The sequence below is a fragment of the Apodemus sylvaticus genome, chromosome 2, assembly GCF_947179515.1.
Source record: "Apodemus sylvaticus chromosome 2, mApoSyl1.1, whole genome shotgun sequence".
NCBI classification, from domain to species: Eukaryota; Metazoa; Chordata; class Mammalia; order Rodentia; family Muridae; genus Apodemus; species Apodemus sylvaticus.
In genome coordinates, this window is record NC_067473.1 from 122,769,763 (window position 1) to 122,913,189 (window position 143,427).

The 143,427-nt window shown below is 46.0% G+C and overlaps 3 protein-coding genes across 4 annotated transcripts in view; all 3 read left to right on the forward strand.

Annotated features, from left to right (window-relative positions):
• Nucleotides 1–10,182: 10,182 nt before the first annotated feature.
• Ccdc174 (coiled-coil domain containing 174) lies at nucleotides 10,183–32,651 on the forward strand. Of its 2 annotated transcripts, none has more exons than XM_052174340.1 (11): nucleotides 10,183–10,328; nucleotides 12,729–12,833; nucleotides 13,728–13,828; nucleotides 17,531–17,589; nucleotides 20,393–20,570; nucleotides 23,072–23,167; nucleotides 24,460–24,602; nucleotides 26,156–26,250; nucleotides 28,227–28,356; nucleotides 30,886–31,035; nucleotides 32,022–32,651. In XM_052174340.1, the coding sequence occupies exons 1-11, from the start codon at nucleotides 10,287–10,289 to the stop codon at nucleotides 32,315–32,317; spliced, it is 1,395 nt and encodes a 464-aa protein (XP_052030300.1). In that variant the 5' UTR covers nucleotides 10,183–10,286; the 3' UTR covers nucleotides 32,318–32,651. The 2 variants fall into 2 exon arrangements, with proteins under 2 accessions (XP_052030300.1, XP_052030301.1); XM_052174341.1 differs by having other exon boundaries at nucleotides 30,889–31,035.
• Nucleotides 32,652–48,471: 15,820 nt separating this feature from the next.
• Nucleotides 48,472–91,074, forward strand: C2H3orf20 (chromosome 2 C3orf20 homolog). Its single transcript, XM_052172617.1, is given in 18 exon segments — nucleotides 48,472–49,136; nucleotides 50,220–50,360; nucleotides 51,054–51,170; nucleotides 51,717–51,725; nucleotides 52,075–52,207; nucleotides 52,906–53,175; nucleotides 59,128–59,277; nucleotides 60,537–60,657; nucleotides 65,676–65,807; nucleotides 69,775–69,898; nucleotides 71,142–71,388; nucleotides 80,468–80,771; nucleotides 82,381–82,488; nucleotides 83,556–83,698; nucleotides 89,200–89,234; nucleotides 89,237–89,294; nucleotides 89,826–89,960; nucleotides 90,444–91,074. Coding segments are annotated over 18 exon segments (2,805 nt in total). The 5' UTR covers nucleotides 48,472–48,655; the 3' UTR covers nucleotides 90,541–91,074.
• Nucleotides 91,075–118,008: 26,934 nt separating this feature from the next.
• Nucleotides 118,009–143,427, forward strand: part of Fgd5 (FYVE, RhoGEF and PH domain containing 5) — a 97,057-nt gene continuing 71,638 nt past the window's right edge. The window contains exons 1-2 of the mRNA XM_052174342.1: nucleotides 118,009–118,200; nucleotides 125,853–128,511. Coding sequence (XP_052030302.1) covers nucleotides 118,188–118,200; nucleotides 125,853–128,511 — 2,672 coding nt within the window. The 5' untranslated portion in view covers nucleotides 118,009–118,187. The remainder of the gene's footprint in view (nucleotides 118,201–125,852; nucleotides 128,512–143,427) is intronic.

Below are 143,427 nucleotides of genomic sequence, written 5' to 3' on the forward strand. Positions count from 1 at the left end.
GAGGCAGGGGGATATCTCTGTGGTCTAAAACCAAGCAATCAATCAACCAACCAACAAAAACAAAGTGGTTCCTGAGGAACCATGCTTGAGCTGAGGTTGACCTCTTGACCTCTTGCATACACATGAAGAAATAAGCATCTCTTTATTGAAGCATCTTACTTAAGTGTGGCATGCTGGGGCTCCACCCTGATTGCAATGGCACTTACAGTCTTTTCCTGGATTTTAACTTTACACCTCCGGCTGACACATCACAAATCCCAGGGCAGTTGCACCCAAACAGGCTCTGTGGAAATGCATCCAGAGGCTGCAGCTTGCTGCTAGCTCTGATGTGGGGGACCTTCTGCTAAAGTAAGTGTGGAAGAGGTGGGCTCCCTCTCTTAATCTGTTTTCCATTGTTACATCAACAGGAGAAGTTTACTCCAATCATGGTTCTGGGGACTGAGAAGCCCAAGAGCATGGTGCCAGAATGGAGTGAGGGCCTTGTGCTGAAGGCCAGCATAGATGAAGCTCTGGAGGAAAGGTATCGACCTGATTCCCAGGACAGGCTCTGCCATTCAGGAGGTGAGCATTAGGCAGATGTAGTCACCCATACATGGGTTCTTTTGAGGGTGCCATTCCTGGTGGTCTCCCTCTCATAGTACCATGGGACTAATAAACTCACAGTTAAAAGTGCTGTGACCCTGGCTGCCTTCCTCCCCAAGTCACGGTCCCCAGGCATGGATGTCCTCCCTGCACATCTCTCTCATGAGGAGTCCAGGAGGAAAACTGTTGTCCTTATGATCCTTGTGACAACCACAGTCCCCATCCCTACCCCCACTCCAGTCCTGCCTCCTAGCTTGCTGTCTAGATCTGTATCCATCTAGACCAGCCAGGAAATTAAGTAGGCATCAGGACCTAGGTAATAAATAACTCAGCCCTGAGGCTCCTGTCTGCAAAAAAGAATGTGATCTGGGATCTCTATTCAAGTCAGTCTCATGTCAAGCACTGGGGCCACGGGGAATTCAGACTACTTCTGTCTCTGGATATGAGAGGATGGGTGCGAAGATGCAGAAGAAGGAAAAGAGGGGAGAGATCTGTCCAGGAGCTCAAGCCTTTGGAGACATCAACAGAGCATGGGTTAATGTCTCCCCTACAGCCTTGAGTGAGGTTCCATACTTCCTTGAGCCTCAGCTCCCTAATCTGTAAAGTAGGGACAGTGAAATGCCTGTAAGGTGGCCCTTGTCAAATTAAATAAGTCATTCTGGGCATGGTGGGGGCACCCCTCTAATCCCAGCACTCAGGAGGCAAGAGGCAGAGGCAGAGGCAGAGGCATGCAGAGTTCTGCAAGTTCAAGGCTAGCCTGGTCTACACAAAGAGTTCCAGGGCCACATAAAGTGATCCTGGTTTAGAAAGAAAGAAAGAAAGAAAGAAAGAAAGAAAGAAAGAAAGAAAGAAAGAAAGAAAGAAAGAAAGAAAGAAAGAAAGAAAGAAAGAAAGAAAGGAAGGAAGGAAGGAAGGAAGGAAGGAAGGAAGGAAGGAAGGAAGGAAGGAAGGAAGGAAGGAAGGAAGGAAAGAAGGAAGGAAGGAAGAGAGAGAAAGAAAGAAAAACAGACAGACAGACAGACAAAAAAGAAATTAAGTAAATCAAATTCATCAGTGTTCAGATTTATCAGTCTTTCTTTACTGATTTGGACTTTTTGCTTATATTTTTTCTACTTCCTTGAGTATGCCATTTATTATATTTTTGAGATAGACTCTTACTGTATGGTTCTGATTGGGCTGGAACTTGTTTTGTGACCCAGGTTGGCCTTAAATTCACAGAGATTCACCTACCTTTGCCTCCTAAGAGCTGGAATTAAAGGTATTCACCACCATTTCTGGACCAGAATATTGTTTATTTAAGGTCTTCTTTTCTGCCCGCTGTTTTCGTATAGACATTTTTAATTGCAAATTTCCTCTTGTTCATTGCTGAGCTTTTCACATTAGCTAAGAGATGGAAGGAGCCTAGGTTTCCCTCGGCCGACATATAAACAGAGAATTTCAAATCAGGAGTAGTAGCACATGCCTGCAATCGGATAACTTGGGAGGTCAGGAAGATGACAACCTCAAAGCCATGTGTGGTCTCTCTCAAGAGCCTATCTAAAACAGCAGCCAAACAATGTGGTGCAGATGCACACTGTAGCCTTTAAAGGAATGCTGCCTGTGGACCATGGCTGAGCAGAGACGGCATCACACTAAGTGAAACAAGCCAGGCGCAGAAACAGGAGGCCACATGGGTTCATTCTTAGGTGAAACCTAAAGCTGAACTCAGAATCGAAGCACAGGAAGATTGATGGTTCCCTACAGATGGGGTGGTAGGATGGCATGGAGAGGTATTTATCAAAGATCACAAAGTTTAAGCTGAGCAAGACGGACATAGTCCAGCACTATATTGCACAGTGGTAACCGAATAAAACTAATGCAGCAGGCTCTACAATTTTGCAGAGACTTTAAACATTTCAGCCACAAAAGAGCAATAAACAAGGTGACAGATTTGTTAATGAGCCTGATAAAATCATCACACATTGTACAAATACATCAAAACATCACACATCCTATAAATATGTGATTATTTGTCAATTTATAATTTAAAAATTTGGGTTGGGAAGATGGCTTAAACATTAAAAACATTTACGGCTCTTGCAGTGGGTCCTGATCTGATTCCCAGCACCCACATAGTGGCTCACCACCCCCCTGTAACTCCAGTTCCAGGGGATCTGATACTGTCTGTGGCTTCTAGGGGTTCCTAAATATACACAGTGTATATCCTAACAAGCAGGCAAACACATACACATAAAATCAATCAGTTACCTGGAGCACCACTTGACAGAGGGCTGCTATAAGTAAGTTTCTTCTGAAGAAAGACCAAGTGGGAAGCAGCTTTCAACAGAGCAAACTGGCAGAGGCCACCAAGGCGCCCACTCATAAATAACAGCAGGCACTTTATCAGGGTGAATACTCTAAGCTATCCTCCCTTCGACTCATCCTATTACGGCGCTGAGAAAGTCAAGAAATCTAAATTGAAGGATCTACTACTAACCAACCAACCAAACAAACAAACAAACAAAAAAACCACAAGGGCTGAAGAAATGACTTGACATTTAAGAGTGTTCTTGCCGAGGGCTCAGCTTCAATTTCTAGCACTTATATGGTAACTTTCAACAGTTTATAATCTCAGCTATCTGTAACCTTAATTCCAAGGACTCCGATTCCCTCTTCTGGCCTCCCTGAGCACTGCAGGCATATGCTATGTGTGTGTGTGTGTGTGTGTGTGTGTGTGTGTGACACACACACACTCACACACGCACACACAAGGTTTGTTGAAAATTGCCAAGGTCACCAGAAACAATCTATGCTGTGATTTGGAGATTGAAGCCTTGGAGGTGGTGAAACCTTGAAGAGGAGGGATGCTCTTCCTCTGCTTTGAGACCTGTTCACACCATAATGAACTGTACCACCATAGGCTGTTCACACCATAATGAACTGTACCACCATAGGCTGAAAGCTATGGAACCAAGAACCATGCATCAGTGCCTCTGAATCTGTGAGGCAAGTCCATGTTCCCCCCTCATAAGTGAATTAGCTCAAGTATTTTGTCACGGCCACAGAGAGCAGACTAATACAGTCTGAGAAACTCTGACAGGAGGAAACTGACAATGAAATATAGTGTGGCAGCCTGGGTGAACAACACTGGGGAGGAAGAGCTGACATCTTGACAGCATGTATGAAGGCTGGGTCCTACATGTGACAAAAGTCCCGCAATGAAATGTCAACAGAAGGAAGTGGCCGAAGACTGTGTAGGAGCTCCCATGCTATCTTCAAATGCTTCTATAAATCTGAAACCTTAGAATAGAAAAGTATATTTTAAAATACACTTAAAGCACTGAGCCCACTGCCTGGTGTGTGGAAGGTGCCACCATGGGTCCACACTAGAGGACCCACAGGTGTTTTGCTTGGCCTTGGAGGCATATGCCTATCCTTAAAGTACAAATGGCTTGGATCTGTTTCTGATCATCAGTGAAAGTGTGAACTAGGAAACTAACCCCATTTCTAGGAAACAGACTTTGCCAACCCAGCAGCACAGGGATCTTGTTAATCCCGAAGTCAGACTACCACGTCTCTCCTCTGCCTAGCACTCTCCATGGCTCCTGCCTTACACAGGACAGACACCAAAGTGCCTCAAGATGCTCTGTGAAGCACCAGGAAGGAAAGTGCAAGGACTCTTTCCTGACTCCTGCTGGGTACATTGCCCTCTCTGTTGTAGTGGCCATCTGACACCTGCCTGTCTGTCTGTCCCTCATCTGCCTGGATGCTCCCACCCCAAGCCCCACACTCTAGCACATTATCAAAGTCAGCACTATGACTGTCCCCAGTGTCCAGTGTTCTCCTTATCGCCATTTCAGATCCTACCTTTGGCCAGATGTGGTTCTCACCAGGGTGTGTTTTCTTGCTAATGCTTGAATCAGGAATCTCCCAGGGGCCCTACAGGCTTATTTCCAAGGGTGGTGTTCTGGGGAAGTGGCAGAGCTTAGTGGGAGGTCCCTAAGTGATGAGGGTGTGCCCTTGAAGGGAACAGTGGGACCCTTGATCTCTAATACACCTTTACAACCTCTTCACCTTCCCACTCCTCTCTCCCCCCTCCCCTTCCCTCCCTCCCTGGCCATGAGGTTGAAACACTTAGCTGCTAGCTACCATCTACTCCCATAATGCTATACTTCCTTGCCATGGGCCCGTAATAATGGGGCTAGCCAAGCATGGACTCAAGTCTCTGAACCCATGAGCCAGAATAACCCTTTCTTTGTAAGTTGGTTGTCTTTGCTATTCATTACAGTGACAACAAGCTCGTGGACACACCCTGATGCTGGGGAGGGGCGCAGCATGCACTGACCAGTCCGGAAGGCTCCCCTCCTGAGCGTCACAGGCACCTTCTCTGTCCATCTCTGCCCTCAGCCAGCCTCTGTGCTGCTCAGTGCTGCATTTCTTAATGATGACTTCTCAGTCATAGGTCTCAGGTCCCCTCCTCTCACCACGGCTGTGAGCTTTAAGTGATTCTTTCCAAAATAGGTCCTGGGGCCTGTTCTGGCCCTTCTCCCAGAACAAAGAAAAATGATGTATGTAAATCCAAAAATGAAATCAGAATGTGACCTTCTTTGGAAATAGTGTCACTGTAGATGTCATTAGTTAAAGTGAGTTAAAGTGAATCACCTGGATTCCAGAAGACCCTTTATCTCACACAGCCAATGTATTTACATGAAGACAATTGTGCAAAGATAGATAGGCAGAGAGGTGTGTTGATGGGATTAGTGAGATGGCAGTAAGGCCAGGAGAGCTGAGGATTGCCAACCATCAGCAGGAACTTGGAGTAAGCTAATGACAGGTCCTTCTGCAGAAATAATTTGGGGACAAGAGGTTGATTTCTTTTCCCTTTCCCCAGTAGAGGTCAACGCCAAGCTGTGTGACTTTGTATACATACTTGCCTTCTCTGGGTTTCTTTTTGCTTCTATATGAGAATAGTGATAGCACCCACCTCCTGAGGTTGTTGTAGAAATTAAGGGCCACAATGACACTGACAGTCTTGCCTGATCCTCGTGGAGGTCACCTGCAGTGTCATCCAGGGCCCCACTCGCCTTATCTTTTTGCCTTCTGTCTCATCCTGTGCCCTTGTTGAAAACCCAATTTTTCTTCAGTCTAACCTAATCTTTTTGCACACATTGGGCTCAGCTTATTCATCCACTGCTGAGTAATTTCTTATTGAGTCAGTGGTGTCAGAGATGGGACAAAGGTGAGGGCTCTGTGTGCTGGACAAGTGAGGGGAGACACAATTTTCCTTCAGGGAAACAGAATATGTATAAAAAATGGTTTTCAGATGCTAAAAGGCTTCCTGGGTTCAATTAAGCCTGCAGATTTTACAGACAATTAGAATCTCACAGTAGCAGCCTTGGCAGCCCTGATTGCAATGGGCGAGGCTGGCCTGCAGTGTGTCCTTAGCTGCCTCCTTGCTGGAAACCCCTGCAGGCTGTTGAAAATGAGCCTGGCTGTAGCCAAGCTCATGGGGAAGAGGACAGATGATTGGTGTAGAAGGTCTTCTCTCTCCCTCCCTCAATTTAAAACCAATAGAAGATTTCATAGACAGTACATAATCCACAGGAATAAAAAGGAAGAAGCGAATCCACCCGCCACCTGATGCACACCCCCGGGGCCCAGCAGGCGAGAGACACACTGTCAAGTATGCAGCGTCACCATACAGACTATTGCCACCTACAGCTCTGAATCTGTGAGGGATGTGCACACAGCTGTTTCCACATGCTGGCTGGTTGTAGCTTGCATATAAAATGTCCCACACACTCCCCTGTGATTGAACACTCGGTCCCTCGCTGATAGCGTGTTTCAGAAAGTTGTGACAACTTTAGGACGTGTAGCCTCACTGGAGGAAGTGGATCACTGTGAGGAGGGCTTTGTGGCATTTTATTTTAATCTGGGATCTGCTTCCCCTCCACTTTTAACTTTCTGTTCCACCAACATGTTGTTACTGGATTTAGGATCACACCATGTGCCCCGACAAGTCAGGTTCAACCACCCAGCCTTGAAAAGCCAATTAAAAGGGCAAAATTAATAGTGAGAAGAAGAAAAAGGAGATTTGTTCAGGGTGGCCACACTGGATAGAGATCCAGTGACTCAAGTGCATATTTGGGTTATTGAGGTTAAGGATTACATAAAGGGCCACGGTTATGCATTGCTAAATAATCCGGGTCAAGGCAAGGTCCTCTCATCTCTGTCTTGGTTCCACACTCTTGCAGGGCAGCCTGCAAATCTTTTCCCAGGAGAACAGTTTCTGGCTTAGCAATCCCAAGCTTTAGGCTTTTTGTTATTTACTTTTAAAATATTTTTATGTCCATGGGTGCTTTTCCTGCATTTATATCCACATACTACATGCAAGACTGGTGCCTGCAGAGGTCAGAAGGGCATTTCAGATTCCCTGGAACTGGAGTTGCAGATAGTTGGGAGCTGCTATTTGGGTTCTGGGAGTCAAACCCAGGTCCTCTGGAAGTACATGCAGTGCTCCTAACTACCAGCTATCCTCCAGCCCCATCCAATCTCTTCTCCCAGCTTGAGCTTCATTGGGGAAATTACAATTTCTGAGGATCCATTGCTTCAATCATCTGACAGCCAAAGTGAGGGGCACAGTACCCTAAAATAGCTCCATCCCTTCCAGATGGTTAATATTCAAGGAAGTGAAGGGGCCTTCCAGTTTGGAAGGAGCTTGGAGTTGTGGGATGGGGCAACTTCCCATCATACATTCTACATAATTATACATTATACCTTATCCACCCTCTGTGATAGACTGTATTGTATCCCTTCAAACTCTGAGCCAAGATAAGCCTTCTTCCCTTAAATTGCTCTTATCAGATATTTGGTCATAACATCAATAATCAATTAATATAGGGCCATTTTCATCTCTTGTGTGTTTAGACAGCCAGGCCCTGTGAGAGAGACTCTGATTCATGTTGTAGAAATTTATTTAATCCTGACTTGGGGCTTCTACTCCCACCCCACCTTAGATCATTTAGTTTCTGGATAAAAAAAAACCTTTATACTTACAATAAGCCTTAAACAGCACAAGAGCTGGGCAGATACGCCCCTCTATGCTATGCTCTACTTCACTATCCATAACCCTGAGTTAGTACTTACTATGTTTCATCTGGGCTGCTCTTAACTACAATTGGCCAGCCCTGGGGACCACACTCTCTTGACTGCTAACCCATGGCAGCTTCTGTTCCTCTCCCTCCACCTTCTTCCCCTTATCTTCTCCAACCCCAAGCCTGCAAAACCTAAAACCCCACTGATGTCTCTTGTGCCCAACTACTGGCTGTTGGCATCTTTATTTACCAATAAGAAATAACTTGGGTGGGGGGAGGATGGAAAGATGGGTCAGCAGTTAAGGGCACTGACTGCTCTTCAAAGGTCCTGAGTTCAAATCTCAGCAACTACTTGGTGGCTCACAACTATCCATAATGAGATCTGATACCCTCTTCTGGGGTGTCTGAAGGCAGCTATAGTGTAGTCACATATAATAATAAATAAATCTTAAAAAAAAAAAAAGAAAGAAAGAACTTGGGACAGGGTCACTTAGCTTCTATGTGTTGACTCTCTCATCTCTGGGGCAACCAGTCTGGAGGGCCCAGTGTTATCATAAGAATACAAGTAGCATCAGGTCAACCCACTACAATTCAAGATGTGGTTTTGAAGACAACACCCTAGAAAAGGGCACTGGGTTGCAGCTGCACTGTTGGGACTGGATAGAGGAAAGCAATTCCAGACAGACCCAGCTGCTGGGAAGGCATCAAAGGAAAAAGAGATCTTTTTGAAACAGGATGTATGAGAACTTGTGGGTCTGCCAGGAGAGTATTCTGGCCAACATCACATTCTGTGTAACAGCTGGGGGTACAAAGGAGACTCAATGGTTTATTTCTATTCCTCCCCAGTGCCAGGGATGGAGCCCAGGTCCGTGCACATGCTAAGTATGTGCTACAATACTGAGTTATATCCTAACTTTTTCTAGTAATGCCTTTGTCTTGGGAGGTTTCTCATTAGTGGGGTACCACTCTGAGAGAACTTCTATGGTGTAAGCTAACATTGCCAACCTGGAGATAACCACAGATTTCTCATAGGCATTCTACAGACAAAGTAAGACTGTAATAATGCCATACAGTCTTCTAGGGAAGGATATCTTAAAATTATTCCACTCGCAACTTCTTTTTACCCAGTATTATTTTCATGACCTGAGGTATATAGATATATAAAATATATAAAGGATAATTTAAAAATTATTTTAAAACAATTCTTTGGTATATGTATATTTTCACCATTTATTAAAGATGAAAAATAATTTGCATCCTAATTACATGAATGTGCTTGTTTTCAACACAAGGAATTAAATGTTGGCTAAATACTTGATACTGCAGGTCACAGAGCATCTTCAGTGTTTTTCAGAGTTGATTGTTTTGACTTTATCATCATCAATGCTGAGAACACTGCTTTGCAAAGACACAGAAAATGCATGTTTAGGGCCATTTCAGAAATTGTTGGAAATTTTGTCCTAATCCCAAAATCCCTAATCAAAATTCTTTTAATAAGTTAGCAATTCAAACAGTAATTTCAAAAACAGTATTTTGGGGGACTGGTTGTGGTGGCACATAGCTTTAATCCCAGCATAAGGGAGGAAGAGGTAGGCAGGTATCTGTGAGTTCAAGGCCAGCATGGTCTACAGAGCAAGTTCCAGGCAGCCAGGAGCACACAGTGAAACCCCACCAAATAAATGTATGAATGGTTGCTGCTTTTGTTTCTGTTTTTGTTTTTGTTTTTGTTTTTCGAGACTGGGTTTCTCTGTATAGCCCTGGCTGTCCTGGAACTCACTTTGTAGACCAGGCTGGCCTCGAACTCAGAAATCCGCCTGCCTCTGCCTCCCAAGTGCTGAGATTACAGGCCTGCGCCACCATGCCTGGTGTATGAATGGTTAAAATTTGAATATTCTGTTGGGCATGGTGGCTCACACACATAATCCAAGCATTTAGGGGGGCAGAGGCAGGTAGATTGTTGCAAATTTGAGGCCAGCCAAGTCAATATAGTGAGTTTGAGGCCAGGTGGCTATAATAGTAAGAACTCCATGTTAAAAAAAAAAAAAAAAAAAAAAAAAAAGGAAAGAAAGAAAGAAACAAAAAAGAAACAAAAAATCAACAAAGCAAAACACCAAAAACACCAAAGAAAATCAACATAAAACGAGTGTTTCTCATAGTCCGTTCTCAAACAATACCCCACCCCACCCCCAGTTTTATTAAATTCATTTGGTTTTCATGTTGGAGACACTTGAGTTTACTTAACACTCTTTAAGATGGTGCTATTTTTTTTCCATCATCTAAAACTCTCCATTCAATATGGTGTGTATTGCAAAGAAAGCTATCTTCCTTCCGTCTCAAGGGGGCGACAATACTAGTCACTTTCACCTCACTTTCTGCTCTTCAAGATGGCCAATTACGATCAATTTCAACCCCAGGGCACACCTCTGACCTTCTCAAAATGGCGACGTAGCGACTAGGGACCGTATACTGCCGCTTTCAAGATGGCGCCGAGGTCGTAAATCTATGTCGCAAAATTACGCAAACTCAGCGACGCTAGCAAAGACACTTCCTGTTCGGCTGCGGGATGGACTCATAGGGTCTGACTGAAGCCACAGGGAGGCTGGGTCTTGGGACCGGAGCCTTGGCGGGACGATGGATCGAAAGAAAAAGCCTTTGGACGTTACAGCCTCCTCGGTGAGTTCGGGTCTGGCTTAGCTACGGGCTCCGCGTTTCCTCCGCTTTCTCAGTCGAGAACGGTGACCTAACTGTTGCCCCACGCAGGTCAGGGGCCTGCACTCTCCCATCTGACAGGGACCCTGACTGGCCCTCTCCCCGCGGGGACCCTCGACAGCTTCCTTACTCACAGGATCCTGAACTCGGCTCCGCCGGGAACCTGGACTAGGCTTGCCCCGCACGCAGGTCCCGGAAGCCATCCTCCCAGGGAGCTCAGGGCGCATCCTGCGGGTCTGCCGCCACAGGCGGCTCTCTGTCTGCAGGGACTTGGGGGGCGAGCCCTTCCTGGGTTCTCCTCCAGCCCAAGGTCCTTCTCGTGCATTGAGATATAATTTGTCTTCCCAGGTCTCCCAGAGTACCTAGGGTCTGTCTAGCAGGACCCAGACAAGTTAGTGCTTTGTGGGACCCGGGCCCGTGAGGTCTGACAGGATGTAAGGAGTTTTACTAACTTAAAAACCACTCTCAGCAGAAAACTTGTAAATGCTGTACACATTTTGTGTGCCTGCTTCACAAGTGCTTTCCTCAGAAGTGCTTTTGAATGTAGGTAGGTGGTATTGTCACTCTTAATGGATAATGAAATTGACACCCAAAGGTGAATCCCGTTTTCCTCAGTGTACATACAGGTTTGTTGTGTGAGAACTCAGTTTGATTGACTGTAAAACGGCGCCTTTTCTATTTGTTCCCCGAACAAATCGCCTAACCTTTGACTTAATCTGGAATTTCCTATGGGAATGCAAGAGGAAAACATCTAATGTTTTATCAAATATTTTCTTGGAATTTGTTCTTTTTAATATAAAAAATGGTCTTAGTAATTATGTTTGCTTGGATTCAGTACTTACAAACTGAATTAATCTGGATGTAGTTGCACGTGCTCTTAACTTAAGCATGTAAGTGGCAGAGACTAGTGGATAGAGCCACTGTAAGTCAGAGGCCAGCCTGAGTTACATAGTTCCAAGATAGCCAGGGCTACACAATAAGACCCTGTCTTGAAAAATCAAACTGAACCAAAGTTAACTTGTCCAGAGGTTAATGTTTTTAATAATTACAATACAAACAAAGTCTCAGAATTGGTCATTTTGTGATTCAGAAATAGTTGTAGAATAGAAAAACATATAGCTAGGTAATTGATAACATTTACAAAGTTTAAAAAAAAAAGGTAAGTTTTTCTTCTGTCTTTTCTTTTAAGAATTTTGAATATTAGGTCCTGGAACGAAACGCCTTTACAATCCCTGCCAATGGTGCCTTTGAGTGGATTTCTTTCAAATAGAAATCACTGAATTCAATCATTTTGGGGAAAAAACAAAGGTCTTTGGGGCTGGAGAGATAGGTTAAGAGCACTGGCTGCTCTTTATTTCTAGCACCCACATGGTGGCTCTAAACTGTCTATAACTTCAGTTCCAAGGTCTCTCTCTCTCTCTCTCTCTCTCTCTCTCTCTCTCTCACACACACACACACACACACACACACACACACACATACACACAAGCAAAACAACAGATGCACACTGAAAACCAAAAAGAAAGCCAGGCAGTGGTGGCGCAGGCCTGTAATCCCAGCACTCTGGGGGGCAGAGGCAGGCAGATTTCTGAGTTCGAGGCCAGCCTGGTCTACAGAGTGAGCTCCAGGACAGCCAGGGCTATACAGAGAAACCCTGTCTCAAAAAAAAAAAAACAAAAACAAAACAAAAAAAAAAAAAAAAACCAAAAACCAAACCAAAACAAAAAGAAATCATTGAAAAAAATCTTTTGAAAGATTTTAAATTTTATGTATAACTGTTTTCCCTTTGTATATGCAACTCATGTGCGCCTGGTGCCCTGGAACTGGAGTTAATATATGGATGGTCATATGCTGACATCATGTAGGTGCTGGGAACTTAACCTGAGTCTTCTGCAAGTGCACTTTAACAATTGATCATCTCTTCAGTCTTAGAGTTCAGTCATGTTTCTTTTTCCTGTCAGCGATAGTGTCTGACTTACAAATGCCATTACACAGAATCACTTGTCACTGTCAGGACTAACAGCTGAGATCGAGATGCAAGTGTTTGCCTCACTGCCCCATTTACGTATTTATTTTACATATGTGAGTACACTGTCACTGTCTTTAGACACACAAGAAAATAGCATTGGATCCCATTATAGATGGTTATGAACCATCGTGTGATTGCTGGGAATTAAACTCAGGACCTTAGGAAGAAGAGTGAGTGCTCTTAATCACTGAGCCATCTCTCCAGCCCAAACATTGTGTTTCTTGTCCATGTTCAGTAAGCTCAAATCTTCCTTAGAGAATTATTGTTGTTTAGCAATCCAGTCACTTGCCAGAACTGAGTTAAATATTGTTGTTTACTTTCTTATTTTATTCTAGTTGGTAGATCTTAAGGCCGAGCTCTTCCGAAAACAAGAAGAATTCAAACAAGAAAAACTTCTAAAAGATTCTGGAGTTTTTGGAAAACCAAAGACAACTAATAAGGTAAAAATATCTCCACTGATTCCAAACACGGGAGAATTGTATTATATTTTAAGTTTTGAAAATGTTAGTGGTTATCTGTAAATAAGTAAATGTTAATGAAAAAAATCCCTGACTGGTAATTGAACATTTGCATAAATTTTGTTAAATATTAAAATTAGTAAGATTATTTAATACTCTTTTAAAAATATTTTTTTGACTAATGTATCTTGTGTGTATTCATGCTTGTGTGAATACATATGTCATACGTGCCTGTGTATGCCACCTATGTGTGAATGCCTTCAGAGACCAGAAAAGGGTGTTAGATCCCCTGGAGACAGAGTTCTATGTGATAGTAGGACAAGCAGTGTAGGGCTAGGAACTGAGCTAAGGTCCTCTGAAAGAACAGGAAGCTGCCAAAAAGACTGCTGAGCTGTCTTTCCAGTCCCAGTATTTGTCTTTAACATGCTTGTAGTAAGTGGATTGTTTATAGTCTCATGGAAGATTAGCATGCATTCTGTATTCAAACATAGATAAACAAGTGTAAAATTTAGAAATAGACTTAAAGTCTGAAAGAATTGTAAGCGTTTTCAATTTTTTTTATAGGTAGTAATCTATATTACGTTGCATTCTGCCTATGTTCGTTGAAATATTGAGTGGTGTAGTAAATCAGTCAGGGATAAAAGTCAATTGAGAAAGCAGCTCAGTGATGTTCAAAAGGGAATTCTATGTGATTTAGGACTTGTTTTCAGCTCCAGCTTTGTCATATGCAGGCAGTCTGATACAGGGTGTAAATAGTTGTCAGAATTAGTTCTCTGATGATTCATGAGATCTAAGGATTTCTGTGATTTTGATGCATGAGTTCAGTTTATTTTGTGACCATGTGGTTTTATTTTGTTCTTTTGAATCGTTCTCCAGAAGCCTAGTATCTGGAGCAAACAAAATGCAGGTGTTTCCGGTCGAGCAGAGAAGGATGCTGAACAGAAGCTTGAGGAGCAGAAGACTTTAGACAAAGCAAGGTAGTTACTCCTGAACAGAAAATTACCAAACAAAGAAATGGACATTCAGATGTTTCTTATCCTGACTGCATCCTTTTAGCTCACTACTCCACAGTGTAAATAAAATGTCCTTTGATATCTGAAGGGTATTTGGTTGATTCTGGGACCCTCCTCTGCCTCATATATCAAAACTCAAGGATGCTCAAAATTGATAAAATAGTGTGGTTCATGAAAGTATTCATCATAAAGTCTTTTCTAGATTCCTTGCTATGCCTAAAAGGATGCAAATGCTACATAAATAATTGTTATTCTGTATTTTTTAGGAAATGCCAAGAAAGAAAGTCTATATAGACAGATACACAGTATACATTAGTAACAATGTAACATTGTTTTGGGATATTGTTTCTATCCAGTAAGTTCAATCTGGAAATAGGAACTGTAGATAACAAGGATCAACTGTCTTCTAAAAATACTGTAATACTGTAATTTACACCTATCTGCTGTCTTACAAAAAGAAAAAAATCTGTTTTACAAAAAGAAAAAATTCAGTTTAGAAGATGAAATATGGTCCTGTTTTGAGTTTTTATCACACACTAAATCTATCAACTTTTTTTTTAAGTTGGAAAATAACTTTATTTGTTCTGGGAGTTGGCCAGCATCTTCTCAGAACTTCTGGAACTGCTTCTTGGTGCTGGCAGCCTTGGTGAACTTGAGCATAGTAAAGCATACTGTCTTACTCAGGGCCTACGCCCTCCCACAGTGACAGTGCCTATACATCACTGAAAAGGGGACAGGTGTACAGATACATTCCTGTGGTGCTTCTCAATAGATTGTACTTTTCGATGTGGTGGCTGTAGTTCTAACAGATGACCGTGGTCCTCTGTATCTTCATCCTGGTCCCCATACCAGACAGGATCCAATGTTGGATGGCAGTGTTACCAATGAAGCATTTCTTGTCTATTAAGGTGCCCTCAGTGGCTTCCCGAGCATCTCGTAGCCTAGACCACTGTTCTTATAGTACTGAGGGAGCCTCTCCTCACCAGTTTCTGTCAGTACAAGAAACTGTTTTAAAAGATTATGGGCTGCTTCTGGTAAGCATGCTCAGTCTGTATGACTGCCAAGTTTCTGGCTGCTGAGAAAATGAAAAAGCTATATCAACAATTTTTGTTGTTGGTTGGTTGCTTGGTTTTTCAAGACAAGTTTTCTCTGTGTAGCCCTGGCTGTTCTAGAGTTTGCTTTGTAGACCAGGCTGGCCTTGAACTCAGAGATCTACCTGCCTCTGCCCCTCTGCCCCTCTGCCCCTCTGCCCCTCTGCCCCTCTGCCCCTCTGCCCCTGCCTCTGCCTCTCTGCCTCTGCCCCTCTGCCTCTGCCTCTGCCTTTCATTAAGGCATGAACTACTATCACCTGACCTATATTAACAATTCTGGGAATGGAATACCATGGTCTTGTCCACTGAGTCACAGTGGACATACCATGGCTTCAACTTATTAGCACGTTTTTTAAGAAGTGTCCATGTGGTGTGTTCTAGGATAGGTGATAAGACATTAGTATTTAGAGACCCCAAACTTTCCCTCCCAAACCAAGAATACAATTAAAAGAAGGGTAAAAGAAACATTCTAATACCTGTCTTCTAAATTCCCTAATTAGCATATTGTCATATTTGCTTTTCTGTTTTTCCTGACACCTGTAGAGGAAGACTTTTAAGTGTCATGATAATTTACCTGTGAATATTTCAGTATATATCTATCTGAATAAGAACATTACCCTACACAATATTTACTACTACTGTGTGGCTCTTATTTCAGATTTTGCCAGTTGTCCCAGCAATTATAAATAGGTTTTGTAAACATTCAGGATTCACAAAGTGAGTTCCAGGACAGCTAGGGCTCTTATACAGAGAAATCATATCCTAAAAATTTAGGGGGAAAAATCAGGATTCAAATATTGTATTCCATTTATGCTTGTAATTCTCAGATCTCTCCAGTTCTTTTGCCTTTTGTTGTCAGTTACTCTGCCGACATTTTAAAGTGTCCAGGACATTTTTTTTTTTTTGCTATGTCCTGTGTCTAAATAGAGTTACATTAAAATTTTTATTTAAGAATACAGCATAGTTTCTGTGTCTTACCCAGTAAATCTTATCCAGAGGCTTATAATTGTCAGTTTGAGTCATTGATAATGATGAGTTTGATCACATGGTTAGAGTTCTCCACTGTGAAGATGCCCTTTCTCCTGTGTGGTTAATAGTAACCTGGGGTGGGTCACTAGGTGACTAAGTATCCTGGTCACTAAAACATTTGCATGTGTGGTTTTGTATTGTTGGGAAGTCTTGCTACTGCTGAGTTATTAGTGGGTTTCCTCTGTTTATTAGCTAACATTCGTTTGTAAAGTGGCAGTAGTTTCCTGTACTTGGAGAATTCCAAGTTGTAACATCTGCCTTGATAGCCATCTGCTTTTGTGCTTGATAAGAACTCGGCAGCTTCATTGGATTGGGGAAATGGCTCATGTGGTGAAGTACTTGCTGCACAAGCATGAGGACCTGAGTTAGAGCCCAAAATCCTCATAGAAAAGTCAGCCATGGTGGTTTAGATTGTTATTGCACTGCTGGGAAGCAGATAGGCAGATGCCTGGGACTTACTGACCAGTCAGCTTAGTGTCTTTGGGGAGCTCCAGGTCTCTAAGAGACACTGTCTCAAAAACAGGGTGGCTTACTCCTAAGGTAGGACACCTGAGATCAATATGTGCAGACTCATACATGGACTCCCAAAGGAGCGAACACATATACAAGGTGGGGAAGGGGGAAGGGAAGGAGGGAGGAGGTAGAGTAGGGGGAAGATCTAGATGTTCATAAAGATGAGAAAATCATATTACTTTATGTTATTCAGTTAATTTTTGTGACTACTCATAGAAGCAATAAAAAGAATGTGTTCTGTCAGGCTATTGAAACTGAAATAGAAAGTTTAAATAACTTGCGGTAATCATGTGACCCAGGGACTTTGAGTCTCTTTGTGTCATTAAGAGTTAGATTTGCCATTGTGATTAATGAGCTCTTGATACAGATGGCCTTTTTGGGGCTTCTCTTTTTAGGCAATTATGGTGGCCTTTTTCATCTGTCACCACATGATAAATGCCACCAAAATTATGTGAGCAGAGAGGCTGGTATATTGAAACACTGGGGTTGTAGCTTGTTTTATATTAGTTTGTGGCTTAAGTGTTGTTTGTGCTTTTTGGAATAGATGTTGTTAATGCTTATTAAGAACTACAACTTGGTATAAAGAAGTGTAATAAGCCACGAGTGACCAGGACCCTAGTCTAAAAACACTATGGCAAAGGGGTTACCTTCAATCTTGTAATCCTTTTCAAAAATTTTTAATAGAAAAATGTTATGTTTAGATACATCTTTCTTTTGGCATGTAACTTAAATTGAATTTAGCAGCTAAATTGTTGGAGCCTTAACTCATTGCATCCATTTATTTACTGTCAGATGCTTACAGAGCAGTTATTCTGTCCCAAGAATGGCTTCGGGTTCTTAGGCACATGCCTGCTTTCACTGTGAAATAGATGCGGTGGGTCTGAAGGTCTCTTCAGGACAGGGCAGTCAGCACGTGCTGTGCCCATCCTTGCATGGCAGGCCTCAGGGGAGGTGGCTGCTGTCAAACTGATAGTTTGGGGGCAGAAAGGACAGTTGTAAGACCATTTTTAATACTTGTCTGTTTTTCTCCTAGGGAAAAATTGGAAGAAAAGGCCAGATTATATGAAAAGATGACTAAAGGAGATTTTCTAGGTAAACAAAACAGTTTATATTTCTTTATTGTCTCCAATTTATACAGCTCTTTAGTATTACTTGTTTGAATGATTCTAAGAAGGAGAAATTTTAAAAATCAAGTCAAAACAAGAAAACCTGCAGTAATAATTTGGTGACGTCTTGGGTACCGGCAGCTTGTCAGGAGCCCTGGGTGCAGGGCAGTATAGGGAGGCAGGTCTGCAGCCATCACAGCAGATCTCATCTTGTGGTAGAGGAGAGCATAGCACAAGGAGACAGGTTAACTAGAGCAGCCTCGCATGCAGCAGCAGCCGTGCATGTGGGAAAGGGAAGGTTTGCAGAACTCTGGTCCCATCTAGGCCCTTGGAGTTATGCGCCCATTTTTCTTTCCTTTTGTCTATTTTCAGTTTTATATCTATGATGTGCTTTTTTTTTTTTAAACTTCGTGTTTTGCAGTGCTTTCCTCTATTGCATTTATCTTTTTGTTGTATGTCGGATGTGTATAGCTGTATGTATGTTATTGTGTGTGTGAGTACAGGCATGTTAATGCTACAGCATGGAAGTGGAGTTTGTGTTGGGCCTCAACCTCTGCCTTGTGTGAGACAGAATGTGGAGGGTCTGTTCACCTCCTATCTTGCTGCCATAGGAGGACTGGGATTACAGATGTGCTGCAAACCAGGCTTTTTGTAGGTTACAGGGATTTGAACTCAGGTCTTCATGATTGGGGAGCAAGTACTTTACCTCTCACTCATCTCTTACATTTTTAATTTTAGTTCTCTTCCTACATTTATTCAGTTAGGAAATCTTTCTTTTCTTTTTCTTTTTGATAATTCCTTGCTCTTTTTTTCTCTCTCCAAAGTAGTCTAGTCTGTTCCTCTTCTTTTTCTTTTAGTTTATTTAACTTTGCTTTCTCTATTTCTCCTCTTTCCTTGTCTTTTTCCTTTATTATGCTAACATTTTCCCATACCCTAAGTAATTTCGACTTCACAGCATATTCTATTAGTAGTTGTATGATGTGCTTGTAATTGGTTTAAACATTTGCAATACAATTCCCTTTTGCCATAGCCCTCTGAAATGGAAGTCAGTATTCATAGTTGGACAACAGTATAAGAGACTTTCTGGGCCAGTGCACACACCATTGGCAGGAGGCAGGGAAAGCAAGTATGCATCCAGGAAATTTCTAGAAGGAAATTCTTTGACCTAGTAAGCTGGCGAAAAGGATCCTGTAGGGGAGAGGTAAAAGCTGATATTAACAGGGGAAGGGTGAGCTCAGCAGTTCTACACTGTCATGCAAACAAGATACCAGTGGTTGTGTGAGGGCCATCATTTCCCCCTTCTAAGATAGCATGGCTTTTCTGCACTTCAGGGAGTCCAGCATGGAAAAGTCAGTCATTACCAAAGTTGGGAACTGTGGTGAAAGTGCTGACCTCCAGAAGAGGAGCAAGGAGTTCATCTCCAGGATGTCTCACTGCTGTGTGTATCTGTACCTCAGCTCTCAAAGAACACACCTCTTCCTTTTTGTGGCTTTGAAAACTTTTTTGTTTTATTCTTTTTTTTTTCTCTTTTGATTCAAACTTTTATTGTTACTACTGAAACCCAGAGACTGGAGAGATGGCTTAAAAGTTAAGAGCACTTGCTGTGCTGACAGAGGACTGGAGTTTGGTTCCCAACACCACTCTTGGCAGCTCACAACTGCCTGTAACTCCAGCTGTAGGAGAACTGATGTCCTCTTTCGCCTTCAGAGGGCAGCTGCACTCCCATGCACGCATCCCCCCCCCCCCCCCCCGCCCCCCTACATGGAATTAAAAATAACATGGAAAGACAGTAACTCAATCCTCAATCAAAAGCAGTATGTCTGAGGAGAGTGGGTTTTGTTAGATCCAGCAGGCCCATCTCCTGATACTTATTACTATCCTTGTATATCTAAGCTGGTGAAGTCTTAGAGCCTCAGTTGTCTCCACTGTTAGACTGTAAAGGGGGTGACATCACCACTTGGTGATAGGGAACCTAGTGTTTGTCCTAGCTGCCTCTGTCCTTAGGAAAAAAAAAACCAAACATGTTGAATCCATCTCTGAAGAGCCTGACTTCAGGTCTTGCTTGAAGACACTGTTCACTTGTGAAAAGAAGTCAGGATATGCATGTGTTGTGTGTGTGTGCGTGTGCGTGTGTGCGTGTGTGTGTGTGTGTGTGTGTGTGTGTGTGTGTGTGTGTGTGTGTGTGCAGACAGATAGACAGGATCTCACCGTGTAGCCCTGGAAGGCCTGGAGTTCACTCTGTACTTCAGGCTGACCTCAAACAGACTTATCTGCAACTGCCTCCTAAGTGCTGTGATTAAAGGTGTGCATACCATGCCTCAGCTTAAGAGCACATTGTTTACCCAGTTAGAACTTTTCAAGCACTTCTTTCCATCAATGTAAGAGCTAAATGATGCAACTCGTATGTTTAGAAAGGCCTCTTATACCACAGCAAGAAAGGTCTACTGTCTTGATTGGGAGAAATGCTGTTCTGTGTCTCTTGTATGTGGTCAGCTGTGAGATGCTCAAAACTGAATGGGTATGTTGTCTTACATGAACTTATTGCTTACACAGTGTGTTATGACACAGCTGGAACCTCAAGGCTTTTGGGAGTATAATGGTTGGTGTTATAGATGGCTTATTTAGAGCTTCCTGTCAGGTGCTTGGTGGCTGTGTCTATAAATTGTCCCAGGTGCAGGCATTGACTGGCGAACAGTCAGACAATGGGGCCCTTCTCAGTTTCTTCTCAGTTCCAGCCATGGTTTTCTTTTTTAATTTCGAGAATCTGTAAATTGATTTTTGTGCCCTAGATGAGGAAGTGGAGGACATGTACCTTGTGGATTTCACACAGAAGATCATAGACAAGCGAAAGGAAATGGAGGTGCTTGGTGCCACTAGAGATTCCCGAATTGAAGAAGAGAGAGATGATGATGATGAAGAGTTTTCTGAAAAAGACATACCTCCTCCGCAAGACCCCAGTGAGGAATGGTGGGTAATAGGGATCAGATCAGAGTGATCCTCTCAGACTCACATTGACTTTTTGAGAAATGTTTTGTTTGATCGTTATCATAGCAAATTTTTCTTATTCTGCCTGGGTTTTTTATCTTCCAAGAACCATCCCTTTAAATAGGGATGAGCTAGTGTATTGATTATAAAGAAATTGGTGGGCCAGTAGAGAGGTAACATCAGTGACTGCAGATAAGAACTGAACATCTATCTGTTGTGCCTAGTGTGGTGCCAGGCCCAAGGATCATTGGGCAGTCCATCAGTGTCCCACTCCCTTACTACCATGCTACTGCTTGTGTCCTGGTTCAGATGCCAGGTCCTGGGAAGTGGTACCCTTTGAGTAAGCTGTATTCTAGTTACATTGTTTTCTGATAATGCCAAAAATCCACTGCATTTCTCTTAAATTCCCTCCTGGAAGGAAGTGTGTTCCATTCTGGGAGATACTTTGTAGAACTTCATTTTTGACATTTTCCTAATTTTACCTGTATGTACATAAAAGATGGAGGAAGACAGCCTTAAGCAGACCAGAGTGAAAATCCCATTACAGCATCTCACATGCCACCTAGACACTTAATTAGCAGAGCTTGCCATTGCTGAGACATCACGGATTTCCTCACCACATACTGGAGCTGGCCCTCTCTCAAATTCTTGTTCTGGGATTTTTTAGAAGCTATTCAGGACTGTTGATGATGTTTCTTAACCTTTTAATTAGCCCCTTTAGACAGGCATTTATACATAAAGAGAAATCCCTGCCACTGAGGATGTCAGAGAACCTTCAGCTACATGTTGCTGAAGATGTCCACTGGAGTCCATGCTTTCTACTTGTAAATAGCCTACATCTAATGTTACTATTGTGGGTAGGCATGTGGCTCTATGCTATGTGGAATCACAGAGAACACAGCTTCTCTGTGCCTTTCTAGTCTTAAGTACTTGCTTCCTCATCTGAACTAAGTTTTGGGGGTGGGGTCATCTTATCTTTTATTTATAGTTGACCCTTTCTGGGTCTTATTACCAGCAAAACATTTGAGGCAAACTTTTGCCTGTTTTTGTAATCTGCCTAAATTGTGTTTTCTGGCATGCACCCTTCCTCCTCCTCTTGCCCAGCCGCTCTAGGTTCCTGCTGGCTGGGACTGCTCAGTAAGCAGTTCTGATGAGCTAGAGCCATTGCTGACTCCTGTATTCCTTTTGCTGGCATTGTGTGCTTTGGAGGCTTGCTCTGGAGAATAGCTATGATTGCTTTTCAAGGCAGAAATCCCAGATCCTTTGAATGGTCTAATGTCTTTTAATTCTTTTCTTATTAATGCCTTTATGATTACAAGTAGTTTGTCAGTGATTTGAGGAATTTGGAGGGCAATTGAAGGTGTCACATGCCACCATATGGTGCGGTAAGATACACTCCAAGCAGTTCTCACACTTTTTTGTTTTTGAATTAAACTTCAGAATTGTGACTACTTGTAAATCCTTTTGGTAATTAGACCCAGGTGGTGGAAAATCTTTCTGCAAAAATACTGTAAATAATTACACAAACCATCTGGCTAGATGGTTTTCTCTCCCATTCAGTTAAAAAAAGAAGGAAAGAAAGCAAGAAAAAAGAAAATGAAGACATTGTTTTTTTTAGTTGTAAGTTTGATTTCCTGTGACAATCAGCTATAAGACTGAAGGAGTGATTCCCAGGCATTTGGTTTTTAAAGCATAGGCTAACAAGGAAATCAGCGTCACTTGAGAGGAAAGACTTGACAGGCAGCAGCCCAGCCAGCTGAGTCGGACCTTGACTGCTTTGCTTTCTTGCAGCACAGCCTGTTAAGGACCTATATTATTACATCCTTACCTGTGTGCCCTAAACTCTGCTCCAGACTCTGAGAGAGTTTTTGCTTGTGGTAACAAATATGAAAAGTATGTTATACCATAGTGCAAAGGAAATGGTTTCTGTGAAAACTTGCCCATACTTTGCTGTTAGGAAGTCTCCGTGTTTTGTTTAACCTTACTGTGTATCTTGGGGGAAAGATAAAGAAAGGTGTATATTGTTTGTCTTCCTCCTACTCAAAGTGGATCAAAAAGATACCATGACTTATATTTAAAAACCTCTTAAGCTTGCTGGAGAGAATGTGTCAGAAGCAGAACAGTAATGGAGAGTAAGATCTGAGTGCACTGGGGAGGGAGAATGAAAATCTGGAGTACATAGTCTAGTGGCAAAAGTGCACGTGCAAATTAAGAGAGTTCTTGCATGTCACCATTTCTGTCTTGGTAATTTGTCTTTGAAATCAGAAACATGATCAATTCCTTCATACAGTTTCTAAAACTGAGATTTAGAAGAGGGCACAAGAAGCTTATTGAGTGTCAGCTGCTCAGTAAGTTGTATTCTTCTGCTGTAGTGGGCCCTTAGCTTCAAGGTTCTGGTAACAGGGTCTGCAATGACGGTGCCACCTCCCTGACATGGGGATCTGCCCATGGTACAAACTGTCTTTCCAATGTCTAACTTTCAGGGTGGATTACGTGGACTCTTTGGGACGATCCCGGCGCTGCATGAGAAAGGATTTACCAGGTCTATTGGAGATGGATAAAAATCTTCAGGGGAGACTGTAAGTTTAATATGTGGCCTTTGTTAGGAACACAGCTATGGGTATTATCTTCTGGGAGAGGCTGCTGAATGACTATTTGTTGCTATAGTAAGATCATTAATAGTAAGATTATACACTGAAGCCTGTAGTGGTTAACATATCCAGACACTTAATAACCTCCTATGCTTAGGGAACAGCCTGAATGTCGTTATACTTTACTTATTGATTTTCTTTTTCTGAAACTCATTTTTTTTTTCAGGGACTATGGAGAATTAGTCACCTTATTCCCTAGGCTGGGCTTGAACTAGGTTTAAGTGATTCTTCTGACTCAGCTTTTCAGGCAGGCACTCTATTCTGGTCATGGCATTGCAACTGTTGAAAGGGATAAGTTGACTGTTGACTTGGAAGGATGTCTGATCTAGGCTGCAAATACAGAATGAGCCTAAACCTAGCTAACAAATCAGCCTTTGTGGACAGAAGGTTTGAGAAGGTTCAATTGCTTTTATTCATATTCATATGTCTTTGTATATTGAAGCAAAGGCCTCATGACATTTCTATTGTGACCAAAGAAATAAATGTTTGAAAGTATCTTAGTGATTAAAATTCCCAGTAGTCAGCCTTATATGACAGTGTTAGAGAAGTTCCAGCTGTGTGAGCCCTTCAAGGCTGAGGCAACCTGTGGGTAGGCCTGGAGTAAGCACATAGGGGCCACAGCACAAACCATGGCCATCTGCCGGGACAGTGGAGGCACTGTAGTAATGTGTCCATGTCTTCAGACAAGAGGCCATTCAGAGAAGCTTGAGTGGTTCATCCTTCCTGGCTAGGCTACCTCCCATATGTCAGCCAGGACAAGGGTAGAAAGGAAAGTCACTTTTCTTGAACACTGAGGCAAGATCCCATCATGCTCAAGTGTAAGTCTGGAAATTGATTTAAAAATGATACAATAAGGTCAGCAAGATGGCTCATCAGGTTAAAGTACTTGCTGCTTAGCTTAATGACCTGAGTTCAAACCTGGGAACCCACATGGTAGAAGGGAAAATAGGTTCCTAGGAGTTGAAAGCAGTCTTCTGACTTCTACATGCATGCTGTGGCATATGTGCATGTGTGCATACATGGCATACATGCTTATGTACATACATACATACACACACACACACACTATATAAATGAATATTAAAAAAATATTAAAACAGTTGTATTGACTTCCTAGACAGAAACCTCTATAGAAGCTGTTGTCTTTCCAAATGGTGCTACTTAAGTGTTGCTGTCTCATGGTGCTCACCTGAACATAGGCTTTTCCGTCCCTCTACCAGTTTTGTTAGTCCTGCTAATGAAAAAACGCTGTTATCTGAAGACATGAGGAAAGAACTTCAGCGCCAGCAATGGGAGGAAGAAGAAAGGGAGGCCTTGAAAAGGCCAATGGGGCCCATCCATTATGAAGACATTCGGGAAAATGGTACTGTTGGGGTTGTTTGTTTGTCTGCAGCTTTTAAAATCATTTTTTAAAATGCTAGACAGTGGCAGGCAGAAAGCCACATGCTGACAGAGCAGCCAGCACTCTGTGATCATACTGTACTTTGGTGGGTGAAAGCATCATCTGTCCACAGCCTAAGAAACTTGGGGACCTCTTCATTTTTTATTTTATTATATTTTTTTATTCGATATATTCTTTATTTACATTTCAAATGATTTCCCCTTTCCTGGATCCCCCCTCTCCAAAAGTCCCATAAGCCCTCTTCCCCCACCCCCCTATTCCCTAATCCACCCCCTCCCACTTCCCTGTCCTGGTATTACCCCATACTGTTGCACTGAGCCTTTCCAGGACCAAGGGCCTCTCCTTCCTTCTTCTTGGGCATCATTTGATATGTGAATTGTTTCTTGGGTATTCCGAGCTTGTGGGTTAATACCCACTTATCAGTGAGTGCACACCATGTATGTTCTTTTGTGATTGGGTCACCTCACTCAGGATGGCATTCTCCAGTTCCACCCACTTGCTTTGAATTTCATGAATTCATTGTTTTTAATAGCTGAGAGCCTTGAGCACCTGGGCACAGGGAAAATTTTCCTGAACAGAATACCAAAAGCTTATGCTCTAAGATCAAGAATTGACAAATGGGACCTCACAAAATTACTAAGTTTCTGTAAGGCAAAGGACATTGTCAAAAGGACAAAATGGCAATCAACAAATTGGGAAAAGATCTTTATCAACCCTACATCCCACAGAGGGCTTATATCCAAGATATACAAAGAACTCAAGAAGGTAGACTCCAGAGAGCCAAATAACCCTATTAAAAAATGGGGTACAGAGCTAAACAAAGAATTTTCACCTGAGGAATATCGAATGGCTGAGAAGCACCTAAAGAAATGTTCAACATCCTTAGTCATCAGGGAAATGCAAATCAAAACAACCCTGAGATTTCACCTCACACCAGTCAGAATGACTAAGATCAAAAACTCAGGAGAAAACAGGTGTTGGCGAGGATGTGGAGAAAAGGGAACACTACTCGTGGGGTTGCAGAGCTGGTACAACCATTCTGGAAATCAGTCTGGGGGTTCCTTAAAAAACTGGGCATGATACTATTGGAGGACCCTGCTATACCACTCCTGGGCATATACCCAGAGGATACCCCAGCATGTAATAAGGATATATGCTCCACTATGTTCATAGCAGCCCTATTTATAATTGCCAGAAGCTGAAAAGAACCCAAATGTCCCTCAATGGAGGAATGGATATAGAAAATGTGGTATATTTACACTATGGGGACCTCTTCCTAACAGAAGGTTTATTAGCCCAAGCATTTGTTCCCAGAGAGGAGAGGAGACAGCCAGGCCAAGGAGCCTATTTATATGTCTGTCACTTACTAAATAATTAGACAGTTTAACTTTTGTGGTTTTTGTTTAAATGTGTGCAAATATCACTGTGTCTCTTTTGGTTTGTTTGGGAACGTATTGTATGTGTGATTTGCTAATTATAGAAATCTAATCTTTTGATACTTGTGGTTGTTTCAGAGGCCCGGCAACTTGGTGTTGGGTATTTCGCCTTTGCCCGAGACAAAGAGTTGAGAAACAAGCAAATGAAAACTTTAGAGATGCTTCGTGAACAGGTACAAGTTAAAGTTTGAGTTGTTGCTATGGATTTGAATAATTTTTTTTATTCAATATATTCTTTATTTACATTTCAAATGATTTCCCCTTTTCTGGCTCCCCACTCCCCGAAAGTCCCATAAGCCCTCTTTCCTCCCCCTGTTCCCCCATCTACTCCTTCCCACTTCCCTGTTGTGGTATTCCCCTATACTGCTGCACTGAGTCTTTCCAGAACCAGGGGCCACTCCTCCATTCTTCTTGGACGAATAATTTTTTTAATTGATAGGCCATGCTTTTTAAAATGTAGTAAGTCCAGAGATACATAGCCAAGCCTTGGGTGGAGAGAGCGCCCAAATTGAAGATTTCCATCGAATACCTCCCTTTGGAGCTTGGGGATCTCCATAGAAGAGGGGTCAAGGATACAAGGAGCACACAGCCCCCAGATCAACCTAATCAGGGCTCATCGGGCTCATCGAGGTTCACAGAGACTGAGTGGAGTCACGGAGCCTTCTTGGGTCTGTGCTAGGTCCTCTGCATATATACATACATACATACATACATACATACATACATACATACATACAAACAATGGTTGTTAGCTTGGTGGGAGTGGGGGTATCTCTTATTCTTTGGCCTGCTTTTGGGACCCTTTTCCTCCCACTGGGTTGCCTTCACCCAGCTCTAATAAGGGGGTTTGTGCCTAGTCTTACTGTAACTTATTATGCCATGTTTGGTTCATATCCCTTGGAGGCCTGCTCTGTTCTGAAGGGGAATGGAGGAGGAGTTAATCGATAGGAGAGAGAAGGTGGGGGACAGGGATGGAAGAAGCAGAAGGTGGAGAAACTGCAGTTGGGATGTATTGTCTAAGAGAAGAATAAAAAATGTAGTAAAGTAAAATGAAAATTGATATTCAGAATGTCATTGTTAATTTCATAAAGATAATTATCAAATTATTATGGATTTTCAAACTCTAAAATTATAAATGTTTTGGCAGTAGTCTGTGCATTGCTACATTTTGTTTTTATTGGTAGCATATGTATGTATAATGTGTATGTGTGGGCATGTGTGTCGTGCATGGCATGTGTGGTGGTCAGAGGACAACTTTATGGAGTTGATCTCTCTTTCCATTTCTATGTTGATTCCAGGATTGACTGAACACAGGTTGCTAGGCTTACATCATTGCAGCAAGCATCTTTACCCACTGAGCCATTACTAGACCTGCTGTTTTATTATTACCATTAGTACTATTTTTTTGTATAAGTTCTGCCTGCATCTCTGTATGTGTACTATATGCATGTGTAGTTCCTGCAGAGACCAGAGAGAACATTGGATTCCTTGGAACTGGAATTATGGATGGTTTTAAGCCACTATGTAGATTTTAGAAAACTGAATCTGGGTTTTCTGCAAGAGCAGCAAGTATTCTTAATCAATCTCTCTAGCCTCCAACCTTGTTGTTTTAAATCTAGTTTCAAACATGGTGATTTTGATGACCTAGGTTAGGAAATAGGTTGTTTCAAGGGTGGTTTAAGGGTTGTTTAAGGAAATGTTACACATTCTATGTGTAGAAGAGAACTGGGTAGCTTTCTTCTGTGTGGCGGCTTCTACAGTGCTCTGTGAGTTCTCATTTAGCTTCCTAAAGCATCAGAGAGCCGTGATCCTCTGCTTTGTAGGGCACCATTTTCAGGGTCTTTGGGACAGCTGCTTAGAGGTGATATGAAAATGAATTAGCACTTTTTCCCCCTATTTTTGTTTTTTGTTTTTGTTTTTGTTTTTTGAGACAGGATTTCTTTGTATTTCCTTGGCTGTCCTGGAACTCACTCTGTAAACCAGGCTGGCTCCAAACTCACAGAGATCCACCTGACTCTGCCTCCCCAATTCTGGGATTAAAGGCATGAATTAGCACTTTTTTTAAAATAGAGAATTATTTCATCTTTTTAAACAAATATTATGAATTTGACTTCAGGTAAATAATTTTCTAACTTTTTGTTCTATCTAGACAACAGATCAGAGAATAAAACGAGAAAACATAAAGGAAAAGCGAAAAGCTATGTTAGAAGCAAGACTTGCGAAGCTTCGACAAAAAAAGATGAAAAAATCAAAGGAGGATGGGACTGAAGAAGAAAGAGGTATAGCACGGCTTGGGTTTCTCCTTCAGAGGGAGGCAGGCTACGTCTGTGGTGCCTCACTCTTAGATAGAGCTGCAATCAGCGACTTAGCTTTACCTCTGAACAGCATGTGCCCTGGAAGTCCTACCAGGAGCAGTTTCGATTACTCTTAGATATTTCTATTTATTTCTTATTGTATGTGGTGTGTGAGTGAGTGTAGGTATGCATATGCCATTGCACAGGTGTGGAGGTTAGAGGAAGTTTTCAGTGGTGTGCTTTCTGCTTTCTCTGTGATCTCCCGGGCTCAGATTCAGGCATCAGGCTTGTTCAGCAGGCACTGTTACCCACTGAGCGATCTCACGCACGGTTCAGGAGCAGTCTTTATAGCTGGAGTGTTTCAGAATGACATTCTCATGTTTTTAGACAATAGACCAGGATATTAACAAATAATACATTGAGTTGCTTTTTATACGCTGACTTAAAAGAAAAGTTTAGCTGTGTACATATATGAGACATAAAATTTTTAGATTTAAATTTTAGAATATATACACAAAAAAACATAGAAACTACATTTTTGGGGGTGCCATGTGATGTTTTGGTAACTGCATATATTAGGTGATCTAAATCAAGGTCTGCCTCACATTTATCATTTTTATGGCAAAAATATTTAAAACCCTTTTTTCCTAGTCTTTTCAACTCAGCTCTTAAAATGTTTAAAATTCTATCTAAATATATATATCGGTGTTTTGCCTGCATGTGTGTCTTTGTTCTATGTCGGTGTCCTGTGTCTGCAGAGGGTAGAAGAAGACATAAGCTCCCAAAGAACTCAAGTCACAGAAGCTTGTTAACCACCATGAGGGTGCTGGGAATCCATCCTTGGGTCCTCTGGAAGAGCAACCAGTGCTCTTAATTGCTGAGACATCTCTCTAGTTCCAACTTCAGCTTTTTTGCTTATAGTTCTTTTTTTGTTGTAATGTACTCTTCTTTGTAAAATGTACTTACCAAGTTGGGTATTAGGTAAAGCAGCTGGAGACAGAAATTCAAACCGAAGAACTGGTCTAGAAACGAGATGGAACACACCTTCCCTGGGAGACAGTTGTGAATGCTGTGATCAAACAGGCTTACTGTGCATTATGGAGTAGAAGCCAAACTGCTAACTTTGGCCCTTCCCTAAATGGCTCCAATAGACAAGCCTGCCTGTCTGTTTTAACATTGAAAAGTGCAAGAGTATCTAGGTCATCTGGTCCCCGGTTTCCTCTCATCTTGCTGTTTCTGCTGCTCTAGTGTCGCTTTCCTCTGTTGCTCCAAGTTTGCTCCCTAGCACCTGTTCCTGATCCAGCCCAGGACCAGGTCAGGGAAGCAGGGGAGAGGAAGAGAATCCAGCTTTCCTTTTCAGGATGTGAGTGGGAAGTTGTAGCCCAGTGTTTGCATAGCACTGGCCATAGCTCAGGCTCACAGGCTCTATGTGTGAAGCTGGGAAGTGGCTTCTCCAGGGACGTGAGATTGGACTTGAGGACATTCTACCAGCAACAAGAGAATCAGTTTAGGACTGGCTAGAATCTTCTCTTCGTTTTCTAGCCTCTGAGCAAGGCCTCGTGTGACACTGACAAGACACCAGAAAAGCTTAGGAATTGAAAAGTCTGTGTTCAGTTTCAGATAAAGGCTGTCTCATGTTGAGTTCTGCATGGTGTCTGGTTTTTTTTTGTTTTTTTTTTTTTTTCTGCCTCTTGAACATCTGTCCTAGAAGATGTGAATTGAAAGTTTCCCACATTTTTTTGAAAATCAATTTTTAAAAAGACTTATTTATTTTATGTATATGAGTACAATTATAGCTGTTTTCAGACACACCAGAAGAGAGTGTCAGATCCCACTACAGATGGTTGTAAGCCACCATGTGGTTGCTGGGAATTGAATTCGGGACCTCTGGAAGAGTAGTCAGTGCTCTTAACCACTGAACCATCTCTCCAGCCCTTTGAAAATCAATTTTCATTAAGATTTTAAAAATAGGGCCAAAATGAGACAGGTGGTTTCACCTGTTCAGCATTCCGGCTGTTCTCCTTGATATTTTAGTTGGATAATTTGAGGATTTAGGGTCCTCAGTTGGTCCTTAGGAGCACACGGATTGACATCTATTCAACTTCAACTTGAGTATTGAATCTTCTCTTGATATTTTATACATGTTTACCATTGATCAGCTGAATTTTTCTTGTTGATAAAATAACAATAAGATTGTTAGAATTGTTTAAGAACTTAGGCAGTCTGCTTGCTGAATGATTGTCAAGATAGCTCAAGAATGCAAACCTGATTTTCTGAATGTGATCCCCGGAACCCACGTAAAGGGCGCTCAGCTGTACCAGGGTGTCCTCTGATCTCTACATGTGCTCTGTCATTCCTACCCACTCACAGACAAACAAATATCACCAAACCACTTACTGCTGTCTAAGTGAGGCATGCTTTTTGCTCCTGTTAGCACCAGTGATTAGTTCTACTTCAAAATTAAGATGTTAAGTTTTTAACCCATGGTAATAAGCTCTTGTTTCCTTACAAAAGCAGATGGAGTTGTTACTGAGCCCTCAGAACCAAAGCCTGTACCTGCCCCGCCTCCTGTGGCCCAGAACAGCAAGGTGGAGGTCATCATCCAGGAGAGGAAGGACACCAAGCCTGGGGTGCCACACATCCGGGAGTGGGACCGGGGGAAAGGTAGGCGGGACTTTCATGTGCCAGCTTCTAGAAAGGCCCTTGTGAAGGGTGCCTTTTGTTGTAAGTAAAAGTGCGATTCTGGTGAGATTTTATTCTCAATTTTCTATGGAGCAGAGATGGAATCTAGGGCCTTACACACGCTAGGCAAGAGCTCTGTGGCTGGGCTCCACCTTCAGCCCCACAGTGACTTAGTGCACCTGAGGCCTAAGTCTCCAGGTCTCTGAACTTGTTTCTTCTCCATGCTGGACAGTAGTTATCTCCTGGACAGGAGAATGGCAAAACATGATCACAAAAGACCAGCAGCTACAAAGGTATCTTGTCCATAGAATAGTTTTCTAAAAAGCACATGGAAGTTTAGATCCATACTTCTAGGTGTGTTTTTTCAGCTTAGAATGCTACTCTTCAGGAACTGCTTTCAAGGTCTGAGGGAGGCTGGTGTCTGAGGAATTCTGTCTTTAGCAATCCTCTGTGTTCGGTTCAAAGTTTATCTGAGCTTCCCCTGTACTTGTGCATCCCTCTCTACGTTTACCAAGGCGCCCACCACAGTCTTTGCTACAGCTGACTGTGCTTTATGCCTCTTTCAAAGACACTTCAGTGGAACGTTAGCTCCTGCTGTTGGAGTTGAGAAATGTAAAGAGCTACTGTTGATATTGGATGAGCCCCTTCTGTGTCTCCAGAGCACAACAAATGAGGGACTGCTTTGCTGTGAAACACCTACTCAATGCTAGCAAATACTTGACTGCTTCATTTTTCTGTAGTTGTAGTGCCCTTCGGCAGCGGTCGTCCAGAGCCTGTCAGCCTCTCCGCCGAGCCCCATCTAATCTTTCCTGTCATAAGGCTACTCCATTTCTTAGCTGGGTTTCTTGTTGCTATCCTTGTTCTTGGAAAATCTGTGGTGGCTTTTAAAATGCATATAAGAACTGAAAAATATTCAAAAATTTGATTGGTTCATAACTGTTTTTAATAATACTTTCTTTTTTTCATAGACTTTTCCTTTGGATTCTGGTCGAAGAAGCAGTCAGAACTCCGGGCTGAGCGAGATCCTGAGTTTGCTCCACCTTCAAATTACTTTGTGGGTCAAAAGAGAACTGGTCCTTTGAGTAGCCAGCCATGGAGCAGACCAGGATCAGCACCAAGTGACTTGGGACATTGCTCTGGCCAGAGCCAGGAACCCAGCTCTTCACACACATCCACTCCTGCCTCGGAAAGCTCACCACAAGCACCCACAGTCACTTTCCAAACACTAGATGATATGATATCTTATTATAAACAAGTCACATGACCTCGTAAAGCATGCTGGTTACATTTGTGTCATAGAAGTCTGAATTTCCCACGGATGCTCAGGCTTGAGGGCAGCTAGTTGGCAGGGAGGAGTGAGAGCTCATTGACTATTCGGTTGTTCCTTTTTTTTTTTTTTTTTTTTTTTGGTTTTTTTTGGATTTGGTTTTTTCGAGACAGGGTTTCTCTGTATAGTCCTGGCTGTCCTGGAACTCACTCGGTTGTTCCTTTTTTTTATCGCTTGGTATAAGAGGAATATCTCCTCTCCTCCATGCTGACCCAGTTGTAACTTGGGTGTCCGGGTGTGTGAACTATAAATACTAATCTGAGAAATCTGATACTGAGGAACTTGTTTCGTTTTTAGATTATTTCATGTATGTGAACATTTTGCCTTCTTGTATATATGTGTACCATGTGTGTGCTGGTGCCCAAGGAGGTCAGAAGAAGGTGTTGGATACTATGGGACTAGAATTATGTACAACTGTAAGCTGCTATGTGGGTGCTAGGAACTGAACTTTGGTCCTCTACAAGAGTAACCAGTGCTCTTAACCACTGATTCATCTCTCTACACCCCTCTGAGGCGCTTGTAACCCTTCTTTACAAACACACCCTTCATGACTTCGCTTTTAGGGCTCCATTTTTATTATTTTTATTTTTTTAAGATTTACTTAGGAGCACACTGTTGCTGTCTTCAGACACACCAGAAGAGGGCACCAGGTCCCATTACAGATGGTTGTGAGCCACCATGTGGTTGCTGGGAATTGAACTCAGGACTTCTGGAAAAGCAATCAGTGCTCTTAACAGCACTGAGCCATCTCTCCAGCCCTAGGGTGCCATTCTTTTCCTTTCAGAAGTGCTAGCATGCAGGTGTCTACTCCACAGATTCAACTTCCCAAACAGGTGATGGAACAAATCAGGAGGAGTTTTTACCTGCCCAACAGGCAAATGAGGTCCTATTATAGAGGGCAAAGTGGAAAAGGAAGCTGGTGGAACACTCACTAAGCAGTTCCATCTGAAGCTATGTCAGGGAAGAGCTCCTACAGTCAGAGGTAGAAGTTGATAGTTGATCTGTACCCTGTTACTCAGTTACCTGTATCTCTGTCTTCTGCAGCTATCTGGAGTTGGGCTGAATTATTTGGGCATTCCCAAGGCTGCTGAGCTGTTTAGAAACCGGTACTCCTTAGTTTTACCAGTTAGTGCTTTGACTTGTTCTCCTGCCTCTGTGGCTCCTGGTTGATCCCCATACTTAAGTCTTCTTGACTCTCAGAGTGGGTCCCCATAGTGCTGAGCAGGTAGGTCCTTGCTATATCCTTATTGAACAGGGATGTTTGGTGCACAGGGATCTAAAGGACGTCACTAAGTAGGGATGTTCAAGGCATTCAGGCATGCAACTGCAAACAGGCAGTCAGGAGTTGACCACCAAGCCTTTGGGAACAGTGTAGCAAAGGAAGACCCACCTCTTTGGGGTTTCCTTGATGGCTTTGTCTCTGTTCACATTATGAGTGGAAATGCCTCATTCTTCCTGTGATGATCTAGTGGAATATGGAGCAGGTCCACACCTGGCTGATGGGCATGCGGTACTTGTATTGGAACAAGACTTATGTCTAATTTCCAAACTTATGCTTTTTCTAATATCTTCTGCCAGTCTTTTTGCCCCAGTATTAACAAAGTTTAGACAAAGCCCAAAATTACCTCTGAGCTCTACAACAAAAGCAGAAGCTAGACATAATGCAGTCCTTTTAGTCTCATCAGACAAATACATCTTTTATTATACATCAAAACTCAACTAATCTAGCTACTCTTACTTTTTTTCCAGAAATGACAAATGTATCCTAAAATTCATATGGAAATGCTAGTGACCCAGAATAGCCAGAAAAAAGTTGGAGGACCAAAGATAAGGGCTGAAACTATAAACTCAGCCAACAGAAAGGAAACAGAAGGAGAAAGAAATAGAATTACCAGACATGTCATAACCATAAGCAAAAGCAGAAAAGAGTCAGACATGGTGCACACCTTGGGAGCAGAGGCTGGTGGATCTCGGTTCAAGGCCAGTCTGGACTACATAGCAAGCTGCAAGCAGAATAAAAGGAAAACAGTTTGATTACTGGAAAGAAAGTGCATTTGCAAGGCAGAGTATTAAGGTGGTGGAATAAGAGAAGGCAGGAGCGACAGCCAGGCAGCAGTGGGCCTTGAATGGAGCCAGTAGACATGGGAGGACCTGGCCACCATAGCCCTTTGGTGAGCAGAAGCCATGAGGCACAGTTACTCAACTAGTACCTGTCATTTTTCTCTGGGGTTTTGAAGACTAAGTTTCTTTATAGTCTCCTCTTTACTACATCAGTTAAAAGTTCTGTATAAGATACAGATCCAGCTGTATCTTTATGTTTCGGTCCCTCTGATAAGCTTACAATCTGCTTCAGAAACTTGATTTTCATGGACCAGTTTCATGCCAGGGTGTCCAGCAGATGGCAGCAGAGTCCTCAGTTCAGATCCATGCACTAACACCATATTGGCTTCATAGGGATGCAATCATTTTGTTTCTTTCCTATTTGGGGAGACAGTTTCATGTAGCTCAAACTTGATATGTAGCAGAGATTGAACATTTGGTAGTTCATTCTTTGATCGTTTTCGTACATGCATGTACATAATGTATTGTTTCCCTTCCCTTTACCCTCTTCCTCGGATCTGCTTCCACCTTGTCAACTTCCCCACAAGTCCTTTTCTCCTCCATCTTTTCATTTTGTTGTCTTGTGATCTACTGATTTTTATCTGAGACTATCTGTGATCTATCTACTGGGACCTAGACAATGACTGCCTTTCCTTCAGAATCCATCCCAACCAATTGTTCAGCAGGGAGGGATAGGGCCCCTGAACTCTTCTTCAGTGATTGCTCCTTGATAGGCAGTCTTTTGTAGGCCGTGTAGGCAGTTGTAGCTAGTGTGCTGTGTCGTGTGCAATGGCCATGCTGTGCCCTGAAGAGGGCACTTCTCCGTCCTCTGTCCTCCAGCTTTGGCTACCTATTCCCTTTCCTGATGTTCCTGAGCCTTGAGGAATGTGTGCTCAGCCGTCACTTGTTCTCAGCACCTTGAGCACAGTGTGGATGGATGGATAGCCACAGGAGGCTGAAGTGTCAGGCCTGAATTTCTGATCCTCCTATGTGCACCTCTATCCCCAGAGTGTTAGGATTGCAGGTGTGTGCTTGCTGGGTATCTAACCCAAGGCTATTTTTGCATGTTAGGTAAACATTCTACCTACTGAACTACATTTCTAGGCCATTTTCAACTTTGTTAGAACCATATAATTTTTTTCTATTGAACCTAGTGTATTCAGAACATCTCAGTATACATTTAAGATACAGAAACCATCAAGAGGTACTTTGCTTTTTGAAAAACTTTATATATATATATATATATATATATATATATATATATATATATATACACACATATACATATACATATATATATATATACACACACACACACACATATATTCAGGATCTCTGTATATTGTATAATCCCTGGCTGTCTTGAAACTTGCTGTGTAAACCAGGCTGACAACAAACTCAGAGATCAGTCTATTTCTGCCTCCCAAGTGCTGGGAGTAACAGTGTGTACCTGTAACTGCCCGCAGTTACATGGAACGGGTTACCTGGAAGGGAAGCTGGGGATGTATGGGAAGGTGGCAAAAAGAGATGAAGACCAAGACAATATTGATGTTCAAGGTCTCAAAGTTTAATGAAGAACTCCAAATATATAAGCAGGGGAAAACCCTTCCCCAAAGAGCCAGAAGCTTCTCAGCAGAACTGGTTCAGTTGCTCCACAGGTGGCTAGTGTTTCTCAGGAAACTGCAGGTCCTTGAAAAACAATGGGCTTCACCTTGGTCTGAGCATTCCACCCTAGGTGGAGGGGATTATGGCTAACACAGGGGTTCCGGCTCAAAGGCTGGGAGAACTTCACATTGGTTGATGTCAAGTTCCTGCCAAGTGGCATGGCACCTCAATAAGGCTCTCTACATGTACCATCGCACCTGCTTTTGTTTTTATATTATGTGTGAAAGCCTGCATGTATGTGTGTGTCATGTGTGTACCTGATGCCCTCAGAGAGCAGAAGAAGGTGCCATCTCCTGGAACTGGAGTTACAAGTAGAGCTGCCATGTGAGTGTTAGGAACAGAGTCCTCTTCAAAAGTACCAAACACTAATAACTACTAAGCCACACTTGAGCATTTTTTTATATGAAGTCCTAGAGTGCACGGTATCCCACAATTTAACTGAGTTTGCAGACTCATTTTTCATCAGATAGACTTTTATCTGTATTTAGATGTCATAAAACAGTTGAAAAGTACTAAATTCATACCCAGGTTGTCCCAAACATTTAAATCTTCTGATAATTGAATTGAGTGAAGTTTTAAATTTAAGAATTTTTGGTGGTGTGTTTTTTGAGGGTCAGGTTTGCCTTGCACATACTTGTCAAGTGAGCTGTCACTGAGCCACAGCTCGTTTTAACTTGTAAGTTCAACATTTTGTTACTGTGTGTATCTCTGTCTGGTGTCAGCACACATGTGGGGGTCAGAGGACAACGTCGTAGAGTTGGTGTTCCTGTTCCACCTTGACATGGGCTAATTCCTGGCTCACACTTAGCTTGCTCAGCACCTTTACTCAGCCACCTGCCCCCTTTCCCACCAAGTTTTAAATTTAAATCAGTGAAATTGACGTTTAATTCTTTTGTTGTGCTAACTTGTGTTCAGGACTGCTCCAAATAACCACTTGCTTGGCTTTGTGGTCCCTGTACATTATCATCCCATTAATGAACAAAGATTGGCAAGCCAATTTCTCCCAGATGCACATCCAAGACCTAATGACTGTGTCTGAATTGGAGGTGGTTAAGCCTACAGGAGAATGTCCTCATGTATTCTCTGAATGTCTGGAGAGCAGAGCAAACCATTTGGGAAAAGACTGCTTTGAGTTCCTTGTTTTCATTGTAGCCCCTCCTCTGGGCCGTGTATGCTTTGGCGCAGTTCCTTTGAATTGGTGTACTGCATCAATTCTGCCGGCCTGCAGAGTTCCCCGAGGAGAGTATTTGACCCATACACATTCGATGCCTGCTGCGCTTAGCCACACATTGCCAGAGGTCATTCCCCTGGGTCGCTGGTCAGCTGGTCTGGTTGTGACATACAGATGAGGTAGTAGAATTTAGAATCTGGAACAGGGGTGGGTACTGGTCTTTACAGTTAACACAACAGGATAGCCACACCATATGTGGCTCAAGTTTCCTTTTGAGCCAGTAAGGCAAGCTGAGTCAGTTATATGCCAGACTGTTCACATAAAATGCTACAGAGCCAAGGTGAGTGATAATAATTGAAAATGATTTGTTGGCTTGAAAATGGTGAGAGGAGACTAATGTGGCTGTGAGGACTCGTGCGGCTGGTGGGGGCTGATGGTGTCTGCCTTCGTGTTGGAAGAGTGGTTCATGTGTATTGGTTGAGGGCTCAGTGTAGCTGTGGTAATGTTTAGGAAACTGGAATGTCAAGATGTTCGGGCGAAGCCATGTTTTTACACAAACCCGTGCCCTTTGCTCAGGTTGGCAGTGCATACCTTTAATCTCAGCAGGTCTCTGAGGCTCCCACGGTCTAGATGGTGAGTTCCAGTTCAGCCAGGGCTACACAGTGTGATATGTGCTCTCAAAAATAATTACATTAAAAAGAAACTGAACCCCAACGTCTAGCAGCAGAGCATTGGCACTCTGCAGTGGTTCTTTATATCCAGGCTGCACATGTGTGTATACAGAAAATGAGTGTCCACACATAGTAGTCAGAGTCTTAGTTCCTTTCCACGATCAGTTTAAATACCCCCCTCTCTTTTTCCCTCTCCCTCTTTCCTTGTCTTCTACCTCCTTCCCTTTCCCCCTCCCTTCTTTTCTTCCTCCCTTCTTCCTTTTTCATTTAAATCCATTTCTAACTGTCTTGTTTTCCTTGGCTCCCAAAGCCCACATGCTGTTGTCATCGTGGCCTGGTTTCAAGCATTCCCCCAGGCTGTGCTTTGTTCTGTGTCTTGTACACTATTAGCATTAAGCTTCTCTGAGCTGGACCGCGGTGTCCACCTGTTCCTTCCCTACTTGCTTCACTCTTTCCCCACTTCAGCAACCACTGTGGCTTGAGGCTTCGTGAAAAGACCCTGCTCTGCTCACCACCTGGCCTCCCAGGTTACAGGTACTCTTAAGTTGTGCAGAGCATTGGGCTTCTTGTTTTCTAGCACAGAAAATCTGTACTGTTAAGTCTTTCTCTAGCTCTGTGGATGCTGGTTTAAATTTCCAGGGAACACTGGTCAGTGCAGTGTAATGTCCCATTACCTTACATCACATGTGGCTGGTTTGCTCAGTTATTTTTAGTTGCTGCCTAGTAGTTCATCAAAATAACAGAAACAAAAGCACAGGTCAGCATTCAGACATGGTAGGAAAGGACCAGCCAGGGTACCTTTTAGATTGATTTAAACTGTTATCTCACACTGCCACCTTCCCTCTGCCTTTGAAATGTCCCCTCGAGTATCACTGAGAAGTGGCATCACTCACTGACATGGAAAGACATTCTTGATCGATCCTTTCAGGAAATCCATCTCAGTGGGGCCTGTCGACCCTGCCGCGAATGTCCCCTCTAGAGGGGCCAGGACTGCATTACCAGGGTTTCCTGTTGAGCCTTGGTATTTCAGGGTGGAACAGGATGCATCCTGGCCCTCATCATGTATGCTAAGATGCACTTCGCTGTGTGGCCTGCTTTCCTGCCTGCTGGAGAATTCTCTAGCACCTCTCCAGATACCACCTTATATGCCAAGCAGCTCAGAGGACAGCAGGGATGAGCATTTCTGTTCCATTATCAGAAGCCATGCTTAGTCTCAGGGCAGTCACACAAACTGCCTTCTACACATCAGACCCTTATAGAAGTATTTCTGACCAAAACTAGAGGGAACCAGAAACTAGAGAAGCATGGTCAGATGACCTGGGATGCCTGCTTTCCTTCTGGTCTTGAGTACTCAGCACTTGCCCAACTTTGCTCTTGGCTCAGTACCACTACAGGGGAGGAAATGTGTCCTCTCTCCATTTAAATCTCAGCCAAAATTTGCCCCTTCTCATATGTTGGGTGGGTGGGGTGGGTTGAAGGTGGGCCTGTTCATACCAGTATCACAAAAATAGGAGCAATATGCTGCACTACACTGCCATGGCTGTGACAAATATGATGTCACCAAATGAAGGGACATTTCAACTTAAGACCTGAAGGGTCCAGTGTTGAGGGTGCCATCTGTCATGTGCCCATGTCAATGCTGCATTTGCCTATCTAGTAACTACAGGCTTTGATTAAGCAGGCATGATCCTGTTTCCTCTGGCTTCCTCAGGCCCACTGTGCCCACTGTGCCATACTATTCCTCAGAGGGCTCTGTGTCCCCCCCCCCACACCCCCTCCATCTGCTTGGTAACTTCTTAGCTTCAGGACCACCCTCTGGTCTGCCTCCTTTTGATGTTTTTCATCAAAACCAGCAAATGGTGGTTTGAATGATAGATATCCCTCTATATGCTCTGGCATTTAAATACTTGGTCCTCAGTTTGTACACTGTGTGTATCTGTGTGCTTTTGTGTGTGCATACATGTGCACATGCATGCTTCAGTATGTCCTTACTAGAGGAGGTATGTCACAGAGGCAGGTTTTGAGAGCTTAAAGACTTGCACCATTTTGAATTTTCTCTTTGCTTGCAGCTTGAAAACTGAAATTCAGGCTGAAAGCCATCCTGTTGCCATGCCTGCCTTCTGCCGCGTTTCCCCGTGGCCGTGCTTCTCTCTCTGGAGCCTTAAACCCAAGTAAACCCTTTCCTCCATACATTCCCTTGGTCATGGAATTTTATCACAGCAGTAGAAAAGTAACAAGTACCAGGAGTTGGGTGTTGCAGTGACAGACCTGACCATGCTGTTTTGTCTGTTTTGAGGAATGTGAAAAATTGTGAAGCTTTAGACTAGAAAAGCAGTTGAACACTTTAAGCAGAGTTTAATGGGCCATCCTAGTTGGAGCTTTGAAGACAATGTTGAGAGCTGCATGGATTGAGGAGACTCAACATAAGAGGTTTCAGAGGGGAACCATATCAGCAAGTGTACTAGAGACTGTTATTGTGATATTTGGGCAAAAATGTGACTGCTTTTCTAAGAACCTGTGTGAGACTGAACTTAAAAGCAATGGACTAATTTCTTTGGTGGCAGAGGAGATATTTTTTCTTTTTTTTTTTTTACTGTTTTTTTTTATTCGATATATTTTTTATTTACATTTCAAATGATTTCCCCTTTTCTGGCCCCCCACTCCCCGAAAGTCACATAAGCCCCCTTCCCTCCCCCTGTTCTCCCACCCACCCCTTCCCACTTCCCTGTTCTGGCTTTGCCTTATACTGCTACACTGAGTCTTTCCAGAACCAGGGGCCACTCCTCTGTTCTTCTTGTACCTCATTTGATGTGTGGATTATGTTTTGGGTATTCCAGTTTTCCAGGCTAATATCCACTTATTAGTGCATACCATGATTGATCTTTTGAGACTGGGTTACCTCATTTAGTATGATGTTTTCCAGCTCCATCCATTTGCCTAAGAATTTCGTGAATTCATTGTTTCTAATGGCTGAATAGTACTCCATTGTGTATATATACCACATTTTTTGCATCCATTTTTCTGTTGAGGGATACCTGGGTTCTTTCCAGCTTCTGGCTATTATAAATAGGGCTGCTATGAACATAGTGGAGCATATATCCTTATTACATGCTGGGGAATCCTCTGGGTATATGCCCAGGAGTGGTATAGCAGGATCTTTCGGAAGTGACGTGCCCATTTTTTTGAGGAACCGCCAGACTGATTTCCAGAGTGGTTGTACCAATTTGCAACCCCCCCCCCCCCGCCCCCCAGCAGTGGAGGAGTGTCTTCTTTCTCCACATCCTCACCAACACCTGCTGTCTCCTGAGTTTTTAATCTTAGCCATTCTGACTGGTGTAAGGTGAAATCTCAGGGTTGTTTTGATTTGCATTTCCCTGATGACTAATGAAGTTGAGCATTTTTTAAGATGTTTCTCCACCATCCGAAGTTCTTCAGGTGAGAATTCTTTGTTTAACTCTGTACCCTAATTTTTAATAGGGTCAATTCTTGATCTTAGAGCATATGTTATTGGTGGTCTGTTCAGAAACTTTCCCCCTGTACTGATGTCCTCAAGGGTCTTCCCCAGTTTCTTTTCTATTAGCTTCAGAGTGTCTGGCTTTATGTGGAGGTCCTTGATCCATTTGGAGTTGAGCTTAGTACAAGGAGACAAGGATGGATCAATTCTCATTCTTCAGCATGCCGACCTCCAGTTGAACCAGCACCATTTGTTGAAAAGGCTATCTTTTTTCCATTGGATGTTTTCAGCCCCTTTGTCGAGAATCAAGTGGTCATAGGTGTGTGGGTTCATTTCTGGATCTACAATCCTGTTCCATTGATCTGCCTGCCTGTCACTCTACCTATACCATGCAGTTTTTAACACTGTTGCTTGGTAGTATTGCTTGAGGTCAAGGATACTGATTCCCCCAGAATTTCTTTTGTTGAGAATAGTTTTAGCTATCTTGGGTTTTTTGTTATTCCAGATGTATTTGAGAATTGCTCTTTCTAACTCTATGAAGAATTGAGTTGGGATTTTGATGGGTATTGCGTTGACTCTGTATATTGCTTTTGGCAAAATGGCCATTTTAACTATATTAATCCTGCCGATGGGATTTTTTCCATTTTTTGAGGTCTTCTATTTTCTTCTTCAGAGTCTTGAAGTTCTTGTCATACAGAGCTTTCACATGTTTGGTAAGAGTCACCCCAAGGTACTTTATTGTAGCTATTGTGAAGGGTGTCATTTCCCTAATTTCTTTCTCAGCGGCAGAGGAGATTTTTAAGACAGCCTACTATTGACTCTGTTGCATAGTTGGTAGTAATCATAGGCAGTGAAGAAGAGCAAGTGAGGCAGAAAGAAATATAAAATGTAGTTTGAGAAGAAAACTATATTTTCCTAAACAGGAAACTGAATGTTGCAGACAAGTCTTGTGCTGAAAGAGATAAGGGAAATTAAAGAGAGGTCTGATCAGTAGTAAAGGGAAGGGTGCCCTCAGAGAACTCATCTAGCTAAACTTCCAACTTGTGAAAAGAAGGGGCATGGGGAATTCTCTGCTTCTAGAAAGGAGCATTAAACCAAAGGCACAGCAAGTGTGATTCAGTGGGACCAGGGTTCATTCAATGCTGGGAACTGGATTTGGGGGTTGTCCATGTGGCGCTTGCTTTAGAGGCGAGAAGGATACACTAGGTAAGAGGTTTCAGAGAGCTGCTGAAGCCAGGCACATAGCAGGGGAATCCCTTATGAAAGGCAATTGTGTGAAGCTGTGGAAGCGAAGTTTATATTATACCAGAGACCTCAATATGTTGAGATATCAGAGACATCTGCCAGAGGGAGTAGAACCAGCCTGAGAGAAATGTCCAGAGCCAGAGAGATGTAACCATCTAAACTCTGAAATCAAACATTGGAGCTACAGGATTTGGAGTTTGTCCTGCTGAGTTTTGGTCTTGCTTTGATCCAGTATTTTTTCACTATGCCCCCAGTCATCCTACTTGAAACAGTAATGAACATCTATGCCATTGTGTTTTGGACATATATAATTTTTTTTAACTTCATAGGGGGTTAACACAAAAGAGATTGCCTTGAGTCTCAGTAAACTTTGGACTTTTAAGAAGTGTTGGGACTGAAAGACTACAGGGACTTTAGAAGTTAGGCCGATTGTTTTGCATTATATAAAGGCCATGAGACTGGGGGCTAGGGAGTGGAATATGGTAGCTTTGAACAATAGATGTCCCTTTATAGTCTCAGGTCTTTGAGTACTTGGCCCCCAGTTTGTGGCACTGTTTTGGTGAGGCTTAGGAGGAATGTCACAGGTTTGGGGAGCTTAAAGACTTGAGCCCTTTTGAGTTTGCTCTCTGCGTGCTGCCTGGAGTTTAGAAGGTGACCGCTCAGCAGTCCTGCCACCATCCTTTCCTGCTGCCCATGTTTCCACTCTGTGACAGTGATCCTAATCTTCCTGAACCATAAACCAACAGAAGCCCTTCCCTCCATAAGTCGTCTTGCTCACGACATTTGTCACAACAATAGAAACATAACTAATATAGATGTCCATGGCCTTTACACACTTTTTTGGTAGCGATTCCTATTGTAAGCCACTGTCATTTCATTCTTTCAACATCAAGTTTCTCAAGGGCAAGACTCATCTCTCAATCCTGGAAAAGTGAATGCAGAATCAAATTAGGTGGACAAAGAGGAAAGCCGGGAGGACCTAAAATGGCTACTCAGAAATAACATTTGATGGCAAGAATAGAGATTTGCATGAAGAAGGGGCTTGTAGACACAAGAAGCAAAGGGCCCATCTTCCCATGTGAGGGAAGTTTGGAGACAGGTAAAAAGATAGTATGGGATTCCACAGTGTTATCAGGAGTCTCGATTCTATTGTTCTGTATGACTACCCCTAGCTTATGACTTCCTTTTTCAAGGTAACCTCGTGGTTCAGAATGGCTGCTAGAGATATACCCATCTCATCTATTCAGGCAAGTCACATGAGCAGCGCAGTCACTGAGAAGTGTTTTTTCCCTTAAAAGCAGCCTCCTTTAAAGATAAGTCTCAAGGTCCTCTTCCCAACAGCTTTGTCTTCATCTTATAGGTACAGTGTAGTAAGACATTCATTTTTATATAAATTTTGAAGAGATATAATATCTATGCATTTAATTAAAATAACCTTTTTAAAAAAAATGGCCTTTAGATCTGAGTAGATGATGTTCCCAAGTTTAAAAAATACCTGATTAGCATGCGAAAAAGAGTTTAATGTCATTAGAGACATGGGATTGTAATCAAATCACTAACTTCACATTCACCAGATCAAAACAATAGTGACAAGACTGTTCATAAGGACATATAGAAATTGGGATCTCCATAACACTGCTGGTGACTGTGAAGCAAAGTCACTGCTTTTGTAAAGTCTGGGAGTTCTTCAGAAAGGCAGACATTGAGCCCTGTGGAGATGGCTCAATCAATAAAGTGTAAGTAAAGAGGAACTGGGTTCTGCTCCCTATCACTCCTGCCTGGCACAGCTACAGCCCCAGTGTGATGTGAAGGAGTGATGGGGACTGGGAGAGACTTTAATGTTCATTCACCAATCAATGTAGCGTGATAGCTTTGGTGAAAAACCTTGTCTGAAAAAAATGTGAAATGTAGAATGATCTAGAGAGTCACTGAAAACTGGCCTGTAGCCTCCACTTACACACACACACACACACACACACACACACATACTCTCCCACACATGTCCCCCTGCCACACACACACACACACAAGGGTTAGCAACAGAGCTCACAGGTGAAGTACTTGATGTGTAAGTTTAGTAACTTGAGTTCAATCCTTTGAACCCATGTAAAGATAGGAGAGGGTCAACTTTACACACTCCTCTCACCTTCATATGCATGTCACACACACACACACATATGCACGCACAAACAAAATGATAAGATGAAAAACAAGGGTTGGTGTGGTGTTACATGCTTTTTAATTTTGAGTATGGATGTTTTGTCTGCATATATGTTTATGTATCACATGTATGCCTGATGCTTTTAAGGCTAGAGGAGGGCATCAGATCCCCTGGAACTGAGTTATAGATGGCTGTGAGCCGCCATGTTGGTACTGGGAATTGAGGTAGGGTCCTCTGGAAGAGAAGCCAGTGCTTTTAACTACTGGGCCTTTCCTCCAACCCCATGACACATGCCTTTAACCCCAGTACTCAGGAGGTAGAGACAGTTGGCTCTCAGGGAGTACTGAGACCATTTGGTCTACATAGTTTCAGGAAATCCAGAGCAAAAGTGAGACTGTGTCAACAAACAGCAATAACATCCAAAAGGCATTTATGTATGCTGCCACATGGGCACATTTTTACAAATCAATTTTTTTGTAGGTGGGTGTTTTGTCTGCATATATGTCTGTGCATCTCTGTGCAGTGCCAAAAGAGGCCAGAAGAGGTCAGAAGAGGGGCCTGATACCCTGGGTCTGGAGTTAGAGATAGCTGTGAGCTACCATTGGAACTGAACCTGGGTCACTCTAAACTGCTGGTTCATGTCTCCAGCTTATGAGCAAAACAAAACAAAATAAAACCAAAACAAAAATTTGAGGCAACGGTTTTTTGTATAGCCATGGCTGCTTCTGCCTCCCAGATTGCTAGAATTAAATATGTATGCCACCATGCCTAGTCTATTATGGATAAAATTTAAAAGCATCATAACAAACCATCACAAAGGATCACATATATAATTATATTTTTTTCTGAGAATTTCACTCATGCATACAATGTATTTTGATCATACCACTCAGCCCAATTTCTTCCCACTAACCTTCCCTGAATTTCCCTAATCTTTTCACCTGGCAACCTCATGTCTTTTCCTTTTTTGCTTTTAAAGTTCACTATATTAGCTACTTTTCCATTTCTGTGATAAAATACCATAACCATAAGCAACTTAAAGAAGCAAGAGTTTATTTTGGCTTAGAGTTCCAGAGGGAAACCCAAGTATGCATCCAGGAAAAGCAGGAACAGAAAACTGACTGATTATATCTCTATATATCTAAAGCAGATGGGGGAGAGAGAGAGAGAGAGAGAGAGAGAGAGAGAGAGAGAGAGAGAGAGAGAGAGAGAGAGAGAGAGAGAGAGAGAGAGAGACCCATGATACTTCTGCCAGCAAGTCTGTACCTCCTAAAGGTTCCATGATTCAGAACCAAGTGTTCAAATACATGAATGAGCTTGGGACATTTCTCATTTAAACCACTATTCCCACCAAGATCAATTAGTGCAGTTGTGCATGGGTTTGGGTCCAACTGGTACAATACATGTGAAACATACCAGTGGCCATATCCTCAGACAAACATGACTTCCTCCTCTAGTAGCCATCGAGTGCCAATAGCTCCTCAGAGGACAAGAAGGACCACATAATTCATGATTCCATTCACATTAAATGTCCAGAGCAGTCAAATCTGGGCTATTTAGAGATAGCTCAGTTGATATCTTCCTGTGAAGCATGAGGACCCAGAGCAATACTCAGTACCATGTTTGCCATGTGTGGTAGTGTGTTTTGTAGTCAGTAGTATAATTCCAGAACTGGGGAGAGACAGATTCTGGGGCTCACTAATCATCTGGTCAAGCCTGCAAGTGACTCCCAGGTCCCCCTAAGAAAAAAACAAGGTGTGTGGCTTTTGAGGAACAATACTTAAGATTGACCACTAGCCTTTCCGTGCTTGCATGCACATACACATACATCTGCACATAACCACGCATATATACATTTCTCTATTTGTATGGTATGTCTTCATAATTAACCTCAAATGGTAGGAACTAGTTAGGAGGATGGCGGAGACGTTTCCAAATAGTTAACATTGAACAATATCAGGGACTGCTTCATCGTCTTCTTTTCTTCATTTGAGTACTGACTGAATGAGGAGGAGGGAGAAGAGGGGGAGGAGAGGGAAGAGGGGGAAGAGGGGGAGGTGGTAGGGGTGATGGGGAAGAAATATCGTCATTGTCATCATCATCTGCCCTGTACAATTAGGGTCAGACCTCACTGGCTTGGTGCCTTGCTGCCAGAGATTCTGAATGGGGTCTTTGTTCTGTAGACTCATCATTACAGAACAAATCTATTTTTCTGTGTCTGCAAAGCTGAGAAATGGCAATGCCAGAGGCCAGCAAATAGACACAGGAAGCCACTTTGTCTCCAAGCCTGTAGAATGTTAGTTTTGTCCTATGGGACTCTCATTGTTTGGGAACTTTGTTCCTGATAGATAGGCAAAGATAGATAGCTCAAAAGCCGGGGAAAGTGGTATAGTATGTGCAGAAGTCTCCATGCTTTGAATCTAGGGACAGACATCTCCCCATCTAGGGCTCTGGTTCCTCATCAGCAAAAGTCTTGGAGGAGTACCCTGGGCCTTCAGTGTAAGCTCTGCTTACAGGAACTGTCCTGGAATGGTGACCTTGGGAGTGGTTCCCAAGGTCAGAGCTTGAAAAGGCAAGGAGAATTGCCTGTTTGGAAAAGTGGTAGACAGGATGGAAAGTGGAAAAAGAGATGGCTGGATAGCTGCACCTACTGCCAAGGCTGGCGACAGGATGCAGCCAGCAGCCTGCCCTCTGCTCTTGTGGTTGACATCACAGTAAAGATGCTGGATTGGCTCCTGGATAGATGTCAGATGAGCCAGCACTGAAGGAAGATGCTGGAAAGGCCACGAGAGCAAAGAAAGTCAATGGGCACTCCTGCACATTGCCCTTCTGTAGAGGCTCACGTCCTCATGAAGGCCCTCAGAAATCAGCAATCAGGCATCTTTCTTGTATAGCATAAGATTCAGAAGGATTTGTATACCAAAAAATGAATCTTTTCATAAACGTGTTATCTGCTAAATTCAAGGCCCCCCAGTGTTGACTTGAACTCTGAGAAACCTTGAACAGCTCTGTTAAAGAGGGAAAATGCTTCCCGCAGTAAACTAATGTAAAGGTATACATTTTCCACACTGTAACATCTCTGCTGTTGTGATACATCTTCCAGTCAATGGTTTCTTTCTAACAGTGCATTTCCAATTGTCAGTCTCATTGGCTTGGTGGGATGCAGCCTATGGTATCAGATTTTGAACTGTGGGATTGCATTGTCCTCCAGGCTTTTCTGTCTGGCCTAGTCTGGGCATGTCGAGTAATCAGATGCCCATCGCAGCTGTGTGACCAGGGGCTCCTATGTTCCTCGTCTCTGGCATCCTTTTGTTTTCACAGGCTTTTGTCAGTAGACCACAGGCAGATCTTTCACCCTCAGGTCGCTAACTACAAAAGGCATGGTGAGACTTCCCTCCTTGCCCTGGCCCTTTGGTTCATCTAGCTCCCAAGGTTCCTATTCTAGCTTAGATACTCAGTTTCTGTTGCCCTCTCTGGAACTTTTCTGGACCCATCCTTAGGAGCAGGCCTGTCCCAGTGTATCTCACTCACATTGCTGTTCCTGGGAAGATGAGGGAGGGGAGCAATGCTTTATCCTGCCATGAAAGGATGACCAGCAACCTTCTTATCCTTGTGAGACAGAAACTGATGATCCAGTGACCTTCGAGGGTGATTTCTGCATGTGTACTCTGTCTTTCTCCAAGACGTCTCTGTAGGTAAAAGCTTCTGACCCATCTCTTCACGTGTCAGAGTGCTGAGTCTTTACAGCTGAGTGTCCCTCTCCTTGGAGATGGACAGTGTCACCTAGCAGTATGCTTGCCCAGACGACATGAACCAGGTCAAAAGTAACCGAGAACTGTACCTGCAGTACTCAGCCACAGCCCCCAAACTGCTGGCTCACGTCTCCAAACTCCTCATTATTTGCCGCAACGCGGGCATTTCCATCCCAAAAGGCATTCGGAATATTTTTGAATTCACCTGGGAGGAGCTCATCAGCGACCCTGCAGTACCCACTGCATCTGAGATTCAGGATCTGGTGATCTCCATTGGAACTCCTACAGTGGTGCTTGCAGAAGTGATCCCAGTGCAGGTCCTCCCCATGCAGAAGAAGCAGCCCCCACCTGCCCCACCACCTCCACGACTGCACTCAGCCACTGGTGGGGCCAAGCCCAAGCCCCCCACCTCCACCTCTACTCAACCGATCCCGCCCAATGGCCAAGATACCCTGCACAAGTTCCAGCGGCAATCCATTCATCTGTTGACAGAGCTGCTTTCCCTGAAGATGAAGGCCATGGTGGAGTCTGCATCTGGTAAGACTGCTCACAGATTCCTCTCTGTTTCTACACAGGTAGGTAGGGTGTGTGTGTGTGTGTACAAGTACCCCAACAGTTATGAGTTTGGCATACATAACCTAAAATATTCTGTGGTCTGAAGGATATTGAGTGCCCATATGATACCACAATGGAATATTCCACTGCTGACAGTGTGTTATAATTTGCATGTAAGACAATATTCAATCAACATACAGGGTATACAGGAAGCATCAGAGAATTCCATGTCTTTTGAGTCCTATCTCCATATAATCTCAGAATGTACAAGAAGACATTTCAAAACACCAACTTCCTCCAAACCCCATACCCTTTTGGTTCTCAGTCTTGGGATAAGGAATACTTATAAGTATGCTCTGGGAATGGAGGGGTGGCCACTAATCACTGCAAGAAGTGCACCTCCCTCTTCCCTACCCAGTACTCCCTTTCCCCTGCTCTCCCACCCTCCCTTCCAGTCCCCCATCTCTGGGGGGTCCATTCAAAAGTTAGCAGCAGTGGTGGCAGTGAGAGGTGAGCAGTGCTGAAGAGAGAGCTTGGGGTGATGTGCAGAGGTGAGCAGAGCTTCACTGATGAGTGGAAACATGGCATTTATGAGTGAAGTCTGGCTCAACCAATGCTAAAGGAATTCTAAGAGTCCAGTGCCTCAGAAACTGAGGTTCATTCTAGGGCTGGTAAAGAACCTAAGACATCGCCAGCAGCAGCCTCCTGGAGTCCTCAGTGCTCAGCTGTGGGCAGGCAGGGGGACTGGGGCAGGCAGGGGGCAGGTAGGGGGGGACTGGGGCAGGCAGGGGGCAGGTAGGGGGACTGGGGTGGGCAGGGGACAGGTAGGGGCACTGGGGTGGGCAGGAGTAGAGGAGCAGGAGGGCAGGTAAGTGGGTTGGCTGGGAGCAAGGTGCTGCCTGCTGGATCTTAAACTCTGTCCACCCAAGAGTGAATATCAGGAGCTCCTCATCCGTACATCAGGAGTAAGTCTTCACCCTTATTTCCTGGGCCATTTGTAAAGGCCTTTTTTCTGGAAGAGTCGTCTATGCCAGGAGGAAAACACATCTTTGCTTATTCCTTCAGCAGGTGCCAATCCTCTGGATATCACCAAGCGCTTTGTGGAGGCCAGCCAGCTCCTCCATCTCAATGCAAAGGAGATGGCCTTTGACTGCCTGACGGGCACTATTGGGAAAAGCTGCCTCAGCACGGCACAGCTGGGGAAAGGTGGGTGTCCTCCTGTAAAGAAGAAGTGCAAACACGCCAACAAGGTGATAGGAAAGCCAAAGCTCCCAAGGGTGGAGGCGCTGGAGCAGCTCTAGATGCTGTGCTGCTGGCAAGGAGAGTTCAAGAGCCTCTGGCGGAGGGCAGCCTGCTTGTTTGTTGGTGGAAATGTCTGCACCTCACAACTCACAGTCTAGCCCCTCGGGCCCTTCTCAGGGTATGCATTTTAGCAGTCTTTCCTCAAGGTTTTAAAATGTCCAGTTGGTTGCAGAGTAACCCTTTAGTCTAATGGATGGTAAAGTTGTCACAGTGATGAAGTCACTCCTCAGACTGCTGTGGATCCTGGCACCCTGTGTCTGAGTTCACCTGTTTGTGGTGTATGGGAATCCCAATGAGAGCCACAACTCAGCTCCACAAGGACAAACAGTCCGACAGGGATGCTTGTTACAGAATCTTTTGGAGAGACAGAAAGATTAGAAACAACTGTCCAACAATGAAGACAAATTATGGTCCATGCAGATACGGTTTCATAGTGAGCAGCAAAATGGGTTCTTTTCTTACAAGACTTCATGGTTGGTTTATGACTGCAGACAACTTTGGAGCAGCTGGCCCACTGTTTAAAAGAGAATACTTTACATTTTTGTAATTTAACTGAAGTTTTAAGTATGGTAAAGAAGACTCACACTTCTTCCCTAGAATCCTCCATGAACATTTCTGCTATGGGAGTGAACACACCTTACCAGCTGGTCTACCAGACTTCCACAGCCTGTCTGAGCTTCTCCCTCTCCACAGGAAAGGAAAGCAGGAAGAAAGGTGAGGGAAAAGTAGCATCTCCAGCCACAGAGATTCAGCAGCCTGTGACACGGGGGTCCTCATTAGCACTGCAGAGCTGCAGCGCATCTAGTCGCAGCATCAGAGTTGCATTCCCCTACTCTATCTAGTCCTTTAACCCAGGCAGTATCCAGAATGTGAATGAGACAGCTATGTCCAGCCACACCATCAGTGGATAAATAGTGGTATTTGTATCCCAAACTTAGATGAGTCCAGTTCTGTGTTCCAGAAGGGACTACTACGACTATGTGTGGGCAGAAGCAAAGCCACAGAAGACTCCCCTGCCCTGTTGAAAGAGTCCCCCCCCCAGAAGGGAGGGAAGGTCAGGGGAAATAGATAGCAGATGAGAGGTAGAAGGGCCAGAGGGAAGGTCTGTGTGTGAGGAGCCTACTGACAATAGGAAAGGTCTCCATCCTGCCAACTGTGATAGCAGATGAGCTAGACAGACAGGTGTGTGTGTGGGGGGGAGGGTAGTGGGTAGTGAAGGAGGGCCAGGGTTGGCTCATGCTGCCCCTTTTATTCCCACAGATATTGGAGGTAAGGCTAGAAGTTGAGAAGCTTGAAGCCAATTCTTCACCCATCCTGGCTGCCTGTGTGACTTGTCTTCCTCATGCTTCATTGTTCTTGGTAAAGGGGGACTGGTTATAGGGGACTATGGAAGCATCAGCAGTAGGGCCCACTTCATGGCTATTGCTGCTGTTCACCATTGTGTTCCTCAGTCTTTGAATTATTGACTGAGTTAGCAGGCAATGATCCCTATTGCAGCATAGCACAAAAGAGCCTCCTAACATGTTCCACAGCCCTTTCCCAGGAGAATGTGATACTCCAGCCCCCATCTCTAAAGCCCACCATATCTGTATCTCTACCTCCTCACTTCTAACTACAGGCAAGGCAAAGCCTGTAGAAGATGTCTCGCCTCCACCCGTCCGAGCCCGAACCCCTCCTGAGAGCACTGTTGTTGAGTTGCCTGACCCCTGCCCTGAGGCCCGGGAAAAGCTGCAGGATATGTGTCGCCACATGTGAGTGCCTAGATATGGGGATGGTGTCCACAGGACATGGAACACAAAGACAGATGGGTGTGTCACAGCAGCAAGTACATGCCCCATGTCAGCACAGCTGCCCTTTATACACACAGAGACAGACAGACACACACACAGACACACACACACACACACAGTACATGGTCTATCCAATTTACAAATATAAGTAAAGCAGTTCCATTCACATTGGTGACTCACAGTATATTATTTGGGGATACTGTGATGTCTATCAGGAAACTATTTCTCTAATGGCTCAGGCCATAAGGATTAATCCCCCTTTCACATCAGTGTCTTGTGGGATCACTGGGACAGGTCACAGGTAGGAGCAGCCACCCAATTTACCTCTGTACTGTGATAGTCTAGAATAAATCCACCTGGAACTTCAAGATGGAAGGTTAAGGGACAGTTTGTCTCCAGCTGCTCCAGAGTGCTCTGTGCATAGCCCCACTCTGTAGGTCCAAAGGATCAGACAAGGCTGATCTTCCCAGGGCACCCACACCTTCCCACTTGCTCCTAAAAATACTACCTTTGCATATGCAGAAGAACAGAGTGGGGATGTGCACGTTAGGACAAGGGGACTGCGGTGGGAGTCTTGGATGCTGGGAAGGGGCTATAGAGAACCTCTCTGGAGAGTGAGAACCGAGCGCCTAGAAGATGCGTTCATCTCCTTCCTACAGAGAAGCCGAAAGGATCTTATGGAGAGGGAGGAATGCCTCCTGCCCCATGATTTTTCGAAACTACAGGTCAAAGATCCCCTCTCATTTAATGTTGGCCTCCAAGGGGGACTCTCACCATCCTCTCCCTGCGGGCACTCAGATGGCTGCTTCCACTCTTCACCAGCCTTCCAGCCAGCATGCTCATATGGGCCGCCATTCTCAAGAGTGGAAGGGGCCCAAGAAGCCCATCAAGCTGCATTACACTTTCTACGATGGCTCTTCCTTCATTTAATATCCTTTTGATGGGCGTTACTCTTTCTCCCCAACTTAGTCCCAGAAACCCCTAGGCTGGAAAGAGCTAACTGTTCACTGGGGACTCTTGGTCAGCTAGAGAAGCCCAGGTGAGGATGCTCCAGTCAGGCTTGGGAGGGACTGAGGAAAGAGTTCAGAGTTCAAGTTCAGTATAGTTCAAGTCGGCAGGAGTCTATCAGCCCCTGATTCCCGTGAGAAGTTTGCCTGCGCAGGCAGATCCAGGCCTTCAAAGGCTCGGCCAGGAGAGAGGAACCACTGACAGGGCGGTTCATTTCCTGTGGGAGATGTGAAGTATGTCTGAATGGTTTGGGGAGAGTTGTTTCCCTGGTCCTTATTCACTGGTTTTTTTATCCCTGTGGTCCTTGTGCTCCACCTTTAAGGTTCACATGCTCAGAGTCTAAGCCCTTATCCCACTTACTACACATTTGCTTGATCTGCAGCTGAGCTCGGCCTTGGATGGCTGAATCCTTATGTTGGGTGGTGGCAAAACAGGACACGTTTCTCTTATGAATCTGATGGGCATTGTGTATATCCATACTTGTGTAAATTGTGAGCTGCAGCTGCAGGGAACTTAGGGCCCATGGAAAGCTGCTGCTTGAGAGATCGTGGGACTCCCTTGCCCTAGTTCTGACTCTTCACTGCATTAACCAGGTTCGACACATGTTTACAAGTTAGTGTTCTAGCAAGGGAACTGGAGAAGGGTGGCCTAGGATCTTTGTTCTTACCTGTCCCAGAATGTTGAGGTGCCATAGGTGAACTCGCCTCCAACCTCTTATCCATTGCTACGGGAACACTCAAGCAGTGATGGCATCCTGCCAATAAGTCCATTTTCTCCTTGGGAGTCACAGAGGCCAGGGTCGGGTCTTATGTGTATTCATTACTTGTCTTGTTGGTGTGACAAAACTCCATACCAGGTATTTTGGGAAGGAAGGGTTTGTTTTGGCTCTCAGTATGAAGGTACAGTCCTTCATGTCAGGCCTGGTGGCAGGTGTGTGAAGTCGTTGTTCACGAGTCAAAGCCAGAAACCGGCTAGAGATGAGTCCCAGTGTTCTGCTTGCCCCCTCCTTTATACCCAGTCTGGGGTCCTGGCCCGGGGAATGGTGCTGTCTGCATGCAAGATGGGTATTTCCACCTCAGTTAAACCTCGCTGGGAGGAAATACCATCACAGACACCCCCAGAGGCTTGTCTCCTACATAATTCTGTCACTGACAATCCACATCAGCTATCGCAGTGACCCTGCACACATCACTCAATCTGTGCCTTGCTTCTCTTGGTTACATGAGGAATGCGTCAGACCATGTAATCTTAAAGAAGTTCTGTGTCACTGGGTTCAAAGGCCAAGGCACACCTTCCCTGCTGAATCCCTCCTGGGTGAAATGGTCGGAAAGCTTTTCTCCACCACCAGGTGTCTGTAGAATTCTGGCCACCAACTCTGTTTCTGCCCAGAGCTCAGATAAAAAGGATAGGTCTTTGTGGTGGCCTGTTTCAGGCCACAGCTGATTTCGACCTCCTGGTGCAGCCCTCAGAACCAGCTGTGCTCAGTTCACCATTCTCCACAGGGATCAGCTGGAATCCCCTGCTAACAGTGAGGCTGAATAGCTGTGCATTTGCTCCCTTTGGCAGATGGTCTTTGCAGTGTGTCCCAGACCCTTTGCTCATTCTTTGGTTATGGTGCAGCCATTGCTAAGACTTGAATCCAAGGCTTTAGCGTGCCAAACACACTCTACCACTGAGCTCTGACTCTAACTCCGTAAGTTGTTCATTTTGATCAAGTCCAAATTTCCCAATTTGGTTGCTAATGCTTTTGGTTTCACATTCATGACGTCGTGGCCAACTCTATGGTCGTGACATTGACCCTGTGTTTCCCTTCTGACAACTTTATAGATGAAGCTTTTTTTTTTTTAATTGAAAAGGGAAGTAAAAACACTTTATGATAAAATTATATATTTACATGGAAAATATTTCAGATAAACACATTAAAATTGACAATGTTTATAGAAAATTAAAGAGTAAAGTGGCAGACATGTAAAACTTTGCTAAATTAATTGAAATATGGGATAGAAACATTTTATGATAGAACTGAAGATTTACGTGGAAAATATTTCTGATAAAATTGTAGAAAAATGTAGAAAAACATGTTAGAATTGAAGATTATCATAGAAAATTTTATATAGATATAATAATGGTAGGCATAAAAATATTCCTAAATTGATTGGAAGTGGAGTTATAAACATTTTCTGATAAACTTGAAGATTTACATGAAAAATATTTCTGATAAAAATGAAGAAATATATAGAGAAACATGTTAAAATTAAAGATTAACATGGAAATTATATAGATAATATGATAGGCATAAAGATAATTCTAAGTTGATTGAAGGTGGAATTATAAACATTTTCAGGTAAAATTGAAGATTTACATGGAAAATATTTCTGGTAAAATTCAAGAAATATATAGACAAACATGTTAAAATTGACTATTTCATGGAAAATTTTACATATAAAATGGTAGATATAAAAACTTTTTCTAAATTAATTGAAGGTGGAATTAGAAACATTTGTGATAAAATCAAAGGTTTACATTGAAAACATTTCTGATAAAATAGAGGAAGTATATAGAAAGGCATTAAAATTGAAGATTATCATGAAAAATAATGCAGATAAAATGGTAGACATAAAGGGGGAATTACAAACATTTTCTGTGAAGATTTACATGAGAAATATTTCATTAGTCTATGTCTTTTTTATTGGGTAGTTGACTATTTTTGTTAAGAGATATTAAGGAATAGTGATTGTTGCTTCCTGTTATTTTTGATGTTATTCATGTTTGTGTGGATATCTTCTTTTGGGTTTGTTGGAAAAAGATTACTTTCTTGCTTTTTCTATGGTGTAGTTTCCTTACTTGTGTTGGCATTTTCCATCAATTATCCGTTATAGGGCTGGATTTGTGGACAGATATTGTGTAAATTTGGTTTTATCATGGAATATCTTGGTTTCTCCATCTATGATGATTGAGAGTTTTGCTGGGTATAGTAGCCTGGGCTGGTATTTGTGTTCTCATAGAGTCTGTATGAGGTCTGCCCAGGATCTTCTAGCTTTCATCATCTCTGGTGAGAAGTCTGGTGTGATTCTGATAGGTCTGCCTTTATAAGTTACTTGCCCTTTTCCCCTTACTGCTTTTAATATTTGTTTAGTGAATTTGGGGTTTTGATTATAATGTGACAGGAGGACTTTCTGTTCTGGTCCAGTCTGTTTGGAATTCAGAAGGCTTCTTGTATGTTCATGGGCATCTCTTTCTCTAGGTTAGGGAAGTTTTCTTCTACAATTTTGTTGAAAATATTTACTAGGCCTTTAAGATGTAAATCCTTGCTCTCGTCTATACCTATAATCCTTAGGTTTGGTCTTCACATTGTATCCTGGATTTCCTGGATGTTTTGGGTTACCAGTTTTATGCATTTTTCATTTCCTGTTGAGTGGATGTTTTCTATGGTATCTTTAGCACCTGAGGTTCTTTCTTCCAACTCTTGTATTCTGCTGTTAATGCTTGCATCTATGACTCCTGAATTCTTTCCAAGGTTTTCTATCTCCAGAGAAGTCTCACTTTGTGATTTCTTTATTATTTCTACTTCCACTTTTAGATTCTGGATGGTTTTGTTCATTTCCTTCACTTGACTGTGTTTTCCTGTAATTTTTTAAGGGAATTTTGTGTTTCTTCTTTAAGGGCTTCTTCTGCCTGTTGACCCATGATCTCCTGTATTTCTTTAAGGGATTTTTGTGTTTCCTCTTTAAGGGCTTCCTGTTGACTGATGCTCTCCTGTATTTCTTTAAGGGAGTTACTTAAGTCTTTTTTGAAGCTCTCTATCAGCATCATGAGATACGATTTTAAGTCCAATTCTTGCTTTTCCGGTGTGTTGGGGAATCTGGGATTTGCTGTGGTGGGAGAACTGGGTTCTGATGTTGCCATGTGGCCTTGGTTTCTGTTGGTAGGGTTCTTGTGCTTGCCTTTCGCCATCTGGTGCTAGTTGGTATTGTTATCTCTAGTTGGAGTTTATTCCTCCTGTGGTTCTGTAAGCCTGTGTCCTTATTCCTCTGAGCTCAAAAGTGAAAGCACTGCTGGGAGATTTCTCTCTCCTGGTGTGCTGTGCACAGAAGGCTGTGGAGTTTCCTGGCTCCCTGGTGCAATTGGAGGCAGGAAGACTTCCATCCCAGTTGCTCCACTGATCTTATGCCCTGTGTGTTCCTCGCTGGTCCCCTCCAGAGAGAAGGTGGAGATCTCACCTCTGCACTCAGAAGTGAAAGCGCTGCTGGGAGATCACTCTCTTCTGGCAGGCTATGCACCTAGATGAAGCTTTTAATATAGGTCCTGGAGGTATTATGAGCCAGCACTTGCATCTTGTATGAACTGAGGTTCCATTCTTCTGCACATAGGTATCCTATTGTCCCAGTTCCTTGTTGAAGAGGCCATTTTTCCCTCTTTGAATGATCCTGGAGATCTTGGAAAAAATAAATTGACTATAGATGGAAAGATCTATTTTTAGACTCATTTTTAATTTATTGTTCTAATTTTGATGTCTATCCTTATGCCAGACCACATTGCTTTAATTATTAAAGATTTGTATTAAGTTTTTAAGTCAAAAAGTGTTGTGACTCTAGGTTTTTTGGGGGTGGGGGGTATTCTTTCCTTTTCTTTTTTTGAAACAGGGTCTCTCTGTGTAGCTCTGACTGTCCTGGAACTCAGAGATTTCCTTGCCTCTGTTTCCCAAATTCCAGGATTAAAGATGTTCAAGAACATATCCAGCTTCATCTACTGTATGTTACTTTTTTGGATATCCTCTCTGTCTCCTTCTTTTTCCTGGATTTCTGGAATTCTGTTATGCATATGTTGCTGTGCCCGATGATCTTTCCTGGGGCCCTGAGTTTCTAATCTTTCTTGGATTGTTGTTGTTGTTGTATAGATACTATCTTACATTGTTATTTAGGCTGATCCGAAATTATGTAGTTCAGGCCAGCCTAGAACTCAGGTATTTTCCTGCCTCCATCTCCCAAGTTCCGGGGCTTCAGGCCTGAGCTGTCAGGCCTGGGGTTTCTTCTTTTCCTTTATTCTTTACAGTCTGGATAATTTCAACTCATTGTCTTTCCCAGAAAATGATTTTTGTATTTTATTGTTTAATTTACTATGGTACTTATTTAGTGAAATCTTTGTTTTGCTCATTGCACCATCTACCTAAGCTCTAGAATTTTGGATAGGTTACTTTGCATCATTTCTACCTGCAGACCACCCTCCCTCCTCCTGTTTCTGTTTTTATTTGGCTAGTGGGAAAACTGAGGGAGATAGATTGCAGTGCCAGCCACAACAGTCCTATCTGGGGTACTGCTTCTGCAGTTCTACACAGTAGAAGCTGCCAACACTGTGCCTTTCTGAGGATCAGTGATTCCTGAGGCCTCTGAGCTAGGGAAGGATCAGAGAGAGATTATTTTCCTACCAGACTGGCCAAAAGGGGAGACAGCCTTACAGTGCTGGAAATATGCCTGGGTCTGGAGACCACGCTCTGGCTCTGTACTCATTGTAGCGTGAGATGGCATTTTCTACCCCTCTGATTTCTCACTCAGGTGAACGCCTCACTCTGGTTTTCCTGAGATCTTCATGTTTTAGCACTAAAAGTCCATGTCTCTAATACCATTGAGACCTGTGAAAACCCTACTGCCGTGTGAGATGGAGAGAGGACTGCCTCTCCTAAGGTAGTGTGGGGAAGAAGAAGGAGATACAGGACAGACCTGGAGCATGGCCGGGTTCTGTAATCATTTGTGACACATGCTAAGCACCGATAGGATCTGTGAAGGAAGGGAACAATACGCAGGAGAATCCTTTCACATGTCTCTGTGGGCACCCTGGAGAATCATTTGTTAGTTCCACTTGACTGTATCTGCCAGCTATCCCTCCGGAAATATCGCCTTGCTTCAGATTCCCACGTGCTGCAGATGGAAACCCATCACCTGCCTCTTTAATGACATACCTAATACCTTCCTGGCTCTGTTCAATGCTGAAGGCCTGGGCTGCGTTTACTACAACCTGAAGAACTGGTGAGTAGGTCAAGGGAAGTCTAGCCTCATGAAGTAAGATGGTGACTGAAGTTAAAGGAGGAGTGTAGAGAGGCCTCGAGGCAGGGTGAGGCTGTCCCGCAGGGACACGTTGTTCTTTGAGAGTCAATTGCTGGGTCCACGTTGCATTTCCCACAGGAAGAAGGAACCCACTCCAAGTCACCACTGGGTACCCCAGAACACTAAGATCTCCAGTCTGGGTCAGGCACACAGGGCTTTTGTTGTTGTTTTCTGAACTAAGGACCAGGACCTCATAAATCCTAAGCAAGCACTCTGACACTGAGCTACATCCCCATTTCTTACACCTGGGAGAATCCTTTAACTAGAAAAAAGTTACTTACCCAAGGAGTGGGTGATCAAGATGAGTGATGTTTTGTTACTTTCCTTGTTACTGTGACAAAGCCATTGATGTAACTTGAAGAAGGAAAAACTTATTTGGACTCACAGTTTTAGAGATGTTAGTTTGTCATAGCACAGTGGATTAGGGTGGTTCTCATCCTCGTGACCTAAGAAATAGACAAACAGGAAAGGATCAGAGCAAAATACAGCCTTCCCCAAGATACAACTCAGTAGCTAACTTCCACTACCTAGGCCTTATGTCCTGCCTTTTACTACCTCCTAATAATGCCAGTGTATTATGAACTCATTGAAGGATCAGTCCACTGGTTAGGAGAGAGCCCTGAGGAGCTGCTCATTTCTGAATGCACAGGTAGACCCAGAGGCATGATCCACTAATCTAGGCATTTCCTCAAGTTGACATTTCAGGTTAACCATCATGCACAGGGTCTCTAAAGAGCAGCACATATTCTTGACAGCCCCAGGGTTGATTTTTGTCTTTCTTTTAATAAGCTGCCCTTTGGAAGAAGTGGCTTCATGCTTCCATGTTCTAGTTCACATTTTGGTGCTTGATATCTTTGTGCCAGGCTTCTGGAAGACAGAAAAAATTAAATTTCCATCTTTTGGGTTTTACTTGAGCCTACATTGCCTGCCTCAGCCTGTCCCTTCTCCATAGACACCACCACTAGCGTCAGCTGGTGTTAGAGTCTTAGACCACAGTAAGTGGAGGGGTGAAGCTGCCCACAGGAGTCTTCAGACTCCTTCATCCCCTCCCTCAGATTGTGTCTGGTAAACTTTCTTTCAGACTGGGCAGATTCTCCCAGCCCTGCCCATCTGTAGCCTGTAGTGATGAAGGGGTTCTCTCAGGGCCTATAAGTACTTTCTATGTCTCGTGTATTTCCCAGCTGTCCATATGTCTTGGTTTTGGATGAAGAAGGTGGGATCACAAATGACCAAAAAGGCTACATAGTCCACAGGTGGAACTGGGCCAGCAAGACAGAGACATTGCTCTCACTGGAGTACAAGGTACATGGGCTGCATGGTAGGAGTGGCTTCCACAGGCTCTCAGCACTGAAGGGAAGTGCACTGCCCGATCCGATGCAGAGGTCATGAGACAGTCAGCAGTGGTCCGGAGTAGGCTCACTTGCTTTCCGCCAGCCAGCAGCAACGGTAGACTACCGTGTTAATCCTTCATGGCAACCTCCTTCCTATTTGATTTTTATATTATTTTATTTTATTGTAAAAATATCCTTCATTTTGTGAAGCATCATTTATAGTAGTTGACAGCTTTATTTTTAATAATTTTATTATTTTTTAACTTTCTTAGAAATTTTATTCCTTTTATTTTATTTTTGTATAAAACTGGCTACTGAAGAGCCAAGCAATACTTGAAAAGTTGGAGAACTCAGGTTCATTTTATAATAGCTGGCTTAGATTCAGCTCATGCTCTGTAAATCCAGCTGCTCACTTTGTAGGGCTTTTGTTTGTTTGGTTGTTTGTTTGTTTTATTCAGCTTTTGTAGGCTGTATGTTAGTTTTTAAATTTCCTGCTTACTACCTGGCCATTTTCAGGTGTCTTTGCATTTTATGCCCATGGATGGGAACTTTCACTGTACTTAAGCTTGTCTGCAGAAACAAACGTTATGGGTAGCAGTTAGAATAGTCTATCTTCTCAAGTAAGACAGCCAGCTGTGCCAGCAGGAGCACAACAGGAGAGCTTGGCATGCTAATGCTACAAGTAAGGCTTTGATTCGTTTGCCTCCATATCTCTATAACTCTTAGGGCATGATTGGTATTCAGCTATCAGAGTTCAAGTCTGTAATTTAACTGAGGAACATATTTAGTAAATGTACGGCATGTATTTCTTTTCTTGTGTGTGTGTGTGTGTACATGTGCACATGAGGGCATACCATGGCACACATGTAGAGGTCAAGGACAATTTGCAGGTGTTGGTTCTCTTCTACCACGTGAGTCCCAGGACTTGAATTCAGGTTGTCCATCTTGGCAGCATGTACCTTTACCCGCTGAGCCTTCTTGCTGACCTTAGAGCTTTTCAAAAATAGTACCCATTGTGTGACTTTCCTGAGAAGATGTGAACAAATGTCCACTCACTCTAGATAGGGCACAAAGCCACAACCAAAGGAACATTTCTACCAGTTTGGCTTGACAAATGAATTTATTGGAGTTACTTCTCAATGTGTGAGAGAGAGTTACTTAAAAAGCCTGAATGGCTCAAACAGCCATCGCTGGCATGCACAGTAGCCCACCAAAGATGTATCCTGAGAGTATTCTACACAGCTTGTAGGAACCAGTGTCGTTCCAGACAGCCTGGTTGGTTCCAGAGTCTCCTCCCCAGAATCATTTCTCTCTTGTATGCTCTAGGCAAGGGGCCCTGTGAATCTTAGGTTTTGGCTTTCCTGAACTTGGAAACGTGTTTATTTCCTATGCGTTAGGAGCCTCTGTCGTCCCTCAGGACAGTGTTTTCATTTGGAGGAAATTACTGCACAGTAATGCCTATCTGTGGCAATAATATAGACAGGCTGGCACTGAACTCTTATCTTTCTGCTCAGTCTTCTGATTGCTAGGATTATAGGTGGGCATCACCATGCCCAGATATTTAGCACTGTGCCTTATCCTGGAGCTGCACAGCAAAGGTCTATGCGGTCAGAAGTAGCCTGGAATAGAAGGTGGCCCATAACTTATAACATGGAGTGACAATGCATGCTTCAGAGGTGGGGGGAGGGAGGAGAGGTCTAGATAAAATGAAAGAGCATTACTCCTAGAGGCTTTGTGTTAAGTCTGGCGTGGCATGGTTTAAGAGTTCCTATGTGCTCTTGTGAAGGAAAAGGGACACAATGAGTAGACATCAGACTCTCGGGCACCAGGCTCTGGGTAGATTGTATGCTGTCCTTTTTGTTTTTCTATTTATTTATTTTATACATGTGAGTACATTGTCGCTGTCTTCAGACCCACCAGAAGAGGGAATTGAATCCCACTACAAATGGTTGTGAGCCGCCATGTGGTGGCTGGGAATTGAACTCAGGATCTCTGGAAGAGCAGCCAGTGCTCTTAATTGCTGAGCCATCTCTCCAGCCCTTGCATGCTATCTTTAACTAGTTTTTAACTCAAATACATTCATGACAAGCTTATTTTCCCTTTCATCATTGAATATAGTTACAACAGCTGTCTCGAAGTCTAATGTGTGAAGACCTCTGTGTCCTGGTTGTGCCAAACACAATCAGTTTCAGTCACTAATCTATTGTCCTGAGAATGGCTCACCATTTACTAGTCCCCCTTCTACCTTAGAACTCTGGGTGACAGACTGCCGCTGCTGTGCTGTGGAATCTCAGAATACTGATGTCTTTTGTGAAAATGGTATTGGATAGTCTTGTTCTACAAGGCACAGAACTTGATCAGGCTGAAGCTATGAACTTTTCCCCATTAGCAGTAGACAGAAGCTCAAAACACTATATTTTTAATTTCTCTACCTGTGAGCTATCTTGAGAATGTCTTCTCTTGCATGGTTCAGGGACTGACCAGAAATATGAACAAGTTTGTACACAGAATTCTAGTCTCTCCTCAGACTCACTCCTCCAGAAGTCTTTGCATACTTTCCTGTGACTTCTGCTGCCCAGGTTTTATTATTTGGATTCCCTCACCAGAAGGCAATAGCTGTAGCCATAACTGTGGCCTCCAGGCTAGAGCTTTGAGATAGACATTTCTCTCGTGCCCATCCTTTCCTAAGTCTTAGCTCTTCACAATCTGCTGGGCATGGTTCACTCTTCTCAGCCACTGAGTAGTGGTTTGGGGGAGCTTTGTTTTTGCCTTCTTCAACTTTTTAGTTACCAGTGGGAGGGTCAACCTGTTAGGGGCTGGTTCAACTCTGAAGTAGGAGCAGCTGCTTAGCTTTTAAGCTAAGAGCAGGAATGCTCAGGTCAGCCTCAATGTGGAGGATTAACAAGAAATAGAAACCAGAGCTAGAGCTGACTCAGCACTTAAGACTGTTCTGCTCTTGCAGAGGTCCTGAGTTTGGTTTCTAGCACCCACACTGGACTCACAATGGCCTGTAACTCCAACGCTAGGGGATCTGAAGGCTCTGCTCCCATCGACATCTCTGCACCCACATACATATAACCTCCTAACACATACATAATTAAAAGTAATAAAATCTAAGTTTTGTTTTTTAGACAAGGAAGGATCAGGAAATGGATGAGTGGAATGACTAGTGAGGTTACTAGCCAGATGGAGCATGATTAAAGACGTTGGCAGTGCTGTTTTTCTTAAACAGGAGACATGTCAACAGATGAATGCTAACATTCAGGAATGAACTGTAGAGAGAGATGAGGATGGAAATACTTCAAGACACCCTTGGACTAGGAACAAATATGAGAATCTTAAATTAATTTTTTAGTTAGCATACAAAATAACAAGTTTTAATAACATTTTGCACATATATATTATTATGTCCTGTACAGTTTTAGATGTGCTGATTTGGCTCAGTGGAATAACTATCTGGGACCTATAATTTGGCTTCTGATCTGAGACAAGAACTTGGAGAGAACAGACATCTATATTGTGGGCTTTAAGAGAGGGCAAATACCCAGGGAGCAGGACAATAAACAGCAGCTGTACCATGCTAAGCCTCACTACATATTTTGGCTCGTGAAGGATGCCCAGAACCCTCAGAGAGTAGCTCTATTATCATCTCCAGACTCAGAGAGGGTAATAGATTTCTCTATAATTACCCAATTGATAAGAGTCAAAACTGGAATAGAACCTGGCCCCTCAGCAAAGCCTAAGTTCCTGATTCCATATTTCTCTAGACAAGGAGCTGGTAGTTTCTTTTAAGTATGAGTGATCAGCAAGTCCGAAGATATCCAGAGATGTGGTACATCATGGTTTATTGTCTGTGGGATACTGATAGGCCAGATCCAGATGATTGAGTGCACGAGACAGAGACTCAGTAATGAGACAATGAGTCCCTGACTTCTGGGCCAACATCTGGGCTAATGAAAGAAGGATCAGAGAGCTCTCTTGATTCAGAACAGCCTAGGGGTGTATCTGTAGGTAAAAAGATGTAGGTCAGAGCACTGTGTAGGAACACAGTGGTGGAGGGTTGCATGCTCTGTGGCCTTGCAAAAATAATGCCCAGAACTAACAAGCTGTCGAGAAGTAAACAAGTCACTCTGCTCTTCATGCTCTGATCTATCTTCTCATGAGAGGCAGGATGGCATAGAAAGACTCTCCTGCCACTAACAGTGTCATTTGGCTAGGCGGTGGTAGTACACACCTTTAATCCCAGCACTCTGGAGACTGAGGCAGATGGATCGCTGTGAGTTTGAGGCCATCCTAGTCTACAGAGCAAGTTCCAGGACAGCCAGGATTACATAGAGAAACCCTGTCTTGAAAAAAAAACAAAAATCATTTGAACTGAACTGTAGCTCCATACCTATTTCATGCTGAAGAGTCAGGGAAAATGAACAGCTTACTAACAGAACAAGATTCAAGCCAGTTTAGGCTGGAGAGATGGCTCAGCGGGTAGGAGCACTGACTGCTCTTCCAAAGGTCATGGGTTCAGATCCCAGCATCCACATGGTGGCTCACAACCATCCATAAAGAGATATGACACCCTCTTCTGGCATTTGAAGATAGCTACAGTATACTTACATATAATAAATAAATAAATATTAAAAAAAAGATTCAAGTCAGTTGGTACCTGAGTAGTTGCTGTCTGATCCAGGACCCACGATGGTATCCCAGTGCAGTCCTACAGGACTCAAGCTGACTCCCCTGTCTGGCACACCTGGACTGCTTTGCAGCTGTTTCCAAGAGTGAGTTAGAAGAGAAGGAACAGGGAAGGAAGGCATTGCTGACTTTCTCAGTAAATCTCCAAAAGGACACTGGTATTCTGTCTTCTCTATGAAAGTTAGATTCTAGCACAAGATCCAGAAAGTTTACACAACTCAGCTCCAAGCTAAAAATGATCTGTGCCTTGGGCTTGGGAGAAACAGAGATTTTCTGTGCTGCTGCTGTCTTTCTCTGCAGGTGAATGAACAAATGAAGCTCACAGTCTTGGGGCAGGACTCCATCACCGTCACCTTCACCTCCATGAATGAGACGGTAACACTCAGTGTGTCACCCAAAAGCTGTCCCCATAACGTGCTGCATGACAAACGGGTAAGGCAAAGTGGATGAGCAGGTAGGGCATCTAGCCTTGACCCAGGGTGTCTCTGCAGAGCTGGCCATGCCAGGGCTTCTCCTGCTGCCCCATATGCAGGGCTCCTTAGCAACCAGGAATGGAAATGTGTCAGAAAAAGATTCTGTGTCTGAACTGAACACAGAGTCTGCTTGTGCCTCACTTCCTGAATAGCACACAGTGAAGCAATGACTGGTATAGCACCCTCACTCTACTAGTATGCCAGGTAAGCTAGAGATGGCCTGGGCATAGGAAATGGTGACTCCCACTCCATGTACACAAGGGACTTGAGCAGGTCCAGCTATCTGTGGAGAAGTTCACATCTGTGAGAATATAGATTCCATAAGCAGAGAGATGGCTGTACTTTCCCATTATTTTTTGAGAGGATAAAAATACAACAGAACCTTTTTAATTCCAATCTTCCTATGCATTGGTCTGACTGTGGCCTGGCCAAAACAACATCATAGAAAAGATAGAGTAGATGAATAAGATGCCATCCCCAAACTTTGAGGTGTCCAGAAGATATCAGCTGGCATGGAAGTAGGACTGGGCTAACTGAGAGCTCATGTGACGAGGCAGACCACTAGATTTCATCTGTTGCGATCATTGCTTGGATTGGTTCCTAGGACTAGAGGCAGTTTGCCCAGTGCCAGCCCTGTTTACACTTGTCCACCTGCAGGAATCACAAATAGTATTGTTTTTCCCTTCATGGCATCCTGGCTGGAATGATCAATTCTAAGACCCGACCTAGGTGTTCTTAAGCTATGGGACATTACCACTGCATGCCATAAGCTCTTGGGCTCTCAGAGACAGCTGACTACCTTTCAGTTACACAGAGACATAGGGCAGGCATTCACTGCAGATCCACAGGATATGAAGAAGACTCTTGATACTCCCAAAGAAAAGCATCATGCCTACTTTACCCATTGCATTCTTTCCAGCACCATCTCTCTTTCATTGATTTATTAAAAAATTCAGCAAACAGCTGTTAGCACTTGCAGTGTATCATGATAGCTGCTGGAGATGTAGAAAGGAAGCTTCTTCCTGGTCTGGAACTTTCAGTCAAATGGAAGGGATGAAAGAACACATGCCAATTATGGGTCCAGACTGGTTCACGCTATGTAACGGAGGCATACGGGAGCTTCTGAGACACAAGGGAACAAGGTGTTTACCAAAGCTCTCACAGAAGCCCCAAGGACACCTGGGTGCCTGTGAGCTCAGACTACACCAGCAGCAAGAATTCTAACTCCAGTGTAGTTAGGTGCAGTACAGAGTATTTGAATAGCACATGGGAAAGAAAGAAAGAGAGGAAGGAAGCAGAGGTGGCAAGCAGGTAGGCTAGATGAATGAGCCGCCATGCTTGTGTGTCGATGCCTCTCTCATGTCCATTTGGCTCCAGGTTCTTCTAATGGTCATTGTTAAATGTGCACTATGTCTACTTAGTCATCTTAGTGTGTTCTGAGAACCATGACATAAGCAACATAAAGATCATCCAGAGGTCTGAAATGACTCTCAAGTCTGTGTGCTCATGTGCACTCTCAGCCTGGGAAAACTAAGTAATTCAAATGGAGTTTTGCCTTACAGTTTCCATGCAACTGTAGTGAGTCAGAGCTAGAGCCAAGCTGTGCTGTCCAACTTGGCAGACACAGTACCAGTCACACAAGGCTGTCGAACCTTTGAAGTGCAAGGAGTACAAATTTATTGGAAATCTCAGTGAAAACACATTCTGTGTTTCAAAGACTTAATGGGAAGAGAATGTAAAATTTCTCAGTAATTGCCAATTTTTATTGCGTGTTAAATGATCATTGTAAATATACTCAAGAAAATAAATATATTATTAGAATTAACTATACCTATATGGCTGCCAGGCATTAAACTGGCTCACATTGTATTTCTACTATACTGTGCTAAATGTGGAGGGTAGGTCTCCATCAAGGGGCTCACAATGGCACAGCCTGACAGGAAGTAGAAGGATGATAAGTTATTTAAAATGACACAATAACTCAAGGAACATGACTATCTTGGGGATATTCAACACAGAGATAAACAGGTCAATGCATTAAAATAGCCTCAGAAAACATGTTGCATTATAGATGACACACACTAGTAACAGAGAAGGCTGACTTGCCAAAAAAGCATTCTGTCTATAATTGCTTCTATTTAAAAAGGCACGGTATCTTCTACAATGTATATTTATAACTAGATGAACAGAAACAAATGAATAAATATAATCATTTCCTGTGAGGAGTGGGATTCCCAAACTTTGTCCTGAACAACAAGGTTCAGCGTTTCAAGTTATTTTTGCATGAACGCCCAGCTCAGATAACTAGTCATCTTGGATTCTTGGAACTGGCAGTTTCAAGGACAAAGAAAACTTTCAGAGCATTGAGTTTGGCAAAGAGACCAGGTTAGGAAGAGACCACACAGGGCCTTGGTCCAGGCACTTTCCTGGTCTAGCTTAAGTTTCCCTATCTATATAGTGATGTGTAGAGGCTGACCAACTTTAACTCTATCCTGGCATTTTCAAGTCTTTCCAACCACAAGTCCAGCTTGTTTGGCTCTGGTTTTGTAACAATGCATGGCTACCTAAGGCTGGGACTCGGGGAGGATAGAATCTCTGTCACCAGGAAGCTCATTTAAATGGTTTCCCCAGACACCCATCCCAGAGAGAGCCACCTGTCATGGCGACAGGCAGAATGGCAGTCCCAGCTTTTATAGCCCTGGGGCCTGGCTCCTCACTAAATATTTCTATCTAGGCAGCACTTTGGAGGCGAGGCGATGCTTCGACTTAAATGCTTTATTAGCTCAGAGTGCTGCCTCAGATCCTTTTTGGAACCAGTGTGGATATAAATTACAAATAAATAAATAAAATTAGCCCAGAAGTAGCGGCTGGGACTACTCAGAAGGATGACTCAGGCTTTGCTAACAGAGGCCATCCTTTATGGGAGTTCTTACCAGCTTAGCCCTTGTCCTGATTATCCATCTACTCCTGTTCCTACTAACTCTACCTGATGCTTAAAGACTACAGAAGGAACCTTTTCAGACTTTTAATCTGTTAAGTGAGCAATAGAAAAAGCATAGAGCCTACTCTTCATGAGTCAGCCATGTTTAGGGATAGAGGAACTGAAAACTGAACAAGGCCCCAGGCAGACACGATGGGAATGGGTGGATGTGGGAGGTTCGTAGAAGGCAAATGCCCCCGGCTGAAGAACCAAGGGAAGGCTTCTGGGGGAAAGAATGATGACAGTGAACCCTGGACTCTGGGCATGGCTCTCGGTACCACGGAGGCCTTTGACTATTTAAGCAGCTTCTTCAGGAAATGAGACCAGCACACAGAAGCTTACTGGAAATGACTGCTTTGAGGACTGGGGCAAAGAGAGGGTGAACTTCAGGGAAGCAGATACAGAGGTATCTGGGATACCCCAGGAAGTCCTGAAGCCAAATGCCCCTTCAGAGTAACCCCAGTTCCAGGTGAGAGCCTGGGCCTTTGTGATGTGGATGACCTGCTGCTGGTGTCTGCCACCTTGGCCAGCTTGTCACTCCTGGCTTTTCAGCTAGACGTAAATAGCATTTACTGAGCACCTTCTGTATGAAATCAGAGGGCACCAAGACACAGCCCTTACCTCCCCAAAGCTTGCAGCTTAGGGGGACAGAACAAATGTACCCAGTTAATTAAGTGCTAACTTACCTTGCAGTCATATATCACAGTGGGAGTCAAGGCAAAGGGTCATCCTACACAGTAGAATCAGAGAAGCCCTCTACAGTGGGAGAGTCAAGTCCTGTCTGGCCCTGTGTGCTGAAAGGGCTGGGTCAAAGAGAGGCAGAGATGTATTCTAGGCAGGAGGACTGGTTGCTTAGCCTTCAGAGCTGAGTCAGTCCTGCTGAGCAGACAGGCAGCTCCCTGAGGCCAGGTGACCACTGCCCCCAACCCCATTTGCCTCCCTCCAGCCAGTTCGCAGAATCAGCCTCATGGATGAAAAGGTGTCAAAGATAAACAGAGCCCTGATTGAGATCAAGAAGCGCTTTCAGAAGACGGTGACTCAGTTTATGAACTCTGTGTTGCTGGCAGCAGGTAAGGGCAGAGAGGTGGCCAGGCCTACTGGAAAGCCTCTCAAATCTTGGGTCACCTGCCCCAAAGTTGAGTCTTTTTCACCTCTTAAGTTTCTGCCTTCTAAGAACACAGCTGGGACTGGTGAATGGAGATAACTTTAACTTCTGAGCTCTCCCACTAAGTGCTTTTTATGTTATTTTCCTATTTCTCAGACTTTGTGCATTCCTCTGTGTCCTTTCTGCTTTGTCCCCTGTGCCCTCTGTCATCCTTCATAACTGGCGCTTGCTCCTCTCTCTCCTGTGGATGATCTCAGAAGAGAAAACTCTAGTCACTGTACAAGACTGTCGCGGAGACACAGAGCACTCTCAGGCCGCATGTGAGAGGCTTCAAGCACTTCCGTGTCTGTGCTTTCCGCTATCTGGCAGCCCTTGGGAAGAAGGTGCTGCTACCTCCTAGCTGGGACTGCAGCCATGCTCCCACACAGCTTCTACAAGGGGTCTCTCTTGTGCAGCAGAGACTTGGTTCAATTGTGCCTTTCCTTTGTGAGACTTCCTTGACTTCCCTCACAAAGTGGGGTTCCCCCACCTCTTCCTGGTGGTTCCCATGGCTGCCAGATAGTTCTGAAAGTTCTCCACACTGCTCTAGTTATAAATCTTGTTACCCAGTTTTGTGAATATCCCCTTGTTTGCCAACCCCCTTTGTCCTCTGTTACAAGTTCTCAGTGGCAAAGGGCCTATCTTGGGTTGTCTTTATGCCCAGCATCCATTTAATAAATGCTTGCTAGGAGAATGAAGGAGCAATAGGTCTCTGGCCTCAGAAATTTCTACTGGACTAAGTAGAGAAGGCAAGACTAAAAAAAAAAAAAAACAACCAAAAAACCCATAACACAGCCAAGAAGAGGATGAACTCAGCTTCAAGCTTCAATGTAGAGACCTGAGAGACTGTATTCTCAGGGAAGGGAACACAGGATGTACTGAACCTCACTGTGGAGTATTGTAGAGATCATGAGGCTCACAGTGCATCTGGGGAAAGTAAGATTGATGCTGGCTCATACAGAACAAGTAGAAATGAGATGTGTTCATTCACAATGACTGCTGAGTAGGGCAGTGTGTTAGATGCAGAACAAGGCAGGCTGGACCGGAGCCAGTGAAGGTCAATGAGTGTGGATTAAAACACTCCGATGGTGCAGCTGGTAGGAGCCAAGAAGCAGAGTCAGAGGTGACCTGGTAGTTTGAGAAAGTAACAACAGCATTCCTGTTGACAGGTCTGTTCACCTTAGAATATCCCACCCCAAAAGAAGACTTAGAAGCTAGTCGGGTCAAGTTGAAATCTGGGTCTAATCATGATCGGATCCGTAAGACAAGTTTATACCAAGGAGAAAACCTTATTCGAACCCAGTCAGCCCGACAAGACTCCGTAATTGACGAGGCATTGAAGGAGGAATCTGTACCCATATCCTTGGTCCGTGTTCGAAAGAAGAGCAGCAAAGCCCAGGTCAAAGTCTCACTAAGGTTGGCTTAGTCCTTCATTTCTTCTGTAGAGCCAGAGGATGCAATGGGTAGAACAGATGCAGGGGGAACCACACAAGCCCCTCTCTCTGTACCTCCAACTGTAGAGGTGGAGAAGAATAGGAGATTAATAGGTGTTTAAATGATATCTTTTATTTTTGAACATTTATTGTGTATGTGTGTACATGCATATGGGTGCACACACAGCATGGGATAAATGTGGAGATCAGAGGATACCTCAGGGGATTCAGTTTTCTCCTCCTCACTGTGTGGGTTCCAGAGATTGAACTTGAGTTTTCAGGCTTGGTCACAAGCACCTTTATTTGACAAGCCATCTCACTGGCCCCAAAATGATGCCATTTCAGATGGCAATGGGTATAATATGAAAAGGTTTCAGAACTCTGTGATGCATTACAAACTGATCACAGGCCAGACCTACCCTGGATGCCTAATTTTTATCTGTTTTAAGTACATTTCATGACATATGAAGTGAGAGGAAACGCAGTGGTATTCTTTGGTGATATTCTATTGGAGCACAGTCATGTCTGTCGTTTTGCACCACCCATGGCTGCTTCCCCATAGCACGGAAATGTTGAGTCTTTGTGGCTGAGTCCATCAGGCCTCTGCAGCCGGGACACTTACTTTCTCAAGAGTCCACTACAGAAAAGACTAACCCATTTCTGGGACAGTCGCTATGCGTAGGCAGGCCAGGCTGCCTTCAGTCAGGGTGTCAGGAAAGCTGTTGTAAAGTGATATTTAAAGGGGAGGGGTGAAGGCTAAGAGGAGAAGACGCCAGACCGGGGCAGCTCCTGGAGGCAAGAGCAAGCTCAGGAGGTGCATGCTAGGAAGGGGCTGGCAAGATGGCTCCACAGAGTAGGAGAGAACTGACCCCTAAAAGTTATATTTCACACCTTCACACATGTGCTGTGGCACAAATACGCATACATGATCAATGTCGTGGTGAGAACTTTGGAAGTGTGGTTTCTTTTAAAATACACAAATATTATACAAATGTTTTTGTTTTTACCCCTGGTGTGGGACGTGGGGCTGCTTCAGACTGGCCATAACAGCTGACTATGATTTGCCCCATGCTCTCCAGCAGGGATGTGATTTTGCCAGCTGCAGATAGTTTTTGTGATTGTGTAATGTTTGGAATTCTGTGGACTTTTCAAGGGTATATAAATGCTAGGACCCTGAAAGGTGGCGTGAGTTGTTGGTTGGATATTGGTCACTGTTTGTTAAATAGCCATGCACAAAGAAGAAACAACAATAAGAAAATAGATAGCCCAACAGTGAAGATCAAACTTGCCCCAGGATCTAGACACTTAAGTACTCAAAGGATAACACTGCCCTCTTTCCCCTCTATCCTAGTTTCTCTCCTCTTTAGCAGGGGCTTAGGGTGGAAAGTCAGTGGAGAAGAGAGGAAGAAAAAAGAAGCCATAAAGTAGCCAAAAAGGCAGCTACACATTGTAATTTTTAAAATCTTTTCTTAAAAAGAATGAAGCCTTTCAAATGATTTCCCCTTTTCTAGCCCCCCACTCCCCGAAAGTCCCATAAGCCCCCTTTTCTCCCCCTGTCCTCCCACCCACCCCTTCCCACTTCCCCGTTCTGGTTTTGCCCTATACTTCTTCACTGAGTCTTTCTAGAACAAGGGGCCACTCCTCCTTTCTTCTTGTACCTCATTTGATGTATGGATTATGTTTGGGGTATTCCAGTTTTCTAGGTTAATATCCACTTATTAGTGAGTGCATACCATGAGTCACCTTTTGAGTCTGGGTTACCTCACTTAGTATGATGTTTTCTAGCTCCATCCATTTGCCTAAGAATTTCATGAATTCATTGTTTCTAATGGCTGAATAGTACTCCGTTGTGTAGATATACCACATTTTTTGCATCCACTCTTCTGCTGAGGGATATCTGGGTTCTTTCCAGCATCTGGCAATTATAAATAGGGCTGCTATGAACATAGTAGAGCATGTATCCTTATTACATGGTGGGGAATCCTCTGGGTATATGCCCAGGAGTGGTATAGCAGGATCTTCTGGAAGTGAGGTGCCCAGTTTTCGGAGGAACCGCCAGACTGATTTCCAGAGTGGTTGTACCAATTTGCAACCCCACCAGCAGTGGAGGAGTGTTCCTCTTTCTCCACATCCTCTCCAACACCTGCTGTCTCCTGAATTTTTAATCTTAGCCATTCTGACTGGTGTAAGGTGAAATCTCAGGGTTGTTTTGATTTGCATTTCCCTAATGACTAATGAAGTTGAGCATTTTTTAAGATGCTTCTCCGCCATCTGAAGTTCTTCAGGTGAGAATTCCCTGTTTAACTCTGTACCCCATTTTTAATAGGGTTGTTTGGTTTTCTGGAGTCTAACTTCCATGTGCATGTATGCCATGCCACATGCATGCTCACAGTACATGCATGCCCACAAAATAAGTAGATAAGTATATTTAAAGTATATATTTTAAAATATGAAATTTTCACAAAATAATAAGAAAATTCTAATCACATGGTTCAAGTGCACAGACCCTGTAGCCACCAAATCAGGAACAGACCCTGACCAGCCCCTAGGAATCCCTCTATGCCAATTCCAGTTTTTGACTCCTTCTTCCTAAGTTCAAACATTGTGAACACCACAGATTAACTTTTAACTTTATTTAAATGGTTGTATGTGGTGTGTTTTCTTGGAGTATGACTTTTTTCACTCAGTATTATGATTTGAGATTTACTTGTTCTTTCTCATTGCTGTAAAACAATTTATTATGTGATCATGTCAGAAATCACGCATTCTGATGTTATAGATGTTTGGTTCCTCATACTTTTCGTGCTGCCAATTGTCCTGCTGTTGGCAATTTTATGTGATTGGCAAATGTTAAGGTTTGTAAAGCTGCTGAACCAGTGTGTGTGTGTGTGTGTGTGTGTGTGTCTGTGTGTGTCTGTGTGTGTGTCTGTGTGTGTGTCTCTGTGTGTCTGTGTGTGTGTATCTGCGTGTGTCTAGTGGCATATGCACATTTGTTGTGGGGTATTGAACGTCTATCACTCATGCTCCATCATTCTTCTCCGTATTTACTTCGCACAGGGTTTCTCCATGACCATCAGGCATCCAGCAAGATCTAGCCATCCTGTCTCCACTCACTCACAGCTCATGGCTTCAGGAGTTTATGGCCTTACTTTTATTTATGTCCTGGGGATTTGAACTCAGGTCTTCATGATTGTACAGCAAACACACTTACCCACTGAATCATTTCCCCAACCCCTCGATTATGCATCACGCTGCTTCTATTTTGAAATTATTTTGTGCAAGGTATAGTGTATGAGTTGAAATTTGTTTTGCACATGGCTATATAGTTGTTTCATCAACATTAAAAAAAGAGAGAGAGAGAGAACCTTTTCTTTTTTGCACCTCTCCCCCAGACCCTCCCCAAGACAGGGTTTTTTTGTGTAACCTTGACTGGTCTGGAACTCACCCTGTAGGTAGGCCAGGCTGGCCTTGAAGTCAGAGATCTGCATGCCTCTGCCTCCTGAGCTCTGGCATAAAGGTATGTGCCACCACTGCCTAGCTGGTTTGCACCCTTCTAAAGTGTCAGTGGGTCATATTCGTGTGGGTCTTTTTCTATACTATGTTTTGTCAATATGATTAGATGACTTTCAAATATTGAAGCAGCCTTGTGTTTCTGGATAAACTTCACTCGATTATAAAGTGTTTGTTTTCCCTGTATTGCTGGGTACAGCATGCTAAGATTTTGCAAATATACCTGTGAAGGTTATTCATGTAGTTTTTTTTCTGGTAATGTTATTGTCTGACTTAACAGAACAATACTGGCTTAATTAAATGAATTGGGAAGCATTTGTGCTTATTTATGTTGAATCCAGGTCTTTTCCTTTAAATGTTTGTTGGATTTGCCATGAAACCATCCTACTCAGAAGTCTCCTTTGTACGTAGCTTTTAAAAACAAAATTGCTTTTATAAATAAAGAGGTTAGATTACTTGATTTTTCTTGAATGAATGTTTAGCAATTCATGTCTCTAATAGAATTGGTCATCCAAGTCACTGAATTTATAGACATGGAGTTGTTCCTAGTTTCCTCCCAGGACCTTCTTTTGAAAACTTCTAATGTTTATTTGGTGTGTATGAATACTCACTTGTACCACAGCATATAAGGAGAAGTCAGCACACAGGTAGGCTCTTGCTGAAGTAGGCTCTATCTCCAGGATCGAGCTCAGGCTGCTAAGCCGTGGCAGGTGCCTTTACTGGCTGAGGCCCGTATGCCCCTTCCCGATGTCTATAGTGGTGTCTCCTCTGCTCTGCTACTCTTTGCTTTATGCATTTAGGACTCGATGTTGAGTGTTGATATAATCAGTGTGTTTCTAGATGGAACATCTTCTCCCCATTATGCTCTCTTTTAATAATAATTTCTGTTTCATTTTATGCATTACAAAGCAACATATAAGTATGCACTTTATGCATGTGTGCATGCATGTGCAGATGAGTGCAAGTTCTTGTGGAGGACAGAAGAGGCTGTCAGATTCCCTGGCCCACTCAGTGTAGCTTCTGGGAGCCAAGTGTGGGTCTTCAGAAAGAAGTACCTGCTCTTAATTACTGAGCAGTCTCTCCAGAACCTTTCTATAATGAGTTTTTTACTTTTTTCTGGTATTAGTGTAGATACTCTTGATTTCTTCTAATGATTATTTGTGTGACATAAGCTTTCTTCAGACCTATTATTTTCAACTTCATTGTATATTTGAATGCAAAATACATCCCTTATGGAGAACATGTATTAAAACATAGATCATGGTGTTATTTATATTTTCAATGTATTATTTGTATTTGATGCCAATCTTATCTCTAAATGTGATGAATTGCTCTCAGGTTTCTCTCTCTCTCTCTCTCTCTCTCTCTCTCTCTCTCTGTGTGTGTGTGTGTGTGTGTTTGTGTGTGTGTGTGTTTGTGTGTGGTTGCTGTTGTTGTTGTTGTTTGAGACAAGGTCTAAGAATAGCCCATTCTGGGCTGGAACTTCTATTTTAGCCTCTTGAGTACTGGGTTTTCAGCACCACCACACACATGTTCCTATCTCTTGACATTTTAATTGTAAAAACCATAAAGAATGCTTTGTACAATCTTACTTCCTACTCTACCTTACTCCTCTCTGTGCTGCTGAGACTCACTGCAGGGTTTTTCTTTCAAGTTCCTGTGCATTCAGCTCTAGTTTTGTTTTGTTTTACTTTTTATGATTTCTGTCTCTTTGATATCCTCTGTCTGATGAGAAACTATTCTTCGGGTTACTTTAGATCTTGTTTCATAATTTGCTTTCAGTATATCTAAAATTTAATTAAGCTGACTTTCTAGGAAGTCCAATATCTAAGCTTCCTAAGAAGCAGGTTCTATTTATAATTTCTTTGAATACTCCTCACAACCTTTTCTTGTAACTGATCATTTTAGGCATAGTAGCTGTAGAGGACCACCTCTCTTTCCCCAGCGTTCTTTGTGCCAAATTTTCTTAGTAACTTTTACAAACTTTTTTGCAAGGGCTGTGTTTTTTATTGTGCAGTTCATGAGCTCTCTGCTCGGTCAGCCTCGCGGTCAGCTGATGACTTAACACAGAGCCTCTGAAGCTAGGGTTTTAGTCAGCTTGTCTGCCTGTTAGCTGCGATAGACGGCTCTGGGTTGAGGCATTACTCTGAGCCTTCGCCCAGGCTGTCCACAGCTGTGTGTCAGCTTCCATACTCTACTAGCATAGCTTCAGAGGTAAAAGATGACGGTGTTCTGGCTTTTCCCCAGCCTGACATATAGATCCTTCAGTGTCCTTGAGACACTTCAAAGCCTCCATTTTGCTATCTACCTAGCTCCTCCCACATCTTTTTTTCCACATTTGCTGAAAAAAAATTTTTTTAAAGTCTGTACCCACGTGCTGTCCTTGCACAAGCAGTCATGTCTGACCTTTTTTGCCTTTGCATGTGTTTTAATGAGTTCTCACCATTGCTGCAATAAACACTGACCAAAATAAAATTGGAGGAGAAAAGGATTTATTTGGTGGCCTCCTTTATACAGCCGAAGTCTACTTGCCTAGAGGTGGTATCAGCCACCACAGGCTTGGCCCTCCCGCATCAATCAGCAGTAAAGAAAACAGCCACAGACACAGCAGGCCACTCTGCTGGGGGCAGTTTCTCATCTGAGGCTTTCTCTTCCCTGGTGTCAAGTTGACAGATGAAACTGACTATGACAAGTGCTTTCAATAAATAGTTGCTGGGGCTGCTCCAAGCAGATCCTGAGCTCAGCTCTTAGACGGGTCAGCTGCACAGAACCTCATTCCTTGAGCCTGATCCACAACCCCCACCTAACAGCACATGAACTAAGAAGAGGGGTAGAGGAGACAGTTAAAATGCCAGCTTCCTTGCTCCAAAGCTTGGCAGTTTCTCATTCCTGAACTTTGCTAAGGTTAGTTTTGGTTGGTTTTAGCTTGTCTGCCCATCTGTCTGCCGTCATCTTTCCCTAACTTTGTTGCCAACTTTAGTGGAAGAACAGTTTTGGTGTTCCTATCCTGCTGTTTTTGGTGACTTCTCTGTTTTCCCAAGTTTTACGAACATGTTCTAAATCCTTGTTGGTAAATTGATTGTTCATGACTGTGTTCCCATTTCATCATATGTTAAAGTGTGTGTGAAGGGCTATGTGGTGTTATGTGCTTATCTGTGCATGTGAGGCCAGACATTGACTTCAGTGTCTTCCTCTGTTGTTCACCTAACTTTCTGAGAAAAAGTTTCTCAGTAAACTTGGAGCTTGCAGTTTAGCTAAACTAGCTGGCCAGCAAGCCCTGGAGATCTTTCCCTGCCCAACCCCAGCCCTGGAGTTATCTATGTAGCCTACCATGCCCAGTGTTTTTTATGGGCATCAGGAGCCCAAACCTAGGTTCTACACTTGAACAACGAGAACTTCACTCACTAAGTCATCTCTCCAGCCCCAGATGTTGACTTCTCTAATCCACACTTGTTCACCACAGCTGGGGTAGGAGCTCCTGCCTCAGAGAATAGTAAGAGAATAATTTGTTCTATATCCCACTATTGTAAATTTTAAGAAATTGTAGAGTCTATTTCTCCTACATTAAAAGTCTTGATCTCTTTGAATTTACTCTTGTATAAATCACGATGAATGGAATTAACATTCCTCCTGGATGTTTAAACAAGAGACACTCTATTTTGATTATTTATTTGGTGTTGTGGATCAAATCCAGGACCTCACATAAGTGAAATGCATGCTACATTGCTGTGATCTCCCCCTCTCCCACAAGCAGATGCCCTTACCAACTTTGGACAATAAGTATTTACCATCATTAAATCTCCTCTGAGTAATAATGAATTGTAAGGCTAGGTATGGCAGTGTATGCCCAAGTACCAACACCAAGAAAGCTGAAGCAAGAGGATTCCATTAGCTCAAAGCCAAGTGTGGGCTACCTGCTAAGACCCTGTCTCAAAAATAAATAAGTGGCTGGAGAGATGGCTCTGCAGTAAAGGGTGCCTGCTGTTCTTGCAGAGGACCAGTTTTGGTTCCAGTACTCAAATGGTGCTTTACACTATCTGTAACTTCCAGGGAATCCGATGGTCCCTTCTGTTCACTGTGCACACACATACATGCAGGCAAAACACTCACATTTAAAATAAAATGAATATATTTAAACTGAACTAACTAAGAGTGGTGAATCATGGCCCTGCCTTGCTCTTGCTTTGGGATGACTTGGTTCTAATCTGAAGCCTTGCCACATCAATGGCTCCATTGAGCTTAGGCAGACCATTTCCCTCATGGGAAGACACTTTCTATATTTTACCTATACACGGTGATAACTGTTTCAGTCTTGCCTATGCTGTGGGGTACAAAATTAACCGAGGTAATGCCTATTCCAAGGGCCATAGATCCTGTAAAATATGGTGTAAAATGGCAATCATGAGAGGGAAAATCATAGCAGTACTTTATATCTAATGGTGCCTGCATTATGTCAGCACATGGCAGGAGGCTGATAAGTGCTGGAGTGTTTGAGAATCTCTATGGCATTTTTGTTGAGCTAAGTCCTCTATCGTAGTCCACCAATCAAAGCACTGCAAGTAGCTGATCTCTTGGAACCTGTAGTGAGATAGGAAAGTATAATAATAAAAATAAGACGAAGCTGCTGGTGGTGGCAGTGCATGCCTTTAATACCAGCACTCGGGAGGCAGAGGCAAGTGGATCTCTGAATTTGAGTCTAGCCTGTTCTACAGAGAATGGCTGGGGTTATACAGAGGAATGATTATGATATGATATGACTATGACTATGACTATGAATAAATAAAATAAGGGGAATATATGGTATGATAAACAGCAAGAAGTACTTGAAAGAAAGAAAAAACAGGCTAGAAAGTGTGTTGGGGGGGGAACACTCAATGGGGTGCCTAGAAAGTCACTAGGAAGGTGACATTTCAACAGATTTAAAGGTGGCGAGAGAATAGGCTTGTAGCTCTGGGGCAAAACCAAAGGCCTAAGCAGAAGTCAGTGTGGCCCTAGCACGGTGAGCAGAGTGAGGGTACTGGGTAGGGTGAGGGGGGGCTTCAGGGGAGTGAGAAGCAGGAGCTGGATCGACCTCATACAGCCTGCCACTGCCTCAACCGGAAGGAAGCTAGACAGCCCAGGGAGGCTTCCAGAGACCGAGTCAGATTCTGACAGAATGCCTCAGTGGCTCCAAGAGAGATCAGAGAGAGAAGGCCAAACCCTCAGGCACCACTTAAGACATGATCAGAGGCTGTATTGATGGTAGTGGAGGACAGTCAGATTCTGGGTCTGCCTTAACTTGGGGAAGAGGCTTGTGGGGGGATTGGTGAAATGTGAGGTATGGAATCACAGTCGTGAATGGCTCTGAGGTGTAAGCTGAGCAACTTCTTTTGCACATGGGGAAACTGAGGCCTAGAGTACTTAGAGGTCCCTCACACTGTTGGAGGGACTAGACCAGGACCTGCCCGTAGCCCAGGCACTGCAGTGGGCTTCTTTCTGTATAGAAACAAGAACTGTGTGGGGAGGGGTTGAGGCCTACCCACAGGCTCTGACCAGTCTGCTCCTCTTTGTAGAGGGAAGCCCAGAGAGATGCGCAGCCCCACCAGGTGGGCAGCCTCACCCTCTGACTGCCCACTGGTGCTGCGGAGGCTCATTCGCAAGGAAGACATCCGGGCTGGCTGCAAATGTATTGTGAAGGCACCCCTGGTGTCCGACTTGGAGCTGGAGCGCTTCCTGTCTGCACCCCGGGACCCCAACCAAGTGCTGGTGTTTGGGATAATGTCGAGCCAGGATCCCACCCTCACCGCACAGCTGCAGTGGCTGCTGGATACACTGTATAGCCATCGGCAGCAGGGTCGTTCTTCGCCCTGCATCCAGGTTGGTCCAGGGCCATGTGAGGAGGCCTATCAGGCTAAGGCTAGGGGTGCAGAACCTAAAAAGACCCCTACTGTATGAGGATGAGTTAGATGTCTGGCAGTTCCTTTTCTTTCCAGGGCCTTGGCACACATTCCCCTTTCAGTCTGGAGCATTTTGTCACATCATCTCTCTTCTGTTCATTCTTCTCTTCCGGGATGAATGTCCTCTGGTACCACACTAGGGCAGGTACTGCTTCTGCCCCTTGACACAAGGTCAAGGCACAGCCCTTTCTTTCAGAGCTTTTAGCAGTTTATGTCTACAACTGGTGTGAATGTCCAAGGCAAAGACAATGCCCACTTCCCATGTTCTCACATTACAGTCAATGCCTGTGGGCTGTTCCCAGGTCCCCCCAGATTGTTAGCTTGTGCCAGGATCTGGATACCTACCACTGGTTCAGCAGGAGCCAGTCCCAGGATAGCTGTAGCTACAATGGGCCCTTGAGAGGACCATGACAGAACAGCTCTGGAATGTGTGACTTCTGCTTCCTGGGGTCAGAATGAGCCTCCTAGGATGCTCAGGACTTTGGCAGGCAGTTGAGTGTCCCTGGTAATGGCTTATATAGGGATGAGAACAATTTGAGGTCTCAGTTTAAGTCTAAGGGGTATTGGAGCATAAGGGTTAGGGTCCAGAAAACCTCCTCCCTCCCTTTAGAGTGTTCTTAAGTCCAACCTCATCATGCTGAGTGTGCCTTCATTCAAATGGTATCAGAAATGGTGAAAGGCTGAGTCCCCAGACTCCTGTGCGAGGACTTCTTCCAAGGTGTCTTTCCACTTGAGCCTGTTGCTGCAGAGTTCTGAATCTGTGTGAGGACCCTGAGGTAGGGATTTACTCTAGGAGTGCTGCCTCCCATGTGTACCCTCAGGCCTGGATATTAGCCAGTTCCAGAAGCTCAAAATTTAGAACCTTCCTACAATCAGATGCCCCTTCCCCATTTCATTTCCAGTCTACTTCAGTCTAGAGAATGCTCCTTAAGAACCTGCTCTGGGCTCACCTGTTTCATGGGCATTTCTCATGGGAATGTACAGTTGGCTATAGTTTATCTGAGGGCTATTAATTATTCACTAATAATTATTCCCAAGGAATAAGATGCTTGGGTGTCTAATTATAGCCACAAGCAATGTGAATGGGGCCAAGATCTGACCTGAAGCAGGAGATGGGGAAGTGGCAGTGAGTCTTGGAGGCAGGCTTGGAGGGTAGCGGTGGACCTCATGGAGAATTGCCTTCTGCCCAGCTAATAGCTGCTCATTCACGCTCAAATCCCACAATGACCAAAGACCACGAAGGGGTCAAGAGGGGCAGCCAGTGAGAGGTGGGGTAAAGGTTCCTCTGGGCTGGGCAACGTAGCAGCGCTCCCATCTTCAGACCGTCCAGAGCAAGGACATCATATTTTACAGATCCCAGGGCCAATCTAGTGGTGTCATGTAAAGAGGAGTCACTCTAGTGATGACTTCCCCCACAGAAGGCTCAGAGCAGATCTGGACACCTCCTCTAGGGACAGTGATGGATGCGGGAACGTTAACGTGTATCTTCTTGCCTCAGGGTGACCAGTTCTCACATGTCTATTTGGCAGTGCCAGCATGACCCTTACCGCCTGCTGCGGTATGACCTGGACAGCCCCCTGCAAAAGGATCCGCCCCTAATGGTGAAGAAGTTTGCTGTGATACACGGGATGGTTTTGGTGAGCAGGGGCCTTGCTAAGGGCCGGACATTCACCACCAGCCCCTACTGTCTCAGCTAGATCAGAGAGAAGACGACCTAACAGTCTTCTACCATCCACAGTGAGGCCCAGAGTGGGACTGACTGAGAGTCACCCAACAAACTTCCACCCCCCATCCCAGGAGGGGTTGGGTGACATTCACACAGAGAATCAAGTCTACTCTTCTGATTGTTATTAAATTATACTAAAATATTCTCAAACCTTATATGCCTATTGAAAACTCAGGTATACAATCTATAAACTAATGGCGCCTTTATATCCCCTGGGCTCTTAACTCAGTTATCTGGCACTAAAGTCTGGAGCCCCTGCTAAGCCACACCCACCTAACATTATAGTGTCCAGGCTTTGCTGTCTTTTTCTACATGCATATTTGAGGGCAATGCCTTTCTTTCCAATAACAGAGTACCTTTCCACAGCTTGAGCATGTAACCCTTGAATTTTTACCTTGTTATCACTAGCCTTGCTGCTTTTAGCAGACAGTTAGGTTCTCTCCCCCCTCTCCCTTCTCCCTGTTTTTTCCTTCATAATAATGTTAAGATGACTAACCATGCCTAGTCATCTCTAGACTGGTGTCCATGCTGGAGAATGATATACACAGAGTAGAGGGTGTGAAACCCCCCATTCCATAGGACGAATGGAATGCACAAGACCAGTGCATCTTGATATGTGATTTTGAAGTGAGCAGGGTAGACAGCTGAAGGCAGGAGGGTAGGAGTCTGTGGGTGGGTAAAACCATGACCTTTCTGCACCCCAGAGGAGGTATGAAGTAGAGGCTCCTAGTAGGGGCCAAAACTTGGCAGTTTGGGCTGCCCTGGGACTCAGGAGGGCCTGTGCAGGGCCAGGCTCAATCATGTGTTCCTTGGTAGTGCACTTTCTCATGCTTGCTATCAAAGGCCTGAATCCAAAACCATCTCTAAGCAGCCTGTGGCCAGCCCAACTAAGACTTGGAACTTTGCTGTCATTATAGTCAGGTTACTATGTCAATATACTGAGGGTGCTTATTTCATTTCTTTCTTGCTTTCTGACAGATGTTTGCTGGGGGCAAGCTCCTCTTTGGGGGCTGTGTACTAAATGGCTACGGCTTTAGCAAGCAGAATCTTCTAAAACAGATCTTCCGGGCTCGACAGGATTGCAAGATGGGCTACTTCCTGCCAGACAACTACAAATTCAAGTAAGACTGGACAAGCCATCCCAGAGGGACAGTGGGTGGGAGAGCAGGTGGTGCCAGAGGGTGAGAAGGGGAAAAGCCAGAGTACAGAAGTGGGGTGCAGCCTCTCTACAGTCCCCGGAGCAAACAGAGGGCTCTGCAGGTGGGCAGGGGAAGAGGGAAGAGCAGGCAAGAAGATGTTTACAAGGACACGCTGTTTGTCTCTTTGAGCCATAACTTTGGCTAAAGGGCCATGTGGGAACCAGAAGGCACTGCTTCTTTGCCCAGTGCCCCACTCTGCTGGAGTACTGGAAACATACCTTTTGGGGCAGGAGGTCGAGCCATAGCTCTCATCTGCAACTTATGTACACATTCAGCTTGGTTTCTGCTGGGTTACCAGGTGGGCCTTACAGACACAGTCATGGTAGAGTAGGCTTAGGCATGAGCATCCAACTAGGCGCTGCCTCCTACTAAGCATGTCCGGGCTGCCTCTGGTGAGTGGTAGAAGGCAGTCTCTGCGCTCAGGACACTATAGCCTAGTCCAGGAGGAGCCTGAGTTTCATGCTAACATCTGCATCCAGCGAGCACTAGCAGGTTCCAGATGCTGCTGTGATCTGTAGTTGCAGGTTCCTGGGAGACTTGCTCGGTCAGGGGTCCCAAGCCACAGTGGGAGCCAGCTTTACCCTGTATTATCTGGTAACTGTCAAGTAGTCATGTGGGCTCCCAAATCTTTATTGCTTTGCCCTTAAAATGAAGATAACACTCAGTCTTGCAAACTTTTAAGGATTCCTCAAAAAGTGTTTGTTATCAAGCTCTGTAAGTGGTAAACAGAGATCCAACCTAGGATAATTGTTATCAGTAATATCCGTATGCAGGCCTGAGCCACCTGTTGAACCACCCCCACAGCACCAAGTTAAGTCCATTCCCACATAGGCCTGAAGATGTCTATCTTGTTTGTTTGGTTGGTTAGTTGTTTTATCAAGAATGGCTTCTGTCTGTTCTGTCTGGCTGTCCTGAAACTTGTTCTATAGGCTAGGCTGGCCCCAAACTCAGAGAACAACCGGCCTCTATTTTCCAAGTGCTAGGATTAAAGGTGTGTGCCACCATACCTAGATGCAGTTTTCTATCTTGATGCCAGCTCCCCCGAGGGAGCTGATTTGGGTTTTGTCAGTATACTTCACCCTGAGGTTGTGGATTCAGTCATGGGAAGTCCCTGGAGCTCACAGCAAGTGACCTCAGTATTTTGGAGTACTTGGTAGAGAAGGCAGGAGGAGAAAAAGCCTGTGAGACTAAGGCAGACAGAGAGAAAATCCTGAATGTTCTGAGTCTCCATCATTCAGAACACAAAGAGAAGAAGGTGGTAGAATTGTTGGAGACCAGACATTGGCAAGTCCAGGTTGTTGTGAAACTGAGTCTTAGAAGCTGTTCACAGTTTAAAAAAAAATGTGCCATATATACATAGCACTTTTTTTTAAAGGTACTAGAAACCAGGAAATAAGATGGATTTATTTACACTTTGAGAAAACAAGGAGGTGTCTAATTATTGTCCCCACTGTGCCTGTTTGAGACAAAGGCTATGACATAAGAAAATGTATGTATGATCCCAGAGCTCAGCCTTCTAACTCAAGTCTCTGCGTCCTAGGTGGGAGGGCATACCAGGCTTGTAGCCAGATAGCCTTGGTGGGAAGCACATGTGGAATATGGTTCTTAATGAGCAGCCTGAGTGAAGCTGTGTCTACCTGCACACAATACTGATGGCACTTACCCTTCTTCACTAGGGTTGGGGACAGCAAAGGGAGGGCACATGTGGTTTGTAGGTACCAATATCTGTAAGCAGAGAGGTGCTACACTCCACCAAGGACTTAGGTACCAGAGGGACCAGGACAGGGCAGTATGAGATAGTCATGGAGGCTGAGCGGATGGGAGAGAAAATGGTTGGTCCCCAGGAAACACACAGGGCTTAACCTGCAGCAGCTCCAAAAGGCACATGTGTGTATAGGAGGCCCCAGTGTAGTAGTGAACCGGCTAATGGAAATGTCCCTGTCTCCCTGTACCTGGGTCCTTATCCCACCCTCCTTCAAGAATGGAGTGGGCGGCCAGTAAGGACAACCACCAGGAGGTGCCTTTGTTGCCAATTTGGGATTAACAGATTTAAATTGGATTAAATATCTTTAAGCTGGTTGGCAAGGCACATGCGTTTTGACAATTTAAATGGATTGGGTCTGATTTCTTGGTAGCAGATGCTAGCCAAGAGCTCCTTCAGCTCTGAAAGTGTCACAGCTTAACAGTTCTTAGAGGGCAGCAGGGCACCAATCCAGAGCAGCCCATGTAGAGCAAACCTGCCTGTCAACAGCAGGAACACCCACAGCAGCAGGTCTTAAAAGCTGGAAGCAGCTCCAGAATGAATTCCCATCTGCTGCAGAAGTAGAGGCTGCTGGTCATGTCCCAGAGGCTAGCTCAAATGAACTTTGTGCGTAGGGATAGTTCTGTCTCCTGCCTGTCTTGAAGACAGCCTTCACTGAGGGTAGCTTTCCTTCAGTGAGGATGAACAACTGGCTGGAGCCCAAACTGAAAAGCCTTCCTTTTTTAGATTCCTCCCTCCAGCAACAGTTCTCTCTCAGAAATCCCCAGAACATCTGATTGTACTGGGTACTCTCTGGACCCTGATTGGCTGGATGTGGAGATACAAATAAAGTGAAAAATAGGACCAATCAGGGAAGAGTTGTTAAATCTGGTTGGGGAGGGAGAAGAACACTTACCCCTCCCCCAAAGTTGCTAACAGTTCACAATCAGGTTGAGGAGACTGTCTACAGAGGCAGGGACACTTGAAAGACAGTTTTGTTGTTGTTGTTGTTGTTGTTTGTCTATTCCTGCTTGCTATGGAAGCTCAGTAGGGAGATCTTGGTCAGGCTGCTGCTTTTACTTTTGTGACACAGAGTATGCAGCTGTGTAACTCTTGCAAGTGTGCTTGTGATGTCCTGGGGCCCTTTGCTGCTTGTAGAACATGACATGGTCATCAGGGAGAGGAGAGTGGAACTGTGGGCTCCAAGTTCTCTGTTCTCTATTGCTAGAGTCTGATTGGGTGTCTGTGTATAGAAAATCAACCCAGGACCCTGAGCTAGGAGATCCTGGCACAGCACATATACGTTACAGAAGGAGAAACTGAGGGCCAGCAAGGAAAAGGATGTGCTATAAATAGGAAATAAATCCAAGCTGCACTACAACCATGACCTTTGTCTTCGCGGCACCTCAATCATGGCCTGAAGGGATGGGACATAACTATCTCAGGGTTGTTTTTACAGGAGACAATCAAAATCTATCAGAAACAGCCACACTTTGCAATAACAAAAACAACTTGGAAACACTCTTGGCCCCCTAAGTTGAATGCTGTGTAAACTGTAATATGTTCAGTGGACCACAGAGATCATTGCAAACTGTTATGAAATGTGTAAAAGACAAAGTTCTTTGTAAATTGCCCACATCCCTGATAAGTCAGAGTGGGAAGTGGGAGCTGCAGAGTGCCCTGTGAACGAGAAAGCGTCTCAGAAACTGCTGGGCCTCCTCTCAGACCGGCTCCTCCTGAGCAGCAGAGCTCACTGCAAGCTGTCATGAGCCATGCACAGTGCCCAGTCACCCGCACAGCACTCGGTAAGCCACGGCAATCTGCGAAGGACAGGGCATCTTAGGGCTTACAGACTGCAGGGAGACCCCGTAAAGATACTACGGAATGGCTGTACAAGAACCTTAAAGGGTTTGTGAACAGTCATGATTTTTTTTAAAAGCATGTTCTTTTATTGAAAAGGTAAATAAAATATTTTATGATAAAATTGAAGATTTACATGGAAAATATTTCTGATAAAATAGAAGAGATATATAGAAAATCATGTTAAAATAGATTTTCATTGAAAATTAAAGAGTAGGATGGTAGATATAAAAAACATTGCTAAATTAATTGAAAAAGGAAGTAGAACATTTTATGATAGAATAGAACATTTTATGATAGAACTGAAGATTTACATGGAAAATATTTCTGATAAAATTGTAGAAAAATATAGACAAACATGTTAAAATTAAGGATTATCAGGGAAAATTTTATATAAATATAATAATGGTAGGTATAAAAGTATTCCTAAGTTCATTGAAAGTGGAATTATAAACATTTTATGATAAAGTTGAATATTTACATGGAAAATATTTCTGATAAAATTGAAGAAATATATAGAAAAGCATGTTAAAATTGAAGATTATCATGGAAAATTATACAGATAAAATGGTAGGCATAAAAATAATTCTAAGTTGATTGAAAGTGGAATTTTTAACATTTTCATGTAAAATTAAAGCTTTACATGGAAAATATTTCTGATAAAATTCAAAAATATATAGAAAAACATGTTAACATTGACTATTTCATGGAGAATCATACAGATAAAATGGTAGACATAAAAACCTTTCTAAATTAATTGAAGGTGGAATTAAAAACATTTTGTGATAAAATTAGAGATTTACATGGAAAATATTTCTGATAAAATAGAAGAAATACATAGAAAAACATGTTAAAAGATTTCAAATGATTTCCCCTTTTCTGGGTCCCCACTTCCTGCAAGTCCCACATATCAATAAAAAAAAGATAATTGTTTAGATATTTAAAAAAAAGAAAAACATGCTAAAATTGAAGATTATCATGAAAAATAATGGGGATAAAATGGTAGACAAAAACATTACTAAATTAATTGAAAGAAGAATTACATTTTCTGATAAAATGGAAGATTTACATGAAAAGTATTTCTGTTAGTCTGTCTTTTTATTGGGGAACTGAGTCCATTGATGTTAAGAAATACTAAGGAATAGTGATTGTTGCTTCCTGTTATTTTTGATGTTATTTCTATGTTTGTGTGGTTATCTTCTTTTGGGTTTGTTGTAAGAAGATAACTTTCTTGCTTTTTCTAGGGTATAATTTCCCTCCTGTGTTGGTGTTTTCCATCTATTATCCTTTGTAGGGCTGGATTTGTGGGAAGATATTGTGTAAATTTGGTTTTATCATGGAATATCTTGGTTTAAACAGATTTTTATGAACATCAAGTGAAGGTTTGGATGCACTGTGGGCGCTTCCATTTATGAGGGGGCTTTTCACCTCTGTGTCACTGAATTGCACCCCTCTCTTCTGCCCACCTTAGGAGAGGCAGGGCCAGCTGAGTCGCAACAGGAGGTGGCCAGGGACTAGTGAAGAGAGGTGGCCGCAGCAAGCCGCCATGTTCCACAGGTTCATGTGCTGAAACCCTTAGCTCCACATGATGGTGTCAGGAGGAGTGTGGACTCTGGGAAGTGACTAGGCCACAAGAGCAGAGGCATCATGAGTGGACTCAATACCTACAAACCAGCTTCTCCCTTCTGCCGTGTGACAAGAGTGAGAGACTGCCGTCCACGAGGGTCAGCAGGCACTCAGTCTTGTGGCTCCTCGATGATGGACTGACTGCCAGTTTTGAGGACTGAGCACAGTTCATGTCCATGGTCTGTTTGCCCTGCAGGCATGGTGCTTTCAGAGCAGCCAGCATAGCCAAACCGTGGGCTTGAGCAGCAGATATGTGTCATCTCAGTTCTGGGGGCTGGAAACTGGATCCAGGTAGAGCTGGGCCATAGTCCCTCTCAAGTCATATTCTCGCCTCTGGCTTTGGTGACAGCACTACCCCAATGTGACACTAGTCATGCAGGATTAGGGGCCCACCTCAGTCCAGAATGACTATATCTCAACTATTGTGTCTCTGCTGATGCCACATTCTAGGGTCCCGGGGTTGGGAATTCCTCATATGAATCTGGGGGATACGTTTGGCCGACAGCATGGCATGATGGTCCCTACTCAGCTCTCCTTTGCAAAGCCATCTGTAACCTCTGGGCATTGCCCATGATCAATGTGGCACGGACCTAGGAGCTGGTGGCCCGAGAAGGAGGGCTCTGTGGTTCTTGACAGAAGCTAAACTGACCTCCAATGGTCGTCAGGTTCCAAAAACAAACACTTCCTCCCTTGTAACAACTGGGAAGAAGAGTGTTTTGCTAGTCTCTCTAGGGTCTGTAACAGGGTGGGATAGCACTCAGTGAACTCTGAGCTCTCACCTCTGACCCCTAAGCTATGTCATCTTGTCACCCTCCCCTGCAGCATGTCAACTTATATCACAAACCTGGATGATGCTGAGTCAACTAAAAGACCCCCATCCGACGATTATGAAGGAAGTGTCTCTTCAGTGGCGCTTGTGGACAAAATAGAAAAAGAACCTTCTCCCTCCCCTGAGAAGTATGTTTCCCCCATGACTCTAGTTGGCAGATTAGGGGTGGCTTACTACAGGATTCCCTAGTTTGTATACATGCCATGAAGGCCTACCATAGCGTGCCTTATGCCTTGGTAATCTGTGTCCCTGTGGGTGTAGGCCAGGCCAGCACTTGAACAACAGCCCGTTTTGCACAGTGTCATACCGGGTGTCAGGGCTGTGCACTGGGCGATACCCTTTGTAACAAGGCCCCAAGTCCAGACTTATCTATCAGAAGGATGCAGGATGCTCTCAACTCTAGCAAATTCTTTGGTGATGGTGACAGGGAACCCAATACCAATTCCACAATGTACCCTTTCCAGAAAGATAGAAAAGTGCTAGGATCAGATTACTGACCCAGGATGGAGCTGTCCCCTGCCATTTGCCCTCCAGGGCCATGCCCTTGTAAGCTAGGCCAGGCTCCCTGACCCTTGATGCCCAGCACCTGCATCTTCCCACTGTGTATTTAGGTTTAAACCGCTTGAAGTGGAACCAGAGCCTTTCACCAAAACGAGGAGGAGCAGTAAGAGGACTACTGGCTTTAAGAAGTTAATCTCTAAGAAGTGATGCTGGGATAGCCAGCTGCCCTCCCCACTCCCAGCCCCACCTCCTGGTCTCCCATGCCCCTTCAATAAATGCATGTGCCTCCAGAGTCTGGATGAGGCGGTGGGGGTGGAACAGGCCCAGCTCTGACTCCAAGAAGGCCAGAAGTCCCCACAGCTAGTTTCAGGCTGCGTTCTTGAAAACTTGCTATCCCCAACTCAGAGCTTTCTCTGTGGCCAGGAGTAAGCCTGAGACTATCATTCTGGCAAAGAAATGTCTCATGGCCAAGGGCCTGCCTGCTCAACCATTCAGCAACCCTAGGGAGCCTCAGCAGGGGCTGGACTGTGCCTCCCATCCTCTGTTGAGTGGGAAAGACTTCTGGTAGAAAGAAGAGGAGAGAGGAAAAGGACAAAGAAGGGGAAAAGAGACTGAAGGAATGGTGAAAAGAGATGAGAAAGCAGGCAGGAGAGAGAAGGATGGAAGGGCAGTTAGGGATGCCAAAGGAGGAAGGAGAACAGGAAAAGGAGGAGTGGGCTGAAGGCCAGAGTCCGGCAGACACCTTGCAGGTTCTCATTCCCATTTAGTCCAGCAATGGAACATGTGGGTACACTGGACTCTAGTTTCCCTGAGTTCATGGTCCTGGAGCATCTTTATCAGCATCCAGAGGCCCCAGGCATCTATTCTCTGGGGTGCTTGTTGCCTTGCCCCTTACCTAGGAGAGAGTCGGATCACTCATGACTGTATGATTGGTAGGAACCATATCCCCATAGCAAAGATTGTGGAGGGTCTGCCGTGACCTTTGTGCCTAGAATAGAGTCCAAGTCCCAAACTCCAGGCAGCATTTGGTGATGCATTTTACAGATAAGAGCAAGAAGGCAAAGGGCTAAAGTTCTGTTCTGTCTTTGTAGATAGGCACCCCAAACGTGGTGAAGGTTAGAACCAAGGCCTCTGCTCAGGCTACAGTCTGAAACAAAGCCTCAGACCTGCACCTCTCTAGCCTTTAGGCCGCGGGCTCAGCTGTGCTCACATAGCTATGCTAAGTGCTCTGTGCACACAAGAGGCAGGGCAGGTCCTGGTGCTATGCAGGATGCTTGTCACCCTGGAGGGGTGCCTGGGAATAGGAGCACCTCCCCCTGGCAAAGCAGGCAGTGAGTGTCCTGTCTGGAGCAACAGCACCAGAGTGCTCCTGGAGGAGGAGGAAGAGGAAAGGTAGGAAAGAGGAAAGCCTTACTTCACAGAAATGCCAGGAGAGAAAGGAAGGCTTTCCTCACGGTGGCTCTCACGAAGGCAGGAAGGAGCTGCATTGTCTGAGCTGTGATTAGTGTATGGGCTTCCTAAACTTTTCCCATTTGGGACCAAGAAATTTTTTTACATAACCCTGGTCATATAGATATGCAAATCAAACATTTACTGATAATAATAAATGTATTTAAAAAAACAATTCTTTGGCATACATGTGACTTTCCATTTATTAAGGATGAAAGCAACTTTGCATCTTTGTGCAATGAATGTGTTTATATAATCTTGCCTGAACATTCAAGGCTGTAAAACTTACAGCATCTTGTCACTCTGAAGATTTGATAGGTACTCTGATTTTATAATCATCAATGCTAAGAATCAGCAATGCTAAGAACGCCACTTTATACTTAGGCAGAAGTACACTTAGGGCCATTTTAGAAATGGTTGGCCAATTTTAAAATAATGCATTATGTCCAAGTAATATTTGTCCTAGAGATACAAAGTTGGTCTAAAGTCAAACAACAGCCGCCATCACTCCGCACATAATAGACCAAAGAAGAAAAACCAAACACTAGCTTCACTGGTGAGGAAATGCAGCAGATACTATCTCAGCAAATCAAAAATAGATCAACACCTCAACTTCAAAAGGTTGATGAAAAAAACCTTCAGCAAACACGTTCTTCACGCAGACTCTTTCAATGCCAGTGAGGTTGGAAAGAAGATAAGGGTGCCTCCAGCCCGACCACTGACAATGTGCACTGGAGACCTGAGTCCCCCCACAAAAGAAAGCAAGGGACGGGACACAAGAGGACCAAACGGAGTCACTGCAGATGACTGTTCTCTACCTAGAAACCCCAACAATCGATGGGTAATCATCACAGCTGTGACACTAGATAAAAGTATAATACCACAAAAGGCCCAGGACCAAGGTGCAGGACCTGTGAGTGATGTGGAGTCCTGAGCAGGAATGATGGCCATCGATGCTCTGATCCCAGAGTGAACTGAATCTGAAAGGAGGAGGCCGCCCACGAGAAGCCCAGCATGCCAACCCAAAGCCATCGAGGCGCACCACAAAGTAAGGCTCCTAGCGGCTGAGGCCCCTGATGCCTCTCACCTACTCCCTTGAGTATCTCCTTCATAAAGTAAAGCCATTTCCTGTGCTCTCCCTCCCAGCTGTGCTGAGACTGGGCAAGCAGCTTGGGCTTCTGGGTCTCCGTGTCTTCATCCATAAAATGTAATGTGCTAGGATAGCAACCCCAGATACAATGCAGAGAATGCCTTTAGCTTGGGTTTGATATATATATATATGAGAACAATTTATAATTATTAAGCACATCCCCCTATTGCCATTTCCACAGTAGCAGGGCCCACCTACCTGTGGGTTGTCTCCTACGCTCCAGTATCAGGAAGGGTTGAAGAGCCTGGCTACCAGCCAAGCAGAAATAGTATTAGCTTTGAGCAACATAGCATCCCCATATCTGTGCAATCTCCCTCCTCCAGCCCAGCCTTTGGAAATGAAAGCCTAGCCCAAGCAGAGGCTCCCAGTCTCCTAATGACCTCAGTCAGGGAGAGTGGGTACTCCCTCTCAGCTCCGTCAGCTCCCCAGCTCAAAGAAAGCTCTGAGCTGCCCTAAAGCTGTCAGTTCACATGAGGGAGAGACTGGGTTGTGCCCACTGCTGCTCCAATTTGAAGGAAAGAAAATAGGAAGGCTGAGGGGTCCTGAGGCAGAGAACAGGTGCTGGGATGAATCGCTGTGGTCAGGGCCCTGGGTCTTGCCTTATGCTGCTGTGGACCAGAGCAGGAAGTTTCCAGCTGCAGACTATGGTCCATTACTGAGCTGAAGGATGTGATCCACATTTCGAAGAAGATAGCTGGAATAGGAAAGGGCATGGTGCATGGAGAAAGGTGGCAGGCTTGACTTCAGCCACCCTGAGTGTGATCTCTGACACACAGGCTCTGAAGCACACACTACCCCCTGGCCCCAGCCATCTGTGTGTGTGACCTCAGATACTCCATTTAAGTGACTGTTGTTGGAGGACCAAGTTTACTGAGAAGGGGATTTTGGATCAGAAAGAAAAGCAAGCTGAGCAAGTCATGAAGAACAAGCCATTAAGCAGCATTTCACTGTGGCCTCTGCTCCGGTTCCTGCCCCTGGGTTCCTGCCTTGAGTCCCTGGCCTGTCTTCCCTGGGTGATGGACAGTGATGTGGAAGTATAAGCCAAATAAACCCTTTCTTCCCCAAGTTATTTCTGGTCATGGTCTTTACCACAGGCATAGAGAGCAAGCTAAGAGTTTGTGTGGTGTATGCGCATGTGAGGGTGAGTGTGCACAGCTGTGTGTCCAGAGAGGCCAGAGGGGACATTGGGTGTCCTGCTCTATCGCGCGTCACCTTATTCCCTTGAAGACAAAGTCTCCATAACCAAAGTCAGGCTGTGACCATTCTCCTGTCTCTACCCCAGACAGTGTAAGAGTTTTGAACTCAGCTGCTCATGCTTGTGCAGCCAGTGCTTCTGCCCACTGAGCCATCTCCTAAGACAGATCTTGGTCATTCTAATAGGCATGTAACTGTACCATTGTCTTTAAACTGTGTTTCCCTGATGGGTTTCTTTCTACAAGTCATTTGCCATCTGGATCTTTTTCTTAAGTGTAGTGTCTCTTTGGGTGTTTGATCTGTTTTGTTAATAAGGTTGTCATCTCCTCATTATACATACATATATATATATATATATATATATATATATATATATATATATATATATATATGTTTTATTATATATCACATAATTATAAATATTATCTGTGTATTATATATTATGTAAAATATATAAATTATATATAGTACAGTATATATTTATATAAGAGTACACCACACACACACATACACACACACACACACACACACACACAGAGCTGGAATGGAACCTAGGGCTTTGCACATGCTAGACAAGTACTCTATCTTTGAGCTTCAGGCTCAGCCCTTGGACAACAGTCTCTTATTGGATTTGGATTCTGTACCTCTTCTTACAGTCCGTGGCTGTCTTCTCATTTTTTTTTTTTTGTATTATGTTTTGCAGAGCAGAAAATTTAAAGTTTTTCTTCCATGGGCCACATCTTTGCAGGTGTAGCTAAAATGACATTGTCATAATCAATGCTATTTGGATTTTCTCTGGAGTTCTGTAATCTGACTTCTTACACTTTGGCCTAAGACCTATCTGGAGTTAGCCTCTGTGGCCAGCTTAGGTCCTGCGCAGATTCACTGGTGGGTATACGCCTGCGCTACACTGCTTTCATACACAGCATATCACCTTTGCTCCTCTGAATGGCCCGTTCACAGAACTTACGTGGCTTCAGCTATAGGATCTCTTCTTGTTTCAGTCTGTTTGCTTGTTCTTCACCATGGCCTCAGAGACTTGATGCTGACTGTGAAGCATCGAAGTCTGGGGGTGTCTCCAAGCTTTGTTCTCCTGTCATTTTTCAGAAGTAGAAATGGAAACACCACAATGTGAAGTTACTTGCCCAGTGTCGCAGCCTTTTTTCATGGCTGCTGGGAAAGCATGCTGATGCAGTCACTTGAGAAAGCATTAAACTCAAATCTCTTGACTACACAGCTTGCATTTGGGACCTAGATTAAAACAGGAAATGAGAGAGGAGAGAGGAAAGGAATAATCTTATTCCATGGTAGTTACTCCTGATTGTCGGCTTCACGGGATGTCAGATGACCATGGAAACAACCATCTGGGCTTGTCCATGAGATGTTGTCATCTATGTTAAACTGATTGAGAAGACCCACTCCAAATAAGAGTGATGCCACACCTTGTGCTGAGGTCTACAGACTACGTGTAAAGGAGAGAGTGCACACCAGCCTTCGTCATGTTGCTCTCCTACTAAGGACATGATGTGGTAAACTGTTTTCAGCTCTTGCTGAAAACAGGAATGTCATGACTTCTGCATGATAGATGAACGGATGTGCTTTTGTCGGGCATTTGGGGCTTTCTTTTTGTTGTCTGTTTGCTTGTTTGTATGTACATGTCAGGTATTTGAGAAGGTAGTTTCTACAGCAGATAACAATAGAAAGAATGCCAGACTCCACTATATCCCCTGAAGCCACCAATGGTGCCGAGTAAGATTGTGCCAAGCTGGCCACTAAAGAGGCAGCTAATTCCCCCAGGCAACAAGTTTTCTTCTCTCTGAAATGCAACATATCTGTGCATGCTAGTGTGTGTGTACCTGCTACCTAACCACAGCAATAGACCAAACAGGAAACCATCCCTTGTCCTGTGAGGAGAGAGACACTAGACCCAGTCAGTATAAAGTGTGATGTGTCCGGTATTGACAGGGGCTATGGGGACAGTGAAGGGAGGGCCTGATTGAAGAGGTGGCTTTTGAACAAAGCCTTGAAGGAAGTGAGAGATGAGCCATGCAGATGTCTTGAGAGGAAAGTCTTCTAAGCAAAGGTCCTGGCTGGGATGGTACGTACTTGCAGCAATGACCGGACAAGGATTTTCCAGGTCTCAGAAGACCAGGACAAAGGAATAGGGGCCCGAGGAGGAAGGGGAGTCATAAGGGAGCAATGGCCTTGAGGGAGGGGCTTAGGGTCCTGGACGAATCTTGGCTCTTACTCCAGGGAGGAGGAACCACAGAGATGCTGGGCAGGGGGTAAGGCCACAGCCAGAGTAGCATGGATGGGGTCCCCACGGCTGCTACCAAGAATAGTGTCAGACGCAAGAGGACGGCAGGGGAAGAATGAATATGTTTTAGAAATCTTGCTAAAATTTCTTAACCAAACACCTGTGAGGTGGGAGGAGGGACAGGTGGCCGGAATGTCCTGAGGTTTCTGGAGAAGGTTCTAGAATCCTGAGGAGCATGGGATGCCAGGAGCTAGGATTTGTATGCATTTGTCCCTCTGGAGAAGGACTAGAGAAAGGCTAACAGTAAAAATTTTAGTAAAGTCCCTCTTCAGGGGTGTCTGGCCTTCCCTTCTTTCAAAGGGTTCTGGTCTGCAAGCTGGCTTAAGTCAGAAATTGCTTCACAGGCCAAGATTCCCTTTTACCATAATCCGATGTAGTCTTTAATTTGAAGATTTTCCTGCTTATACAGATCAAATAAAAATGCAGTAGGCTTCTTATCTAGTTCACACATGGGAACACCATAGCTGGTTAGCCAGTTCCAAAGATCCACCAGTCATGCCACCATAAAAATCTCTTTGTCCGTGTTGACCATTATGGATCAAAAGTCATTATGGCCATATATTGCCCATTATGATAACTATGATCACCTGCCTTTGATGAATCAGTGCCACTAACTAGCCCCTGCTACTTGGGGACTGATTAAACCCATCACATTTAATTCATCTGAGAAACAGCATTTTTGACCCTAAGGTCTGGCACAAGGAAAAGAGTGACAGAGGGCTCTTCAGATGTGATGGAGTCCTCTCACCATTTTGTGTCTGAAAGCCTGGTGAAAGTCATGTCATCTGGGCCTTCCCATTGTGGACGATTAAGTTTCACACAATGTAAAACACACTCAAGTGTACACTCACCCAGTGTATCTAGCACTGTAATTTCCCCAAACCTTAAAATTCCTTCATTAACCAAGTCAAGTGGCATTTTCAGCCCCTTTTTCATAGGCCATCTTTTGACAAATTCTTTAATCAACCACTCATACTTTAGATATTTTTTTAAAAAGTGATATATATATATATATATATATATATATATATATATATATATATATATATGGTATAGATCTAGAGACAACTATTGATGGGCCCTGAGGAACATCAGTAGTGTTGTGCCTGGCATCTCCTTCAGGGAAATCACTGCTGGTTTGGCACATAGTAAAGGATTAATTTCCTCAGGCAGAGATGGGAAAGGCAATATTCAGGCATTGTGAATATTGGTGCATTTCCCACTAAGGGTAGAGAGATTTCTTCCTCAGGTGAGACAGACCCTTAAGAATCTGAGGGTTCAAAGTTCAAAGCTTCAGTAGGGTCCTCCCATACATCTTCATTGTGTCTTAGGGCCCCACCCTTCATCAGTTGTGGCCTTGTCTTTAACTGCCTACACTCTGCAAGGATGGGACGTGAATACTCACTGCAATTCATCCAATTAGTCCTATCATGAAGGCTTCAGGCTGATTTTTTGCCATGTGAGCTCTATAGCTGCTGAAAAGAATCACTTCCTGGGCACACATAGAAACCTTTAGACTGTTTCTGTGCATCTGGAGCCGGTCTGTTTTATCATTAAGTTCATTGTTGGCCTTCACCATAGTCTGAGATGCTAGAAGCTGGCTAATTTTGTGGCAGAGCTCATTCCTTACTTACCTAGAGATGTGAGGTGCAACCTGCCAGTCTCATTGTTTTCCTTTTTTTTAAAAAAACAAATTGTCAAAATTTTTATATACAGAGTCCCCAAATCTATTGCCTCTCAAAACTGGTAAATCAGGAGACTCATGTGCATATTTGTCTCATTAAGTTTGTAAAACAGGGGCTGGAGAGATGGCTCAGCAGATAAGAGCCTGACTGTTCTTCCAGAGGTCCTGAGTTCAATTCCCTGCAATCATATGGTGGCTCACAGCCATCTGTAGTGGGATCTGATGCCCTCTTCTGGTGTGCCTGAAGACAGCTACAGTGTACTCACATAAATAAAAATAAATAATTTTTTTAAAAAAGTTTGTAGAACAGTTCACACCATGGGCTTTTAGTACTCTCCAAGCTCCCAGGAGAGGCTCAAGTAACTGCAGGTATCAGCAAACTGGAAAGCCTGTTCCAGATACTTTAAAAAATTCATCCTAGAAGGAGAGATGGCTCAGCAGTTAGGAGCACCGACTGCTCTTCCAGAGGTCCTGAATTCAATTTCCAGCAATCACATGGTGGCCATCTATAATGGGATCTGATGCCCTCTTCTGGTACATCTGAAGAAAGCGACAGGTACTCACATAAAATAATAAATAAATAAACTTTTAAAAAAATCATCCTTATACTTTTGCTGCTCTGGTGCCAAAATCTGTATTAGTTCAAATTCTCTAGAAAAACAGAACTGATAGAACACAAACACACACGCATACACGCAAGCACACACACACATGAGATTTATTAGTGTGGCTTACAGGCTGTGGTCCAACTTTTCCAACAATGGTTATCTTCTGGTGGAAAGTTCAAGAATGCAGTAGTTTCTCAGTCCATGACGTTGGATGTCTCAGCTAGTCTTCATTATATGCTGTAACCGCCAAGAAGTAGGCTCTAATCCCACTGAAGGAATGAACCTGGCAGTGAGGGTGAGAGCAAGCAGGCAGAGATCAAGTGCCTCTTTCTTCCACTTCCTTTACACGGGCTGCAACCAGAAGCTGCGGCCCAGACTTAGGGTGGGTTTCCCACCTCAAAGATTCAATGAAGAAAATTCCCCTCACAGATGATCCCAACCACTTGGGTTTTAGTTCATTCCAGATGTAGTCAAGTTGACAACCAGGAATAGCCATCACACCACCTTTGCCCTTGCAGTGAGGCCAGCCTGGTACCATGGTTTCCAGGGTCTGGCCCTTTTAAATTTAGCTGCAGGAAAAAGTAGTTTGTGCAGGCCCGGACAATCAGCGACAGGAAAAGGTCATCCAAGGGGAGTGCTCAATGAATTATGGAGGCATTGTTCCCCAGCCTGGAGGAGCCAGTGTTGCTGCTCTGAGCCCAGTGACCAGCCCAGGGCTGCAGGCTCAACACTGCTAGCTGGGTCAGGATAACTCCATGTGGACAGCCAAAGGCAAGAAAGAAAAAGGAGGAGGGGAGGAGGAGGGGGAGGGGAGAAAGGAGGGGGAGGAAGAGGAGGAGGAATAGGAAGAGGAAGAAGAGGAGGGGGGAGGGAGGAGAAAGGAGGGGGAGGAGGAGGAGGAGGAGGAAAGAAAAACAGCAGAGGAAGAAAAATACTTGAAATTCCTTGTGTCTGGGGCTAGAAGAACATTTCTAGAAAGTCAGCAGCCAGGGCAAGGCTGCTGCTGTCCTGGGTGGGGGCCTCCCGAGCAGGAGGAAGTTGCAAGCGATATTTTGAGATATTTTGAGTTTAGTGTGATGTCGATTGATTTTCCAAAACACCAGTAACCCCCTGCTGAAGGGAGGGCTGAAGTTGGACTGGGGCTAGCCAGAGGTGGAGCAGGGTGTAGGACCAGCCTGGATGTAAACAGGAGCTGACTCAGTTGGAGAGTTCCAGTGCTCTCGATGGCTGGCTTACAGCCACCACAACTCCACAGGTTTGTTCCAGACCTCACCTTGGTGGAAAAAAACACAGGTAAAACTGGGTCCTCTACGCAGAAAGCCTGTGATATAGGCAGACATGTTCTCTTTGGCACGTTCCTTTCCCGGGGGGGGGGGGGGTGCTTTCTATTGCACAACTACTCCTGCTTCTGAAAGCAGATGGGAAAAAGAATCATGTTTATGGAGAAGATATAGCTATGGACAGAGCAGGCCAAGGCTGTCCCAACGGAGCTGATCTGGTCAGGGACACGTACACATGCTATACGTGTGTAAAACAAATAGCATGCGTGGTCTGTTGGAAGTGGAGGGTGCCGTGAGAAAATAAGGCAGAGAGTGGGGAGGGTTGCGGTGCAAATGGCCAGGAAGATGGACGTTCCCTTTCCCTCTCACTGGGGTCTGCTGTCCTGCCTTGTGTCGCAGCTCCTGCTCTGACACCTACAGTCCCTTCTGTTCCAGTGTCCTGGGACCTCCTTGCTCCAGGCTAAGCAGGATGAAGTTCCTCAAGAGAAGCCCTTTTACTTTTCTCTAGAGCTGACTTCTTGCCTGGAGGCAGGCAGATCAAACCATTTTAAACCCTCCATGGTATGGAATGCACCTACAGGTCCCCTTTAGTGTCTTAGCAGTTGCATTCCATTGACCCCTGAACTCACCAACCTGATGTCATAAACGTTAACCACCCTGATCAGCCACCCCAGCTCCTCCATCAGAAGACAGTATGGGTTCCCAGACCCAAGAGGTAGAATCTGCATTTGTTGTGATTCCTTCCTGTGCCATTCTATCCACAAAGCTGGCAGATGTCTTTTTGACACAGAAGTAGACCTCGCATAAGAAAATATGAGCCAATATTCCCAACCCACAAAGAGAAAATGGTAATAAAAATGCAAAACAAAAGGGGACATAGCCAAAGAACACGATGAGGCTGTTTTGTTGACACAGAAATGCACATGGCCAATAAACAACTGAAAGATGTGAGACTCCCAGGCAGTCATAGAAATGCAAATTAAAAGAACAATAGAATACCATTTTTCTCCCATCAGATTGGAGAAAATATGAAATATTGATGACATCCAGTACCAGCAAGGAGCGGGGCAACCAGCAGTTTTGACACTGCTGTTACAGCGTGAGCCATACAATCTTTGGGGACAGTCATCTGTGTTAAAGTTTCAAGTGTCCTGTGCCCTTTGATCGAGCAATTCCATGTCAGGGAAGTGATTCTGCAAAGCTGTCTGCAGGCACAGAAGATGTGCCTGTGGGCAGGAAGCTTGGCTAGTGAAACAGAAGGGAGTATGGATGCGGATGGGCAGGGCACTGGTGGATGCACAGGGTAGGGCAGCCACTGTAGCATCAGCACCAATGGACCTACCATAGAGTAGACAGTGTCTGCTGGGCAGGAGCCTCTTCAAAGTCTCATTGTCTTTGTCATGTGTATGTGGCGTGCATGCGTGTGTAGGTATATTGACATCTGTGTGGGCTCATGTGTGTAGTTGTACCTGCACAAGTGCTTGAGTGTGTGTGGAAGCCAAGCATTGATGTCAGGTGTCTTCCTCAATCATTCCTCGCATTACATTGACTGAGAACAGTCTTTTGGCAAACCCAAAGCTTGCTGGGACTTGTCTTGTCTCTGCCTCCCCTGAGCTAGGAGTGCAGGGTGGCTGTCCTTCCCACCCGTCACCTACATGTGCTCCAGGGAATCTGAAGCTTGGGTAGCAAGAGCCTTATGCACGGAGCATCTCCCTAGCACTGAAAGTCATTCTGAGCAGCTCTGGTGGTGATTTGCCTGTCATGCTGACACTGTTAAGACACCAAGGCAGGAATCAATTCAAAGACCAGGTGGAAAGTCATCTCCTCCATGCCCAGTGGGAGCTTTACCCTGCTCTTCCCAACAGATGCTCGAGCGCTCAGCGGCCCTCTCGCATGAACGAACAGGAATCCCACAACTCACTGGACCCTGTGAGTTCTCCCTGCCACAGTTTCCGTTGCTTCATTTTTCTATGCCTCATCCTACCTGTTTTGTGAAGGGAACCAGTTCCAGAAACTCTGCAGAGAGGCTGGGCTGGATTTTCTAATCCAGGGCATTAGTTAGGTATTGCTTTGCATGCTAACTCTGAACACAGAAGGAGTTCCCAGCAGGGCTGTGCAGAACTGAATTCTAAAGCCACGTCTAGCATTCTGTGTTCAAATGTGCATGCCAAAATGTGCACAGAATCACTTAGAGTTTAGCAACACGCAGACTCTGGTCTAGCAAGTGTGGGTAGCCTGAGTGTCTGTTGTCCTGACAAGTTGCAGGTCACACCATGTTGCTGGTTCTGGGACAACCCTTTGAGGACGAGGAACCCTTGGTGCTGTCTTTTAAGTACTTACTCGGCTCCTTCCAACATCTCACACATTTGCAAACAGAAGGGACGGACTCTTGGCACATGTCTACTGCTTTTTTAAAAAAAAAAAATCTTAAATCCATCACAAGTTCTGATTTTTGGACTAGTTCAGGTGGACATGGTTGCCAGGTGAGCTGCTGCAGGAGCGGGCGGGGGAATTCACACCAGTTCCTCCTGCTACTCTTCCCCACCTCATCATCTCCTTTTCCTGGAACCAAAGGCAGCCAGAAAAGCTCCAGTTACTGCCTCAAAGTGCCTTGCTCATTGCCATAAATAAGGCCTCAGCCTAGCCGGCTCCCTGCTGTTCCTGTGACATCCCACAGCAGGCTGGGGCTCCCAGAGCTCTGGAAGGAGAGGAGATGTGGCCAGACAGCCTGAGTTATGGGCTCCTGGAAACCCATTAGTCACCCAAGCGAGGGAAGTTAACCCAAGCTTATTAACTCTAAACGTTTATTATTAACATTGATCACCCAGCAGACAGCACCCTCCCTCCCACCCCATAGCTGGCCAATTCATTGTGATGAAGGACAGGGACTCAGGCGAAGGGGCTTGCTGCCCCCAGATTCTCCAGGAAATACAGACGACTCAGACAATCTCCGAGGGGCCAGAAAATGTTTCTAATCTGTGACCCTGATACTTTGCCCCTCTCCAACTTTCTGCAGACTCTAGGCCAGGAGCTGGGGAGCCTTTAGTTGCCATCATCAGGTTTTCGCACTTCATCAGCCAGGGATGTTTATAAGGGCAAGGAATAAACAGACTGACTCTGTCACTCACAAGCTGATGGCTGTGTGTGTGTGTGTGTGTGTGTGTGTGTGTGTGTGCAAGTCACATGACTTCTCTGAGAATCAGTTTGTCGTCTATATAATGAGGATGCATTTTATCAGTCAACAAACATGTATAGGGTACCTACTGTGTGCCAGGCACTTTTAGTCCCTACGAGCCAGTAAAGAAGAAGACAGACACAAGGCAAGCAAGCTGAGTCATTTCAGACAGGGGGGAGTGTGATGAACCATCCATCCACGCTGTGATCCAGGGTTCCTAGGGGTGTCAGGGCAGTATTGGCAGGGTGTCCGTTCCAAGGAGATGGCACTTGAGCTGAGTGAGTGACAGGAAGGAGAGAGGCAGCCATGGAAAGATCCAGACACACAGGAGCCCAGGCGGGAAGAACAAACAACAAGGATGAAGACCACAGGTCGAGTGGAGGCGGTGTGTGCAGTGTGACAACAGGAGAGAGCCCAGAGTGGGCCAGAGGCTTGAGTGAGGGGAGCTGGATGGGGTAGGGATGAGGGACAAGACAGGGACAGGGACAGGGCTTGGCTGATTCCTGTGGGACTTGGAGCTTTGTTCTTGGTGCAGTGGGGAGCTGCTGGATGGGATGCAATTATCCCAACCCTCCCCTGACGGCTCATGACAGGCTCATGACATGTAACGGACACTGGGTAGATCTACCTCATTCCCTGTTGCAGTGGTACCCACTAATGGCTGTGGGCATTTCCTGGGCAGTCAGCAGGTACTTGCTGGAGTTATGCCCCTTTCACTAGGGGGTATACTTAGTGAGTACCATATATCCCAGAGTTTCTAGGGAGGAAACAGGTTCATATGAGGTCATAGCTTCCTCCTGCCCTCCTGTTTCCCATCTTTCTAATGAGGGCAGGTTTTCAATTGTTCATGGGAATCTGGATTCCTGGCTCCAGTTCTGTTCCTGGAGACCAGGACCTAACCCACTGGGGTTCAGCCAACTGGTGAACATCAAGGCTGAACCCTGCAACTCCATCCCTTTACCTGGAACATTCCTGACTTTACATCAGAAGTCATACATCCCAGAGAACCTCTAGTCCTGGCAGTCATGACTCTTGGTCACCCTAGGAAACAGCCACCTATGCATATGACCAGCAAATACTCCTTGGCCTGCCTTTGTATAGTAGAGCACGACTAGCTAGTATCATCCTTGCCCTGCTGCAGTCATGCTGTAGATGGTGACTCAGACCCATGTCTCCAGAGAGCCCCCTGAGGTAGAAAAATAGACTGTCCTTAAGGAGGAAATGGGCAGTGTGCATGGGAAGGCGTTCTGAGCTGAGCTTGACTTAGGACAACTAATGGACTCTGGCTGATTCTACTAGATAGCCCAAGGCTTCTTCAGACCTCAGGTTTCTCATTTGACAAGCTTCCTCCATCAGAAGAAAAAGACCCACGATGCCTACAGAGCACTGGACGAGGAACCTCTAAGGCTGCATGGCTCCGAGGCAACAAGCCCTATCTTTGGTCCACTAGCCCCAGGGACCCAGTCTGGAGTATCTATCATTCCCACTGTATAGATGAGGATACTTGGGCAGAAAGATGAATTAGGAGTTGTCTAACATCACACAGAGTAGAGCAGAGGGAGGAGCCCAGGTTCCTCAGGCTCCACAACAACTGAGCTATTTAAGTCTCAGAGACAGGAGGGGCATCATCGCCTCTCTTCTGCCCTTTACTTGATGCAGTTTCCTCTTGGCTCCGCATCAGCTGTGAGGTGGGTGGACCACAGTCAGCTTGATGGACCTCACAACCTATCATCACCATGTAGAATTGTGTGACCCTGCACAAGTAACTCAGCCCTTCTGTGCCTTGAGTTTCCCATGTGTCAGAGCTTCGAGCAGCTGGGTCCCGAAAGGGTTGGTGGGAAGGTGAAATGAACTAATCTAGACAGAGCATTTAGAGATTGGCAGAGTCTAGATCTCAACTAGAATTGCTTATTTTATTTATTAGTATGACTTAAAATGATGCGACTTGAAGCAACAAAACACTGGAAATGATGTAAGTAGTCAGTAACAGCAGTCGCTAAGTCATTTTAGGGGCTATCTTAGTAATTAAGATGGAGCGATCTAGGCGCAAAGGGAGACTAACAGACTTAGAAAATAGTGCAAAGTCCAGTGCTAGGCTGACATGTGTGGAATCAGCTGATGGATAGCAGCAGGTGCTGCAGTGCAGCACGGAAGGATGAATGGTGTCAGGAAGCAGGATCTTCACAGGGAGGAACACAGGTGCTGCACACCCTGTGCCTGCCTGCAGGGCTGCTGCACACCCTGTGCCTGTTTCTGCTTTAGTGACTTCTCCGTGGCCATTTCCCATGCCCAGAACATTGCCTATGCACATGGACCACCCGTTTCCAACACCTGTGGGAAACGGGGACAGTGAAACTGTTTGTGGTATGCACCGATTGGGAACAAAGCTACATGAATTCTGCGGGGTCAGTGGCTCTAGGTGACACCACACAAGTCAAGACAGGTGTCCTCTTAGCGGAAAAGAAAGCTATTCCTTTACTTTGATGTTAACTCACGGTGGTAGTTACTTTTTCTTGTTGCTGCAACAAAATATCCCCTAAAACAAGACAAAACAAAGATGAGTTAAGGTTTAAGCAGAAACAAACAGCCTGTTGGGGCTGGGAGGCGTGGCCCAGGGCATCCACAGTCAGGAAGCAGAGAGCGATGAATACTGTGCTCAGCTCGCTTTCTCCTTTTAATTCAGTCCAGGACCCTAGAACAGAGCATGGTGCCCTCCACATTCAGGGTGGCCCTTCTTTCCTAGTATAGCCTTTCCGCAAACATTTGTCATAGATACCCTCAGAGGTGTATGTCCATGGTGATTCTAAATCCCATCACATTGATCATGAAGATTAACCCTGACAGTCAGTTCTCCACCATCTGAGACCATCGCAGCAGGCAAATGACATCGAGACAAGTCATCAACACGAAGCCCCAATTTCCTTTGGGAAAAAAAAAAGGGAAAACATGTTTTGTTGTCCCCCCTCCCCCTGCCGCCACACAGAGCAATGGAAAAAACAAAATAAGTCACCCCACGCCTTCCTCAGAGCAGGGGGCACCATAAGGAAGCTGAAGGCTGAGTGAGCAAAACATGTTTTCCTCCAGCCGGGTGCCTGTCGGAACCGTGGGAGTCAGTTACTGGAAAACAAAAATAAAGCAAACCTTAGTCGTAGTAAACACAACCTTCTCGCTGGGAGCAGGAAAACGAAGGCTGGGGCTGGGGTCAGCGTGGACAAGGGGGCCAGCGTGGACGAGGAGGCCAGTCTATCTGGAGGCATCCGGAGGAGGCAGGCGGGTTTGGGGAGATGCAGACTGAGGCAGGAACCTGACCTTGCAAAGCAGTGGTTCTCAACCTTCCTAATGCTGCAATCCTTTAATACAGTTCCTTGTGTTGTAGTGACTCCCAACCATAAAGTTATCTTTGTTGTTGTCTCATAACTTTACCTCATAGTTGTTTAGTGGTTATGAATCACTGACATATAACCCCAAAGGGGTCGCGACCCACAGGTTGAGAATCACTGTTCGAGCCTTTACCTAATTGAGAATTCTTCTGGCCACCTCACAGAGTTAGGAATAAACATGCCATGCCATTCCCCACGTACATCCACCCACACTGTACACATGCCCACACAAATGTACATTTGTATGTGCATGCACACACACACACACACACCCCTTCTGAGCTCTGTTCCTCAGGACAGTATCTGGTGCTCACTGAAGTCATTATAAGTGCCAGGAACGAGGCTGCTGGCTGTGGAGTCACCAGCTTTCTTTGCTCATGCAGTGTGTGGTAAAGTGCCGCTGGAGACGAGAGGCTCCCCAAAAGAAAAAGACTGACCTGGAACTCCTGGCTGGCGGGTGGTAGGGTTGTGGCTCAGCCCCCAGTGCCCCACGCGAGTCCGGGGTTGTCTGAAGCTTTCACTGGGTGAATTTCCCGTGGGTCTCTGAGCATGGCTCCTGTTCATGAGGGACATGCCCTCCCCACACTCCTCAGGCAAGGTGTCTTCAGACACAGGGCAACCACCGGGCCAGTGCCTGGAGCTTTAACGACATCTCCAGACAGGGCCCAGTTCATTTCTCTAAGTGTTCGTTTTGTGGGAGGGAAGCACAGCAATTAATGACACCCATCACACACACACACACACACACACACACACACACACACACACAGTTATTAAGCTAATGAAGGACGTTTGTCCAGAGTAGTTTCTCTCACCATTGGCTCTGGCCAGAAAAGAAAGATCACAGTCAGTGCTCCAAATGTGTCCATAAATCTGAGCTGTCTGCTGGCTCATCAAAGGGCTCCCTTTTGGGCCACCACCTTCCTGGTGCATTGGGGAAGGTCACATAGCCATTTCTGTCTTGCAAACCCAGCCTTTGAGGGAACAGTTGGCTCTGTGAAAATGTGAGTTCTCTTGCCCTGAGGAAGACTCAGCATTGGTGGCCATAGTTGTTAGGCATAGACCCCATCCCCCACCCCAGCTCCCGGCTGCACATGCAGGGTGTGCTTGGACCCTACCTCTAGATACAACTACATAGCCAGTTATTGGTCATTGGGTTTTCATTTGGTGGCAGGTCAAAATTTTAGGGGTACTCCTTAGGTGTCTGACTTTAATGAACCCCATTGCTTCTCAGGGTAAAGACTCTCATCCTGGCCCAGGGACTCCTGTCTTGAAGTTTGCAGTTTAATCTGTCCAGTGTTGTGTGACAAAAATTTTCCTGGGGAGGTACAGCACACATGCCTGTCTACTCACCACAAATTGGGAACCCACAACACACCAAATATGGGAACCACCATAGTCCAATTTGGTGAACCAATGCATTTTCCTTATAGGAATAAGGGTGAGGGGTTACTTATAGGAGCAGAAATTACTCAAACTGTATCACCAAAGCTCACCCCAGCATAGATGACAGCTCACAAAACTGGGAACTTAGAACACACTGTACAGCCTGCAAGAAGCTCAACAGGTTGGAGAGTGCCCTTTCCAGGTGCCTCAGCTGGTCTAAACCTCTTTCAGGCAGCTCAGCTGGTTTCTGCTTCTTCCAGGATGCTGGTCTTGTCTCAAGAATAATTTTTGAAGCTTTACTTGTATCTTACTGGGGGTTTCTATTCCTGCACAAAACATCACAACCAAGAAGCAAGCTGGGGAGGAAAGGGTTTATTCAGCTTACACTTTCACACCACTGTTCATCACCAAAGGAAGTCAGGACTGGAACTCAAGCAGGTCAGGAAGCAGGAGCTGATGCAGAGGCCATGGAGGGATGTTACTTACTGGCTTGCTTCCCCTGGCTTGCTCAGCTTGCTCTCTTATAGAACCCAAGAACACCAGCCCAGGGATGCCACTTCACCCCTTGATCACTAATTGAGAAAATGCCTCACAGTTGGATCTCATGGAGGCATTTCTTCCCCTGAAGCTCCTTTCTCTGCGATAACTCTAGCTTGTGTCAAGTTGATGCACAAACCCAGCCAGTACAGCTTGTCTGAGAGTCCACTTTGCTATTTGGTTCAGTTAATCTGGACGCTCAGCTTTTATTGTTTACTATGGTTGAGTGAGGCCTAGGGGAATCTGGTCAGTTTCAGGGACTTCCTGAAACTATTTTGAATTGTTTACCTTCCTACTGGAGCTTCCCTGAAAGATAGAATGTTTCAATCTCTAAAGAAACGGTTACACAGCACACAGAACACTCTTCAAACAGAAACTGTGCTACATCACCCTGAGGGAGGGGACTGTGGCAGTGACCTTGTCAACCCTTCCTTATAAAGCAAATTACACTGTTCCTTTCTATCTGCACAGCCCTGGTGGCTTGGTGGGTAGGTGAGGATAAAGGCAGGTACTGGGTTTCTTCTTTGAGTCTGGTAATATCCCTCCAAGCACAGTTCTTGGTGAGCACACTTGCTATGGTTTGACCTAGAAGCCCATATGTTGAAGACTCGGTCTCCAGGTTTGTTCATGAGAAAGTGATAGAACTTCTAAGAGGTGGGCCTACCAGGAGGCTGCCATGTCATTGAGGGTATGGCCTGGTAGATAGAGGACCCTGGCCTTGGCTGCTCATTTCGTTCCCTCTCTGGCCATGAGGTGAGTAGGTTTTGCTCTGTCATACACTCCTGCCGTAATATTCAACAGACTGGGGACCTGAACCACCTCTAACTCCAGTCACCATACTCCTCCTAAGCCAATTACCAGGGATTTCTAGAGTGGTGGGAAGCTGACCCACAAAGATCAACGGCTCTGCCTTCCAGAGCTGTGTTGCTCTCCTGTCCCCAGACAAAGGTCATCAGCCGCCCCTTCAGGGGTAGAAGCCTGAGGTCAGTTGTGTGGCTTTTGTTTTTCCAGCTTTACCAGATGCCACAGACACTTCTGCATGCTAGGTGCTACCTTGGACTGCAGAGACAGCAGCAAGGATGCCTCAGCCCCCTCTGCTAGGGTGGGCATTGTGCTGGGGAGACGGGCCACAGCCGGGTATTGCTCTCCCCCTTTCCAGAGCCTCAGTATCATAGCTTTAGTTGTCCTGAGTCAACCACAATCCGAAACTGTAAAGTGGAAAATTCCAGACATGGACAGTTCCTATGTAAAATAAGTAAATAAGTACAAGTAAAGTTATTGTGGCTCATTGTCATAATTGGTCTGTTAAATAAAATTAGCTGTGACCACTACTTTCTCTGTGTGTACCTAATTTGTAGATTTATCTTTATTACAGGCACATAAGAGTGAGTATTAGGAAGTTTGGCACTCTCTGTGAAAGATCGTGAAACCCAAGCTCATGATCAAAGGGGGGCTACAGTCCACAGGTGAGTCAAGGGATGTTATGCTTTCAAAAGAGGGTAGAAGGAAGGAGGTGATAGGACAGAGTTGGATTGGTGTCAGGGAAGCATCAGGGAGGTGGTGACATTGGATGCCTGGCAGGTAAAAGAACCATCCTAATGGTATGAAATTTTAGGGAAGACTTTTCTAAGGGGTCGGAACAAGAGGTACAAAGGTCCTGGGGATGAAGGAGCCTAGTGGATTGGGAAGACATGAGGCTGGCATGACTAGAGCCAGGGAGGATGCTGGGTAGGGGGAGGAGCCTTAGGGTCAGGGTCAGTAGCATTCGTCCTAAAGCAGCCATTAAGCTGCTGCTTTTCAAAGCTTCAGTGCCTGGAGCCATCATCATGATGTCCTTCCCATGTCACCTAGCCTTTTAAAAACAATGAGTTTTGGCAGGCTGGACCAGGCAGGGGAAAGGCTGGGCTCCCGAGTAGTGGCATCTTAGGGTCATGGTCTCCACTGACCCTCACAACAAGTGGTTTGTCTTAAATTTCTGCAGGGTTCAAATTCTGGGCAAAGTTCCAGGAAAAAAAATCACTTTCAACATCCCTAGCTAGCTTACCTGCCTGCCTGCCTTCCTTCCTTCCTTCTTTCCTTCCCTCCTTCCTTCCTTCCTTCTTCCTTCTTTCTTTCCTTCCTTCCCTCCTTTCCTCCCTCCCTTCCCTTCTTCTTCTCTTCTTCCCCTCCTCCCTCCTTCCTCTCTTCTTCCCCTCATTCCTCCTTCTTTTCTTCCCATACTTCCTCCTCCCCTCTCCTCTGTTTCTGGCTTCCCCATCTCTATCATTTCCTCCCTCTCCCTACCCACCCTCTCTCCCTTCTTCCACTGGTTGGGCATTGAACCCAACTTACTTGCACAGCCTAAAGTGTGTCAAGTGTTCTGCCCCTTAGCCACACCCCCAGCCTAATGCAAGTTAGAATCCATATTTTTCAGCTTCAGCCCTGGGTCCTTCCATAGCTCATCTCTTTCCCTTTCCCCCTTGCCCTGTGCCTTGTTGTCCCTTAGAGAGTGCAGACCCTTCCCTGCATGGCGGTCCCTTATCCTCACTGTCCCTTCTCCTAGTTGCTCTCTGTGGGTTTCCTTCAGTAGCAGCTGATAAGGCCTTAATGACACCCCAGCCCCCATCACTGAGACTTAGATGTCAGATCATCAGATATCTCTTAGCTGTCCTGGGTGCAGACGTCTTCCCTGGGCCTCCCCCAAGCACAGCACTCACCACAGTGGGAGGAAGGAGAAGCAGAAAGCAGTTAGGATCAACATTTATGAATGACAGCACAGGTGTGACAGCTGCCCATGCTCCCAGCAGCCCCTTAAGGTGGCCACTCTTTAATAGGAAGATAAATTGAGTTCTGAAAAGCCTAGGCCACTTGTTCCAGGTACACAGCAATCAATGGACCAACACTCAAAATAAGTTAGCCCTGTATGTCATGTCAGGCCTCATAGCTGTCTCCTGTGGCCCACGGTTACTGCGTTCCCTGGCCTTTAGCTTGACTTAGTGTCGTCCAATGGGTATAAACTCGCAGTCCAGTCTTGCCCTCAGAATGGCCGTGAGTCTGGAGAAGGGTTGCTGGCTGACTCTCAGGCACCTGTGTGTGCTACACCCAGTGACTTTAGGAAGAAGTAGCTCCAAGCCAGGCCTGGCCTGGGAAGGGTTAATGTGGCCTCTTTGTCCCACAGTTGCCATGGGGACAGTTCCTGTCCTCCAGGAAGCAGGGAGAGCAGTTTCCTGTTTTGAAGAAGGCTTGAGTACTGTTTTCCTCCAATAGGCCTGCCCAGAGAGGGACAGGAAGCCCAGGGCCTGGCCGCCCCTGCTGTGGGTGTGTGGTGGAGTCGTGCCCATGCCTGGCCAGCCAGGAGGGGCGGTGTGTGGAAACGGAGCCTCAGGGAAAAAGCCAGTGTGGCCAGCACCAGTGCAAGAAAAAAAAATGCCTGTCCGGAAGGGGGTGGCCACTTCCTCCACAGACCTTGAATCCCACCCAGTGATAAAAAACTCCAATCTGGACCTGCCCAGCCCCCAACCCCCTCCTGCCCAGAGCTCCGCCTTGCCCTGGAGATGAAGCAGAGGGCCTACTGAACAAACACTGAGTCCCCTGCCTGCCCTTTGGGCCCCAATGCACCTCATCTATACACTGAATATTCTAGCTGAGGAACCCCACTTCCCATCTCTGCCCTGTTTGGCAGCCTTTCCTTGCCTTGTAAGAGATCAAAGCTCCACCTCACACACATACACCCCAAGCCTCCCCAGAATGCACTTGAGCCCCTCTACTACAAGGCAGGACCTGTAGCGGTAAGGTTTAACAGTTTTATGGTGCTCCTGCTTCCACATGCAGACACCTGCACACCTTCCTGGTCACGCCAGCATCTCACAGCGTTTTACTACTCTCCTCTGCCCATGCCAGTTCCTCTCTAAATACTCTAGGGCTCCCATCACTTGTAGGCTAAAATCCCATCCCTCCATCACTGTTGGCTTTCTTGGTGCATATCTCCTGCTGTGGCTATAATGCTGGGCCTTTCTGCCTTCCACTTATCGCCTACATGCTGGCTCCTGCTGGGGTCCTCACCTGGAATGGCCACCCCACTCTGCCTCCTAGGAAATGGCATGTGGTGTTTACGACCAGCCTCATGCTTCCTCCCTCCAGCCCCTTGAGTTCTGTCCAGTCCCAGCTTTCAGCCGGACCCGCTGAGTTCCCAGAAGCTGACCCCAGGTCAAGCTGAGCACACCTTGAGCAATCCAGAGCCTGGCAGAGAAGGGAGAAGGGGCTACACTCACCTACTCTTTCCCTGAGATAGCCTCATTGGCTCATTGCACAGAGGAGAAAACTGAAGGCAAAGAGGGAAAGTGAGTTGTCTCAGGACCACAGAACCTGTGGCTGTGGGGACTGGGGAACTCCAAGTCTCCTGTTCCTCTCTGGGTCCAGGTCAGCAAAGGGGTGCAAACATACCCCTGCTGAAACTTCTGGTGCACCCTCCAATATCTGCAGCAGCAGAGGGAAAGGTGGCCTTGCTAAAACTCTGTCTCCACTGGTAGGTATCACTCTGGAGCCAGGAAGGCTGGTGAGGCCACAGGCTGCAGTCAGGCCTGAGGAATAACAGCTAGAGCTGTGGTTCTCAACCTTCCTAATGCTGTGTAATACAGTTCCTCGTGCTGTGGTGATCCCTGGCCATAAAATGATTTCATTGCTACTGTTTTGAATCATACTGTAAATATCTGATAGGCAGAGTATCTGATATGTGACCCCAGTGAAAGGGTCATTGAACCCACCCAAAGAGGTCATCACCCGCATGTGAGAACCACTGAATTAGAGGCTGTAAGGCCAGAGGAATTTCTGTTTCACAGATCACCTTTATCTGTGGTGACAAAAGGCATACCTCAGAAAAAACTGAAGGCACTGGTGGGGATGGGGGTGGGGGCGGGGGCTCTGCCATAAGACTAGGAGGCAGAGGAGGCTGGTGGTGGAGGCTCTCAGGGAAGGGCCTCCATCTTGGCAGGAAATGAAGTTGATTGTCACCACCTCTCAATGAGGACAGGAAGCAGAGCCCAGGCCAGGCCCTGTGTCTCCTGCTGGGCTCCCACAGTGCCCTCTACCTCCACCCCCAACTCAAACCATTCTAGTATGCAGAAGGTGCTCAATAAATGCTCTTTTTTTTTTGTTCCCCAAGTGTTGTGATTGCCGTGTTTCCCAGTTCTGTCTTATCTGTAAGCACTTATAAACATCAGTGATGTACTAGATCATTTACATGACTGTGATCATTTATTGGGCACTGGATGGGGAAGGTGCAATGTCAGAATCAGGTGTTTGAAAGCAATCCCCAAGGAAAGTCCCTTCCTTTGGGGGTCATTAAAAGACATGTGTAAGTTAGTATATACCAAGTTATTTACAGGATACACAAAGCAAGTCCTCATCACATACCATTTTCATGTGGGAGATCTGAGACTCAGTGAGTGGCCTGGGTTCACCCGAAGCGCTCCATTGCCTGTGTGGAAGACTTGGTGACAGGTACTCTCCTGTGTATAGAAAGCCCAGGTACTTGCTTATCAGTGAAAAATGGCCCAAGCTGCTTTAGGACCTACTTGTCCTTGTGGGGACTGCCGACGGTGACTTAGGCAGCTGGATTTCAGAGCTTAGGATCTGTGCTGCCACTAATACCTTATGAGTCTTAGATTGTCCATAGATATATAAGAGGAGAAGGAGGAGGAGGAACTTGCTACTGTGAAGAGTGTGTGTGACAGGGACAATGGAGGGAGGCACTAATGGGAAGAAGGGGGTCCTGGGACCTTGAAGGGTCCAGTAGGAAGAGTGGACTCAGAAACTTCAGGAGCCATTATGGCACAGGGTGGTCTGAACGTCTCCTACTGTGGGGGGTGGGGTCTATGTTCTTCTATGGCTGTGTCAGAGAGCATCTGCTGACTAGTTACCCTGGAGCTCTGGTGTATATGCAATGCCTGTGGGCAGCCAGGTATGCTTATAGAAGGCCAGGAGGGTAGGAAGGAGGATGGGCTAAGATCCTGGCTCTGATCTGCCAAGGTAACTTGACTGGAGGAGGCAGAAGGCAAGCAGGAGGCACAAGCTGGGCGCTACACTGACTCAGGTCCAGCTCCATCCCTGCCCTGCATGCTGGGGCAGCCTGGCTTCTCAGTGTCCAGTTTCCTCACATGCACAGTGGGGAGTGCTAGCCCTTTCCGTAGCCACAAGAAGGATGCAGGATGTGGAGGGTTGAGCATAGAGCCACGGCATTTGTTACCACTGCCACGGCCTTCCCCAAAGGACGCCCTGGGCATCCACCCCAGTTACTTCTGCACCCTGTTCTCTCAGCTTAGACCTTATACCTGACTGTTACTCAGGCGTTTCAGAGCCATTAAAGATGGCTCCTTTGGGACCCCTCGGATATGACACTCCTGTACAGTTGGGATGCTTTGTCATTAGAAGGTTCAGAAAGGAAGAGTTAGAGGAATGGAAAGAGGGAGCAGGAAGAGATCTTCAGGAGACTGAGCACCCTGCCTCTGTGGGAGCTGCCTCCAAGGTATCACGGGTGCCCTGCTAAGCACCTCTAGAGAAGTGGGGACACTCTTGCCTTCACAAGGCAACTAGGGAGCCAGTGGATGGATATGATTTAAGAACTGACTGGAAGCTGGGTGTTTGGGAGGCAGGGTTTTATGGAGGCAGGCCTTCTACAAGCATTGGCTGCTCTGATTGGCTACCCAGCCAGGCTTTGGGACAGGCCACGGGAATTCCATGCACACCAGAGCTCCAGGGTAACTGAGGCAGTAGATGCTCTCTGACACAGCGCATAAGAACATAAAACCCCATCCCCCACACTAGGTGGCTCTGCTCTGAGTTTGAAATCAGCTTGCTCTACAGAGTGAGTTCCAGGACAGAGAAAGCCTGTGTCAAAAAACAATAAAAATCACAAAATAATTAAAAAGTTAAAATTAAAAAAAGGAAAAGAAACTGACCAGACTTTAAAGGCCGCAGTTTTCCATCTGTGAAACGGGGACGCAGTCACCATCAGATTCTTGAGATGAATGCATTCCTTAAGGCTCAAGTGGTAACCACATGGTCATCACCCTGGGCAGGATGGTTGCAGAGCCACTGCAAAGGCTTTGGGATCCATCTTCTCTCTCGAGGAAAAACAAAGGAGTTCAAGTCTTTTCCTCACAGCCTGTCACTCCGCACCCACCACCCTCTGCCTGGAGGTGAACTAGTTGAATCCTGTGAGGATTTCCCAACTGGCCTTGGGGCAGTGCAAACAAATCCCACATCCAACAGTGTTGGGTTGGACTTAGCTTAGCAAAGCTTAGCAAAGCTTAGCAAAGCATCCGGGGATTTTCCTGCCCCCACCCTGAACCCCTCCCCACAAACCCCAGAGCAAAATCAACAGTAGAGGTGGTTGAACTGGAGCCTCCCTCCTGGTCCTACCAAGGCCATGTTCTTAGGATTTTACTGCTTATTCTAAAAACAAGCTAACTTTTTTTTCTTTTTGCATCAAAGGATTACCTGCTCACTCCATTTCACGACCCTTCAAACATAGATCTCACCTTTGCCACCCTCTCTACTGACTCCCTCAGTTCCATCCCTACATGATCGGCACCACTCAGGTGACTCTGTCATCCCCACACTGCCACCATTTATCTATCTCCCTTCCCACCATGTGAGGCCCCTTCACGCCTCCATCCCCACCCGGTCTTCATCAGCCCAACCCTCCATACCATCTCCATCAACCTGAACGAATCGACCAGGTCTATCACCTATACCACCGCCATCACCCTGAGTCCACCATCCACCTTTTCTGTCACCTCTGCCATCTCCATCACTTTAACTACTTCCACATCCTCTGCCCCTCTCCACCACATGGTCATTCCCTGCTACTGTGTCACTGCCAAATATCTCCATCACCACCTGGAAAAACACAACCATCTCTGACCCATATGCTATCTCCATTACCACCGTCATCACCACCCTTTCCATCACCTTGACCGTCATCCTGCCTCAGCTCTGCCACTTCCACCTCCGTTATCACCTGCTCCATCTCCATCTCTACCACCATGATCTCCTTCCCCTCTTATCTGCTCAGCACCTCTGCCACCCATACTGAGGGCAAGTCGTCCATCTTCACCATGACTTGCACGACCACTCCTACCTGGGACTCTTCCTTTTTGTTTGTTTGTTTGTTTTTCGAGACAGGGTTTCTCTGTATAGTCCTGGCTGTCCTGGAACTCACTCTGTAGACCAGGCTGGCTCCTCATTCACTTCTAATGTCATCTCTGTCACCTCCACTTCCACCATCATCACCTCCATCCCCAGCTAACCACCATGCACAGACCCATCAAATCTACCAAGAACTAGTAATGAAATCCAGTCAGAGGTTTTCTTGTTTCTTTTTCACTTTTTAATTAATCATCTACTTAATGTTAGCGTGGGGGGGGGGGGGGGGGGGACGTGTCCAAAACCACAGTGCACTCGTGGAGGCCAGAGACAAGCTTTGGAATCTGCTCTCTCCTTCCACCTTTGTGGATTCCAGGGATTGAACTCTGATTTCCAGACTTTTGCAACAAGCTCTCTACCATCTTGCTGACCCGAGCCATACATTTTCTATTCCAGAGTCAAAAGTATCTCTCCACAAAGGGTTGGAGGCTTAGGTGTCTGGTGTGGTGACTCTGAAATGAAAAGGTCATTGGAAAGATTCAAGTTCAGTTCTTAATTGTACAGGAGGGAAAGTGGAGGCTACTCTAGGACGTGTCATGCCTTTTCATTCCCCCCCCCCAAGTTATCTCCTTTGTCTCGTTTGGTTGACCCCTCTCACTGGGGTCTCCTTTGAGCTCCACTCCCAAGTAACAGGACAGTGTGTATCAGGCAGGGCTCTGAGAGCAAAGGCATCTATGTGGCCATGAACAGGCGGGACCGGAGATACTGGGCCCCTGCACATGTGACTCAAGCCTCCTCAGCAACTAGACATCCCTTTCCAGCCATCTCCAAGAGGTGAGGGACGACTAGACAGCCATGCTCCGAAGCTCGCGGCTTCTGACTTCAGCTTCCTCAGCAAGTCCTGGCAGCTGCTCTGATTCTGAGTTTGGTGAGGGCCCGGAAATGCGCATTTCACACACTCCCCATAGGTTCGGGTGGTGGAGAGCCTCAACTGGTCTTCACAGCCAGGGTGCTTCTCCATGGTGTTTGTAGGTTTAATTCGTCTTCTGTCCCCAAATACCTCCCCATCTGAGCCCCGTGAGGACGAGAACTTGTGGCTATCATGCTCCGTGGTCGCCTAGCTCAGACTGAATGGACATCCAAATCTGAAAATAAAGCGATAGATGGCCTCTGTCCCTAAGCCTTGTACAGCTCCTTTGGTCTCCTTGATCACAGCCCCTGCCCCTTTAAGTGTGCGTGGGGACGCCGGGACCCTCGGTCTCTGACAGCACAGGGAAAAAAAAAAGAGAAAAGAAAAGAAAAAAAAAAAGCCTTCCTCTCGGGAGCGGGAGGAAACATCTAGGAGGGGGCGGAGGCGCGGCCGGAGCCTGGAGCCCCGAGCTTGAGCGGACGCCCCGCCCAACCCGAGCCCCGCGCCCAGCGCCCCTCGCCTTGCCTTGGAGTGCTGCGCCCGGGGCGGGCCGGGCCGGGGCGGGTGCGGGCGCGGGCGCGGTGAACTGGGCGGCAGTGGGACTCCGACAGCCGGACCCGCACAGCACGCAGCGACCAGCCTCGGGCTCCGCGGTGGAAGATGCACAGAGCAGGTAGGAGCCCGCGCCACCTTCCGCGCACCGGCGGCAGGCTCTGCGAGTGGAGCTTGCGGGACCCAGGTTCCCAAGCAGCCCAGAGTTCGGGTGTTCTGTCCCACGCACCCCGCCGTTGTTCCCCGAGGAAGGGTCCCCTTAGAAACCCAGGACACCCCTCCCTCCAAAGCGACTTAGTCGTTCCCTCCAACCCCCATTCCTTCCCCTTCTGTCCTTTGGGTCCCAGCAGGTCCTCGTTCACCCTTTGGTGGCCTCGCTTGGTTCCGGGGCGCCAACGCCAGAGTCCGTTCTGGCACTCCCGGGTGCGACACACCCCGCTCTGCCATCAGACATCGGGAGCTCCTTTTTTGAGTTAGGAAGCCTGAGCTGTGCCCCTAGATGCTCCCCTCTTAAACCATCAGCCCAGGCTCCACTACCGGTCCGAGGCCCTGTTACTCCTTTCCCAGGAGCATCCGCGTCCCTCTTTCTCACCTCCCCTGCTTGCATCTCAGTCTGTGAATCAGACTTCACCAGGTCAGGGATTCCGGGAAACACAAAAGTGTTCTCAAAGAAATTTAGCGATCTCTGCTGAGGAGTGCCATTTAGCAGATTGAGAAAGTGAGCCTCAGTCAGATGGGCGGTGCCTGGAATCTGGATTCCCAGCTGCAGTGCACAGGAAAGTTTTCAAAGATGAGTGTGCTCTAGGTAGTAATCCTGAGACCTACCTGCTCCACGTGGTTGCACCCTGTTTTCTTTTACTGCTATCACCGAGCAGAAGAGGAACCCCTTCCTCACCAGGCACCCTGTCCAGTGCCACACTTCCCAACACACATCCCCAAAGAAACAGGAAGCCACCATTTTGGCTGTCTTGGAACCATATCCTGCTGCTGTTACTGCTGCTGGTGGTGGTGGTGATGGTGGTGGTGGTGTGTGAGGGGCGGGAGGAGACAGGGCTTTTTTCTTTTAAGAGTGTTTTACTGAAAAATCATTGTCTTGGAAGCAAGGTGCGGCTGGAGACTTTGGGCTGGCCCTATGACAGCCTGAGTAGGCAGCCGCCTCCCTGTGTCCTGGCATTGGTGTTGCTGAGGGTGGGAAACCTGGTAATTAATGTGGGTCACAGAATTGGGGGGCATAAGGAGGAGAGTCACCATGTAGGGGTGGAGAGGACTGGAACAGGGTTCCAGGGATTGGCTACCCACTGCTGTCTGGGGAAGGTTGTGGTCTGGACAGAGATAGGCTGACTTTCCCCACTCTCCTAACAAAACAGCTTGGTAACAATGGAGAGAGCCAGTCCCGCTTCCCCATATTTTCCTGCATGAAGCTGAAGCAGGCTCTCCTTTCCTAAGAGTCTGGAGGGTGGAGGAGAACAGAACAAATTTAGATGCAGATTTGGCCCCAGGAAGCCTTTGCAGCAGGCACTTTTAGATCTAGCTGTCTTGTAATTTGTGTCTATAGACACGATTCCCTTTTCAACGTCATAGCCTTCCGTGGTGACCGGTAGACGCTATGCTCCCTGTCTCCAGATCTCATGGCTCCAGGACTCCCTGGGGCTGGATCTCAGAGCCACCATATGCTTATGTGACCTTGAGCAGGTTTCTTAACTGCTGTCCCTCAGTTTATCTATCCAGCAAATAAAGATCTGTCTCAGACTTGTCACTACTAACAATAAATTGAGCAGAACAGGGTCCATCACAAATGACCACTGAACAGTAACTCATATTTCCCAGGAGCTTGTAATGGGTTAGAGAATACTGCCACGTATTCTTTCTGCCAGTCTAGTTAGCATCAACAACAACCTGATGATGGGAAATTGAGGTATTCTGACCTGTTCAGGGGCCAAGACAGGATCGAAGTCCAATTTGAGAGTCATTTTGTTTTTAAATCCTGGCCCAACTTGGTGCATGGTCGGATGTTTGCCTCTTGACTTTGTCAAGTGTTTTGTGTCTGTTAATTTCCTTGCACTCGCAATAGTGCCGTGAAAAGGTGGATAGTTCTTTCTTTTCCCAGAAAGTGGTTTCCAGAGCAGAGGGATGTATGATACGTACACACAGCTGTATGAGAAAGCTGGTACCAGACCCCAGGCCTCTGCCCACTCGGTCTCCCACTGTCTTCCTGGGAAGTGCCCTGTTGTGCATCAGTGGACAAGCTTAACAGCAGCCTAATTAGAAACCGGCAGGCTTGGCTTGGACTTTCCAGCAGGCACCTACGAATGGATGCTAAATTAAGATGCATTGCAAGGTGAAATTGGAAGATAATTGTTCTTGCGACATATGGTCCTGAGTGCTGCTCCAGGGGGAGTGGAGGGATGGCAGGGGAGACAGACTTGGGGACAGATATCATCAGAGTGTCAAACGATGCTGCAAGAAGCTCCCTGAGTTGGAAGAGCTAGGGAGATTAACTTTTGGGCCCAGCCCTTCGCTCTACAGGTGGAGAAACTGAGGCACACGAAGGGGAGAGACTTGACCAAGGAGACTCCAGTTACTGGCTTAGCCAGGGATGGAGGCCAAGGCTCCTGGCTCCTGGTCCAGGGCTCCTTCCCAGACTCCATCTACCCTGACTCCTGCGTGGCTGTGAGGGAGCAGCAAGCATGGATGTGTGAGTGACAGATATTTAATTAAAATCCAGAGAGAAAATAGCAGCTAGTACCAGCAGCCGGCTGGGAGTGATTTGTATCATCAGGCGCTATTGAAACTGTTCTTCCTTTCTGTGCCTGTCTAGTAGTTAGCATTTTGACTAAAGAGGTGCTCTGTCTTTGCAGTATCCTCAGGTGTGGCAAATCACCAGGAGTCATGGGCTTTGGTGACTGGGCATGTTACCTTCAGAGAGAGAGAGAAGGCTCCCGGGCAGCCAGAGGGTGCACCAGTCCGGTCCATGATTGGGTCCACAACCAGGAAGTTAAGCACAGCCCAGAGGAACAATCGCAGTGCTGGCTTCACCTGTACCTCTCACGCCCCAAAGCCCAGCCACTGGAATGCACCCGACCCTGGAGGCTTGTTGATGATGTCTCTGGGCTTAGCACAGTCACGTCTGCTGACTTCTCTGGCTCTGTGTTTTCTCTCATTGTGACCCCAGCCCCTTAGCATGTCCATCAAGATAGCAAAACCCATCCTGGAAGCAAGAGCTTCCCCTACCAGGGTGGCAGGCAGGAACAAGCTAGGCTGTCCCCTGTGCACACCCGTGCATTCCTTTCACATCAGTCTCCTTTCCTGTCCCACCATGTCCACCTGTGACAGGCCTGCCCCTGGAGCCCAGAGCCCACTGGACATCTCCACTGCGTGTCTGATAAGTAACTCACTTGGACTTGTGCACACTGAAATCCCGGGTCTCCCTGCCCAGCCCTGGCCATTTTGGCTGTTGTGAATAAATTGACCTGATGTCACCCTTCTGGGTTCTCAGGCTCAAACTTCTTTTCATTATCATTTCATTATCAGGGGACTTGTCTTTCTTCTACAGCCATGTCTGCCCATGCGCACGTCATCCCTCTCAGTTCTGATTCATCATTGGAGTCTGACTCCTTGTTCTCCCAGCCTGGTCCAGGCTCCATCGCTGTGGCTGCTCTGGAATAGCGTGAGAACCTTCCTAATGTCCCTCACCATGCCCATCCATTATACTGTGTTAAGTCTGTCTGTCTGCCTGTCTGTCTGTCTGCATATGTTCTCCTTAAGCCCCTGAGAAAAAGCTCAGGTATCACTGAGCCTCATCTCCTGCACCCCTCCTGTTCCCTGTTCTTCCCTCCCCAAAGCACTGGTTTCCCTCCTGTCTTTTGGACACACTAATGAGTCCCAGCGGTTCCCTTCTTTTCTACATCTTTCATGGCCCCTTTGTGAAATCAGAGGGATTTGTTGGTATGTCTAGAGACTCTAGACTAGGGCCCCACACAGGATAGGAGTACAGGACATATCATCCATGGATCTGGAGTAGAGAGACTTGAGTGGGAACTGACTGGAGTCACTTAGTCACACTCTAGTCGGACTCAGATGCTGCTTTTGACACATGCCTCACCTGACAAGCTGCCCCTAGTCTCTCTGCTTAAGGGTCCCTGGACTTTACCCTTCTCACTGGTACCAGGGTTTTTGGGGTTCCCCAATGTTCTGTGAGAAAAAGGAAAGGCAGTGGGGCGGATGGCAGGACTTGGAAGTAAGGCACCAAAGTTCTCTCCAGGCCTGCTCTGTACACACCGAGTGACCTCACACCAGCCAACTGCCGGTGAGGGGAAAGCCAAGGCGTTTTCAGTGCCAGACCAGCATCTCTTGATCTCAGAGAGGATGTGTGGAATAGATACTGAGTCCCTGTCAGTCCCTGAGCTCCTGTGCAGAAGGCATTTTCTTGCAGGATCACGCCTCAGACCCTACCATAACCTTTCTCAAGGAACAGGCACCTACAGATCAATAGCTTGATTGGATGAAGGATGGGTTGGGAGTAGGGGCAATGCAGCCAGGGTGACAGTCATTTTTCACAACCTGTCTATTCCTCAGTCACATCTCATAGTACCCGTGTGAAATGCCACCTGTTAAGGATGAGAAATGAGACTCCACCCCTGACGAATAAGTCATGCCAACATCTAACACCTGCTATTGAGAGCTGGCAGATGCTATCAGGTAGTATACCAGATAGAGCTGCACTCATGTTGGAAGGATGGGAGCAGGGAGAATGCCCCAACCTATAGCAGCAGGTACTCCTGTGTGAGCATTTTCTCTCATGCACGTGCCAGACAGAGGCACCTCTCTCTTCTGTGTATGTCTTCTGTCTTCACAGCACCCCTAAGGGAAGCTATATGTTGTTCCTCTTTTACAGATGGTAAAACTGAGGCTCAGGTCTACAGATCCTAAGTGACCAAGTCAGGGTTTGAACCTAGCTTAGCTAACTGTTATCTACAATGACCAGTGGCTGGAGCTTATCTTGTTAAACTCCAATTGTGTGTGTGTGTGTGTGTGTATGTCTGTGTGTGTGTGTGTATGTCTGTCTGTGTGTGTGTGTGTGTTTACTAGGTTGATGAATATTTTTTCTAAGTCAGGAACTATCTGGGCTTGCTAAGTCTGGTAGTTCTGACACCTGGGCAGGCTTGAGGGTTGATGTGGATGACATAGGGTGGAGATGGACTTTGGCAAGGCTTTTGACAGTGGTGCCTTCTTTCTCTCTTTCTTGCCTTTTAGCCTCCTCCTTCATCCCATCCTAATGGCCTGCACCAGTGAGCAGACTCCTGTTAGACACTCATGAGCATCAGACAGACTCCGTGTAGTCTTGAGTGTGCACCTTTGTCCTCTGCACAATAGTGCCCTGGTGTTTGTGGATTGTGATGCCGGCTTTGGCATCTGACACTGAGGTTCCTGTGGGAGACGACCACAGAGAGATCCAAATCAGTACCGAGCCCCGGGCACATAGCTAGGAAGAGAGATACTCTATTCCATTTCAAAGTCTTCTTGTGAAAGAAAGGTCAACCAGCTCATCCAAAATGAGTATAGATGCCCCTTAATCCGCAACAGAGTTCCATTTCTACAAAGCCATCCTAAGTCAGAAATGCCCTGTCAGGAGTGCATGTCGCACACCTAACCTCCCAACCATGCCAGCTCAGCTGTGCTTAGAACCTCGAACTCTGCCTGCAGCCGGGCTGGATCATCTCCCACAAAGACCTTCTGCCTCTGCCTCCCACATTCTGAGATGGCAGGCATGGACACTATACCCTGTGGTATTTGGATATCCTGAGTCCAGTAAAATAGACTGTGCTTTTTGTAGTTGCTGTTTATTTGTTTTTGAGGCAGAGTTTTACTGTGTAACCTTGTGGGCCTAGAATTCTCTCTACAGACCCGGCTGTCTTTGAACTAGCAGCAATCTGTCTACCTTTGAGCATTACGATTAATGGTGTGTGCCACCGTGCCCGGGGCTGAGTAAATTAGATTGTTAAAGTGACTTTCACCTATTTCTATTTTTTTTTAAGATGAAGTTTCTCTGAGTTATCCAAGCCGAATGGTGAACCTTTGGGTTCAAATGATCCTCCTGCCTCAGGTTCTTGAGTAGGTGGAGTTTTTAGGATGGATCCCACACCTGACATTATTTTTATTATACGGCTGTGAGAAGGGTAAACACATGTAAGGAGCTGGGTGTGGTGTCATACACCTATATTTACAGACTCGGGAGACTGAGGCAGGAGAAACATGTGTTTGAGGTCAGCCTAGGCTACAGAGTAAGACTTTGTAAATGTCACAAGTAATGAGAGGTGTGGCCCTTGATGAGAGCTCTTGGTGGTAACTGCTAAACCATATACGTAGGCTCAAACGCTGAGAAAGAGACTTGCTGTGTTAGAGAAGGCCAGCCCTCTGTTACAGCTCCTCCTGGGTCAGGACCAGGCTGGCATCTGGAGCTGCCGCCACGCCCAGACCTCAGCAGAGATAGACTGGAGATGAGGCCTGTCTGAGTCCCTGTCTGAGGAACTCAAGCTTCAGCTCTGAAGTGAAGGTGTCAGCATGGAGTTACAGGTCTGAAAAGTTCACTTTGCTGGAGTATGGATAGGGATATGAGCAGGCAGGCCCTGCTGGCTGCGTAAGAGAGCCATGGCACTAGGACCTTGGACTGTGCCGTTGGTCTGCTTCTTGTCCTAACGTGTCCTTTTGTATTCCACAAAACTTCCCAGGGGTTTACCTTCTCCCAGAGGCCTCCCAGTCACAGCAGTGCTTCCTGGCTAACTCCTGCTGCGTGTGCTGTCTGCACATCCCTTCCCCCACCAGTCTGTGTGCCTCCACATCCGTGAGGGTCACAGTCTTTTGTAGCTACCCATGTTGTTTCATGCCGTTTCCTTTCTTCCATGACATTCGGGGATGGATATTCCAGAAATATACAGACTTCCTCAGCCAAAGGACATACAGGGTTGTACGTCCTTGGTGTGTCAACTGTGAACAGATGAAATGATGGCTATTCAACCATAGCATCCCATAGCTGCAGATCTCTCTCTCTCTCTCTCTCTCTCTCTCTCTCTCTCTCTCTCTCTCTCTCTCTCTCTCTCTCTCTTTCTGTTGTTCTAACTTCCCAAAGGATTCTCCTCTGGGCCCCGTGTTGGCCTGGCTGGCTTGGTTAGGTGCTGATGAACCCCAGCTCTGTGAGGACCCTGGGAGGCTGACCGTCAAGTTCATCTTTTTCTCACAGTGGCAGGACACACAGAGATCATTCAATCAGTAGCTTCTGGTGAATGAATGAAAAGACCTTGGCACATTGTTCAAGGTACACAGAATTTTGTTCGTAGGATCCTTGTTAGCTAGACTGTGGAGGAAGCTCTGCTCCCCCATTCACAGAATGAACTGTTACTATTAGGCCAAGGACTTCCTGTGTTTCAGATAGGATCTCATGTGGCCCAGGTTGGCCTTGAACTCACTATGCTGCTGAGGATGACTTGCAACTTTCCGTCCACTAGCTTCTACCTTCCTAGACCTGAGATATTAGGCTCATGGGAGTTGGGGATCAAATTTAGGGCTTCCTGCATGCTAGACAAATATTCTATTGATGAGGCTGTATCCCCATCCCTGGTAAAGGATTTTGAGGATGAGGGACAGGAGATGGAGGTCTGAGATAAGTCACAGAGTGGGAACTCTCCTCCATCCTTCCTTCTCCGGGCTATAGGTAAAGATTTTGAGCATACATTAATTGTGTTCCTTCTCTTTTTCTCTGGTTTTTTTTCCCCATAGATTCACCAAAACCACCACTTGCTCCCAAGCCAAAGGTTACCACCAACCCTTCCACACCAGCAGCCAAGTTTCCCCCCTCACAGAGACCTGACAGTTTCCCCAGTCCCAACTCCATGTCCAGGGGCCCCAAACCCCCCATCGCTCCTAAGCCTAGGCTGACTGGCCCCAGTGAGTACGGAGCCGGTGTGTACCTGAACAACAGCCTCAGCAAATGCAGCAATGGACGGCTGCTCTGCGAGGACCGGGGCCTGTACGATGGACACCACACCACCCTGAACTGCTTGGAGTTGGAGACTGATGAGTACATCATGGTCCCCAAGGCTCCTGTGGATGAGGCTACTGAGGAGCAGGGCTTTGAGGGGGAAGTACAGGAGCATGGTGCAGAGCAGACAGGAACTGAGGGGGACCTGGAGGCTGAAGATGAAGAAGCACCAAGTGGAGACAGTGAGGAAGGCGTAGGCTGTGCTCTGGAAGATGAAGAAGACCGTGATCATGATCCAGAGACTGATGGGACCCCAACAGCCCCAGATGAAGGGGCACCAAGCAGAGACAGTGATGAAGGTGAGGAGGACTTTGATCAGGGCCTAGGAGTGGAGGAGCATCCCATGAGTGAGGAGGAGGGAGAAGAGGAGGAGGTGAAGGAGCACGTGTACAACCGTGATGACAGGGCATCCTGGGATGGAGAGGAGCCCTTCCCCAGTGAGGTCATTCTCACACATGTCTGCTCTCAGTCCTCTGAAGCTCCCTGCTGGGAGCCAGGCCCTCCTGAGACTCCTGGGGAAGCAGAAGAGGATTGTGAAGACATCTGTAACAACACAGAACCTGGGAAACCCAATCAGGACACAGGTCAGGACACAGAGGATGTCACCATGGGATCCCCTGAGAGTGAGGTGTCCCCAGATGCCCAGGAGCAAGAGGCAGTGATGGACAGCCCTGGGGTCTTTGAGGAGGACTCTGCAGATGCTGCAGAAGGTGAAGACCAGATAGACCAGGAGGAGCCACCCAATTGTGATGAGGAAGCTGACAACAGAGACACCGGAACAGCCACTGTGCAGGTGGAAGAAGATCTCAGAGAGGATGGAGACCATGCGCAGGAGGACCCTGCTGAGGAGAATTGCCAGATCATTCCCTTCGAGAGTGACAGTGTGGAGGAGGATTTCTCACCCACACTCACAGAGAATCCCTATGAGATTTTCCCAACCGAGAGCACTTCCTTCTGCAATAACACCTATTCCCTCGATGAGTCAGCCAATGGGCAGGAGCCAGTGTGCAAGATCTGTGTAGAGGAGGTTCCTGGTATTGGCCCTTCGCTTAACCAGCATGATTCCCTGCAAGATGGATCTGGGGAGGACCCCCCTGTCCCTGATGTGGTGGTCGTGCCGGAGAACGAGGGTCCCGTGGATGACGCGCTCAACAGTCCCTATGTGATGGGAGTTGGCTTGCTGAGCCTTGGACAGGGAGCACAGTCAGACGCCCAGGCTGCATCAGGCACTCTGAGTGGGTATAGTACATGGGAGGAAGGGGACTCTGAGGGGGGGCAGGTCCCAGTGGATAGGAAGAATATTGCCACCAGGGCCCGGCCTCACTCTGGGAAGGTGGCTGGTCATGTTCCAGAAACTGTTCTAGAAGAAACAGGACCAGAAGCCTGTTCATCAGCTGCGGGCATCAGAGATACCAGTGATGAGGTGAGGAAGATAGGTATATTGCCAGAGGGAAAGCCTCCCGAGTCTGTCCGGGCCTTGCTGGCCAAGCCCAGAGCATTCACTCTCTACCCAAGGTCCTTCTCTGTAGAAGGCCGGGAGAGCCCCCTGTCCATGTTCCGGGAGCCAGAGGGAGCCGGGCTGGACAGCCACCGTGTGAGGAGGAAAGAGGACAACCTCTCTCTGCCGGGCGCCATCGGCTCCTCCGGTAGCTTCTCACAGCGCAGCCACCTGCCTTCCAGTGGCACCTCCACACCCTCCTCCGTGGTTGACATTCCTCCCCCTTTTGACCTGGCCTGCATCACGAAGAAACCCATCACTAAAAGCTCACCCTCACTCCTGATAGACGGAGACACCCTGGAGAAAGCCTCCAAGAAGAAGAAGTCCTCCTTCAAACGCTTCCTGGAGCTGACGTTCAGGAAGAAGACTGAGAGCAAGGTGCATGTGGACATGAACCTGTCGTCTTCCCGCTCCTCCTCCGAGTCCAGCTACCATGGTCCTGCCAGGGTCCTGGAACTGGACCGAAGAAGCCTCAGCAACTCACCCCAGCTCAAATGTCGCACCGGAAAGCTCCGGGCCTCTGACTCCCCAGCCTCCCTCATCTTCTACAGGGACAGCAAGAGGAAAGGTGTCCCCTTCAGCAGGACGGTGTCCAGAGTGGAGTCCTTCGAAGACCGTTCCCGGCCGCCCTTTCTGCCTCTGCCCCTCACCAAGCCACGGTCCATCTCATTCCCCAATGCTGACACTTCAGACTATGAGAACATTCCAGCCATGAACTCGGATTATGAGAACATCCAGATCCCACCGCGCAGGCCAGTGAGGACTGGCGCTTTCACAAAGCTGTTTGAAGAACAGGGGAGAGCCCTGTCCACCGCCAATGAAAACGATGGCTACGTGGACATGAGCAGCTTCAACGCCTTCGAGAGCAAGCAGCAGAGCTCAGAGCAGGAAGCTGAGAGGTACGTGAGTGGCGGGTCCTTTCTCAGAGTGTGGGCCTGTGTGAGGCAGCTGAGGTGTGGGGGTGGAATGGGCATGCTTTACCGGCTGTTTCGTTCTAGCTGTGTGACTTGGGGTGAGTGGCTCTACCTCCCTGAACCACTGTCACTTCACCTGGGAAATGGGGCTCATGTTCGGGAAGACAGGAGTAGCTTTTCTGTGTGAGACGACAATATCAAAATGCTGATTGTTAAGGGAACAGTTCTCATGCATGTCTAAGGGAGATTGCTGTTACACACACACACACACACACACACACACACAAAGAAACTAAGCAAGAAGGTTCTGGAATCTGGCCAAACTAAATATCTTTCACCATCAGGAAAATACCCTAATTGATTGATACCTTCTTATTGTGTAAACATGGAACGAGAAAAGACAATTTATCTAAACTGTCCAAAGAGCTCACAGTGCCTCGAGCTGAATTTCTGAATAGAAGTCTTGAGGAGGTGTGTCTAACTTGATTTTTAAAAACTGGATCACTTTGAAGGTGGGAGTGGAACACTGCGGATATTGGACAATAGTGGGGTTTTTCTGCTTCCCTTCCCTCTGGCTGAAAGCCCCTCACTTAGCTTACCTGGACTGGCTGTTCCTTATGTACCATCGATGCAGCCTAGAGAGGACACGGCAGTCCGTCTGCTTGCACCTACAGGAGGCTCTCCTCCTCGGGTCACCGGTCATCGCTTCCCAGCCCCCACCCTCCCACCCTGTGGTTACAATTTAATGGAGAAGCCCCAGGGTTCCTTCTTGTGTGGAGGACTAAACAGCCTTGCCTGCCACTGCTGGGTGACAGCTGCCAGGAGTGCCTGGGGAGCTGCAAGGGAGCTAGAAAGACACTATGGCTGCCCCTGGCCTGGAGAAGACCGGTAAGGCGTGTCAGCTTCATTCTCTGGAGGGTTCCATGTGGTTCCCACCTGGGTTCCAACCTCTCCCTACACCCTGGCCAAGTGAGGATTACATTTGTTCTTGGATGACTCGGAGATTTGTTTATGGTCATCAACGTAGACACCAGCATTAGAGAGGGGCTGAGTTTAATGCGGAGAGCGAGGGGGTAGAGACTGGAGCTGACTGGTTTATTTCTTTGGTAATATCACATGGCCCCAATTAGATCCAGCCCTGTTTGAACTCTTAGCACCGGTGAAAACAAGACTACGTTTGAACACAAAATCTTCAGGTGAAACATGTGGTCGCCCAGCTAGTTAGTTCTTGCCATGGCCTAGCAGATGGGAGCTCATCACTTCCCAGCATTCCCTCCCCCTCCCCCTTTCTTGGACTGCTGAATAATAGGAAGTTTTGGGTTGCTTTGTTTTTCCAAGTCATAGTTTCTCTATGAATCCCTGGCTGACTTGGAGCTCAGTAGGTCAACCAGACTGGACTTGAGTTCAGAGGTCTGCCTGCCTCTGTCTCCAAAGTGCTGGGATCAAAGGTGTGAGCCATCACTCCTGCTCCGAGGGTTTTCTGGGTAACTGAGGCAGCATCCCCCTGCCCCTGTCTCTCATTTCTACCCGCCCAGTTCACACCATGTCTTCACTCAAGGCAGATAAGTTGGCTGGTTTCTTATCCACTTCTGTGAAACCACAGTTTTATTGTTTCAGATGTCATTGTGTCCTGCTATGGAAGAGAAAACAGGGGCAGAGAGGAAAAGGGAGTTACCCAGGGTCTCACAGGTTTGGGAGAAACCCATTCTGGGATTCAGACTTCCTAATTCCTATCGTAAGAATTTGTGGTGAGTCATGCTAAGGGGTGCCAGGTTGGGCTGTAGAGGCTGTGCACTACAACCACTCAGGCAGGGCCTTCCCCTCTTAAATGTGTATACTGTGCCCAATGTGCAGTATGCAAGCCATTGGCCATATACAAAGGCTATATAGCCTTCTTTACCCTCCCAGGATACAAAAGGAAAGGTCCACAGCGGGAAATGAAACATCCGGGATGATGCTAACGATACTGGGTCTTGACGTTCACTGTGTGCCGGGTGCTATCCTCCTGAGCCTACATCTGAAGTTGCAGGAATTGGTCTGAAGGGTTCTGAACCATCACATCCAGAAGCACTCCGGCCCCTTTGATGCTGTTCCACCAGGGATCTGACTGGGTGATTCTCAGTGCCAGCCAGGCAGAGTTTAGCTATCTTTGCTTCCTGTTGGAAGACAGATAAAAACAGAGGAGAAAATCCCTGCCCCAGGCACAGCAGGCCTGGGCAGATGAGAGGCCCAGGGTGGTGTGGGGTTTCACCTGCCGTGAAGCATTTTGAGTGAGGCGGAGGGCATGTACAACACAGAGGCAGCTGGGTGCCCTTGTTTGGGGAGCAGATGAGGCAGGTGGAGGAGAGGCACTTCCTCCCGTCTCCTGCCTTGTTTAGAGTGAGGATCAGAAGCCAAGGTGATTGTTGAGAGCTCTGAGTGGTGGCAGGACAGGAGACATGCTGATGGAGGTCTCAGAATGAGCAGTGTGCTTAGGAAATGGCTGAGGGCCCCCATTTGCCTCTGTGTGGTGGGTGGGAGGGAGTTCTTGTTCAAGTCAATTTATCTCAAAAATGGATAAAGGAAACTTGGTGTTACTGTGTGTGTGTGTGTGGGGGGGGGGTTGGAATGAATGTACCCACAATTGTAAGTGGAAAGTTCTTGTAAAAATTAGGTAAAGGACTCTCAACTCATGCCTCTGTGCTGGGTTTGTGTTGAGAATGCACTAATTTCCGTGATCAGGCCGCCATGATTACCATATGCTGTATGCCTCTCAGCCTTGATAGACTCAGATTACTCTGGGACTATAAGCCTAAGTGAAACTCTTTTTACATAGTTTACTTGGTCAAAGTAGTCTATTGTAGTAGCAGCAAAGTAAATAACATATCAGTTTCAGAGTGTGTTAATTGGCCTTTTCCTGTTATATTAAACATATTTAGCTTTTGAAATTTTGATTATTGTTCTTTTTATGCTAAAAACCATATTAAGATTTTTTTTTGTTCTTATATTGTTCTGTTATTGTTGATGTTGTTGTTAGTGTTAATGTTGTCTAAAGAAGGTCTCATTATACTGCCTTTGGAAAAAAAATTAGGTAAAGGAAACCAACTTGGCTTAGGAGCAATCTAGCTTGAGATTGCTACTTTCCAGGCTGTGAACCCCAGGCCTGGTTTCTGAATCAGGTAGAGGCTCACCCTTGACCCCCCGGACTCAACTCACCATGGTCAGAGGTGTCAGAGCACTCAGAAGGTGGTCAGACTTGTCACCTAGAACCATGGCTGCTTTCCACTGAAAGTGTTTTCCTCCAAGAAACAGGACTGAGCTGGTTGCTTAGAAGATAGCTTTAGATCTGAAGTAGGGGGAGGGGCTGGGGGGGGGAGGGCACAGCCTGAGCTAGGGAACTTTCCTCTTTGCAAGCTGCTTTCCCGCACAGGGACAGTGTTTTGAGCAGGGAAGTTATAGGCACCCCTTCAGTTCAGAGAGTATAAGTGGGCGTTTGACTTTGCCATCTCTTACTTTGACCTTTTCTTCTGAACGGACTCTTTCCAGCAGGATGCTGTGTGGCCTCAGGAGTCAGGAGTCTCTGTTGGGGACTTGCATCTTTCCCTGCAAGGACCTGTGGTTCACAGGTTAGGCGTCGAGCGGATTTCTTTGGTGACATGGAACTTTTGAGCCTGGAGGGAAAGGAACTCTGTTTTGTTAAGTGTCCAGTCTGAGGATGACAGTTCCCAGGTGTTTCCCCTGACAACAGAAAGCTGATCTGGCGTAGCATGCAGTGTGGTACCTTGTCCTATACGCCCCATTTCAGCCTGGTCTTCCTGCTTCTTGTGTGTTGATGGGTCTGCTTCCTTCAGCCTCCTGCCTCAGCACAAGTTGCTCCTCTGTGTCCCTTGTCCTCAAGGTTTACTGTGAAAGATTTTAAGTTACTAAAAGTTCCAAGCTTGACAGTGAGTGTCCTTGTGTCCACTCCCTAGGTCCCACCACCCCCTTCCTGCAGTGTTGGCAGTCTCTTCTCCCTGTGTCTATCTGTCACACTGCTCTGGGGACACTGACCTCTTCACACAGATACCCCACAGCTGCCTACATGTGTAGACTTCTCAGCCACACCATCCTGTTACTGTCGCTCTCCTGCTGCTTGTCGGTCTGACTCATAACCTTAAGTCTATCATAGTCAAGTGGTCAGCAAACACCTGCTGTTAAGTGGTGTGAATGAAGGTCACATCATATGGAGGTAGGATTTGAACTTGATTCCAGAGATGCTACATCTGGAGGGAGAAACAGGGACCTTCACTGTGGGTCTCTCTCTCCTCCTCCCTCCCTCCCTCCTTCCTTACCTCCACCCCCACCCCACACACACACCCTTTCTGCCTATGTATGCTATGATGCTCCTGTCTCCATTGCAGTCTTAGATCGGGGAACTTTCGAGTGTAGTGTTAACTTCTGCTCTAGTGCCCCCTGGAAGGCCCAGAGCTGCAGGTCACAAGCTGGCAATACTAATGTAGAGCCGTGTGCAGCCCTGCCTCTGACACCAAGACAAAGGCCAAGAGTCAAGATTCCCTGACTGCAGTGGAGCTGGTGCCTGTTAACACTGTTACCATGTTACCTTGCTACCGTGTTACTGGCCAGAGCTGGGATAAACGTGTAGCATGCAACTAGACAGGAATCTCCAGGCCCCAGTTTCTGATGAGAAGACTGAGGCTTGCTGAATGAACTAAGGTGAATGTTCTCTGTCACATAGAAAGTAAGTGACCAAACCAGGACTGGAACCCAGGCCTGCCTGACTCTCCATTCTGGGCAGTTTCTGTTTGTACTGCTGCTTGTTTTCCAAAGTGAAAAGACTCCACTCTGTGGTATTGCTAACCTGACATCTGCTGAGGTGCTCCCTGAAGAAGAGAGGGTGCTCAGGCCTCATCCACAGTGCTAACCTTGCTGATAATCTAGAGGACCCCAGGGGATGTAGAAGAGGGGTGCGCTTTCCTATCTGATGGTCCAGTGGGCTTGTAGTGCCTCAGACAACTTATCTATAGCTGCCAGTCATGTGCTAACGGTGTGCCCAGATATCTTTCCTAGCTTCTCTTTCACCTCTGGTGACCACCTACGCCCAAGGGACAACCAGGAGCTCTAATTTTGGGGTCTGCCACCTTCAGGGGATTGTCATGCTCACCTGGGGAAATTAAGAGCAGAATCTATGTGCTTGTGCCTTTAAAGAATGTCACGGGAGTTCTGAGGGATAAGGCTCAGTCCACTCTGCTTCCCTTGGTCACAGAGCTCCAGTCACGCTCTGGTGTCAGGCAGAACCTTGCTGTGCTCCATGTGGATGAGGAGACTTGGGACAATCAGGGAGGAGGTGCCTTGACTGGCTAATGGCGCCCGTGTGAGAAGCAAGTAGTTCTGCACTAGATCCCATGTAAGGAGCATGCGGGAGAAGGGTGGGCCAGGAGAACGGGGAAACTTGAAACACAGCACAGAACAGTGAGATTTCCACAGACTGGACAGAGGAAAGGCAAGAACAACCAAGAAATATCCCATTTGCACTCAGAGTCAGCCTCTAGGCCTCCGCTCTGGAAGACACTCACCTCAGAAGTAGACATGGAAAATGCATGACGGGGGGGGGGGGGGGGAGCTGGTTGAGAGGCCTAAGGATCAAACTCAGACATGTGCTTTCTCTGATGTTCCTGCAGGAACTGCACGGGCTCACTGGGGTCACGCTATTACAAACACCTGTGAGACCCTAGTCCCTTCAGCTCTGTCCAGGTTGTGGAGTAAAGCCTGCCCTCAGAGTCTGTGAGCTAGCTGGCAGAGGGACAATTAGAGGCCATGGGGGTGAGGTGGGAGACCCAGGAGGATCACAGCGTGTCCACTCCTGAAAGAGCAGTCTGTACCTGGGGAGCTACCGGGTGGCTCTTGGTAGAGGAGCAGGATGGTAAAGAACGTGGGGAGAAGTCTGGGGCAAAAGCAGAGCCCGGCTGTGAGTCTGGAGGGCCCCGTGTGTGAGACTGTGAGGTGGGGTACGTGGAACAGCTGAGGACACCCCCTGGGCAAGCTGGATGGCCCTGAATACTTCTGGGCTCAGGAAGGCCACAGTAGGCTTCGTGCAGGATATTGACACTTTGCTGACAGGTGGGATCTGGAGGAAAGAGATAGGGCAGGTGTGTTAGTATGGCTGGGCTGTTACCATGGCTCCATCACAAGATGTTGAAGATAAACTCCGTTTGGTGAGGGAGGGGTAGGAGTGGGACCCTGTGTCCAGAGCATACACAGTCCATCCTTCTTCAGTAGCAGTCATCTCTGGCGCCGGTAGATGGTCCTTGCTTTGGTCTTTCTCTTCTCTTGTGAGTCTTTGAAAGTCTGTCCAGTCCCAAATAAATAAGGCTTGTGTTTGTTTCCCATAAAAGACAGGAGATAGGAAACATAAGAGCTTACATCTTTAACACGAGAGTTAAAGGAATGAGCTGAACAATAAATAACTCTGAGGTTGGAAGAGATGAGGTTGGAAGGCAGGCTGACCCAGAAGTCTAGCACAGCACCGAGCGAGGCTCCTCCAGCCACGCCCCCCTGCATCCTCGTACTATAGGATTCAGGCTACTTCCATTTCTTACATTTACAACCAGGGCTGCAGCCGCTGCTCTTCCCTGTGTCCCTGTAACAAAGGTATTTTGTAGACTGAGCAAGGGTAGGCTCGGTCTCCTGCCGATGGCCCCTGGGTTCTGAGAGCCCTGCGGCAGGCCCTCGCTTCTCCTAGCATGGTCTACCTCGGCAGTCTTCCACCGTCATTATGCTTTTGACAAATGAACTCATGCAGCGCTTTCATTAAATTCTGTCGGAGGGACCTGTAACTGCCATGCAGATCATCAGGATCTCAAGACGGGCACGTGCGAGCTCACGGCCGTGCGGCTTGTTGAAATTGACTGATGAGAATATTTGGTTTTTAATTTTCTGACTTAAAATAAGACCATCTGCAGCTGTTTCTTTTAGCAATAATTTTTAATTAAATGCAATAAAAATTTACAGGGAACGACCCTAATAAGAAAATTGTGTCAGGAACATGCTTATTGGAACATTGCTAGTGTGATATTAATCCCCTCCCCACCCCCGACCATTCTTTCGGGGTTTTTTTCTTTCTTTTCTTTAATGTAATGAAACCCTGATTGTTAATCACGACGTGATTTTCGCTTCATAAAGTCAAGGCTTCCCTGTGGGAAGAGCGGCAACCGTTCTGTCTAATAGCAAACAATTTCGTGGTAGGAGTCCTTTGGTAGAATGTGGAGAGTGGTTGCTGCGACCAGCTGAGCCCCAGAGGAGGAGAGGGTCTTTGTTCCAGCCTGCATTTCTGTGGTCCCCACCTCCCCCTGTCCCCCCCCCCCATCCTTACCTGCTCCGTGGGATGAGCCTGCCCTTCACCAGACCTATCCAAAGAGAAAAGCCACTGGTAGCTCATGTGGTCCGTCAGTATCTTGCTGTTGCTGCTGTTGTCTGAGCTTCTAGGCAGCAGTCGGGTGACAGGCAGGGAGAGCCACCGCTGTCCCCAGAAGAGTCAGGTCAGAGACATTCATGCCAGAGGCCAGCACAACCATCCTAGCTTTTGAGAAAGACAGGAAAGCTGCACACTCGATAGAGAGCAGCTGCTGCCAGGAACATCCCCAGCAAGGCAGTCAGGGAGGGCTTCTCTGAGGAGGTGGTGCTTGAGGGGAACTGGGCAATGGTCAGCTGTCCTCAAAGAAGGGGCATGCTGGGCGGGCGGAGCGGGGGGAACACCAGGGGAACACTCCTGATCCTGAGGCTAAGAAAGAAGGAGGCTAGCTGGACCAGAATGTGAAAAGCATCGACGCAAGTGAGGCTGGACAGACAGGGGCCTTGGGTTGTACAGCAGTGAGACATTTCTGCAGGGGCGTGAGGCTCTACTGTCCTTTAGATTTGTGGTGGCGCCTGTGCAGTCAAGGCTTAGTCCTCAGCTTGATGCTATTGGAAAGTGGTGTGGACCACATGTGCACAAGTATGTGTCTGCCTCTGTGTGTGTGTGTGTGTGTGTGTGTGGCACCTGCCTCTGTGTGGTATGTCTGCCTCTGTGTGGTATGTGTGTGTGCCTGCCTCTCTGTGTAATGTGGTATTTGTGTGTGTTTCTATGTGGTGTATGCCTGACTCTGTATGTGTTGTGTGTTTGCCTGCCTCTGTATGTTTGTGTTGTATGCCTGCCTCTATATGGTGTGTGTGTGTGTGTGTGTGTTGTGTGTGCCTGCCTCTGTATGTGATGTATGTGTATGTTATGTGTGTGTATGCCTGAGTATATGCCCATGTCCATGTCGGGGAGGGGTGCACATGTGCTACAGCATACAGAGATCAAAGGACAACCTTGGGTGTCCATCTCCACCTTCTGCCTTAACTGAGATTAAGCTCACTGTTGCTGCATAAACACACTGGCCTGTGGGCCTGCAGGGATTCTCTGCTGCCTTCTCCCCTCAGGAACGCTGGGATTATAGGTGTTAGCACAGCTGTATCCAGCTTTGACATGGGTTCCGAGGATCCAAACTTGGGTGATCAGGCTTGGGTGGTGAGCGCTTTAACCACTGACCCACCTCCTCCCACCCCCGGTGGTGAGAACTTAATCAGTGAGGCCAATGAGAGGTCTCCTAGCACACAGGCCCTTCCTTTCACTCCTCTTTTGTTCTCTAACCACAGCTAAGGCAGCTTTGCTCCGTCTTGCACAAGGCCTGTGATTGCTGCTTCACCAAAAAGGGGCCAATGAAGCATGGGCTAGACCTTCCAAAGTTGAGCCAGTGTAATCCTGTGTCTTTATAAGTTGGTGTATGACTTATATCTCGGGTATCTATTACAGTAACAGAAGGCTGGCTCACAGAATCCAAAGCTGTTGCCATCATACCAACACTCAGGATTATTTTACTGGGGATGCACATTCCGCTGCTGGGTTGGCAGATAATGTGAAGCTGCCACAGAGTGCCTGCCATCCAGAGTGGGTCTCTGCTCTATCCAACGTGGCCTGGACTGAAGTCTTGGGTCTGTCTTTGTTGTTATAGGACAGGTGGTCTCGGGTCTCTCTCTGCCCGGTCTGCAGTGAGTAGTGAGTTAGTTGCTCTGAATGCCTTTGTAGATGGTCGTGTTGGCTCAGCCGCTCTGTCAGAGGATGGGAAGGCATTGCAAAAAACTGGGAGGAGTCTTGAAAAGGAATGTTGCTGATTTAGGACTCATAGTGTCTACAGGAAGCAGTTCTCTGTGAGCAGTGGGGAACTGCGTCAAGTTTAGAGCAGGAGAGAGCCAGCACCGGCACTGTCCACAGAGAAAAAGAAGACTCCAAAGACAAGTGACCAAATAACTAGGGATTGAGGCGTGGCATCAGGGCTGAGGCGTGGCATCAGGGCTGAGGCGTGGCATCAGAGCTGAGGCGTGGCATCAGGATTGAGGCATGGCATCAGGGCTGAGGCGTGGCATCAGGGCCGGCTGCTGCATCCTGTGTGGTTTGATGGTTCTCCACCACAGCTGCAGCCATGGCTTAAAGAAGAGTGACCAGAGGCTCTGCAGAGTCTGCACTCTCTAGTGTAGGGAAGTCAAGAACATCAGGCGGCTGATGGAGTTTGTCACCAATGACCCAGTGGTGTGGCCAGTAAGACATGCGGAGAGAATGAGCTCACGTCAGCTCTGACCCTTCTTTCCGTGGGACCTGAGCTCCACTTGTCCCACCTGTCCTAGCTTCATCTCTGGGCTGTCAGAGCAGTTGTAGATGACACACGTCAAGCACTTTCTTGGACTTCCAACAGCAGCTCTGCCAGCTTGTGCTTTCCAGTGCCTGCTGTACTGGAGCCTTGTGGAGCTCACGATGTACCCTAGCACTATGATAGATGGCTCTGTGTTAACTTGGCGAGTTGTGAATTCCATCCTGAAGGTACTGTTTGGAGTCTGTATTAACAGATGAGAAACTGAGTCACAAAATGGTTGAGTAAAGCAGCCAAGGTCAGTTGGTTGATCAACAGCAGGGCCAGAATGTTCCCTGCAGTGTCCAGAGATGCGGCAAGGACCCTTTTCACTCGGTAGGTATCACCCCATTCAATTTGCAGAATGTCCTTTTGGAGAGAGCAGAGGAAGAAAACGAATAGGTTCAGAATAGTGGCAGGCAGGATTTGAAAGCCAGTAAGTGCTGGAAGGAGGTCCAGAAGGGGCGTGTCTGTAGGTCTGGGCTCTGCCCTCTTTCTGGTTTACCCCCTTTGCAAGCTTGCTGACTGGAACTGACCTCCACTTGGTTGGGCGAAAGGCAGATGCTGCAGGGGAGTGCAAGTCTTCAGAATGTCGTCAGTGTTCAGAATAAGACAACTTAGAATGACTGCACTCAATTTTTCCTGCCTAAGGCCAAAGCTGAGGCTCAGTTTTGAGGTGAGTGCTTGCCTAGCATGTGCAAGGCCCTGGGTTCAAGCCCCAGCATCACCCTCACCCCCAAAATCCAAATACAGAGAGGGAAACACTGACCATCACAGAGCTAAAGGCACAGGCTATGCACAAGGTGGCACTCCCTCGGAGTGCCTGGCCATGCTTGGGGAAAGCCTTGGATAGCCTATTACCCATTCCCTTTGCTGTGGTGAGGCAGGAATCATAGGCAAGATGGGCCAAAGCTGCTGTTAGCTGTAGTTAGAGAACAAAAGACCGTGGCTCCTTGGTGTTCTCAAGGAAGGAGAACACATTTCTCCCCTAGGAGCTGTGGTCTTTGGAGGATGTTCTGATGCTAGGGGCTCAAGTGCCATGTCAGCTGTTATGAAAAGTGACAAGGTTCCCTGGTCTTGGAGGAGCCTGGGCCCCTGACCCTGTTCCTGTGGATGCACATCTTGGGCAGATTGTTTTCAGTCATGATGTGGCTGGTCTCTATGTAAACAGACAGGCTGTCCACATACACAGTTGTCTAGAGCCCTGGCTAGAGCCCAGGGGAAATTTCTCCAGGTCAAGGCATGAACCCAAGAACTTGAAATTTCAGACTTGCTTCCATGATCCAATTCCATGATTCCAATTAAGAAAACAAGTTACAAAACCCAATATCTTGCCTTCCAGTAGAATCTACTCAAGGACCTTAGTTCTACTGTGATGCATTAGGTATGTCCGGTGGTGCTATCCTGGGAAGTGATGAGCTCCCCCATCATGGTCAGGAATCAAGCACAGGGAAAAGATCTGCAGGTCAGGAAGTCAGAACTGTCACCTCCATCACTGTCTGGGTGGATGGGATGGAGCAAGTGGTACCTGCCTTGCATCCTAGGAGAGGCTGAGGAGGCCACAGGAGGCCTCTCATTCACAGTGCCCACTTTTCAGACTCACTGAAGTGCCAGCATAGAAAGTATGCTCAGAAGAAACTAGAGGGCTGTCCCTGCAGAACACACAAGGCCCTCTGGAGTCACCTGCTAACTGCAGCAGTGGAAAAGGATTGTCCACAGTTCATCGCCTGCCTGCCTGTCTGCCTTCCTATACTAGGGATTGAATCCAGGGTCTCTCTCAGCCATGCTAGGAAAGCTCTACTGTACTGAGGTCAGGAGACAGTTTTTCGTCTTCTATTATGGGTTCTGAGGTTGAACTCAAGTGGTCAGACTTGTATAACAAGTGCTCTTACTCGATGACCCCCGCCCCCTGCCACCTTTGATTTTCCTTTCAGTTTTTGAGATAAGATCTAAGTTGCACAGAAAAGCCTTGGACTCACTTGGAAGCCCAGGAAGGCTCTGAACCTTTAGTTCTCCTGCCTCAGCTCATGAATAACTGGGACTATAGGTCTGCACCACCAGTCAGCAAGCACACCTTGACATCAACCCTGCAGAGTGCTGTCAGGGGCCATGGTCATGTGAGCTTACAGCCTATGGAACCACTATATGTTCTCTAGGGCCATGCAACCAGCTGAGCTCAGACCCCCTTTTATCTGTGTATCTTTGGGTCAGTTACTTAATATCTCTGTGCCTCAGTCTCTTCATCAGTGTGTGTGTGTGTGTGTGTGTGTGTGTGTTTTAAAGACACCAGAGAAAATGGCATTATCTTGGGAATCCTTTGAGGTTTGAACACTTGCTAAGTGTTTCCAGAGTTTGCTCAGCATTTTAGTTGCTTTGGTGTCTGTGGGTGGCATTTTTTTCCAGACTGTTGTGAGTCCAACAAGTGCCTTTGGAAAACCCCATCTCATCTCAGAAGAGCAGGGTGTACCTTTTTTTAAAATGTAGCAATACATAGGAAGATTACCTTTATTATATTTGTTCATCACCATTCTTGCCTTCTTTCTAAGGGAAGTACACATTTTATTTTCAGTGTCTCAGGAACCAATAAATTTGTGGCAGGGTGCCCCTCCTTTAAGAAGGGCTGCACGCTGGGAGTACATCTTTACGCTATACTCACCAGCAATCCCTTCAGTGGTCTACAGAGCCTGGCCTACTGCCTGTGTCTCTGTCTTGCATTCTGTGTGGGAGAATTCATAGGTATGGCAGGTGTGTGTGTCGGTGCCAGGAATATAAGGCTTCCCTTACTGCTGCAAGAATGAAGATGAGGGCCAGTAGTGAGCTGGCTCAGTGAGTGAGAGTGCTTTTTGCCAGTCCAGTGACCTGAGTTAGAGCCCCAGGATCCATGTGGTGGAAGGAAACAACTCTCCAAAGTTGTCTTCTGACTTCCACGCATGCTCTGTGAGGTGTCACAAAATAATAAATAAATAAACTAAACCATGAATGAAAATAAAGCAACCCATTTTAAGGAAAAGGTCATGCCATGGCCAGGTTACCTGCCCCTGTTTTGTTATCTGTTTTCAATCACTGAGCCTCCTGATAGTCCTATAAGCCAAGTGTTCTGAGCTCATTTCACAGGTGAGAAGAGCAAGGTTCTGAGCCGCCCACAGTAGAAGAGACATATGAGCAGACTAAATAGCCACAGCACAAAGCTGTTCCCCATCTTGGCCTTCGGGTTTATGAATAGAGGGTGACCCAGGGTCTTCCTTTCATGACTGTAAAATCTGATCAGAAAACCCAGAATGCTCAGAGAGTTGGAACCCTAATGAAGTAGCACATCTTCATGCACTTTACAGTTTGCAAAGCATTTCCATTCTATTCGATCGGCCGATTCCATGAATATTTACTTAGGATTCCAATGAGACCCCAACAGGGACAGACAGAAGACATTAGGGCCAGGAGTCTGTTTTTCTATACCAAGCTTCAGGTGAGTGGCTCTTCTAGAATATTTCTGACTCTTCACCCAACACGGGGGTGATAGAAGCAACCAGTCTTTATGGGGAAGGTAGAGTGTGTGCCAAGGGCTTGGGGCAGGGCCTGGCATGTGGTTGACTCTTAGAGAATTAGCTGCTGTTGGCATGATTGTGCAGTGACAAGGGACCTGAGACAGGAAGTTAAGACTCCAGAGGGGACAGCAGTAAGGACCTGAAGCTCCTGGAGTGGCATCATTAGACTGAGAGCTCAGGGCTGCTAAGCCACTGTACCAAGTGTCCTAAGACCAGCACCTTAGTGAGAGCAAGCCCGGCTCTGACTCAGAGTACAGTGTAGCAGGCCTCAGACACACCTGGGGCTGTTCTGGGTGGTCATGGAAGAAAGAAGGATGATGTCAGTGCTGGCAGTCTCTGACCACGCTCCCTTCGGGAAGCCCCTCACAGATGCTCCAGCTGGTTTCCAAGGAGGTCCCTGTTCAAAGGCAAACTTCCTTGCTGGCCAGAGGCCAAAGGTCAAGGCCAGTTCAGAGCTGCAGAGTGAGTCAGTAGATTCTTGGGATCAAGAGTTCAGGCAGCTGCTCGCTTTGTGGAACGAAGATTCTGGCTTTGTTAAAGGATGTGATGAGGAGGAGACCACAGGGTCACTCTGGGACCTGTCTGCATCCTTGCACACAGGAAGCAGTCTGAGGCCCAGAGCGGGGAGAGAGCTGAGCTGTTCTGTGAGTGCAGAGGGGTGGCAGACAGCAAGATGAGACATGGATTCTGACATCTGAAAGGGGAATTCTGTCACTCCACTGGGACACTGAGAAGTCCTTTTCTCTCCTCACCTAGCTTCCTTCCTGCCCACCTGGGTGTTCCCAGAGTCTTTTCCCTACCCACCACTGATGGCTCATGTCTGTGTCTGTGGCACTCCATGGGGTGCATGGTAAAAGATCTTCAACTCAACCGGTATCTTGCGAAGGTTGTATTTGAGAGGCCCATGTTACCTCAGAGGGTCTGACTTTCATCCCACAGTCCCCTGCCAAGCCTCAGCTCTCCCCTGGTGGGTTCAGTCTGCAGGAAGGCACAGTTGTAAATACCTGATGGCATTCACTCAGCCAAAATCAGCCGCATTGGGTGTCCTGAGAAGTATGGGGAGCCCAGAGCCCAAAGGTCTCTTCTTCTTCTGCAGAGAAGGCTGGCAGAGGCAGGGAGGCCAGAAAAGCACCCAGGCTGGTGAGCAACCCATGAGCCAAGCCCCTAGAAGGAAGACGCAAGTGAGAAAACAGGTTTAGAGCAGGAGTCTGGCTCTCCTCAGTCTGGCAGTTGAGATCAGAGGCTAGGGTTGCAGCTAATCTGTCGGACTCAAGTCCAGGGCATTTCACTGCAGGCTCTGCCCTGAAGGGGCAGGAAGCTGAGGTACTGAGGTCTCTTTATCCCTCCTTCCAGAACAGATCCAATTCTTCTTTTTGCCCTGCACCCTGAGCAGGGAAAGTGGCCAGGCACGAAGAAAGTCTTCCTGTTAGCATCTGAGCTGTGCTCAGGACACTTTGAGAATCTGTAAGGTGATAAAGGGTGAGAGAGTTTTGCAAATTCTAAGAGCTGCATGCACAAGGGCCTGGGGGGTGGGCCAAGGACAAGTGTCCAGGGACAGATTTCCCCACGCAGGAAGGAACTGAGGGAGACAGAGAGCCCCAGCTCATAGTCTGTCTGGAGGAGGTGAGGCTGGGGTTACCCAGCACGTCACCTGCCAGACCTAGACTCCAGCCTTCAGC

What these genes read in the sequence shown, in the direction of transcription:
- Ccdc174 (XM_052174340.1), top strand. Translation starts at nt 10,287, where the DNA reads ATGGATCGAAAGAAAAAGCCTTTGGACGTTACAGCCTCCTCG. An exon ending in TAGAGATGCTTCGTGAACAG is followed by an intron (nt 26,251 to 28,226) that starts GTACAAGTTAAA and finishes TGTTCTATCTAG; the next exon opens with ACAACAGATCAGAGAATAAA. An exon ending in GGAGTGGGACCGGGGGAAAG is followed by an intron (nt 31,036 to 32,021) that starts GTAGGCGGGACT and finishes TTTTTTTCATAG; the next exon opens with ACTTTTCCTTTGGATTCTGG.